Here is a 137,912-nt window from a genome sequence, read left to right as displayed (position 1 = left end):
CCTCTGTTTGTCCAGGTACCTCTTACATCTTTCCACTGTGTTATGGGTGTTTTCATGCATGTGTATAAGAATGGGATTCTTATACAGTCTTTGCCCTCCATCAGACATAGTCAGTCTGTAATAGACATCTGTTTTCTGCCGCTGCAGCTGTTGTATTCTCCACTGGATAACGTCAAGCGTGTGGCAGCTGGAGTTCTGTGTGAACTGGCTCTGGACAAACAGTCGGCTGAGATCATTGATTCGGAAGGAGCCAGTGCTCCTCTCATGGAGCTCCTTCACTCCAGCAACGAAGGGATCGGTGAGTCCGAGAGAAGCATCCAAATATGGCAAAAAGATTTGAAAACTCTAGTGTGCATGTGTTCTATCAAATGTATAAAAAAAACCTATGCATTCACATCAACACTGATGTATAATTTGGACTTAAGTGCAAGGGTGTTTTGTTTCTTTCAGCCACCTATGCTGCTGCGGTTCTCTTCCGAATTTCTGAGGACAAAAACCCAGACTATAAGAAACGAGTTTCAGTGGAGCTCACGCACTCGCTCTTCAAACACGACCCTGCTGCTTGGGAGATGGTGAGTTTGCCCCCTGGTGGTGTGGAGGTTATTTAGTGTGTTGTTTGAACACATTGCACATGAAATTGCATTGGCAAACCATTTTAATTCAGACATTGTATTATATCTGATCCAAAAAAAATGGCGTTCATGGTAAGATATTTTTATAAGGAAACTGCGGATAATTCTTTCGAAACCCGTATCCTCCACTGAATAAAAAAATTAAAAAGTATTTGTGACTTTTCATATTGCAATTCTAACTTTTTTTCTCACAATTGTGAGATACACACTTGTGAGAAATGAAGTCAGAATTGCAAGATATATATATATATATATATATATATATATATATATATATATATATATATATATATATATATATATTGCAATTCTGACTCTATTTCTCGCAATATCGAGTTTATATCCCACAATACTGACTTTTATATATCGCAATTCTGACTTTCTCCCAATTCTGAGAAAAAAGTCAGAATTACAAGATGTAAAATTAAAATTGCAAGAAAAAAAGGTAGACTTGTGAGATAAAAAGTCGCAATTACCTTTTTTATTTTTAGTTATGTGTTGGCCTGATACATTTCTTGGTTTAAGGCCCATTCACACCAAGCACTATAACTATAAAGATAATGATAAAGATATAGTTCTATAAATCGTTCTCAATATTAAAGAATAGCAGAGTCCACACTATAACTATAAAGATAATGATAAAGATATAGTTCTATAAATCGTTCTCAATATTAAAGAATAGCAGAGTCCACACTATAACTATAACGATAAAGTCATAGAGAAACGGTATCGTTGGAATCATTTTCAGAACGATTCTTTTTCAGCTGATGAACGATACAAACATTGACATCCAATCAGAATCCATCCTGCTATAACGAGCTCGAGGATTTAAAGCGGCAGAGGAATGTGCGCTTATAATAAACAGACAATATCGTTCACTTGTGTGGACGCTAATATCGCTATCGTTCTTGGTGTGAACAGGTGCTTTAGAGATCAAAAATTTTAATCTGTAATTGTGGCTATGAATGAAAAAATGGGTACAATATATTTTTGCTTGGTTTAGTTTTATAATTTTTGTTGGTTCGATATACTATTATTGTAAATATATATATATGTGTATGTGTGTGTGTGTGTGTGTGTGTGTGTGTGTGATAATGGATTTACTGTCCCTAATTAAGCTTCTTTTTTAGAATTTTAGGCTCATTTTATTTGGTTTAGACTTTAGTATGAGTAGAGTCTAGCATGTTGTCTATTATACATTCAGATGCCATGTTTGATTTCTATGTTTATTGTAAAGCTGACATTAAAGTTGGCAGTCTTAAGTACAGTACATTGACATAAATCCCAACAAATGAGAGCAAGTTTCTTGACAATATACTTGTTGCATCTTAGGCACACAACACCATGATGGAACCAGGTCTTCCAGAGGATGGTTAGTATAACATCTCTCTCTATCACCATGATTTGGCAGCTAATTATTTCCATGTCTGGCAGTTATGTCTCTAACATGGTCTGCAGAGACCATAACAGTATGCAGATAGCTAACTTTTTGCAATGTTGTCTCGTGCAGAGCTTGATGGATACGGCCCTGTGGGATATCAAGGATACCCTGACGGCATGCATATGGACGGTATGCAACTAGATCCAGAAATGCCAGAGGATTTTGTGCAAGGCATGACTTACAACTCCATGCCCAGAGGCTACCCAGAGTACTAACAGGTTAGTACTGCTCGATTACACAGTCTGTCCTTCAAATATTTAAAAAGTATTTGCCGTATGTGATAAAATCTGCATTAAACTGAGTGTTGTGTATTTATTTTACAGCCACTGACAGAGGGTTATGAAAAATACAAGCGACAGACACTCCTGGCGGTTTTGTTTTCGTCGCTGGATGCCTGTGGTCCATTATTGGCAAACACTCACTGACACTGCTGTAATATATGCAATTCTCACTGTGCTGCGAGAGGCAGAATCGAGCACGACTTTAACCTGCCTTTATAAAAGGATGACAGCATGATGCAATTTACACGTCTTTTTGTAGAAAATGTTATATTTTAGTGTTTCTTATGGGTGCATTAATACATTGTTGGTAAGAGGACTGGTTAACTATGCCAAAGAGATTTTATTATAATATTTTATAATGATAATCAAGTTGCTTTTTATAGTAAAACTGATCAATGATTTAGACTTGTGAACTCACAATAACTGAGCTTTACAGCTTCGTTCCTGGTGGGGATCAGCTTTTGTGAGAGTCCCATGCTAAGACTGTCGAATACTGGAGTTTTTACATGTTAACTTTTTCTCACTTGTTTTTTTTTTTCACTCCATATATTTGTTTCACTAAAATCGTCTTAATGTATAGACAAGGAAATACTGATTTTGTTTGTTTTGCATTGCAATGTGTATGGAGATTTTTTTTTATTTGCATGATAAATGCTGTGTTGATTGAAAGGGACTAATGTTTAACCAAACAAACCTTGAGCATTTTAAAAACTAGCTTCACATTTGTTCAACTACTAACTACTCTTAGAATGCAGGCAGAACAGACAAAGGGATTCTTTGCAGCGTTTTTACTTCTCACTTTGTCCAAAAAAAATACAAATAAAATCATGTTAACTAATGCTTTGTGACGAGCTTAATTTTGACTAGCGGGTTGAAATGGTTTTAAAGGTCTTCCTTGTTGTTTTTCTTCATTTGGTTTAATAAAAATAAATAAAGAAATAGTACACCTAAAAATGAAAATTTGTTTCCTTGTTGGAACTGATTTGGAAAATAAATTAACATTAAATCACTTGTTCACTAAGGGATCCACTGCAGTGAATGGGTGCCGTCAGAATGACAGCAGATAAAGCTAAGAACACAACAATTCACACAATAGAAGTTATGGATTTGTTCATTACAAACGCACAGCCTTTTACTTCACGAGTTGTATGGATTAATGTAAAAGTTTTATCAGCTCTCATTCTGACGGCACCCATTCACTACAGAGGATTCACTGCTGAGCAAGTGACACAAGGCTAAATTTATCCAAATCTTTTCGAAGAAACCAACTTATCTACATTTAGGATGGCCTTTATTTTTGGCTTGTTGTGGATTGTGTGAAGCCAAATTGTTGGTCAACACACAAGTGAAACTAACAAGCAGATTTAAAACACCTACTGATTGATTTTGAGAGATACAATTAAAAGAGTAACACATTCTGCTTTATTAAAAGTGTACATCCCACCCCAAACCATTACAAAGCTGATGTACAATATAAAATAGAAGGCAATGTCTTCTGTTTTGACACAAAGAAGAATTTATGCCCATTTAAGAATACTTAAAAAAAAAAAAAAAAAAAAAAAAAAAAGATAATCCATTTAAAAGGCAGGCCAAATGTTTGACACAAACAATGGAGAGAGCAACCCTTTTGGATCAAATCATAGCACATGTCATTTTAAACAAGACTTTCACATCAAAGCATTACAAAATACTGACATATGAGAAAAAGTAAAATTAGTAAAAAAACAAACTTGAAATCTGATGTCATTTATGGCAGACCAGCTGCTAATATGCTTCCAAGAAGAGTTCGATCCTTCAAAGCATTCTCTACGTCCCGCTCTTCAATCTTCAGGGAGATCTAGGAAAGAGAAAACAATAGACATTTTGACCCCTCATTAAGCTGTAATGAATTAAGGTACAGATTCAATAATGATCTCAAGGCTAAAGTATACTACACTATTGATAATTCATAACTGTTCGTACTTTAGTCAGTCGAGCCTCCTTTGCCTTTTTGAGAGTGAAGATTCCTCTGCTCTCCAGCAGACTGCAGAGAGACAAACACTCGGTCTGTCCGACGCCTCCCACCTGCCTCTGCTTACACTGCTTACTGTACGCTTCACACAGCTGCACAACACAGACAGGCCCAGAATGACTTCTCACTTCCTGAACACTTAAGAAACACAGGGTTTAGAAACAAGACGATCAAATATTGCCTTACCTTGCCCAACTGGACCTCTTTGCTTTTGCCGTTACGGATGATAAGAAGCAGACAGCAGACCAGAAGCTTCTGCTGCAATGGAAAGCTCTCGCCGTCCCCGCTGCCGGATGCCATACGGTCGCCATACACCTCTGATAAAACCCGCGCCACCTGAGGAACACCCACCCGCGACACTGCGACAAGAGAGCAGAGACATCCCTCGTTTCTTTTTCTCTCCAAATAATCTTTCATTGGTACTTTGAATAAAATATGGAATAGTAATGGCTACCTTTAGGGCTGGCTGCAGGTTCGGATGCCGTTTTAGACCGGTCAGTCGCTTCTACAATCTCCACGGCCCTCCTGATGGATAGACACACACACACACAAATGTGTGAGAACCTCACAAAGCTAAAAAATCAATCACACGTGTTTTAGCAGCTGAAACTGGTTCTCTAACCTGCATATGTCGAGCACTTTACGGGCATCTCCTGACACCGCTGAAACTTTTCGGGCACAGAACTGAACTGCCGCTGCGTCCAAGACACCTTCCCCTGACACCTGAACGCACATGAACACGCCGGTCTATTATTACCTCAGAACCTGAGAAGTACAAATCTCAGGAGATATGGAAGAATGCATACTTGTGTGAGCCGGTCTTGAACGATTGCATTAAGCTCCTCACGACTGTAGGGAGGAAAGTTGAGCAGCTTGGGTCTACAGTGTGGTTTGGCCTGCAGTCTAGGCAGAATACGGTCCGTCAGGTCCAATGCGTTAGCAATACCTAAGGGGTTAAAGCAGATGTCCAAAATGAGACTCTTTTAATAGAAGATAAATGTCCACAAATTTGGGGAGATAAATGCACGGCTATCTTACCGATGAGACAAACACGAGAGCTGGGCAGGTAAGGCCACTCAAAGATCGTGTAGAGAACCTCCTGAGACTTGCTGTCCAACTGGTCCATCTCATCAAGAACCAACAGACTGTTACACACAAAAACACCATAGTGAGAGCTAATCGAATAAACAAAACAGGTTTGACTCCGAATACAAAAATCTGATTTTGCTCATAGTGCATAACAAAATGGTTCATGCTAATTAGCGCGAGCTGACTTACACAGTGGGCCCAGAGCTGGTCAGAAGTTTCTCCAGCCGAGCCTCGCTGTTGCCCTTTGGGACCCCCAGTCTCTCTCCCAACAACGGAAAGATGGCATGTGAGCTACGCAGATTCATACAGTTGACGAGCACAGTCTGAACACCTTCCAACAGAGCCTGGAAACGAGAGAAGACGGATCACCATAAGCATGCTTGTCATTTTAAGGTCATGTTACAAAACATGCCAGGTTCATCCGTTCATAAAGACACTCACTTGTTTTATTCCTGAATGATTCAGCCATTTGAATGAATCAATTGAATGAATGATTCAGTGATAAAATCAGTGACTTGCCATCACCTGCTGGTGGATTTGGTTTCATTTTTAGCCTATAATGTCAGTCAGGAGCACTTGTCCTCCCAATTTAAAAATTTAGGAGCATCTTCTGATCAATCATATGAAATTAGTATTAATAAATTAATTTTTACAACAGAAGTGGCACAGAAGAACACAAAAGTGGCTTGTAGGTACATTTCCAGATGTTTAATGAGGCTCAGAGGAGGCATGAGTGCAATGAAACTCATACATTCATGTGGAGATTAAGGTTTTAATTATAACATTTTGAATACAGAAATATTAAATTATTTAAATTTAAATAACTGAAATTATATGATATGAAATTAAATACAACAGCAGGTCGAGGCAAGTCACTGATTTTATCACTGAATCAATCAAACATTCAATTGATTCGTTTGAACAGATGAATCATTCAGAAACGAAGCAAGTAAATGTCTTCATGAACTGATGGATATCGGATCGCTTCAATCCTTGCAGATTTTTTTTAAGTAAAGGCTGATACACACTACCATTCAGAAGTTTGTGGGCAGAAAAAAAAAATACAGTAAAATATTAATGTTGTGAAATTATTTTAATTAAAATAACCTTTTTATTTCTAGCGACGCGAAGCTGAATTTTCAGCATCATTACTCAAGTCTTCAGTGTCACATGATCCTTCAGAAATCATTCTGACATGCTGATTTAATGCTCAAGAAACTTGTATCATAATTGCTGACATCAGCCGTGATGCTGAATATTATTGTGATGCTGGAATGTTCACAAGAATAGAATTTTAAGAAAATAGATCTTTTGTTACACTATAGACAGCAGTTTAATGGATCTTACTTGACCTCAATTTTAAACAGTAGTGCATTTTAAAGTAGTGGTGTTTGATTTGGGATTTGATTTTCAGACCCCATATTTCCTCTCAGGCTCACCTTTTGTTCCTGGAGGACACAGTTCAGACAGGCGCTCTTGCCTGTGCCAGGAGCACCAGAAATATAGAGGCTGGAGGGTTTATCCGCCACCACGTGGTTCTCCAGGAAGGAGACGATGGCAGCTCTCTCTGCCTCACGAGAGAGAAGACGTTCAGGTACTGCAGTGTGAAGAGCCTGCTTTACACTCTGATAACCCGATTCTGCAGCAAAAAAAAAACACAACAGATACAGATTGCTTATTACATGTTTGTTTTTTTTATACATCTACATAATTTAGCTAACCGACAATCACCAAAACATACTTTTTACAGGAAAGAGTCGAGTAGAAGGGAGCTTTCCCTCTGTACAGGGGATCGGGTTTGAGCAGGGGGTCTCTTGCAGCCGCTTTGGCAATGGATGTGACATAGGAAAGAGGGGGATTTTGGGTGAGGAGAAGACCGGCGTGTTTTCATTGAAGGACAGTTTACGAGGGGAGCACAAAGGAGCACAGCGCTGCTTCGGAGGAGAGCCAAGCACAGAGGCCGGGAGGTTACAGCCGTTCTCATCACCTGAAGAACAAACACGGGAAAAACAAGAGCATCGTCAATAAAAGACAAACCATGCTACACTACTATAAGCCCAGCATGATGATTTACACTACACACCTGTGCGTTTGCGAGGACTCAAGGGCAGCCTCTCAGACGAAGAGCTGTTTTTCAACACAGAGTTCCTGGGAGACAGACAGACGCCGAGCAAATCTCCCACATTTGTCTTTCTAGGGGACAGAGGGGTGGTCTGGACGTCCGCTGCATTCTCAGAGGAGCTTTTAGGTCGAGAACCCAATCTGGAAGACTTTCTTCGGGGGAACTGAAGGGTGGGCTGATTCTGTGAGCGAGTGCTGGGCATTTTTAGTTTAAAACCAGGAAGCAGACCTGAAAAGATAAGCACAATACTGTGCCATATATTCTGTGTCAGATCTACATTGGGGCTCGAAAGTTTGGGCAACCCTTGCAGAATCTGTGAATAATAATAAAAAAAAAAAGAGAGATCATACTAAATGAATGTTTTTTTATTTTTTTATTTAGTACTGTCCTGAGTAAGATATTGTACATAAAAGATATTTAAAAGAGTTGGGGGAAAACTTTTGAACACAATGAAGATGGCCACATTTTTCTTATTTTGTTGAAATATTTTTCGAAGTTCTGCCCTTCGTAAGCAACAGAAGATACTTGTATGTTTCCCGGAACACAAATTTACCTTGATCTTCAAATTCCAAAAGTTTTCACCCCCCAGCTCTTAATGCATCTTGTTTTCTTCTGGAGCAAACAAGGGACTCATGCACAACCATCACAAAACAGAAAGACAGTCGAGGATCATCATGTAACACAACACAGTATTAAGAACCAAGGGTTCCCAAATTTTGGAATGGGGTTATTTTAATAATTTCAGTATTTTTTTTATCTTATGGTCTAAATGTAAACATCATTTTTGTACAATATCTTACTCAGGACAGTACTAAATAAAAAATAACATGCATTTAGTATGATCTCTCTTATTTTAGAAAATGTTTCACATTTTCACAGATTCTGCAAAGGGTGCACAAACTTTCGAGGCCCACTGTACTTATGTGATTTAATTACATCTGTAGCATCAAAACTGTTGCTTGAGGAGCAAACCTACCAAGAACTTAACAAGTAAGTGTAGTTTTTCCTGTAGACTCTAAGGTGCGAGTCATTAACAAAGCCATATTAGCCTAAAACCTGTTGGGGGTTGGTTGTTGTACAATATCGAGTCTTACAACGAAGACAACCATTTGTTGCCATTTTGTGCAGTATGACACAGATCAAAGATCACAGGTTATGTAACGTTAGTGCTCTTAATGTTGGCCGTCTGAACCTACAGGCACTTCGTGATTGCTTATTTATTAATGTTTTCTGTCAGTTTTATTTCACGAACGCGCTTCAAATACGATTCAATTAACAAAGAAATGATTTTATCTGTTGTATGTCTAACAAATACTGTAAATTTAAAACGAGCAGTTCCTGCTGTGGATCATTTGGCGCCATGTTCACACGCAATAACAACAACACTCAATAAAAGTAATCTCACGTTAAAAAAAAACTACACAATAACACATTTATTATATTTTATGTCTTACCTGATTGAAGCTGAATTTGTGTTGATAATCGTTGTAATTATCACAAGTTGTAGATCTCTCCGAGTCCTCTCCGCCGTCAGACTAGCGCCAAAACTGTGTTCTGTCGCGCAATCCTCCTCTGAACAGCTGACGCGCTGGTGTGTGACGTAAGCTCATGGCAACGCGTTTCATTGGCTGTCGGAGTTCCTGTAGGTTTCAGGAACCAATAGGGTTCATAGTCCCTTCCCCCATCGACTTGACTGTAAAGGCGGGTAATTCTTTGTTTGTGTTTTGGCGGAAAGTATTTCCCGGGAAATATTAAGAACGGGTTTCCTGCTTGACTGCAGATTTGTTGCATAAATTGAAGGAAGGTATTCTGCCATCAGTATCCACTCTTGAATTTTTTATTTTAATCCTCCTGGTGTAGACAAGGTTTTCACATTGTCAGGCTCATTTCTGCCTCGCGCACACTAAATTGACATGCTGAAATATTCTGAACTCGATTACACATTAGCGTCTAGGTTCCCTGACATACTATTAAGTATATGCTCTTATTTATTGAAAGAATCATGCTTTTTTACGTATTCACTCGTCTAAAACGAGCTGTTATAAATATGTTTTTATTAGAACCAACCAAGAATAAAACTATTTCAGTAACAATCAGTATAAATTTGATTGTTTAAAAATAATGCATAATATATTTACATTTCATTCAAGTATTAAAGTTTACATTTATTCATTGTCTGAATTTATGTTGGACAATAGCAGTTTCTGTATTTGTTAATGGGAGACTTGTGGACTTTACGGTGAAAAATGATATTCTGTTTCTTTTAAGAATATGGCCCTGTATAATTATGTAACCAGCTATACCTTTTTCACTGTGATTCACATTAATTCCCATTCCCACCTTTTATTTCAGAATTATGTTGACACATATTTGAACACATTCAGAAACAGATAAAATGACATTTACAAGTCAGAGTGATTGGTCACCAAATCCCAATTAATAGCTTCTATATTAATGGCCAGAAGTGCCTTAACATTATTAACATATTTGATCCCTTTATAATATATAATACAATGTCACAGAATTAAAATACGCCCATTAGAAAACTTTATTTTCTGAAATTTAGTTTAGGTTTAAAACTAATGATGAAAAGCAATGTGTAAATGACCCAGAAACATTGGTACCCAGCAGGAGAAAGTGTGCAGATCAGCCAGCAGATGGCACTATCCGTTTAAAAAAAACAGATCTCCAACAACACCAAATCTTCCATGGCACTTAGTGTATATTTGATCAGTAAAAATGTAGTTTAAATTCAGCATGGAGCTGATTTTTATTTTTCTTTTTAAATCAGCTCTGCGACCTTATTGGCTGTTACAGTTTTTGTCTCTGTAGTGTGATGAAGAAAACACAACTGTGAGATGAACAAAAAACAAGGCTGTTTCATGGCCTTTGTAGTGTAAGCAAACGCTTTCAGAACTGAACTCATTCCTGACTGATTTGGAAAGAAAGAATAAGAATAAAAATACAATTACATGATTGTCCAGAGAAATACAGACTTTGTGTCTGATATGCATAGTCATCGTTTATCCTCAAGTGCTACACATTTTCTCACCGAATAAAAAACTTTGGTTGCTGTAAGGAACAGGTGGAATGTACATATCTAGCTTCATGTGAACTGGAGAACCGTCTGCTCTCGCATCGCTGTGCTGCTGTCATCTGACACGATATTAAAAGGTGCATTTCTAAGCAGCACAGGAATATTGCACAGTATTTTCAGGTCTAGAGGTACAGCATTCTGGAGTGGTTTGGATTATGTAGGTGTTTATAGTGTTGCCCTAAGGAAGATGTCACATTATTCGATGTGTTTGTTGGTGCAATTAATGTTTGTGTGGCAAACACACATAAATATTTACTGCATATGCGTGCATGTTTATGTGTTTGTGTCATCTCTTCTTGGTCCTTCTCTTCTCTGAAGTGTTCACTTCCCTCCAACAGGAGGCAGTGGAGGAGCGCCTCTCACTAAAAATGGAGAGATAAAGAGGACATGAGGAAATGTGTTTACGTCTATGGAGAAATGATAGGTCAAAAGGTCTTTACCCTTGTTGCTTTGGCTGGGGTAGATCTTCGGGAAGGGTCTGTATTCTTCAGGTGGGGGAAAGTCCTCTATAGGGTGGAAGTCGTACTTGGACTCAAAATCATCTGAGAAGAGACATTCAACATTTTATAAATAGAAAACATTATATATTTTATACACTAGCTAGTGGACAAGTAGCTTTGCATATGCTAATGTTTAAAGGCCATGTCAAGATGAGCACATTCATTTAATTTAGTATGTGGCTGTCAGAAAAAATTATCAATTTGAAAATACAAGCCATGTATTCCAGTCTTTTGCAGATTAAAGCTTCATTAAAAAAGCAATACATGCAATATTCAAAGTGTACACTTGAAAAAAAAAAAGGAGTATTGAGCTTTATTTACAAAAAATAAAAATAAAAAACCTTTTGTAATTATAATTTAAAATAACTTTTATATAAATAAATGATCAAATGTAGTTATATATTATAAATGATAATTTTATTGATAATTTATTATTATTTATAATTAAAAATTATCGTTTAGTATTATTAAAACAGAAAACAGGTTGTGATTACTTAAGCGATACCTTAAGTAAAGAAAATACTTCTATTCAGTTCGTCAAAAGTGACAGTAAAGACATTTTATGTTACAAAAATGCTGTTATTTTGATATTAACAGTATAAAGCAGCAAAAACTGTTTTCTATATTAATAATAAGAAATGTTTCTCGATCAGCATATTAGAATGATTTCTGAAGGATCCTGTGACACTGAAGATTGGAGTAAGACTGAAAATTCAGCTTAGCATCAGAGGAATAAATTAGTTGTTAAAATTGTTTAGTTTAATAAATTTGATTTTGTTGTTTATATTTAAATACTTGATTATCTTAAGCGAGATTGTTTTGTATTTTACTACTTGAATTAAACATTTTATAACTAACTGGAGACAGTAGCTGTTATAGTAGCTGAAAAATACAATTCTTCTGATGGAAAAATAATCCTTATTGTAAAAAACCGAAGTATAGAATACAATCAAAAAGCTGATTTTTCTTTAGCTACATTCTCCGGCCCACAATTTCCCAGGATTTTTCCCAGCTGAACCCTTCTGAGGTTTTAAGTTAATATTTCAGTAATTTACCAACACATTTGGATGTTCAGGGGTTTCTGATGTTGCTTTATTGTCATATGGATGGCATGCAGATAAAGAAGTATAATACTTTTATTTTGATGGTTTTTATTATAGGGTTAGTCTTTTTTTTTTTCACAGTAGATGCCTTCTGAAACACGCAATGCACTAAAATACAGCCTTTTGTGACTTCATAATCATATTAAACTATATCATCATTTCAGTTTTGCTGCTCTATTTATTTTAATCTGATATTTTTTATCATTTTAGTAATGCATGAACCCTCTGCAGTTCCCTCACAAATTCCCAAGAGTTTAAGAAACCTGTATGAAATACATAAAGAAATGTTTTTTTTTCCAAATGAATGATCACTAACAGGTCATGACTGAAATGACGATCTTACTTTTCAGAACTACTTATATCTGCATTAGGGGAAGGCTTTGTTGACGGGTGTAAATGAGGAAATAAGTGAACTGCATTTGAATTACTGAGAGCTCATTTGACTCCAGGGTTATTTTCATGTGCTGATGCACAGCAGACTACAGATCCACTTCAGAAATCAAAGTTCTGATCTACAGGAACTTCCCACAAACAAACAAATTAGCAGCTAATAGAACGAACTGAACTGACTGCATCATCTGATGGAACTCACCGAGCAAGGATCTGGGGGCAGATGACGTATGTCCATTACGGAGAGGTGGAGGAGGTGGAGGTGCGTGTCCTGAATGCTGACGTCCAGCAGAGGACAGAGGAGGGGGCTTCCCTCGACTAGGGGGTTCAGAAGACGTCTGTTGCCCGATGCGATAAGGAGGTGGAGGGGGTGGTGTTTCTCGAACCCCGTTACGATTTCCAGGAGGAGGAACCTGAGGAGCTGAATGAACACTTCAGTTTTAATTACTTGAGAACCCTTGATTTCAAGGAACAGTTCATGATAACATTTTCATCATTTAGTTCTTTTTCCGTTAAAATCCAAGTTGTTAAGTAATTACATTTTGGAATTTTAGTTTTGATTAAGCCGTTTGCAATGCTTCAAATTAATTTGTCATTCTTTCCCTTCTTAAAGCGTTTAAGTACAAAGCCTTTTTGTCAAAATTTGTCAAATCTTCAAATACTTTTAATGTGATGCACCTTGTAGCTGGTTGGTTTGGTTCATGGTTGATAACTCTTTAACAAACCATTTAAAAACCTTATACTTCAGGAAACAAGGCTGTTGAAAAACTGGCCAGGCACTAATGCACTCTATAGACTTTAGTCAGGTTAGAATCCATGTTGAATTCAATGCAGATGAAACTGAGGTTAGTGACGGATAGAACTATAGGCTGTCCTAACAATCCTAGATCATTTCATTTTTACAACTCATAACTTTCAGAACTGTTTTATGAAGCGTTCGTCTACTAAAAGCTTTCTTCGTAAAGACATTTCGTCAACTAACCAGTCAGTACAATCCACTGAACGCACTTTACTTCTATCCTCACAGCCTTGTTTCATTCCTGTCAGACACTAAGGTCTACAGTGAGAGAGTTTTCAGTGTGTGTTTTACCTGTGCCGCGCACCACTGGATCTCGTGATGGTGGCGGAGGTCGTCTGTTCTGCTGGGCAGGGGGTGGAGGAGGAGGAGCCTGGCTACGGACGTTAGCATTGCCATGGCTTCTCTTGTTCAGCGAGTTTCGCCTTTGTGGCAAATCGGGGGGCGGGTCACCATTTGAAGTATTAGTGGGCTGACGATAAGGAGGAGGTGGAGGTGCGTTTGAGGAAGAGGAGGAGGATGAAGATGAGCGAGATGAAAGAGGGGGGTGTCTCGGATGCACATCTCGAGCAGAAGATGGCGGCGGTGGAGGCCCCTTGCTTGAAGGTGGAGGTGGAAGGGGTTTCTCACGACTGTGTGCCCCAGAACCCTGTTGGGCTGAGGAGGGCCCGCGGTTGCCCCCGCGATTGAATGGGGGTGGATGCGGAGCGGAGCTGCTGGGTTTTGAGGAGCTGCTGGGAGCAGACGGTTTGGAGATGTCTGGCACGGATGGACGTTGATTTCGTGAATGTTCTGAAGGTGACGAATGGCCTCCATTGCCACGGACAGGTCCGTCCGGTTCAGAATGACTCGTGCCACGAGAGACTCCAGGCCGAGAGCAAGGCGGCCGCAGCGCTGACCGTCCTACAGAGCTGTCTGTGTGGACACATCAATCAAACAGTTTGAGATAATAATACAGGTCTGCACAATATTGGGAGAAAAGTGACATTGCAATATTTTTTCCTGCAATATAGAAAGAATACATATTAGCCATTTGACTTCAAATATGGAAAGAGTGCACCATTCTAGAGTTAGTTTGGTGATTTTGTGTGGTAGTGCATCTTCATAGAAAACAAAAATTTTAGTTTACACCGGAACTAAAATTATGGCCAAAACTGAAAATGAAAATTCTGAATGCACTTGGCCAAAAACTGAAACAGAAAATGCTTTTTTTAATAATTATTTTTGTACAACTTTTTAATTTGACTTAATAATTTAAATGTTACTGAATTAAAAAACACAAGCCAATAAAATAATTAGGGATGCACCAATCCAAAACTTAGTATCTGTATTGGCTCAGGTATCGAGTCAGGTATCAGTCAGACGAGACCGATTCAAAATCGATAATTTGCATACACTATTCTTCGTTATTGTTAAAGGGTTAGTTCAATAGTAAAAATGGTATTGGTGCATCCCTACAAATAAAAAAACTTTTATTTAAAGTAAAACAATAAAATTGGACAGAAAATATATTAATATTAAATATCAATCTTTTATTTTTATTTAGTTCTTTGAAACTAATTTTTTTTCTTTTTTTTTACAGAAATTTGTAATTTTTAACTGTTTTTATTATTATTATTATTATACAACACATATATTTGACTCATATCTTCTGACTTTTTTTCTTTGTTAATTTTTGGCCGATAAATTTTTTTTGCTAAACTTTCAATGCATCCCTAATAAAAAATACTTTTAAAAAAATGTAAAAAAGTTATTTTTATGTTGCAACCTGAAATATCATCATTGCACTACTACTGTGAAAGGGACACATACCTCCGACTGGTCGTAGTTTAGGCACTCCTCCACTGAACAATCCTCCCATGGCCATTGGCCCAGAGCCACCTCCAAATCCTCCTCCTCCACCACCTCCTCCACCACCACCTCCTCCACCACCACCTCCTCCACCACTGCCACCTCGACCTCCAGCATCTGCCGAGAAAAACAGAAAAAAAACACTGCATTGTTAGCTGGGTCATGTCAAACAATTAATAAAAGTGAGTGAGTGAATGTGTAATAATTTATTGTATTTTCAGTAGTAGTGCACTACAGATGATGTACTTTCGATGATAGGTGCACTTCTGTCATTGACCACAGTGGTCTTCTTCAGTTTAGCGCCTTTGCAGATGTCTGACAGCAGAGCTCCTCTTCCTTTAGCATCATCTCGATTTAGTTTTGGAGGTGAGGTGTTTGCCTGGAAGTCAACACATTTGTATGTTAAAAAACCTGATCTATCCATTTATTTAAAAATACATTACAAAATGCATTTCACTGACTTGAATTTCACTTTAAGAAAAAAATAGTTCAGAATTTCTTAAATTAAAATTAATTTTGATATTTGTTGTGGGGCATTAAGACTGAAAAATATATTAAAAACTTTTTTCAAGAATATATATTTTTTTAAAGACTACATAACGTTTTATGATTATTTATTGGAAAAAAGTAACAAATAATTTAATGATCAATAATAATTAAAAAAAAAATTGCCGATTAAATAAAAGTTATATGGTGAAACCAACTTGCAGGAAAAAAAAAACATGAATTACATACAATTGCAGACCCTCTTGGCTCTGTGTCAAAGTCTTTTAAGTTATAAGATTATTTTTATTTTTGGTCTTTATGATGTTTTATGAAGTAGTGTCACTCTCAAAATTCCAAAATCGAATGATATTTTATCACCTTAACTTTTTGGTAAAATATATCAAATATCATATGAATTATATTTTAGGAAACAAACAACAACAAAATATAATTCTATATATTTTTTTTTTTAGATCTTGGCATGTGGGCTTTAATCTAGATTCTAGAATGTGAAAATGCTGTTGCACACATGCCTTCTGTTGTCTGATTGATAGTTTATACTTTTTTAGCAAGGAAAAGGCCTTTTAGTAAAGGCTCATTCTAAAAACATCCAATAAAGTAAACATAAGATCCAAAATCAGGTTAAAATAGAAGTATCAAATATGATACTACATCAGGGAGTTGGAAACATGAACTAAGGAAGTAACATGGAGGATAAATGACTGCAGTATGAGGGGAAACACATGCTAGCCGCTCTTTGCTTTCCACTGACCTGGCTAGAGCTGGGGGGCGGTGGAGGTCCAGGTGGAGGGGGAGGAGGAGGAATAGGCATCTTGGAAAATCCGGAAGACGTCGACAGTCCCCTCAATCTTCAGCGCTTGATCTGAGCTTCTCACAAAAACTCTGCAAGGTGGAAGAATTAAAGCCATCAGACTACCATGAGCAGCTTCAGGTAAAACAGTGACTCATCATTATGACATATTAGTGCTTAGCGTCATCAGTGTACCTCCCAAACTACCTGACTCTACCAGGAACTACACAACAGCAGACAGAAAGCTCCACATAGTAACTATAAAACGTTTAAAAAAAAACTCAAAGAAAAAAAAAACTCAAAAAAAAAAATCCTCTGTCTTTTTTCCACCGACAGGTTAAACTTCCTTGCTTCCAAACCGTTTCCCGACAGATAAAGTGTAGTGACACAGAACTTGAGCAGCATTAACTGGAATGTCACTGAGCAGGTTCTGCCACTGCACAACGACTGATAGAAATGAGAGAGCGTTAAAATGGGTGAAGCACGGCAAACGGGTCTAAAAACCTGTATGCTTGTGACCTGAATGGCTCATCTTCATTACATTCAGGCTATGATATGCTGTAATCAAACCACATGTCGCTGTTCTATTTAATCGTGGCTTTGTGTATGAACATATCGAACAGTACTGAAAGCTCTACAAAACATTTTCAATCCAGAAAATAAACCTGGGATTCCTCACATTGTCGCACAACAGGCCGAAACAGGCGAACAACTATCTCTGCTCTAATCAGCCTTGACAAATCTGACAAGGGCCTGGTTTATTACACCCAACTGTTGCAAGAATCTGTTTGTGATCCGCGTTAAAGCACATGTGAAAAATGTAAGGAAGTAGGAGTTTAGTCTTTAAAGATTCTGCACTTAAACTGACAGACTGACTGACAACTGATTCACATCAAAACCACAAAAAACATTTTATGAGAAAATGTACTTTTGCCACTGACAAGTCTAGATAAAAAAAAAAGCAGTTGATGTATTTTACACCATTAATAATCAGGAAAGTTCACACTTGACGTCGTATTTAAATTTTTGCTTGGCAGTTGTAAATGTACATGTAAATGTCTTATGACCAAAAGTGTTTAACCCTTTATAAAGCCTATAGGATCATATTTGAAACTTAATTTCTAAAGCAACTACATTATCCATCTGATCAAAACTTTTCTGTTGTCTGATTGATAGTTTATACTTTATTTAGCAAGAAAAAGGCCTTTTAGTATAGACTAAATTTAAAAACATCCAATAAAGTAAACATAAGATCCAAAATTAGGTTCAAATATAATACTACATCAGGCTTTTGGGAAAAGTGCTCTAAATACACGTTTGATTTATCAGATTTTATACTAAACATACTGTAAAACACATATGCATTTTTTAATATGGTGTATAAAACTTCAGTAAACTGTAACACTTAAAACAATCATTGTAAGACATCACGAGGAATACTTTGTCTATATGTTGTCTCTAAAAGCATAATATAGATACAAATACCACATTTTGAGCATATAATATTTATGCTCAGTATCATAAATCGCTGCCATGTCAGACCAGTGTGTTCATAGAATGAAATCTTGATTCGTTGATAGTAATTTCACAGCAAAACGAAGGAAATTAATAATGAAAGAAGAAGCCAAACCAGTTTGTGAAAATGACGTGTTGTCTATATGAGTCAACGCATACTTGAACAGTAAGTTACAAACAGACTAAGTGACCAAATAAACACGATCCTGAATAGTCGTGAAATGTAATACAGGTACAAACACGTACAGGTATGGATTATGTAAAACCAAAACTTTTGAAATAACGATGTTGTGAGCAACGCAAATGATTGTGATTCGGAACCGAGTTGTTCTGAGTCGGATCTTTGTAATGAATCGATTCACCAAACCGGTCTAAACAACTCGCTGATCAATAAAAACAACCCCTGTGTATGGGGTATATGTGCACAAACTTTGCGCAGAGTCACTTGGTTATTCATTAAAAACGCAATAAGAAAGGTAAACAACAAAATAGGTCAACTTGTTAACTCTTCCGGCTGTTGAGACGTTAGCAAAGCTTACCTGTCGGTCGATGTGAGATCCTGTCCCAAACAACATTAATGTTAAACAGTAACCTGCTGCTCTTTAGTAGATGATCCACCGTCGGACTGACCACCGAAAAACTGTTAAACTGTTAAAATCGAAAAACACGTAACTAGTCGTGTGAAAGCTTACATAGGTCCGCTGTCATACTGACGGTTGTTTATTGCCAACTCGGTAAACTTCTTCCCAAGAGTTCACAGCGTTAAACGAAAGCACGAAAGGCAAAGGTTCACACAACCGGATGTCTTGTTGCTATTAACATTGCTGCCCAGTGTTTGAGGGCGATCCTCTTCCAGCGGTGGACCTCTGGGCTTTAGCGAACCCAGTTCTACAAAATCCCGGAAATCACCGAGTCTGTGCAAAATGGAGGCACGAGGCCGAAAAAACCCGATTGGTTCCGGAAACCAAGACCTGCGACTACACAGCTAACCTTTTCCTCTTGCGTCACTCTAACCAGATTGTAGCATCTGACAAAACTCCTCAGTAGTTTATTGTTACGTACCTCGCTGTTTTATTTATGTATTTGATGACACTGAACAGAAGGAACTTAATAATAGCCTGTTTCTAATAACTTATAATTGTTTGTAATAATTTGTCAAATTAACCATGAAGTCAAACTATCCATCTGTTGTCTCACTCTAACTTACTCAATTTTTATTTAAACTCTTCTTTCCAGTCCAGTTCTCCTTAGAAAATTGAACAAAAATCTCCGTCCTTGAACATTATTTCCATTTGTTACTATATTTTTAACGCTATATTCTAATATACCTATTTCCCATGGCTGATTCTTGAACTCTTGCCTTTCTAGTATATATTTCTTACATGATATAAAGATGTGATTAATTGTTTCCTCCTCCTGAAATTCATCACATAATCCTGTTGGGTGTTTTCCTATAATGTGAAGAGTTCTGTTTAACTTGCAATGTCCAATCCTCTGTCTGTTTTTTTCCTATATATATATATATATATATATATATATATATATATATATATATATACACACACACACACACACACATTTATATCACTTATATAAGTTAGAATTATCCATATCTCAAGTAAAATGTATACTTTGAAGGCGAGAACAGGACAAGACTTGGGGCGGAGTCAATGGACGGGGGCGTGTACAACATGACTCACTGGAAGTGACGTCATCGGTCCGAGATGCAGTTCACTGATCCAGGTCCTGTCATGATGAGCAGAGACTTTCGAGTGGATCATTTAATTTTATTCAGTAGGAATTAAAACATTCATGTTTTCATTTTATTTCCTTTAATAACAAATGTACACTCTTAGAAAAAAAGGGTTCATTGAGGTTCTATATAGAACCATAGGGTTCTTTACTCAACTCCAAAGAACCTTTTATGCTAAAAAGGGTCTATAATGACAATAAAGAACCCTTTTGGCACAAAGGTTCTTTTTAATTATTGTTTGTAGTAACTTAATATTACAAACTAATCATGCTGATTTTTTAGTTTATTTAAAAGTACAGTCAAAACAAATATTGTCACATTTAAATTTCAAATAAGTTTTCTATTTTAATCATGTAAAAAAACTTCCACTTCCACAGGTGCATGGACACTGTCGCGAGTGCTGACCCTGACTCGTGCTGGTTTGGCCAGTGAAGGGTTAAGCAGCTCTATGATTTTATGTATAGCTAGTGCAGCATCAGCACCAAGGTTTGAGCCTTGCTGCAGAATAAAGATCAGTCTGAGTCGGAGATCTTTGCTAAAAAATACACGCAACATCCTTGAAAATATTAGGTATCATCACCTTGGAATTATAAGGTTCTTGTTCACATTTTTGTCCAAATTTATTTATTCACATATGTATTTTATTACAACTTTTTTACAGTATGTGATTTTTTCAGGTTATATCTAAGTTACAAAGGAGTATGGTATACATAATCTTCGAAACTCAATATATCTAAGCTGATCAGAAAATTATAATTCCAAAATTGCAAAAAGTTGGGTTATAAAGAGCAATCAGGTTAATGGACTGAATCAAACTTCATAACATAATACAAATACAAATACAAAACATAAGTGCACTGCAGATATGTTAATAACAAACCTATACATGACAAACACTTACCAATCTAAATAACAACCAACTTTTCAACACCCAACAACCAACAACCAGAATGGCGAACGTAAATCTGCGAACCGCAAACAAAAACTTGGAAAGCGAAAACGAAAACACTGGCAGCGCATTCAAAACTGCGTTCAGCAAACGTGAAGCTGAAAGTGAAATCAACAAAGAATGCAGTTTATTTGAAGACGCAGTTACTTCTTTGCTATTTAGTTTATTGTTTTTATTTTCAGAGTGTTTTTCTCATTTATCAATGTATATTTTTTGTTCGTTTTCACAAAAGTTTCTTTCGTTTTATTTGGCACAAATCTGATTCCATACGAACCCGCTTTGAACTCCCGAATTGACTCAAATGATTCGCGAACCTGCTATGAACTCCCAAACTGACTCAAATGATTCGCGAACCCGCTCCGACCTCCCGAACTGACTCAAATGATTCGCGATCCCGAACTGATTCAAATGATTCGCGATCCCCAAACTGACTCAAATGATTCGCGAACCCGCTTTGAACTCCCAAAATGACTCAAATTATTCGCGAACCTGCTACGAACTCGAGAACTGATTCAAATGATTCGCGATCCCCAAACTAACTCAAATGATTTGCGAACCCGCTCTGAACTCCCAAACTGACTCAAATGATTCGCGAACCCGCTCCGAACTCCCAAACTGGTTCAAATGATTCATGCTCTATACTCCGAACTCCCAAAATGGCTCAAATGATTTGCAAACCCGCTTTGAACTCCCAAACTGACTCAAATGATTTACAATCTGAAGTTCCCATCCAAATCAAATGACACCGCTAGCCAAGGGCGTAACTTTGGGTCTACCATTGGGTGGGTGGGTGGGGGTTAAACTCGCGGCATATTTATTAGTTTATTAATTATTAATAAATTATTAATATTATTTATTTATTGAATTATTTTCTTGTGTAAAAGGTAACATGCTAATTTGCATAATTTAATTATGCAATCCCGCCCAAAGCGGTTGACTGAATTGGAGCAAAAAGCAACTTAAGTTACAATTCAGTGACATTGCTTCTACAGTCCCTGGGACCCTCTGGCTTTACCTCATAGGACACTGGAAAACGAACATCTAGCCAGCCAACTCCAGTCAACAAAACAAATCATCAGATAACTCAGTGTTTCTCAAACTTTTTCTGCCTTTCCCCACTTCGGAGGTAGGAAAGGGTTCAGAGCCTGTCCCCAATCACCCCAACAAAAAGTTAATAAACTAAGTTTAACTGTTAAAATGTATTTTATTAACATCACATTTTAAAAACGTAACATTAAATAACAGCATTAAAAACTTTCAAACAGAGAAAATTAAAGTGCAATTATATTATCACTTTGCATGCAATAAGACTCAAAAGTAGATAAAGCCTCTGATTTAGCCTCTGATAACATCAAATTCAAAAACTGAGAAAATACAAGTATGGACTGACGTTAACGTAAGTTGTGCTTTGTTTCATTTTGTCACTTTGCAACTCCATGCAAATATATATATATATATATATATATATATATATATATATATATTATAATCATCTCAAAATGAACCGGAGGTGGTAAATTCCTAATAATAATTTAACGTTACATATTTTTTTAAGGTATTTTAATAAGATAGATACCTAAAATATGTTGCGAATACAGCCCAACTAAAGGTGTTTGAACAACAAAACACATCCACTTGCACATATTGGACAATCGGAATATCAGAGATATGCTGCTATAGCTAACAAATGTGTGAAATTAGAATAAAAAAGGAAATAAAAGCAGATCAGTCATTCAGCGCTGACAAACAATGAATGACGCGTCTCCATGGGAACCATAAAGCGATACTACGATCAATAACTTTCGCCTTGGAAAAACGTTTAAACTTACGAGTGAAACGGTTAAGTAAGGCTTAAATTTAAATGCGTCTTTGTTTTGTTTTGAGTGTATGGTCAATAAATAAAGGAATTAAAATGATCGGCACCAAACCTGTTTGTCATGTCTCTACTCCCCACACTTTGAGAAATGCTGATCTAACTTAACAGCTAACTTAGCAATAGGGGTACCTCCGTTTGGTCAGGATTTTTCTTTTTTTTTCTTTTTTTTTTTTTGGCTGGTTTCGACAAACAATAAAAAATAGTTGTCTGGCTGCCTTTCAGTGTCCTCTTCATCTTTCCGTCAGCTTTCTCTAACCATTCATCCCATAGACTGCGCAAAATCTAGGTAGAGAAAGCGGGTTGGGTGATAGCAAATTGGTGCGGTAAGCTGGGGGTACATTACAGATTATTTGAAATATGATACTATCTTTCTTGCTGGCAAATGAAATTAATAAGAAAATGATCAAAAGTATTAATTCTGAATATTTCATATTACTTTAATCTGAATCATGTGATGATATTGAGGGGGTTATATTAGTTGGATCTGATTTTTGGGGGGGTCATGACCCCCGTAACCCCCCTGCAAATTATGCGCATGCCGCCAGCACTTTTGGCTTAGTTCTCTAATTTCATAACATTTACTGATTTTAAAGTACGAAAAGTATGTTGTTAACAAATAAAATATCAATATATCCATTCCGAACTGCTTTCCACGTCGAAATATCCACGAACATAACCAGTTGAGCAGATCACTCTCTCACTATTTGATTGCTCTAGTCTTTATCCACTCATCATCATCATCCACCAATCAGAACACACGAGAACTCTTTGACCACAGCTGCTGTGCTTCTAAAGCTCTTGCAGCAGCTCAACATTGGTTTTCTCTGAGGTGGTTGGATCACATCAGATTGTGGTTAATTTGCAGATCATGACTTATATCTACTCTTCCTCTCCCTGCAGTTTGGTAATATAAAGATTCCTCCTGAATTTGGGATCCTGGGGTTGTTTTGGCACTTTAGGCTATTATTCATTCATATATTACATTATTCTGCAACATTTTGTAATTAAATTATTGTTTGTAGTACCGGTAACTTAATATCCCATTTTAATCATGCTGATTTGGCACACAAACTGACTCAAATGATTCGCGAACCCGCTTTGAACTCCCGACCTGACTCAAATGATTCGCGATCCCTCTCCGAACTCCCGAAATGATTCAAATGATTTGCGATTCCCAAACTGACTCAAATGATTCGCGAACCCGGTTTGAACTTCCGAATTGACTCAAATGATTCGCGAACCCGCTAAGAACTCCCAAACTGATTCAAATGATTCGCGATCCCCAAACTGACTGAAATGATTCGCGATCCCGCTCCGAACTCCCAAACTGACTCAAATGATTCGCGAACCCGCTCCGAACTCCCGAACTGACTCAAATGATTCGCGATCCCTCTCCGAACTCCCGAAATGATTCAAATGATTTGCGATTCCCAAACTGACTCAAATGATTCGCGAACCCGGTTTGAACTTCCGAATTGACTCAAATGATTCGCGAACCCGCTAAGAACTCCCAAACTGATTCAAATGATTCGCGATCCCCAAACTGACTCAAATGATTCGCGATCCCTCTCCGAACTCCCAAACTGACTCAAATGATTCGCGATCCCTCTCCGAACTCCCGAACTGATTCAAATGATTTGCGATCCCGCTAAGAACTCCCAAACTGACTCAAATGATTTGCGATCCCTCTCCGGATTCCCAAACTGACTCAAATGAAATACAGTTTTGTGTTTTCTGATCCTAAGCTTAGTTTTTAACTGCAGATAGTGCTCTAAGCTAGTTTTTGACCGCACAGTCAAATGGTTATGAATAACAGCCCTAGAACAGAACAGAACAGAACATCCATACAATCTGCAGTATGAGACATACCGCCAAATCAAGTTTTTTATTATTCGTGACATCCATGAATAAAAGTCATGTGGGTTTGGAACAACAAAGGTAAACAAGTAAATGGTGACAGATTTTTTGGGGGGGAGGTGAATGAATGCTTTAATTCTACTGATAATTGATTTTCAGCTATTTGTGCTATGTCACTCCTAATATTTTTTACTTAAATGAACTGTCTTTTGCTCATTTCAGCAAACAAAAACATGCAAGACTGCAAACTTTCCAGTACTTCTGTGTACTGATAATCCGGTTTCCACCCAGTCCCAGGAGGTTTGTCTGTTTTATCCTTCTTCACTAAAATGTCTTAACATTGCTTGGTTATTGACCAGTAATGCTAGAAGATTGTAGATATACAATAGGAATTTTGTTATTTACTACTTTTTTCAGATTATATTAAACCTGGAAAATATTGGAGAAGATCAATTAAGTTTTCAGGAGCACATTACTGTGATACATGCTGAACTTTGTAAAAGACAACCTGACTATACCAACATATCAAAAATCTAATGAGATGTGCTCTTTTTAAAAGAGTTGATTCAACATGAGAGGTCATGGACATGTTCCAATTTCTTCGGGTTCCACAACTTGTGAGTATTTGTTTTTAGTGTTGTTTCCTTTGAGTTTAGTATATTTTGCAATTTTCAAACAATTTTCAAACAAACTGCATGACGTTCATTGTGATGAGCAGATATTTGAGATGCCATAGTTTTAAAGAAATGACAGCCACGATCACTTGATTGCATGTAGCTCTGTGAATGTGATAAGAAAATTAAATAAAAATGTCTTGCTCTTGTAGAATAATGTTCTAATGTATATGTTTTACTCTTATTGACAGTTGTTTTGTTATATCAGGAGAATGAGATGTTAAAATTGAGAGAGGGCTGCTCAGTTTTTCACAAAAACATTTGCACTATTTAAATGAAAGACGTGGAGGCAAAAAAAAACACTGATTTTTTTTTTTTTTAGCAACCGGCCTTTAGATCTAGCATTCTGCATGCTTTAAATCAGATACAGAAATGATGTAGCTTGAACTAATAGCATTTTTATTTAAATTAACAACAGAGAGAAAGTGAGAAACTGCTTGTGTGAATAATGTTTGTGTAGTGTTTCTTCAATAATCAAGCTGCAAGTTTAGTTAAATCAAAAACAGATGCATTGTTGCTTTTTAGTTTTTCAGTATGCTATCCAAGCTATTTTATTAATGAATTTTGCATTGATCTTGAAATTTCTGTCATGATTGTTTGTGAGTTGTATGTGCAACCTAGCCAGTGAATTGGCCCTTACTTACCAATGTGGTAAAAAATGGTCAGTCACATCCCTAATTGTTTGGAAGAAAGTATGCAAGATCCTAAGTTATTTCAAAAATAATTTATTTTTTCCAAATTGCAGAAATCAGTAAAGCCAACTCAGACTAGTTTTTCATGAAGCTTCAAACCCCCTCCATGCAAAAAGAGCCAGCATCAACATGGAGGGTGCCAACATTGTGAGCGCAGAAATGGATTTGATGGAGGCAGTGGATTGCCTCTTTGCTACTTATTTCATATTCAGTGTGGAATACCCCAAGCACATCACTCACATGATCAATTTTGTTGAGCAATACCTGTTTAAACTCTCCAGAAGCCAAAAAAATAAATAAAAAACTGTCTGTCCCAGTGTTCAAAATGTATAATCAATTATCATAATACTTTTATATTTTGTGAATAGTGCTAATTTAAATTTGTAAATATGAGGCGATTGATGTTATTCTGAAATGCTGATCTGAATTTGAATCTGTAATTACAATTCTTTATGAGTGATATTAATGTAAATTTGTAGATTTGAAGTACTTCTTAAAGCCTTGAATATTTGAAATTACAGTCGCATTCTTTCAGTAATAGTAATTATTTTTGTTAATATAAATAAATGACTAGTTCTATGCACTTTGGGTGTATGAATGGGTGACTTTTTATGTGAATTACATTTTTACATTTTAGGGTCTTGATGTTTGTCAATTATATGAAATATTAAATTCGGAAAGGACAAACTAAATAATCATGAATATAGAACCTTTATTCCATATAGAACCTTTGTCCCGATAACAAAGAACCCTAAAGGGTTCTTCTGATTGAACCCTTAAAAAGGGTTCTATATAGAACCTTTTAGGGGTTCCAAATACGTAGCGCCTGACAGAACCTTTTAAGGTTCTATATAGAACCTTTTCTTATTAGAGTGTATCCAGGGTTGCCAGGTTTTTGCTACAAAACCTGCCCAATTGCTAATCAGATTTTTTTTTTTTTTTTTTTGCACAGAATTCCACAATCTATTACATTTAAAAGTGTACATGCTTGCAAAATTCAAATAGCTTTTTGTTTCCTCGAGGGTAATATAGATTCAATATATTATTAGTAGTATTTCACCTCATTTTAAAAATCTATAAAACATGTTTTTTTTACCTGCAAATTTACATTTATTTATACCAAATTTAGCCATTAAAATAAATAAATATATAAAATAAATACAGGTCTGTTTATCTTTGGAGTTTACATTAATGCTGCCCTAAAATAACATCTTTCCACTCTAAAATAAAATCTCCATCAACATATCAAACAATAAAATCAAGTACATTCTTCCAGAAATAAGACACAAAAGGGCGGTACCAAAATGAACAGTTGTCTCTGGTTACAGTTAACATCAATATCTTTTTAAAATTTAATCAAATAATGTTTAGAAGGGTATACTCTGTGGAGAAGTTTAAAGGATACTTCTTTCACCTTACTTGTTAAGAAATATCGTTTGGGAGTCAGACTTTTATTCCAGTCAACATCACTAACAAATGTATTCCAGTATGCAATTAAATTTGGTTTCGAAACAACATCCTTCTGGAAAAGGATGAAGGATGAAAAAGGATAATTATAATTATTACAGGAGAAACATATTTTACCTATAGGGAAGTGATTTGGTGAAAGGGATGGAAGTTGCTCATAATTAACTCTTTTTTTGCTGTTTAAACAAAAAAAACTAGACTGTATCAAAACCCACCCAATCACATTTCGAGGGGGATCACCCGGTAAAAATCGCATTCCGGTAGGGTCAAATACACGTTTTGGTTGGGTTCCCCTAGTAAAATTAACATTTTAGGGGTTAAATATCATGTTATTGTGTTCGCTTAAAGCAGCGGACATGAAAAACAACACGCGGCAATAGTGTTAAACTAGCCCAATTCTGCGGGAAAACCGAGAACTTGGCAACCCTGCACATGCTCACAAACACAACAACACCTGATGAAGCTCCACACTCCAGGCCACACCTCCAAAAACAGACAAGTCAGCAGCACACAAGAATCTACACAGTACAGTGCAAAATGTGTTCAGCAAAATTCAGTGTGAAAACAGATGACAGGCACAACATCTAGTATCACAATTTAATATGCAAATGAGCCCATGGGAAATTTTTAATCATATATTCATTTTCTCTAATTTGCTATCTTTAAAAGTTTGAATCTTTTGAGATTTTCATCTCACACAATAGGTCACAATTTTATGGTCAATTCTTAAACACATGGGTTTATAAAGAACACTTTCTATGCAAAACAGTTTTGCCAGATTGGCCTTTAAATTATGACTGACTACTCTTACACTCTTAACATCAGCAGAAACTTTCTTTCACAAAAGTTTCTTTGGGGCAAAATAACTTTCTTCAGATTATAAAAAGGTAAGAAAGAGTTCGTTCTTTAAATAACGTTGACTGAATAATTCTTTGTGGAAACAAAAATGGTTCTTCTATGGTACAGCTGTGAAATACTTTTTTTTAAAACACCTTTATTTTAAAGGTTCTTTATGGAACCATTTAGAAAAGGAAAAAAAAAAATATGGCATCGTTAAGCACCTTTATTTGTATACTCAGATTTTGTCATTATGTGCAAAAACTCTATATAGAAAAGTTTTTTAAAGTAGCAATTAAGCAAAAACTCCACTTTAGAAAATGATACACTTTTATGTTTATTTCAGTTGCATAACATTTGAAGTATTCTACAACAACAACTGCTTTTGTATCTTCAATCAACAACGTTAGTAGGAATATTTCACCAATAATTTATATACATACTTCAATACAAATTCCCCATATGTGTACCTTATTGTATCAATGAGCATAAAAAACTAAAAATCTGTGAAAATTAAAAGACAAAATAAAAAATAAAGTTATATTATCCAAACAAACCATTTTATATTTGTATATTTCATCCACACTGTATTTATACATTACTATAGCATTTTACATCTTTTACAAAATATATATGATTTACAATACTTAATCAGGCAAGTCCACTTAATATTGTCACATATTTTGTGACATATACATACTATAGTACACAAACTTTCAAAACTTATAACCAATGATCTATGATACAGTAAGTGCAAGTGTATGCTAACATTTCAAATATAACATCTCCTTTAGGGAAAGACTTGTTCATCAGTGTTAAGAAGCAGAAAAAGGTTTGCTCAAGAACATTTACAATATCTACTCTAAGTTTGTATAGATTTTAATATATACATTCTTATCGGCCCTGTAATCATGATAGCTATGGACAAGCTCATTCTTGTCACCCATATCCCTTTCTTTTAATGATCATACTATATAAGTTTTAGAATGTTAAATTTCGACCTTTTCAAAGTGCTTTCTGGAACCTCCAGATCCATTGCATGTATTTGCAGATGTCTCATTGTCTGTCTGCGACTATTGTCAATAAGCCCATTGCCCCATCCATTTCTTCTAGGCATCCCTTTATAAGTGTAGCATATATCATCAGTAGTGTAATAACGTCTAGGAACCATCTTCCTGTAATAACCTGCATTATCACCTGATCTTTGCATGGTATTCACTCCCATATTGGAATTTCCCACAGCTGGATTTTCTCTATTTCTTGAAACTTGAAGTTTAGGCACTGATATATTATTCCAGTCGCCATCAATATTAAAGTTACTTGCTGTTGTTTTATGATGTCCTGACCTGAATGCCCCTGCCATATCATTGTAGTAAACATCGGAAGGTGTTGGACCTACTCCAGAAATTCTGGTCTGGCCAGAGACATGTTTTGGCATTGTAGGCCACTGAGCTTGTCCTGAAACTTTCATGTCTCTTTTCAAGTCATAGTAGGGGTCCTGCATGTTAAATTCTGGGGCACTATATTTCTGATGAGTCGGTATTCTGACGTCTCTTGTGGGAGTATCAAGACCATACATCATGGATGCCTTTGTTTTACCTCGTGGGACTGCAAAGTTGTTAGCCTGCATTTGTGTAAAGGTACCAAAATCAACATCAGACCCCAGGCCATGAAAATCAGGGCTATCAAATCCTCCTTTCATTTGGGGTGTTTTAAGATTCATCTTTGGAGAGCTGAATTTAAAATCTGTTTCTTCTGGCATGTTTCCTGAGAGTTTCATTTTCCCAGAAGGAGAATCAATGTCAAAGTCTGGTGCGTTCACATCAAAATTCTTGAAATTTGGTCCTTTTATTTTTTTGCCTTTATGGAAATCAACATTCATATCTGGACTTGTGATATCTGGCTTATGACCTCTGATACTGAAGTCTGGGGAATCAAATTCTGTCTTAATCTTCGGAGTCGAGAGGTCCATTTTAGGTGTCTTTAGATCATAGTCAGGTGTCTTTATTTTGGGTGCTGAGAAACCAATATCAGGCATCTTTAAAGCTGGCATTTTAATCTGTCCAGATCGCATGTCCATGTCTGGAAGTGTGAGGTCTGTTCTTGGACCTTGGAGATCAACATTAGGACCATGAATGTCAATATCAGGACGATTAATCCCAGCACTTAGTTTGGGAGCTGATGCACTCAGATTAAGTTCGGGCTGATCAATGTCAGCATCCATATTCATATGTGGCCCTTTCAAACCTGACAGGCCAATACTGGGCATCTTCATCTTTGGCATATTAAATTTACCTGAAGGGCCATTAACATCAATATCAGGCGATTTGATATCTAGGTTTGGGCCTTTCAAATCAGACCGAGGCAGAGTCAGATCCATGTTTGGAGTATCGATTCCTCCCTTTATTTTGGGGCTTTTGAGATTCAGCTTTGGAGATTTGACTTTAAGATCAGGTCCTTCTGGCTTGCTGTCTGAGAAGCCCAGCTTTGGCAGTTTAAATTTACTTGAAGGTGTATCAGTCTCAAAGTCTGGAGTGTTCAAATCCAGATTGGGGGTCTTGAAATATGGTTCTTTAATTTTACCTTTAGGTAAATCAACATTCAAGTCTGGGGTTGTGATATCCGGCTTATGACCTCTGATGCTAAGGTCTGGTGAATCAAAGTCTGCCTTAAACTTTGGAGCTGACAGATCCATTTTAGGGGTATTCAGATCATAGCCCGATGTTTTGAGTTTTGGTGCTGAGAAACCAACATCAGGCATCTTGAGAGTGGGCATTTTCAGTTTTCCAGATGGCAGGTCCATGTCTGGAAATGCAAGGTTGGTTTTTGCACCCTTGAAGTCAGAATTAGGTCCATGAATGTCAAAATCAGGACCATTAATCCCTGCATTTAGTTTGGGATTTGATGCATTCAAATTAAAGTCAGGATGATCAATGTCAGCATCCATGTTCATATGTGGCCCTTTCACACCTGGCAAGCCAAAACTGGGCATCTTTAACTTTGGCATATTCAGTTTTCCTGAAGGGCCATTAACATCAATATCAGGTGTACTGATATCTAGATTTGGGCCTTTCAAATCAGTTTGAGGCAGAGTCAGATCCATGTCTGGGGTATTGATTCCTCCCTTAATTTGGGGGCTTTTAAGATTCAGGTCTGGAGATTTGACTTTAAGATCTGGAACTTTTGGCTTGCTACCCGAGAAGCCAACTTTTGGGAGCTTAAATTTACCTGAAGGGGCATTTATGTCAACGTCAGGTGCATTAATGTCAAGATTGGGTGCCTTTAAGTCTGGTGCTTTAAATGTACCTTTAGGGAAATCAAGATTCATGTCTGGACCTGTGATATTTTGCTTATGACCTTTAATGTTCAGGTCTGGGGAATCAAAGTCTGCCTTAAACTTTGGAGCTGATAGATCCATTTCAGGGGTCTTCAAATCATAGTCATGCATCTTTATTTTTGGCCCTGAGACACCAACATCAGGCATCTTGAGAGTGGGCATTTTCAGTTTTCCAGATGGCAGGTCCATGTCTGGAAATGCAAGGTTGGTTTTTGCAACCTTGAAATCAGCATTAGGTCCATGAATATCAAAATCAGGACCATTAATCCCTGCATTTAGTTTGGGATTTGATGCATTCAAATTAAAGTCAGGCTGATCAATGTCAGCATCCATGTTTATATGTGGCCCTTTTAAACCTGACAGGCCAAAACTGGGCATCTTTATCTTTGGCATATTAAATTTACCTGAAGGGCCATCTAAATCAATATCAGGTGATTTCATATCTAGGTTTGGGCCTTTCAAATCAGTTTGAGGCAGAGTCAGATCCACGTCTGGGGTATTGATTCCTCCCTTAATTTTGGGGCTTTTGAGATTCAGGTCTGGAGATTTAACTTTAAGATCTGGAACTTTTGGCTTGCTACCCGAGAAGCCAACTTTTGGGAGCTTAAATTTACCTGAAGGTTCATTTATGTCAAGTTCAGGTGCATTCATGTCAAGATTTGGTGCTTTAAATGTACCTTTAGGGAAATTAATATTCATGTCTGGACCTGTGATATCTGGTTTATGACCTTTAATGTTTAGGTCTGGGGAATCAAAGTCTGCCTTAAACTTTGGAGCTGACAGATCCATTTCAGGGGTCTTCAAATCATAGTCGGGCGTCTTTATTTTTGGTCCTGAGACACCAAACTTAGGCATCTTTAAATTTGGCATTTTCATTTTTCCAGAAGGCTTGTCGATATCTGGAAGAGTAAGGCCTGTTTTGGGGCCTTTGAAATCAGCATTGGGCCCATTTAAGTCAATATCAGGACCACTTAACACTGCATTTAGTTTAGGTGCTGATGCATTCAAATTAAGGTCAGGCTTATTAATGTCAGCATCCACATTCATATGTGGCCCTTTCATACCTGACAGGCCAAACCTGGGCATCTTTAACTTTGGCATATTCATTTTACCTGATGGGCCATTAATATCAACATCAGGTGACTTGATATCTAGGTTTGGGCCTTTTAAATCAGTTTGAGGCAGGCTCAAGTCCATGTCTGGGGGGTCTATTCCTCCCTTTATTTTGGGGTTTTTGAAAACCAGCTTTGGATATTTGATTTTAAAATCTGGGCGTTTTGGCTTACTACCTGATAACCCAAATTTTGGCTTCTTCAGTGTACCTGAAGGAGCATTGATGTCGAGGCCAGGTGCATTCATGTCAAGATTGGGTGTTTTTAAGTTTGGTGCTGTAAATTGACCTTTAGGGAGATCAAAATTCATATCTGGACCTGTGATATCTGGCTTATGACCTTTAATGTTGAGGTCTGGAGAATCAAAGTCTGCCTTAAACTTTGGAGCTGATAGATCCATTTCAGGGGTCTTTAGATCATAATCAGGCGTCTTTATTTTTGGTCCTGAGACACCAAACTTAGGCATTTTTAAAGTGGGCATTTTCATTTTTCCAGAAGGCTTGTCCATATCTGGAAGAGTAATGTCTGACCTTGGTCCTTTGAGATCAACATTAGGACCATGTACATCAATATCAGGACCATTTAACCCTGAGTTTAGTTTGGGAGTTGATGCGCTCAGATTAAGGTCTGGCTGATCAATGTCAGCATCCATGTTCATATGTGGTCCTTTCAAACCTGACAGGCCAAAACTGGGCATCTTCATCTTTGGCATATCAAATTTACCTGAAGGGCCATTGACATCAATATCAGGTGATTTGATATCTAGTTTGGGGCCTTTTAAATCAGTTTGAGGCAGAGTCAGATCCATGTCTGGTGCATCTATTCCTCCCTTAATTTTGGGGCTTTTGAGATTCATCTTTGGAGATTTGATTTTAAGATCTGGGCCTTTTGGCTTATTACTTGAAAACCCCAAATTTGGCAGCTTCAAATGCCCTGTAGGGGCATTGATGTCGAAGTCAGGTGCATTCATGTTAAGATTGGGTGTCTTTAAGTCTGGTGCTTTAAATGTACCTTTAGGGAGATCAAAATTCATGTCTGGACCTGTAATTTCTGGCTTATGACCTTTAATGTTGAGGTCTGGAGAATCAAAGTCTGCCTTAAACTTTGGAGCTGACAGATCCATTTCAGGGGTCTTCAAATCATAGTCAGGTGTCTTTACTTTTGGTCCTGAGACACCAAACTTAGGCATCTTCAGCTTTGGCATATTAAATTTACCTGAAGGACCATTAATATCAATATCAGGTGTTTTGGCATCTAGGTTCAGGCCTTTCAAATCAGTTTGAGGGAGACTAAGATCCATTTCTGGGGTATCGATTCCTCCCTTTATTTTGGGGCTTTTGATATTCAAGTCTGGAGATTTAACTTTAAGATCTGGGTCTATTTGCTTACTACCGGAAAAGCCAAATTTTGGCATTTTAAATTTACTTGAAGGGGCACTGATGTCAAGGTCAGGTGCATTCATATCAAGACTGGGTTTCTTGAAATTGGGCCCTTTAAGTTTACCTTTAGGGAAATCTACATTCATGTCAGGTGCTGTGATATCTGGTGAATCAAAGTCTGCCTTAAACTTTGGAGCTGAAAGATCCATTTCTGGGGTCTTCAAATCATAGTCAGGAGTCTTTATTTTGGGTCCTGAGAGACCAAAATCAGGCATCTTGAAAGCTGGCATTTTCATTTTTCCAGATGGCATGTCCATCTCTGGAAATTTAAGATCCGTTTTCGGGCCTTTGAGATCAACATTAGGTCCATGAATGTCAATATCAGGACTATTTATCCCTGCACTTAGTTTGGGAGTTGATGCACTTAAATTAAGGTCAGGCTGATCAATGTCAGCATCCATGTTCATATGTGGCCCTTTTAAACCTGACAGGCCAAAACTGGGCATCTTTATCTTTGGCATATTAAATTTACCTGAAGGGCCATTAACATCAATATCAGGTGATTTGATATCTAGGTTTGGGCCTTTCAAATCAGTTTGAGGCAGAGTCAGATCCATGTCTGGGGTATTGATACCTCCTTTAATTTTGGGGCTTTTGAGATTCAGGTCTGGAGATTTGATTTTAAGATCAGGTCCTTTTGGTTTGCTACTTGAGAAGCCAAATTTTGGCATCTTCAGTTTAGCTGAAGGGGAATTTATGTTCCCCTTCAGATCAGGTGCATTTATGTCAAGATCAGGTTTCCTGAAATTTAGTCCTTTCATTTTTCCTTTTGGGAAATTAACATTCATGTCAGGTGCTGTGATATCTGGCTTATGACCTCCAATGCTGAGATCTGGGGAATCAAAGTCTGCCTTAATCTTCGGACTTGACAGATCAATTTCAGGAGTCTTCAGATCATATTCAGGTGTCTTTATTTCTGGTGCCGACAGACCAAAATCAGGCATCTTGAAAGTCGGCATTTTCATTTTTCCATGTGGCATGTCTATGTCTGGAAGCGTAAGGCCTGATTTTGGACCACTGAAACCAGCATGAGGTCCATGAATATCAAAATCTGGACCATTTATTCCTGCATTAAGTTTGGGAGTTGTTGCACTCAGATCAAGGTCAGGCTTATCAATATCAGCATCAATCTTTGTATGTGGCCCTTTCAAGCCTGCCAGGCCAAAACTGGGCATTTTTAGCTTTGGCATATTAAATTTACTTGAAGGGCCATTAACATCAATATCAGGTGATTTCATATCTAGGTTTGGGCCTTTCAAATCAGTTTGAGGCAGAGTCAGATCCATGTCTGGGGTATTGATTCCTCCCTTTACTTTCGGGCTTTTGAGATTCAGGTCTGGAGATTTGATTTTAAGATCAGGCCCTTTTGGCTTACTACCAGAGATACCAAACTTTGGCAGCTTCAGTTTGCCCGAAGGGGCATTTATGTCAAGGTCAGGTGCATTCACATCAAGATGGGGCTTCTTGAAATTTGGTCCTTTCATTTTCCCTTTAGGGTTATCAATATTCAAGTCTGGGGTTGTGATTTCTGGCGATTCAAATTCTGCCTTAAACTTTGGGGCTGACAGATCAATTTCAGGGTTTTTTAGATCACATTCGGGAGTCTTTATTTTAGGTCCTGAGAGACCAAAATCAGGCATCTTGAAAGTGGGAACTTTCATTTTACCAGATGGCATGTTAATGTCAGGAAATGTAAGATCTGTTTTCGGACCTTTGAGATCAACATTAGGTCCATGTACATCAATATCAGGACTATTAAACCCTGCATTTAGTTTGGGAGTTGATGCATTCAAATTAAGGTCTGGCTGATCAATGTCAGCATCCATGTTCATATGTGGCCCTTTCATACCTGACAGGCCAAAACTGGGCATCTTCATCTTTGGCATATTAAATTTACCTGAAGGGCCATTGACATCAATATCAGGTGATTTGATATCTAGGTTTGGGCCTTTCAAATCAGTTTTAGGTAGAGTCAGATCCATGTCTGGGGTATCGACTCCTCCCTTAATTTTGGGGCTTTTGAGATTCAGCTTTGGAGATTTCATTTTAAGATTTGGTCCTTCTGCTTTTTTTCCAGAGATGTCAAATTTTGGCAGCTTAAATTTACCTGAAGGAGCATTTATGTCGAGGTCAGGTGCATTCATGTTAATATTTGGTGTCTGCAAATTTGGTCCTTGAATTTTACCTTTAGGGAAATCAACATTAACATTGGGTGCTGTTATATCTGGTGAATCAAAATCTGCCTTAAACTTTGGGGCTGAAATATTCATGTCTGGAGTCGTCAAATCATAGTCAGGCTTTTTCATTTTAGGTCCTGAGAGACCAAAATCAGGCATCTTGAAATTAGGCATTTTTATTTTTCCAGATGGCATGTCCATGTCTGGAAGCGTAAGATCTGTTTTTGGCTTCTTCAGTGTACCTGAAGGAGCATTGATGTCGAGGCCAGGTGCATTCATGTCAAGATTGGGTGTTTTTAAGTTTGGTGCTGTAAATTGACCTTTAGGGAGATCAAAATTCATATCTGGACCTGTGATATCTGGCTTATGACCTTTAATGTTGAGGTCTGGAGAATCAAAGTCTGCCTTAAACTTTGGAGCTGATAGATCCATTTCAGGGGTCTTTAGATCATAATCAGGCGTCTTTATTTTTGGTCCTGAGACACCAAACTTAGGCATTTTTATAGTGGGCATTTTCATTTTTCCAGAAGGCTTGTCCATCTCTGGAAGAGTAATGTCTGTCCTTGGTCCTTTGAGATCAACATTAGGACCATGTACATCAATATCAGGACTGTTTATCCCTGCATTAAGTTTGGGAGTTGATGAACTTAGACTGAGGTCTGGCCTATCAATGTCAGCATCCATGTTCATATGTGGTCCTTTCAAACCAGACAGGCCAAAATTGGGCATCTTTATCTTTGGCATATTAAATTTTCCTGAAGGGCCATTAACATCAATATCAGGTGATTTCATATCGAGGTTTGGGCCTTTCAAATCAGTTTGAGGGAGAGTCAGATCCATGTCTGGGGTATTGATTCCTCCCTTAATTTTGGGGCTTTTGAGATTCAGGTCTGGAGATTTGATTTTAAGATCAGGTCCTACTGGCTTGCTACCAGAGAAGTCAACTTTTGGCAGTTTAAGGTTACCAGAAGGCACATTTATGCCAAGATCAGGTGCATTTAAGTCAAGATTGGGTTTCTTGAAATTTGGTCCTTTAAATGTACCATCAGGAATATCAACATCCATGTCAGGTCCTGTGATGTCTGGCTTATGACCTCTGATGTTGAAGTCTGGTGAATCAAAGTCTGTTTTAAATTTGGGAGCGGACAGATCATAGTCAGGTGTTTTTATTTTGGGTCCTGACAGGTCAAAATTAGGCATGTTGAAAGTGGGGGTTTTCAGTTTTCCAGATGACATTTCCATGTCTGGAAGATCTGTTTTTAGACCTTTGAAATTAGCCTTTGGTCCATCAGTTTGTATATCAGAACCATTAAGACCTGCAGATACTTCAGGGTATGCCAGTGTTGACCCCTTCATATTTCCATCATAACTGATGTCTGTATTCTTGTTTCCAGATAGGCCAAACTTTGGCAGTTTAAATTTTGACTTCTTGACATTAACTGATGGTACATCCATATCTATATCAGAAGAATTAAGCACTGCTTTTGGGCCTTTAAAATGTCCTTTTGTGAGGTGCATCACAGGAGATCCTTGGGTATTTGACAGTTTAAGATTTGAATCTGGTGCATTAATTCCAACATCTGTTTTTGGATCTGTATATGTTCCACCACGTATGTTCATTTCCCTATCAACACTGGTCGAGTTCTTTGTGAAATGATGCGATGAAAAATCTCTCGAAATACTGGTTTTGATCTTTGCTGATTTCAGCAGATCAGATCCTTGTACTAACATTTCGGAGTCATATTCACCTGTAGAATCCTTGGCATCATACTGGACCATGTATGGCCCCACTTGATTGCCAAATTCTGTGTCATATGGATTGGGACGCATTCGATCTGCATTCTCAAGTAAAGCCGAAACGTTTACTTGACCGTTTTTGCGGTCAAGTGTTTGGGTTGTCACTGGCCCATTGTGTATTCCATATCTGTTTTCCTTAACAGTTTTATTTCCTTTCATGTATTTCTTGACTTTAGCATTGTAGAGTTTGTCATATGAATCTTTCCACACCTGTTGAAACATTTGAATCATAAGTTAATTTGTTTGGGGCTTTCAGGAGGAAAAAAAAAAGTGAATGTGATGTGCACAGACCTCATTTGGAGCTTTGATATCCAGGCTTTCCAAGCTCTTGCTGGATTTCAAACCATGCTTTGTTATCCCTTTGTCATTATCAATCAACTTTAAAATGTCCACAGCTTCACTCTTCTTTTGTTCATTCCTCTTTAGTTCAAACTGACCACTGGCACCCACAATTTCATCATCTTAAATGGAAATGTAAAGTACTGTGAAATGTAGTCTATTACAAACAATTATCCTTACATTTCCACCATATCAATGTTCATGGCAAGCCATTTTCTCCACAGTAAAAGTGAACAAGCAATCTAAAGCTCAATTGACAATAAAATCATATTCAAACAGTCACAAAACTGTACCTTCATGAAAGTGCAGGTCTGTGTATTCCAAACCCTCTACAGACACATTGTCATCTTCAAGTAGCAGGCTGTCAGAGAGGCTTCTTCGAAGAGCCTGCAAGTTACAAGACAATATCATGGTGTTTTTTTTTTTTTCCATATTTCATATTTCTTGAAAAATTTTCTTCAGATACAGATTGGATAAAATAAAAATATCATACCATTTCACTAATATATCTACAGTGAAGAAAAGCCTCCAAATCTCAAACCTGTTGATGCAAAAGAAGTAATAATTGAGTACTAATTATTATTGACATGTCATTGTGAACAACACTGAATGAAAATGAAGCAAGGCTGATCAAACAACACTAACTTCATTTAAAATGTACTTTACACTTTGCATGCATGAATCTTGGTATGCAAGTTAATTCTTAACTAAACATCTGCATTTATCCCACTGGCAGACGAAACTGATGTAACTGTGGTATTCAAGGAATTGTTCAGGGATAGTGTAACAAGGGCGTTAGGAACAGGTTAGGCCAGACAAAGGAAACGGTAAAGAGACCTCACCTTGTTAACCACACCCTCTGTATTAAACATGTGTAATCGTAGAGGTACCAGGTGCTTCCATGATCATCTGTAAGGGCACATATTTTGATAACCTGCTCAGCTATTTATAAAAATGATTCAATTGTCTCATTTCATTAAAGCAGCCTACAGCATATCCATCTGACATATTTCCAAGTGGAAAAATTATATATACATACACAAAGCCTATTTGGTAACCTGTATATTTACAGTAAACACAGATTAAAGGTAGAAGACCTAAAAGTTGGCTTCAGGACCATTATTTCTGATACAGAGTAATAGACAGTAACAGTATTTAGAAAAAGTTGTCCCCAAAGAAATGGTGTCAATGTAAACATTCACAATTTTAAATATCGTATAACTGTCCCTGTACAATACTTTAATACGTGACTTAAGTGCAGTTTGTAATATTAATACATTAAACCACTCTTAAATGACAGTAAAAGCACAATTAAATCAGCGTAACCTCTGCGAGTGCTGCATAGTCATACATGACAATAACAGCTGGACACCTATGCTTGCTAAACAACCAAACTTTACTTTAAGTGCCATACATAGTTTTACACAACAGAGTTCAGTCCAAAGTACTGTTGTAAATCTGAAAGCCTTACCTTGTATCCAGTGAGCTTTTAAATCCTTGTTCAGTGTCAGCGGTGATAATGTGCCATGCTGAAGACAAGTTTTGACTGGATGAGACCGTGTTCACCTCTGTTCTCTTCTCACTGTTTATGGTATTCTCACTGCTGGAAGTAATACACCTGAAGAGTGGACCGACTGGTTCAACCAGGCCAAACACATACCTAATAAAGCTTCAGCATCACTGCCTGTTCTGCATTGGAGGCAGGGTGACATAACAAAAACAAACCTCTCCCTAATTCTAGATTGATGGGAGAAAATCAAAAGGAATTGTTATAAAATGGGTTTAACGAAGCACACATGTACTCCCATATGACTCATACAAGTTGGAAAACGTTCACCTGTTCAAGGCGTAGTCCCGCTCACGCAGGTTGTTCTGGGTGGAGACGGCCTTATTACGAGCATTCACACCTCTAATGAAACCAATTAGGCATTGTGAATTCTCAGAAGAGAGAATGCATTCAAACCACAGAAATAAATATTAAAAAACAGTCGGACTCTCACACCTTAGTTTGCAAAAAAAAATTTTTTTTTTACCTGTTTGAAGAGGGAAAATACTTTGAGGAGATCCTCCTGAAGGCCAATAAATAAAAATAAACACAAATCTGAAAACAGACCAATAATAAAAAAAACACACACATTTACTTCTAAAACAATTACATACAAATGAGACCGTTTCTAAAACAACAACAAAACATTTCCTGAGTTTTACAATGTTTTACATTTTATAACATGATACACTACAGGTATTTGCACATATGCAGTCGCCATGCATAGGACAACTACTCGACTTTCTTAGCTGGAAATACAATACTCAGTCTTGCCCACCACATACAGTCATGCCCACAAATATTGGCACCCTTGGCAAATATGATCAAAAAAGGCTGTGAAAATTAATCTGCATTGTTAATCCTTTTGATGTTTATTTGAAAAAATCACAAAAATGTATCCTTTCATTGGATAATAAGAATTTAAAATGGGCGGAAATATCATTATGAAATAAATGTTTTTCTCTAATACACATTGGCCACAATTAAGGACACCCTTTTATTGAATTATTTTTTAAACCTCCACTTGCCAGTTTAACAGCTCAAAACTGTCTCATATAATGCCTGATGAGGTTAGAGAACACCTGACAAGAGATCAGAGACCATTCCTTCATCCAGAATCACTCCAGACCCTTCAGATTCCCAGCTTCTCCTCTTCAGTTCCCTCCTCTCATTTTCTGTAGGGTTCAGGTCAGAGGACTGGAATGGCTATAGCAGAAGCTTGGTTTTGAACTCCGTGACCCATTTCTATGTTGTTTTTGAGGTTTGTGTTTGGATTATTGTACGAGTGAATCATCCAAACTGGGCCCATTATAAGATTTCTAACAGAGTCAGTCACTTACTGATTTTTTATCTGTTGGTATTTAATAGAATCCATGATGCCATGTGTCTAAACAAGATGTCCAGGACCTCCAGTAGAAATATAGGCCCACAACATCAAAAATACAGCTGTATATTTCATTGTACACATGGGGTACTTTTTATCCCTGTTTTCACGAAACCCATCTTGAGTGTTTGCTGCTAAAAAGCTCATTTTTTAGTTTCATCTGATCATAGAAGCCAGTCCCATTTGAAGTTCCAGTCTTGGCTGATAACTGAATATGCTTCAGTTTGTTTTTGGATGAGCTAGGAGGATTTTTCTTGAAACGCTCCCAAACAACATGTGTTGATGTAGGTTCTGTTTGACAATTTTTTTAAAGGTTTTCTGAACCAGAAACTCAACTATTTTCTGCAATTCTCCAGCTGTGATCCTTCTTTAGCCACTCAAACTGACCTCCTCACCACGCATTAAGACGATATAGACACATGTCCTCTTTCAGGCAGTTTTCTAACATTTTCTGTTGATTGGAAATTCTTAATTATTGTCCTGATTGTGGAAATGGGAATTGTCACTGCTCTAGCTCTTTTCTTAAAGCCACTTCACCAATTTGTGAAGCTCAATCATCTTTTGCTGCACATCAGAAATATATTCTTTGGTTTTTCTGATTGTGATGGATGATTAAGGGCATTTGGGCTTTGTGTTCCCTCCACTTTATATTTCTGTGAAACAGGAAGCAATGGCTGGATAATTTCATGTTTATAATCATGCTGGAGTGCTCAAAATTGTGAATATGAATGGGAATATACTTCAGAGATATTTTACTCATAAGAATTTCTAGGGGTGCCAATAATTGTGTCCAACGAGTATTTGAGAAAAACATTAATTTCATAATGATATTTCCCCTCTGTTTTAAATTCTTATTATCCAATGAAAGGATACATCCTTGTGAATTTTTTTAATAAAAAATCAAAAGGATTAACAATGCAGATGAATTTTCACAGCCTTTTTTGATCATATTTGCCAAGGGTGCCAATATTTGTGGGCATGACTGTGAGAGTTTCTGGAAAACAGACTCTTCTTTTTGGCTCAGAGCAGCAGGGCTGTCAAACTCCACCACCTTCCCAGCATGCATCACCAGCACTCTGAGTCCATAATTGTATTCAGTCTGTGGGATAAGAAAGACTGGTTGAGTTGTATGGCAGCAGAACTGTTCTTGAAAAGTGTTTTAAATTAACTTGTTACGTTAATTTAAAAAAAAGTCACTACCAGGTTTAGTTTTTTTTAGTTCCAAACAACAAGACCATCATTTTCTTTGGCAGCTTGTCTTAAACCTAATCATGCACTTACTAAAATGCTTGCTAGTGTGCTTGACTGTTCAGCACAAAGGTTAACAGAGATAATCATAGTAATTTAAAAGGATTAACAATCATAAAATAGTTGCAAATATACTTTTACAATTTAAACGCTTTGTTTGATTTAAGAAATGCCTCGCAGAACTGTGCACTCTTGCTGTGTTAACAATTCTTTTTTTATTTTTTTAAAGAAAATCAGTTTTGCATCGCTACAATTTAATACCTGTGGAGCACTGGTTGGAACAGATCTATCTTTTAATTTTTCTCTGATAGTTTTCTGCAGAAGCAAGTCAGTCTTATGGTCGACGCTTCAATGTATGAAATCTATTGAAACATAAATAACATTAAAGTACAAAGGTAAGATTGTTTGTTTGACATGGTCCATGTTGTTCTTTAATTATACATTAGTTTTATACATTAGACTCTGTAAGAAGGGCACGGGCAAGACACAGCAGCTGCCTCTGGCCCACAGACAGAGACTTTCCCCTCTCTTCAACCTCCGAATCCAGGCCACCTGTAATGGGAGACACAGACAAAGCAAAAAAAAAAGAAGAAGAATATTAAAGACAGCATTTTCTCATGCCCTAGATAAATCCTATCAAGTAAGACAACAATCAAAAGTGTTTGACTCTAACTGATCCACTGCACTAAATCTCCCAGGTGGCATTGCTCAAGGGCAGCAACTGTAAGTCTGGATGGAGGCCACGGGGATCAAGGTTCTCTCGCACTGTGCTGAAGAACAGGAAGGGATCCTGGATGATTAAAATATATTGCCTGCGCAAAGCTGAAAATCAAGCCTGACATTAGATTGGTGATGGACAGTGCATAGGACAGAGACTGGATGATGATCTTCTGAAACTGGCCAATAGTGCTGCAGTAGAGTCGGGTTTCATAAACATTCCATTATAGACCAATAAAGTACATGTGAAACTTATTTTAATTCATAATTTGCCCAATAGTTAACATTCTCAAAGCTCTGTTGACTGTGGCTGTCTGACATTAAGCTAAAGATTCTGGTAAAGAGCACCTGCTAAATGCCTTTCATGTGAATTTACACTCTAATCTTATAAAGAAGTTAACCTGGGATTTGAGCTGATGCTGGATCACAGTGATCACACGGATGACGGTTACTTCAGAGACACACCGGTCATCTGCAGCCGAACGTCCAGCCACTGCATGGCAGCATTACTGTTAAAGAGACAGCGCCTCTCATTCTCCTCCTCAAATCTGCTCTCAAACACACAAAAATACCGTTTAAATCAGCATTGCAAGCACTTTCTGGCAATTCTCAACATTTATTTAAGTGTCATCAAGTAGGTGTTAAAAAATATTGAGGGAACTCATTACACAATGAATAACAACACTTGAGATTCCTTGTGTTTTATCATTGAGTTACTTAACATTGAGTTGAATGATCAAAATAATCATTACTATATCAATAATTATTTAATAGATTTAATGTATTAAATAATGTAAATGTAATGTGAGTAATAAGTAATAGTCAGAAAAATAATGTCACAATGCAACAAAAACAGCTTAATTTTCTTTATGCAAAATAATTTTTACTTAACTATTTCACTGTGAAATATGACCCAGAAATTTCTTCAAACCAAACACACCTGGTGTCCACTGTAGACAGACCGCTGAGTGTTTCGGAGAAGTGTGAATAAACTGGAAAAGCGTGAGGCTACACACGTTTCAGAGGTGATAAAAACAGTGAGTTTAGTAGTAGAGCACCCCCAGAGGAGGCAAGGGAAGCAGCACCCAATGGAGCCCAAACACATTGGCCAGGAGAATGTTTAAGACTATGGTGTAAAGATCCATACACGGTCATGTAAAACTTCAACTCAGAGCTTGCATTCCCCGTAGTACCTGAACCTCTGTCATCATTGAATCATTATTTGTATTGATCAGTACAAGAATTCCCCTGACATTTTAATTCAGTCATTCTATTTTTATTTTTATTGAGTTATTTATATCATTCATTTAAAAACACTTTTACATGCTATTTAGATTTTTTTATTTTTAGAATTTGATTAATTATCAATTTTCATCAGTATTCCAAAGAGCCAATGATAAATAACAGTACAGCCAATGAGAGAAAGCACCAGACTTCTGTGTTGTGCTTAAAGTAATATTTCAACCAAAAATGAATACTTACTGAAAATATACTCACCCTCTGGTCATCCAAAATGTAGATGAGTTTGTTTCTTCATGGGAACAGATTCTTGGAAATTGTATTCCCCGTAGTATCTGAACCTCTGTCAGTTGCGTGAAACCTAATAAGAGTGATGGAGTATATGGAGATACTCGAATCAAAACAATTTAAATAAGATGCAACGTGCACAAGACAGAAACATGATTTCTACATAATATCTACCTAAAAGAGAATGTTATAAGGCATTAAATACGATTTCTGGCATAGATATAATATATATAACTCTAATGTTATGTTCATGTCAACCCCCATTATATATTATGCATATATAATGTTCTGCCAATGTGAAATAATTAGTTTTGCTTTATTTTTCTAATTCTTTATAGTCACACTAGTTCATACTTTATATAATGAGATTGTTTTGAAAGAAATCGACACTTTAATTCCGCATAGATGCATTAACTTGCTGAAAAGCGATGGTAAAGATATTACAATGACGTCTACTTTTAAACTTTCTATTAATAAAAGAATCCAGAGTTTGCTTTTTTTTTTTTGGCTTATATAAAAATATTAAACTGTATTTAAAACTGATAATAATCAGAAAGGTTTCTTGTGCAGCTAATCAGCATATTAGAATGGTTTCTGAAAATCATGTGACAACTGGACTGGAGTAATGATGCTAAATATTCAGCTTTGATCACAGGAATAAATCACAATTTGAAATAAATTAACAGTTCTTTTGAAATATCTCACAGTATCATTATTTGTATTGTATTATTGATCAACTAAATGCAGCCTTATGCTCTTTAAAACAATCTTACAGACCCCAAACTCTTGAAAGGTAGTGTAATAGATTGAATGAAACATCTAACTCACACAAGTCTCTCAGGAGAGAAGAAGGTCAGCGTTGACAGTGACACCAGCTCAGTCGTATTGTTCTTCAAATGGGAAATCCAGTGAGAAAGTCACCAGTCGGACACATTTCTGGAGGCTTTGAAGGAAAAACCCAAGTAGTTACTGTAGTGATATTTTATAATACATACAGCTTACATTGATACAGTTGTTAATACCTTGCATTAGAAGAAGGGAGAGCGGAGCAGCCACAGCCATGCATCTATCCACTGTCCTCCAATATGAGCGGTACACAGCCCAGGACAGCTTGCCCATTTGCTTCTGCTCCTCCCCAAACACTAGCTCCGGCTTCGTCTTCCTCTCGGCCTATAGCATCTGAGGAAGAAGGTTTATCTGCATAAGTTCATGGACATGGTTCACACATTCATTTGAAAAGCACCAGTACCTTTCTCCTTAGCACTGCTGATGTCCTTGCAGTCTGTCGGGGCTTTTACCAAAGAGAGATCTTCCTTTGTGGTAAAGATGCAGTCTTTAGAGCAATTTTAGTTTAGTTTAGTTCTATTTTAGGATGATTTTTCTCTACTAGATTTTCTTTTTTTTGATCCTATGCATCCATGCATCAGTGTCAGGTGTGCATGACCCTTGCACTAGTTTTTGTTTTTAATCTAACAGACCATACATTTTCAAGAATGTTAATGTTTATACTTTGCCTTTAAAGAGTAACTTTATACATATATTATAAATCAGTTCCTGGTTAGCTCTCCTGTTATGGAGGTCAACAGCAAACTTTTCCCACCACAGCCACCAGAGAGCCTTAGAGCAAGAAAGCAAAAACATTTACAAACTTATACACTTTTGCATTATTTAAACTTTTGACAGATTATTTGAAAACTAATTTTAAAGGAGACAAATATATTTATATGAATGAAAGTGAAACAACTGATCTTCTGACGGTCCACTTAACGGCTAATTGCTCCTGCAGAAGCACATTCCCTTTTAATGCTGAGATTGAGTGCATGCAGATAAAAGCAGCGTTTTAGCCACCCATCCTCTGTCTTGTCATCAGGTGCACTGATAGAATCATGTTCCTCTGATTGCTTCCAGGAAAAACTCGCCTGGTCCATCTCAACAGCAGACAGAGGGTCCTCAGGACACACTGCAGAAAAATCGTGACCCATATAAAATGCACTAATTCAATGCATGAATCAATGTTTTAAGCACATTATTCATTTAATGAATCTGCCATGCATAACAATGCAGCAGTCATATACGAATTTCATTTACTATTAGATTAATTTCATAACTGTGTTTAAATGGCAAGTAATAAGAAAACAAACAAAAACACGCAAATCTTATAAAAGATTAATGTTGCCACAAAAAGGCATGCCTGGATCGATCAGTACAAGAATTCCCGACATTTTAATTCAGTCAGTCTATTTTTATTTTTATCGAGTTATTTATATCATTCATTTAAAAACACTTTTACATGCTTCGGTTTTTATAGTTGCATGACGTGTTTTACTTAGATTTTTAGGATTTGATTAATTATCAGTTTTCATCAAAGTTTGAAAATGAGAGCCAATGAGAGAAAGCACCAGACTTCTGTGTTGTGCTTAAAATAACAGTTCAACCAAAAATGAATACTTACTGAAAATATACTCACCCTCTGGTCATCCAAAATGTAGATGAGGTTGTTTCTTCATGGGAACAGATTCTGGGAAATTTAGCATTACATCATTGGATCCTCTGCTGTCAGTGGGGAGTTTTTTTTATTTTTTTATTAATGTTAAAACACCACAATGATGGATTTGTTTATTACAAACACACAGCTTTTTGCTTCACAAGATGCATATTAACTGATGAACTGGAGTGGTATGGATTATTGTGATGATTATTATTTTAGCAACTGTTTTGAATTTCATTCTGACGGCACCCATTCACAACAGAGGACCCATTGGTGAGCAATGTTGTAATGCTCAATTCCTCCAAATCTGTTCCCATAAAAAGACTCATCTACATCTCAAATAAATTTCCGGCAAATGCAAATTTTTGGGTAAACTATTCCTTTAAGTATGGACTAGATCTAACCTTATGTATTGTGCAAAAGGGTTAATTAAGACTCAAGTCAAACGTACCAGTCTATAGCTGAAAAATTTAGCAAGGTTTTAAACATTACATCCAAAGTTTTAGTGGGGCACTGTGTGGAATAGGTTGATGTACAACAGAACTTGTATACTGTAAAATTCCTGTGGGCTCAGTTCCTGATGTGTGCATGAAGTCATGACAGAAAGTCATGTGTGGGTTTGAAGATGAGAGTAAGGGAAAGCACTGATTTCATTGAAAAACAGAGAAACACTTGTGTTTTGTGTTATGCTTTATTGGGTGAGTGGGAGCGGTGGTCTGACTGTAGAAAAAGATAGCAAGTTCTCTGGTCTAAGCTCCTCAATACAAGTTATACAAACACAGGGTTACCTACCGATTTTCAAAACCAGGGCTCTTTAAATGTGGGGTTTATCAAGGATAGATAAAGAACTTTTTATTCTGTCAAATCAGATGTAGGTACATGAACCAAAAAATTGTATTACCCACTCAGTGAAAACCCTGAATTTGGTCAGTGCACATAAATTGGCATTTCTTCACACTTTATAAGTTAGACAAAAATGAATAAAAGGAAACAAAAAAAAATAATATTAATAATTAAAGCAGGTCTACAAATGCAGTTCCCTGGAAAAAGACAAATCTCTTTAAATATGGGGTGCTGCAGACTAAGGCAACTTTTAGTCAATAAAAAGGGTAATCTATTAGGAATGAAACTATACAACATTGTGTTTTCCTTCTCATTTACACTGTACACAGTCCATATCTCTCATGTTTGGCAGCAATAGCCAATACACGTTTGTGTAACAATTATCCTACATTTTACACCCAAATACAACTCAGACACTATACAAACATACATGAGCACAGATTTCTTTTTCTTCTTAAGGCCTCTTTTAGAGAGCTTGGACAAAAACTTGGATGAACTTGAAAGGAATGACTGAATTTAGCGAACCATTAAATCCATCGGTATGGACTTACAAGTACCTTCAATGAAATAAAGCATTCAATCACATTTTCATTACATTGCGTCCTGTTTTGTGAGACACTTCATCCTGCTTTACACGAGAACATTTACACACAAGGTTTTCTTTACCGATTTTTTTTTTACGGACACATTTGCAGTGTTTTAATAAAGACACAACCTGCATACATCCAATGCCATTTCAGCTTTTTTTTTTTTTTTTTTTTATAAGTTATTCCTTATGATGATGATCAACCTTTCAACGTGTAGCAAGTCCCAAGATATTTACCGTCCTGTTTATCTCCTCTATATAAAACATGATAGTCTAACATGGCCAAGTATGTAAAAGCCAAATATTTCATTTCCAAACCACTAATATTAAAAACAACCAACTAAAGTTATACAAAGTTTCAAGCTTCTGTTTAAAATTCCAAAGCAGACTTAAAAAAAAAAAAAAAAACATTTATCAACTGATTATAATTGAACTGGGTCAAAGAGTTTGTCCGAAGCGTCACTTTTGTATTCAAATTTGCCATAGTATGTACAAATGTATGTTTGTACGCATGAAAACAAACATTTACACAATAAAAGCCAGGAAACACTGTCCATTAGCTGCTACACTTCATGTGAGGGGCTTGGTTTAGTTAAACAACCAAAAACGTGTGAAAAAGTTTAAGTGCAGGGGGAAAAGTAGCGGTTTCGAGTGTCTGTTGGTGCCAAGACAGAGGTCTTTTCTGCTCTGTATTACAGAGGAATCAGCCAAAACACAACTGGCATCCATGTTCTTCATGAATCCCAGTTGAGGGCCACACTTTACGGCCAGCCAGCGTTCCTCTGTTGATGAGGGACAGTAAAAAGAAGTGTAGTTTACCCTGAAACGGCTGGTGAAAACAGGTGATCTTCCAGGGAATGCTCCCATCTCACAAGCCCTGGGAACAGCGTTTTTCTTTCTGATCCCCATCAAGTTCTCGAAAGCCTGTGAAAGGCGACGTTCACAGGCTCTTTGTGTTGATGTGTGTTTTGTAATGCTTTGTGAGGTGGTCACTCCGCATGAAACGTTTCTGACACTTGTTGCACTCAAAGCGTTTGTCTCCTGAAAACAGACGAAAAAGAGGAGGAGAATTGAAACGGTGATGCATCACACTTGTATTTAAGGCGTGTGTGTGTTTGTAGCTTGCGTACCCGTGTGTGTCCTGGCGTGTCGTTGCAGCTCGTCACTGCGTGTGAATCGTTTTCCGCAGAAGACCCAGCTGCACACAAAGGGTCTCTCTCCCGTGTGCAGTCGGACATGCGCCCGCAGCAGCGAAGTCTTTCGAAAGGTCTTTTCACAGCCTGCTATGTGGCAGATGTGTTTTCTTTTCCCCACCTCTCCTGGCCTGCAGCATGCAGAAAGGGATTTCTGACACGTTGAGTATTTCATATAATGACCATTGAGAAATAATTGTAAAATCTGTGTGGATCTGCATCACAGTTACATCCAAACAGTAGTTATTCTACACAGAACAAAACCCAGGCCAGTTTGCTGCTTGACCATTTGAATTGAATTGATATTTATCAGAAAGAAAATATCATTATTATAATTATCAGAGAAAACTTTTGAGTAGCCTGCTTCTACACTATTGGCAGAGTATTGCTAAAAAGTGTGCATGCACATTCAGTTCAATACATTTTATTGTTTTTAAATCTTTATGTGCGGCATTTCTCTGTGTGAATAAGTAATGCGGTTTCACTCAAGCAAAAAAAAAAAAACATTTAATAATATAATAATTTTTTATTATTTTTAGAAATATGAAAGCAGTCCTAAACATATGTCATTGGATTTTGATGTGAGAAAAACATTTTCACTGAGGGAAGCATTATTATGATCATAAGCAACCCATTTAAAAATCAATAATCTGATGTATTTATAATAGTGCTGCCTTAATGGTGAAATTATTAAAAACATAAAGCTTTTCAAGACGTTAACTGATGTTTTTATCGATTGTTTGGACTCTCATTCCGACGGCACCCATTCACTGCAGAGGATCCATTAATGAGCAAGTGATGGAATAAAACAAACTTAGCATTAATTTGAACTGCTCATTTACCGGTATCAATTATTATAATAAATATCAATATCAAACAACATGGGAAAGACAATTTGTGATATTTTAGCCATATTGCCCAGACCCATCTTACCCCAATTACAAACAGACCCATTATATGTGAAGCTTTCCCACCTCTTTTCTGCGTCTTTGCAGTTTGGACAGGTGCAGGCCATGCGCCGCTTTTTCTCTCCTGGCTGACTCTGCAGTTCCAGTGCGAGTGTCTGCGTCTGTTCCACCTGCATGGTCTGCGTCTGTGTCTGCACACCGCCCAGCTGCAGACCCGCACCTGGAACCGTCTGCACCGTGAGATGCTGCTGGCCTAAAACACACCAGGCAAAGTGCAGCAGAGTTAACATCACATAACAAGCTGGATGTGCATCGAAATGAAGCACTCACTCACTCACCCCCAGCGTTGGTGATTGTCACAGGAACACCCTGCACCTGGACACCATTAATATTGATGGTCTGAACTGCCTGAGCAGCAGATGTCAGCTGGGCTGCGTTCAGTGTTATCAGCCCCCCTCCAGCCGGGGCGATCTTAGGGAGAGTCCTTTCTTTCCTTGTCCCTGTTTGAGCCTTTTTAGTGACCATGGCAGGGGTGGGCGTGCTGGTGGGTGTTGTTGGTGTGCTAACTGTTGTCTCCTGTATCTGTACAGCCTGCCATTCACCTGAGGCCGTTTTAAACAGCAACTGGGAGAGCAGAGCACATGCATGACATCTTTAGATAATTGTAAACTTTTTTAAATGGAATCTTAACTGCCCTTGAACTTGATTAAATCATAAAGAGGAAATAAACAAAAAGGGGGTTTCTGATGTACCTGTGTGTGTTCTGGGGAGGGCACCTGCACACTGGGCGTGACTGTCTGTCTCTGTGGTACAGGGGGAAGTGTGGCAGAGGCGGCCTGTACAACTTTTAGAGCCTGCGGGGGGATCTGAACGACCTGCTGATCTGATTTCTGCTGAAGCAACTGCACCTGCTGCACCACAGCAGGCTGACCCCCCCCTGGACTCTGCACGATCAGGAAGTTATTCCCTGCCTGCGACAGAAAGAGATTATTAGGGACATATGCAATCAACAAAAACAGCTGCTTGCATACGTATGGGGTGAATTTTAGAAAATATATTCTCAATTGTGATCCTCATATTACATTCTCATAATTATAATTAAGATCATTTTTGTTGACTACAAATAATACCATTGCAACACTGGTATTATTTCAAATTAATCCTGAAATAAAATATAAATATTACATTAAAACCTAAACTAAAATTTTATCTTAGACAGAATTTTAAATGTTACAAAAAAAATACTAAAAGGAAATAAATAAAAACTACAATTAAAATAAGAAACCTGAACATACAATAAAAAAAACTAATAATATGATCACAGCACATTACAAAAAAAAATATATATATATACATATTTATATATATATATATATATATATTTTATACCAAATTCTCTTAATTTTTTGTAAAAATATTTTTAATTAAAACAAAAATAAATAAATAATACTAAATGAACAATGACTGTGACGCAGTACTTTTACTGTCAAATACTAATGATTATTGGAAAATTTGAAAGATTTAATTAAACCCAGCATAAAAACTAATATGATGTATATCTACTTTATAATTTATTGGTACTTTATGACATTGATACTGAGAAGGAATTATTTTGCATTGTGCATGAAATATACTTAACAGTCATGTATAATAATGTCATGATCCTAAAAATATATTTTTATTTGGAATAATATCACATCGATGTGTTTTCATTTTGGGGTTCATTTTTGTGCAAACTTTGCGCAACAAACACAAAAGATCTGAAAATCCTTTGATTTTCCCTTAAGACACATGCCAACACAGAACAGTGTAAACCACAAAGGACATTTAGATGTAGAAATCGGTCAGATGAGACAACATCCATGAAACCAGCAACTGAAAAAAGCTCAAGCAGGAAGCCATAGCAGAACTACACAAACACACTTACCTGAATGATGTTGTCGGATGTGGTCTCTATTAGCAAGGTTTCGACTTGTTCAGCTACAGGTGGCGGTGAGTTCGGTTGAGGGTTTGGAGTGGGCGGAGCTATAGCCACCTGTCTCTTCCTCCCCCTCTTTCCCTTCACTGGAGCAGCAGCAGTCTCTGTAATGATCTCACTCGTACTAACATTGAGTGGGAGTGTGAGTCCACTAGGGAGCCGTACAAAGTTAGCATTTATGCTGGCATTATTCTGCCGCCGCTTCTGAGAAGACGGCTTGATCGCCAGCGTCTTCTGCTGGGGGGCCGGGGCCAGAGGTGGCGGGGCTGGTGTGGCGGTCTGAACTGTGACCGGTGAGGTGATGATGGCCTGGTTGGTTCCGGGGATGATCTGGATCTGTCCTCCCTGAGGCATCATTTGAATGGTCTGAGACCCCTGGAACTGAGGAATCACTTGGTACTGGATGTTGGCAGTGGATGTGCCTGCTGGACGTGTAGGGCTCTGAATAGTGAAGACAAAAGGGCTGGCCCCTGACGAACCAAGTCCAGCGGGAAGCTGGATAACATTTCCCTTTGCTGAGAGGAATCCAAGGTTTTTGGGTGGAGCCGGGGCAATAGGAGCGGGCTTGATGGGGTGCAGACGGCGCGTGGTTGGTTGAGATGGTGGCGTGCTGACTGGGGCCTGGGCGGCCGGAGGCCCGATCTTACTGCAGGTAGCCGCCAGAAGTGCCAGCGGGGAGGGCTGGGAATCCTACATGAGAGAGTATAACTGTAAGACTTATAACTGTAAGAATGCAAGCAAGAACTCATGAACAGAGCAGAGCAGTGAATAAAGAGACCTCAGAATACAAGAAAAGACATTAAACTTTCACAGCAGTTGTCAAATATGCAGCTTAAGGCCAGAATACATTAGATAACTTTTAAAACACTTGCTGAGCCTAGAAATGGTTAGAGAGGAAAAACCGTGCATCATGTGCCTTGTTGCTAGGATACGTGTGACAAATGAAAACAAAGTGTTCTAAAACCGGCTCAACATGTTCGATCTCTGATGACTGGATGGATTCATAGTTTGAAGCTAAAAAAAACTGTGTCTGAGCTCATCATTCACTACACGTTTTTTTTTCTGTTTTTTCTGTGAAACCTGTCAACTCAAATGTGCAAACTGTCTTTGCCTTCCCGCCAACTAGTGTCAACTTGTCCAGACTGTAGAGGGGCAAAAAAGTCACGTAGTGTAGTTTGGTGTAGGATTTACTTTTATAAAAAACTTATCTCAGAAACAACTATTAAAGTTCACAAATAATTACAAAGAAACAGCAAGATACACAGAATTAAATGTGAAATTTTGAGTAGTAGCAGTTATTTGTTTTTATTGCCTGGCTTAATAAACAGTCATAATTTAATAAATATCAACTAACCCCATTGTTACTGACTATTTATTTCTTTTTTTTACAAACATTTCAATTTCAAGTTTTGACTCACAATAAAAGAAATCAATAAAAAATAATTTAGAACTTCACTATTTAGATTGTGTGAAAGTTTTGACATACATCCTTTTCAATAATAAAAAAATTGAATTTGAACTTCACTAACTATAGACATTTTATTTGAATGTCATAATATGAAATTTATAAAAAGAAAATTGAGAATAACCAGTAATGGTAGTTTCATTTTAAATGACTTCTGTAGATGTCATTGCATTAAAATAATTATTGGCTTATCGGGTTAGATTTTTTTTTTTTAACCAAAGCATCCCTAAAAATACAGACAGATGGGAGCTTACTTGAGAGGTGTTGGTGGAGGGCTGGAGATATTCACTGGGGCTGACTGCGACAGTGGTGGCCATACTGTCCTTTTGATCTGGGAGAAAAAGAAAACATCTGAATTGTGCAATCAATCAATTTACATTTGAAAGTGAAATAATGCACCAGGAGAGTCAAATGAATTCTGTACATAGACTGTGCATGCATGCTCATGTACTGTGTCATTATTTTCCAAAGCACCACAGCATTGTGATCAGTGTTTGCATAGAAACTGGAAATACTGAACAAATCAAATAACACGATTGTTTTGTTCAAAGCAAAATAAACAAAACAGAAAGGCATGCACTTTCGGTAGCTATGAAGGCGTTACCTGTTATAATCTAAACCCTGGAGAGGAGTGATTCAGCGGGACAGGCTTTAATACTCAATCCACTAATAGCACACCATAAGATGTTCTCAATCCTGGTCCTGAAGTGCTGGGCTTCGTCAGAACAAGGACTGAGAGAGATACATCTATGGTAAACACCCAGCATTGACCCCATTGACCCCGATCCTAACCCAAACAAACACTTGCTCGCTAATTGGCAGTCAAATCTAGCTAAATGAACCGTTTATTCACATTTATATGACCTGGATCAAAATCACAGCAAGTCTAGGAATATTAAACCACAGTAACGTTACGTTTTTGCCATCATATTTTAACGGTTTTGCCTCTTGTTGTCATAACAAGCTAATCAGGCTGAAAATCTGAGCACAGCCGCTGGTAACCAACGCTTGTGTATTTACAGCAAAATTCGTGGTTGGAGGGAAGAGAGTGATATTTTTAAAAGCAACATACAGTTTAGTTAAAGCTTTAGACTGAAGCCAGCGGCTAACGCTAACGGGCTACACGTCAGATGCCTGCAAGTGGTTGAGCTATGCTACATGAATTCTCTAAAATAACTATTTAACCTCATATTATATCATGTCTTAGCCAGCCGTTTACACATTTACGTCTTTCTACGAGCACGCAGTGCGCTATTCAAAGGTTATTCTGTCTGCGGGCAGACAAACTCAATAGTGCACTGATGGAGAAGGAAACTGCTGTCTTAGCATGCTAAAGTGCTAACTATAGCCAGATAAACTCTTCGCTGCGGAAAAGAGCCGTGATTCCGGAAGTGTGCATTTGGTACAATCGCCGTGATACGCATGTTTTTTTTTTTACTTGTGCGTTCTAGTTACGACATAAAATACACATCGGTTCCATTCGCTCGAGAAAATGTTTAAGAAAGTAACATAGTAGTATAAACACCAACGTTTATAATTCCTACCCACCGCTCATGACGACATTCGCTCTCCGTGAAGCCTTGAAGAGCCCACAAGAGATTCCGCCCCACCTGCGACCTCTGGCCAATCAGGTTACTTGTCAATCAACGCGAGCTTTCGGACCTAACTAATCATAGTAGGGCATTTGGATGATTGACAGTTGTTCCGGCCAATGAGATAAGGTTGTGTTTCTATGACAGATGAAGGATATATTCTTGGCCAATAGATTGTCGAGCTTTCAGGAGAAAGGCGGGCGTTGTGATGCAGTCAAAATAATAAGCCGGGCCAATAATACACAGGCTTGAATTTCACTGACGTTTAACTTGCCCAGTTAGAAATGGATAAAGCATATCAATCAAAAGCAATTGACAAGAATTTAGATAGAGCAGCCTGCGTGCACTGTTTTATTTTTGTATTGCAATATGAAAGCAGGTGCTCCATAGGAATATATGGTTATTGTTATATATGGTGCATCTTTGACTTTTCAACATGACATTTTACATTTTGTACATGCCATTTGTTTAGTGACCCCAATATTAGTTAGAATTAATGTTTAGGCATTGTTAGCTGAATATATAAAACAAGTGGTCTGTGTAAATAATCATATTTTGGAGACAAATTTGTACTCAGAAGTGAGTTAAATCTGGCAAAACCTCCTTTTCTGACTTGCAGTTATTAATTATAAATAGAAAGTTTTTGTTTAAAATTGTAGAAATCCAGACAGTTTTCTGATTAGGATATAAAACAATAAAAGTCTATGCAATGTCCCCATTTAGATTGTTAATTGTGTATGATGTCCCACATAAAAAAGTACTGTAGTGTTACCATGACTTAAAGACCGTAGAAGATAGTAATACAATCATACTAAATGTTTATCACAGTCATATCCCATTGTATTAAGACAAGGCATTCTTGATAAAAAAATTGTAAAAATGTAACTAATAGATATGAAGTAAATTCATACATTTCCACAACAGTATTTTGAACATTAGATGAAGCTAGATTCAAAATTTCTTTCTTTTGTCGACATATTAGTGTGGTTTTTACAGATAGGATTTTGAATATATCTTTTCTCACCCTCCATAAATCAGAAAATAGCCAGAACAAAAACGTTTCGCTATTTTTTTTTTTATTTTTTTTTTAATAAAATGTTCAGGGAAATGATACATGAACAGACTGCTCCCTAAAAAAAACTTCAGAATATAAACAGAAAACCCCGGAAAGTTTGTTTTATGTAAGCGTTTCTGAAGTGGAGATTTCTAGCTCAGTGCATGAGAGAAAGCCGCCTTTAAAGACATAATTGAAATCTACAGATTCAAACAGTGTAATAAAATAAACTTGTGTGTTTTGGATGTTTTCTTTCCACTGGTCTGAAAAATATCATTATGAAATGCCAATTCTTAACATTTCAAAATTGACCCGTGCATGTAGTAGTGCCTTGCCTTAATACAGATTACTTCAAACTAAACCTTGGAATCCACGATGGTTAAATTGGTAACTCAGTAAAGTGTTTTGCAAGGAAGAACGGATACGTCCAGTGGTGAGACCAATTTAAATTCAAGCAATTATAATCTTAAATCATAAATAATGAAAAAAAAAAAAAAAAAAGTAATTAAATATACCACAACTTTTTTTTCAAGTTTACATTGTATTTTACTCAAAATACAGTTCATGTGGCCTGATCAGACTGAAGGAGTTACAATCAGGGAAAGGACAAATAAAGGGGTCACACACTCCACCCAGGGGTCAGGGGTCTGGGGCCCGATGAGGAAAGAAAGAAGAACCAAACAGAGACGGATTCACAAACTGGCCAGTTTAAAAACTCCAGTGTAATATAACCTACAGATGAAGGCTTTTGCTAGTACCCCAATTTTTTTGTTTAACTTAATTTTTTTTTTAAGTCCACTGTTTGCTGTCCAGTGACCTTTCAAGTCTTTTGTCTATCACGTCAGTCTCTGGATTTATTTGCCTGCTCAACATAGACAGTATTCCAGCACTCCTCTGTACTCTCTCTGTCCGTGTGTTGGTCAAAGAGGAGGGGCCAGTCGCTGATGTTCATTGGCTGCTGCTGGAAGACTGGCAGGGAGTTGGAGCAGAGCTATGCACCAGGAAGTGTCCATGCGCTGTTCCATCTATTATCCACACACAGAAATCCTAAAAAACAATCCATTTGTGTTCTGTTATTTAAAGATACTGGCATCGAGCAGAAGATAATGGGTCACAGGTGCAGATACGTACAGTGAAAAGAAGCGATCTGGCTATGTTTCAGACTCGGCTTCCTGTTCCACACCTGCTGCCTGGCGCATGCCTTTGATTGACAGGTACATCTCTTCCTCTGGATCATAGTAATAGAACTTCCTCAAGTAGACAATGAGCGGTCTATGATGAAAAAATAAAAGTTAGTCTTTTTAGGCACTTTGTATGCAAAGTTTTTTTTATGTTATACTGTATACACATATATATGTTTTTTTCAATAAACGTTTTCTCAGTATTGACAATAATAACTGTAAAAGATTTCTCTTGATATTCTAATAATCATTTTATACATTTCGATTAATAGTATTTACTTTAAAATACTTTTGATAGGGGCCCTGAATGCCATATTCTTTCTGTATGACTTAATTGACTTAATTTAGATTTGTAAATTAATATAAATCAGTAAATTATTACCTACAATGTGTCCAAATGTCTAAAACTTCAGAAGGTCAGTAGCTAGAACTAATATTTCATGCAATTCCTATATACACCACCATTCAAAAGGTGTTTTTTATTTATTTATATAAAATAAATTAATACTTTTATTTAGCAGGGATGCAATAGATTGATCAAAAGTGACAGTGAAGACATTATTAATATTACAAAAATATTTCTCTTCCAAATAAATGCTGTTCTTTTGAGCTTTTTATTTATCAAAGTATTCTAAAAAATGATTTACGTCGATATTTTTATATTAAATTTAATATTTGTATATTACACGATTAATATTTAGACATGTTTCTTGAGAGGTAATTTGAAAGTAACGTCTGCTTGAAAATTCAGCTTTTCCATTGCATGAATAAATTACATTTTAAAACATTAAAGGCATTTAAAAATATTTCACAATATTAGTGTTTTACTTATTTTTTGATCAAATAAATGCAGCTTTGGTGAGCACAAGACACTTTTTCAAACCGTTAACTTACAGACCTCAAACCTCTGAATGGTAGCGTGACGGAGATGGAAATAATCAAAATAATGTCCAGTGTGAGGGAGTCATACTTGGGGAGGGGCAGCTCCTGGATGTGATCTATGCGGACCAGTTGTCGGATGCAGAAACGGCACAGATGCTGGAGGGATTTCACATTGCTGAAGCGTGAGACCGGATAGAGCAGCTGTACAGGGGTCGGGGGCAACCCTGAAACAGACACCACACGTTTCATCTCGCACACCCTCAAACCTGCTTTTGTTTTTTTTCAAACAAAAATAATGCCTTTTATTTCTGAGCATATTGGCAACTACCTGAAATCAAATAAGCACTAAAATGAAATTAAAGCTAAAGTGAAGTATTTTACGGAGCCCCGCACATGACATGCAAGAAAAAATAAATAAATTGTGCGCACGATTTACTAATTCGTTCCCTCAATGTACTGAAACGTGCACACGATTACTATTGCGTTACCTCGATTTGCTAAATCGTGTTTAAACACAAACAAAACTAATAAAAATGACAAAAGCACATAAAATAAAATCTAATTTAAAATAATAATAAATACTATAATAGTATATAAGTAATAATATACATAATGGGAGCCAGATTACTTTTTTTAATTAAATTTTTGTTGTGAGAACTACTGAATATATGTAAAATGAATGTAACATAAATTTAACATGAAAAGTAGCTAGTTTTACACACAAATTGTCTGTATAGCTTTTTTAAAAATGGTGAAAAATTGACATGTTGATATTCAGATATAATATTTAGCCAATGTATTATGTCCCATCTTTTGTGCATCAACCTGTTCCTAATCACACAGAAAAATGAAATGCTTTTTATGCAGCAGCAGAGTCCTGTCTGCAAGGGATATTTGTAGTCTTACCAGGTACACGTGAACGTAGGAAGTAGAGGAATTTCCCATTTTTGGAGTGCATGATGGCGCGCTCGATGAATTCCACCACAGAATGACAGCGGTCTTCAAATTTAGGGTGGCACCATAAACTGAAGGTTCCTGAAGAGTTAAAAACAAACTTTAAGGAAAAAATGACACTGATAAGAAATTACTCCAATTTGCTACAACTAAATGTATTCGTTTTTTTTTCTCAAATTATATTTATGGTTTGGTTCAAACCTAACATTTTGATTTAGAATGACAAAACATTGATACGTAGTAAAACATTTTTTAATTTATTTAAGACCATGTTAATGTATTTTCTCCAGATAATTTTACTTAGTCTATATGTGTGTGTCTGTGTGTGTCTATATATAGGTCTATATGTATATGACTCTGGACCACAAAACCAGTCAATGTTATTTGTTAAAGTGTAAATTTTTTTCAAAATTGATATTTATGCATAATCTGAAAGTTAAATAAATAAACTTTCCATTGTTGAATGGTTTATTAGGTTAGAAAAATATTTGCCTGAAATACAATATTTGAAAATCTGAGGGTGCATCTAAATATTAAGAAAATCACCTTTAAAGTTGTCCTTATGAAGTTTTTACCAATGCATATTACTAAATAAAAATTCAGTTTTGATATATTCACATTTGGAAATTATCTTCAAAAATATGTTCATGGAACATAATCTTTACCTAATATCCTAATGTATTTTTGGCTATTGCTACAAATATACATCTGCTACTTATGACTGGTTTTGTGCTCCCTCCAGAGTCACATATGTATGTTTTTCTGCTTACATTAAAAACATTATATTCAATTTAGCTGTAATATGAAAGTAGCACTGTCACTTAAGATGAAAGATAAAATATGTTTAATTTACTTACTTTGAATTAAGACAACTTCAATGTACCTTAATGTTTATTGTAATGACATTTTAAAATATGGATCACAGTTTCTTTTATATATATATATATATATATATATATATATATATATATATATATATATATATAGATATAGATATAGATATATCTATATATATATATATATATATCTATCTATATATATATATAAAACATTATATATATATATATATATATATATATATATATATATATATAAAATGAATAAAACCCACAATAATTTCTGCAGTCAGTAAAACTAGTATGTTTTCTGCACGCCTGTCTAACATATTTACATATAACATATATGATGAAATCAGGCCTTGTAGTCAACACTGACCTTTTAATCTACCTTCAAACCACTTGAGGATATGGTTAAGATCAGGATTTCGTGTGTTTTTTAGCTACACATTTTGAGTCCAAAAAGAGTTTGAGCGTGTTAAGAGATATGTATATACATATGTGTGTGTGTGTTTACCTCTGTAGTGCTCCATGCGTGTGTGATGTGTGACTCCCTGTGAGCGAAAGCTGAGGCTGAGGATATATCGTGGGTCTGAACTGTCCCGAACCAAAAACGACCCATCTGGCTTTCCTCTCAGCTTCATTTCAGCATCCTCCCAGTTCATCGGGCCCCAATACCAGCCACACTGCAGGCGCAAACACACAATGACCACAACAGTGAGAAAAACACATAAAACCCACAACCCACAAAAGGCCCTTAGCTGTTATAAATTGATTGTAAATCACGGCTTCTTTGGGCTTACTGCTTCAATGTTTTAGTCTCTCACCCGCTCCAGCTCTCTCAGGCTGGCAGTGAAGCTGCTGGAATCGGCTCCTCTCAGTGGACACAGGATTGGGGGCGGGGCCACTCTAGCCGGGGCCGGCGTCTCCATTTGTGATTGGACAGAATGTGGAAGTGCCCGGAAGAAAGCATCTGAGACACATCAAATATTGAGTTATATATATATTCTTAAACTAGCTAAATGAAAAGTGTAATCAAAAATACAGTTAATTTTGCTATATTGTGAAATATTATTACATTTTTTTCTATTTTAATATATTTTAAAAAGTAAATTATTACTGTGATGGCAAAGCTGAATTTCCAGCATCAGTAATCCTTCAGAAATCATTTGAATTGTCAGATTTTCCACTCAAGAAACATTTATTATTATCAATATTAAAACAGTTGAGCTCCTTAATGGTTTTCTGGAAAGCACAATAGTTTTGGTCCAGATTCTTTAATAAATAGAAAGTTAAAAAGAACAGGATTTATTTGAAATAGAAATCTCATATAAGATTAAAATGTATTGATATATGGGAAATTGTATATTTTGTGGTCCTGTAACTGATCACCATTTTTCACTATAGTGTGACAGGACTATAAGTGTCTGTAATGTCTAATATGAAGATATTAGAAACTGTATATGAACTACGTATAGCAATTCGACAAGAATCCAGGGCTAGTTGTCACATTTTTTACACCAGTGAATATTTATCAGCCTAAGTTTGCTTTGAATGTTCCTTTAATTTCTGTATTGGCACAAACCTTACATTCTTTGCTACAAAAGAAAAAAAAGATGTTCAACATTATTGTCTAGGAAAAAGATACAGTACACTGAACACAAGTTGCTCTTTTGTGACAACATGCCCCGGTTGTGTTTTATATTGTGTTCACTTGTTTGCCCAACAGCTGATTGGAAATTGTAATTTCATAGGATTCTCTGTGACAACTTGCCCCGGTGTCCCCTATAGCACATCACACTGCAGGACACCGATGAAATGTCATATCAACTACCAATAACCATGTATACATGATATATTCTAGTTACTGTATCTTTAATCTCCTTTATATTTCATACACAAGTTATATTTCTATTTGACAAAGAGTTTGAACTCTACAGTATGACACTATCGCTCACACTTCCTCTTTTCACACCGCCTTTTTCCTCTAACAGCAGGAAGTGAAAAACGAAACCACACGATCAACCAAAGCCTTTGTTGAGCAAAACGATACATGTGGTGGGTGACATGTATTGTCTTTGCCTTTGCCGTTCACAAAAACACCAGTTACATTCACACTTCATTCAATAGAATAAAGGTGCTTCTTAGGGCAGAAATTGAGCTCTCAGAACCATGAAGACACCCTGAAACACACAAACCGCCCCCTCCACTGCACCCAAGTCTTACCATTGAGGCTGAGACTATGCTGGATGGTGGCGTGGAGAGGGGGAGGAGGAGGAAGAGGCAGAGGGAGAGACTGCAGGGAGGCTCCCATTACACTCACTAGGAAAGGCCCAGGCTGCGGCCCACCTATATCGTCTGGAAGAGAGCAGGAGGGAGGGTTCAGAGCCAGGAGAATAAGGAGATGTCACAGAAAAAGAAAGCAACAGAAGCGATGAGAAGTGTCTATTAGAATGAGACAGGTGCCACGGGCGATGAAGAGGAATCAGAACATGACTGAATTCAACCCTAACACCACTCAGCTTCAGAGAAAAGGGACGTATATTACCAAAAATAGACCAAAATGCAGCCAGATTAAACCGCAGTATTTGAACAAACATGAATATCGCTTTCAATGACCTGCGCCATAATGGAGCAGGACAGATCCTCCAATTATGTGACGATATCTGATGATCCTCTTATAGCACTTGAAGACTAAGACACCGTGACGGGACGCATATGACACAGTGAGCTGCAACGTGGGGAAACAAAAATAAATCTATACGCTGGCATGTGCATTCGATCACACACTCACTATGCTGATGCTAAAAAAATTTACTTTAAAAGAATATTCCGGGTTCAGTACAGTGTTATTTGAGATACTACTGTAGCTTTTATTAACACTTTGATTTAGTTTTTATTTTGATACATTCAGTTTTCATTTTAGTCTTCATTACAATTTTAGTAACTTTGTTGTATGTTTTTATCATTTAAAAAAATGTCTATAGATTTTTTATATACAGTATATATATATTTTTTATTTTTATTTTTTTATTTAAAAGACAAGTTAGATTTAAAATGAGAAATGTTGCCTTGGCAGTTATTTTATTTTATTTCAGGTAGTGTTTATTTTATTTTTGAAATTAGTTTACTACAATAATAATGCATATTTTTTATCCAACACTTTTAAGTGTCAGTTGCCACAGAAATTTCAATAGTGCAGCCATAAGATGTGAGCAATATTGATAACATGACTGTTGGGTGGAAAAATCACTTACAAACCTTTTCAGTGTACAGTCATCTGTAACAATTAATTAAACAGCTTTATAGCTAAAAAAAAATTAAAAAAAATTGTAAAATACATTTTTATAAAAATTAGATTTTCTGCTTTTAAATCCTCCAGAAATTGGTCCTTTTCACTTCCATTTACAGTGACTTAAGTGTCATTTTACTTTTACTTTTTACAAAACAAGTCAAAATTATTTTCATGCTACTAACATTATTCCACAAAAGCATTTAATTGAGCTTAACTTGTATTGAAACCTGGATTATTCCTTATAACCTCCAACCTAAACATGATAAACAATCAACTTCAAACACACATTGACTGAATAATCCACATACCTATAATCATCTCCATTCACACATGACAAGATTGCTTCTTCATAGATCCAATACCTACATCTCCAGTACTGTGATCATTTCAATCTTCAGTATAAAGAGCACAAACTGCAACACTGAGCAGATGAACTGGAAAAGTGTCTAGAGAGGCCTCACTTTTTTAGAAATGGAACTGCTCACCGGTGAAGTCAAACTACAACTATAGACTTGCACAGTATCTCACTTTAAGTGGCGCTTCTGTGAATTTTATGCTTGCAGAATGCAATCAGAGACTCTGGTAACCATGAAATGAAAAGAATGAATAAGAAAGGGAAATGAAGTGAAAGAATGAGCGTGTGGGCTGACGTCCTACACTGCATCTTTAACATCCGCCTTGGGTTTGACCACAGAGGTGAGGTGAAAAACCTGCGTTTACAAAAGTGCAGCATGCATCTCAGCAGTTTGAACAATTGTGATGGGATTTTGAGGAGAGGGACAAGGTGCAAAATTTTTTTTTTAATTACATAAAAATAAAAATGTAAATAAATAATATTTTTTCCTTGAGATCCTATATTATTGCATCATTGTTTTCTTCTAAAGCCACACACCTGGCAAAGTTTAAAATGGATGATTTTGGTCGAATATTTGATTGACAGGACACCAGGTGAAACAAATAAGCATTTACATTACAAATGTGATCTGGTTAAATGCATTTGGTCTGAATGATCACAAAATATATCGACCATGTTTATGCATTTATTTAGTCATCTATCAACACATTTCCAACTTGAATATGCTATTTTGAAAGGTCCCCAAACTCCATAATATATTGTAGATTTAACTCTTAATATATGAGTTATCTTTTCCTTTGACATATTTGTTACCATTTCTTTCAGCCAATGTCTTAGATTTGGTGCACAAATACTTCAAGTCATTTTACTTGAAGTTTTACTTTACTTTAAATCTTTTATAACTTGATCTCTTTAGGATAACAATGAAATAAAAATATGTATGTCTATATTTAGTGCCCGACACTTGTAAGTGAATCTCCCAAAATGAATCTTAATTCCAAGTTCAAATGTTTGGAGTCAGTACATTTATTTTTATTTTTTTAAGAAATGAACTTTTATTTGGCTGTGGATGTGTTGAATTGATGAAAAGGGCCATCAATGATGTTACAAATAAAAGCTACTCTTTTGAACTTTATATTTAAAAAAGGTTCAAACTAAACTCTTCATGGTTTCCAGAATATAGATAATGATAAGCAAAGTTTCTTGAGCAGAAAACTGTAATAATATATGAAAGCTCATGCTACACTGAAGACTGTAATGGCATTTACATTTTATATAACATTAAAACAGAACACAGATTTTAAATCGCAATAATAGTTCACAATCCCTCTGTGTTTTTATTCAAACATGCATTTAAAAAATCTTACAAACCCCAAACTTTTAAACGGTAGTGTATCAAACCATGCACACAAACTGACACAGAAGCTAGAGGTGTCAGTGCGAAGGATAAAGTAATATACGGCGAAGAATGGGGGAGAAATATTTCGAGAGTGTGAAACAGATGGAGATGTGAAAGGTATGAATGAAGGAGAGCAGAAACAAAGGAGATGGAGGAGGTGTGTAACATCTGTAGTGGGGCTCACCTAACAGACTGAGGCTCCGTCGAGGGGGAGGTGGAGGAGTGGGAGGATGAGGGGAGTTCCTGCCTCTCTGAGAGATGTCCACATCAACCAAGGACACGGTCTCTCCTGTGACCAGAGCCACAATGACAACAGCCATAAGAACGACATTAACAGCATCCAATCTTATAGCTTCATTCCAAAGACAGGCTGAAAATTAGACTAATCTCATCCAAATCATGTGTCTGTGTCATTTTATTTCCCATGCACTGTGTAAGCTCATTAGTGGTTTGCAAATGTGCCTTATTTAAAATATTCCAAGGATTCCTTTAACTTCCACCCCATTATGTTTCTTTAAATCTTGGTTTACCTGTAAAAACGGAAGTAAAAGAGGCCGCAGAAAAAGCACTTTGTGCTCTTGTTAGTCCAGGCTGGCTGCAGAAAGAAAATAAGACATTTAAATTATAAGCGTTTAAGAAAGACAACATATCAGTTTTCATTATCTCAAGTCATAGTACAATTTTTAGTCTTAAATGTACAATGCTTTAGAAGATGATATTTTTTTAAGTACAAGTTGATGATGAAATGAAATGTATTTTTATCATCTAAAGTTTATGACAGAAATTATATTTTTAGTTGAATATTTATTATGAAGTAACACAGATTATGTTAAAAAGAAAAGGGCAAAAAGTGTCCAATTTTCTGATTCATTTTAATCACCAGTATGTGTGAGGGGCTAAATCTTTGACTGAATTGCTTCAGGGACAAATTTAAAGGTTAACAACATGCTAAAAAGACATAGTTTCTAAGTAAGAGGACAATGAATGCTAATATGCCATGTGATGCGTACACAATTTCCAATGTGTCTTTGGAAAGAGGTTTATGATTTGATAGTAAATTAAGGTCTGTGTTGTCCTACAACTCAAAATTGCACACAAATATTAAGCCACTGTACAAACAATAGGTTACTGACCAGACTACAATGGTTGTCAGAGTTGGGAAAGTTACTTTGGAAATGTAATAAGTTACAGATTACAAAGTTAAAATGTAATACATAGGGTAAACATTTAAAGCAGGCATGGTTAATCAAATCCTTGCATATGACAGGAAACACTGGCATCTAACAATGCATTGGAAAAAAAAAATAATCTAAAAAAATAAAGCATAGGCTATACACAAACCCAAATAGGAAATTAATCAGTTAAGCATATTCTGTCCTGTCTCTTAATTTAAAGCAGTCAATGCGATTCGAAAAAGAAATCAATAATTTCTGCATGTGTGGGAAAATATTGCAACCCCCTTTATTAATTAACATTTTTACGATTTATGGTTTATGTTGTATGAAAACGAACACGAAATTGTACACTCAAATAATACAGTATATAGACATATAGTCACAGGAAAATATGTACACATGAAAATAAAATGAGGCCTATACAAAAGTTTAGAGTTACAGTATTTCATTAAGGTTGTTTTGGGCGGATGGACTCACCTGGCCGTGTCTTGTTCTCCACCGCTCGCTCCGGACATGTCCACTAAACTGCCCGCAGAGGATATGGAGAACGTGACTGAAGGTCTCTTGTCCAAAAGGTTGTTAGAGCCACTACAGCTTTTAGTTCTGAAAAGTTTACTCAGACGGATTTTAAGCGAGCCCTTCCTGGATTTCCCTGGTACTTTCAGAGTCTTCTCTCCTCCGCTCGCAGGGTTAAGATGCGCCCGGGTCGCGCTCCGGTCCGGCCGGGACGTCGGCGTCGACGCCTGGCTGGAGCACGGGGTGCCCTGGCTGGGTTTGGTTTGGGACGGGACCTCTGGAGTCAGTCTGTCGCTGGCAGGAGCCTGAGGCCTGGTGTTTACAGAGTCTCGTAACAAGCAACACGCCGGCGAGCAAAGTCCCCCGGACACCACCGAAGGGAAACACTTGAGCGCAAAAGCACCCGGCTCCGCGTTCTGAGACTCGGTCTTCTGGCACGCATTGATACCCAGGCCGTTCACCTCCTCTGACCCGAGGCCCTCCAGCACCAGCAGCGCATCGCTGGTCTCGGTCGGGTCCTCTCCTTGTCTGATTCCAGCCGAGCCGAGCACGCTTTGACACGAGCAGCGCTGCAGCTCGCCATCCTTGAGGAGAAACTCGGGAACCGGAGCGACACCCAGCTCGCCGAATTTCCTCGCCAGCTCCAGAACAGGACCGTCGGGCAGCTGATGGAGCTGCCGCTGCGCCGTCACCGAGCTCGTTTTGTGATCCACCACCGGCGGCCAGTCTTGGTTGTCGGTGATCAAGCGATGCCGGTGGCACAGCTCGGCTCCATCCGTGTCCGTAGCAACCACTGGCAGCTTGAGCTGCGGATGCAGCGTCCATGTAGGCGGATGCTGAGCATCCACAGCGCCAGACTCGGAAGCAAGCGCCGCTTGGTCCTCAAAAGCTCTCCGCTGTTCCTCCGATCTGCTCTCGACGAATCCCTCGGAGTCTCTCGATATGTTTCTGAACACCAACAGCTGAGGCCCCATTCCACCTCGGTGCGTGAGATCGTACCCGTGGGCCTCGGCTGAATGAAGAGGAGGCGGCGGCGCAGACAGCGCAGGTCTGTTCGCCATCACTCCCGAGTCAGGTGCCTCCGTTCCGCTGGCCTGCGGAGCTTTGTTCACCGCCGAGATGTGGCCGTGATTCTGTGTGCATTCAAAGTTCCCCTTGATAGCCACCGACGACAGATTCCCATTCTCCTCGTCCAAGCGGTCGTCCTCGGCCGCGGAGACCAGGCGCATCAAGACAAAATCGGGAGACATATCTTGCGCGTTGTTCATTATTATTCCTCAATATACTGAAGGAATGAGCGATATCAGCGTTTCACATTGCTTCCAGTCATGAGATCTCGCTCGTGTGAAGATGGTGATGATGATGATGGTAATCCTCTTGGTGTTAGTTAGTTAGACCCCTCACTCAGCGCCAGCAATTAGTGCATATCAACACTATTTCAGTCGCTCCTTCAACATTGCGCACGTCCTCGTCTCATTTCGGGTCCGGTCTTAAAATCCTCCTCGGGTCTTCGTAGGGTCATACATAACGCTTCGTTTCACGCAATCCTAACGGCGTCTGTGGTCACATTACCGTCGAGGCCCCACCCGCTCGCTCACTTCCGCAAATTCGATGCGTTTCGCGTTTGGTCTTATCGGTGCCATTGCTGTCCACTTGGCTGTAGGCTATGTGCTGTCCCCCTTAGTGACGTGCACCGTGCTGTAACGTTGCTTTCATTTCATTTACCGCGCTGTTGTCTGGAAGATGGCCTTACCCACTGATGTTTAGCTGCATCAATTGTAGTGGCATCGCCTTTCCGCACGATTCCAGCGCCAGCGAAACTCTCCCTGCAAATCCCCACATTATGAGTCAAAGACAAATGACTTGCATGATATCATCATTTGAATAATGACTATAATCCTCATATAGCTACTAAAAACGTAAATCATTGTGTCAAACACAAGGCCTACAATCAAGAAAATATCAAATATTATTCTGGACATCATATTATGTAGCATAACTTATTTAAACAAAAAATGCATTGGTTTTATTTGATTTTTTTCGCAGGCTATTATTAACGCATAATATGGGGTATTTAACCAACAAGATTAATATATATTTAAATGCCAAATTTTAATTTAATGCCTTTCAATTAATGCTATACCCCAATAATTTAGCTAAATTAATTTTAGTTTTAAATACAAAGCATATTAAACTGCAGGACACTTCAACTTTCCAAAAGTATTTAATCTTATATACGCTTATAGATCATTGCACGTACGTATATTGCTATTAAATTGCATATAGAGGTACAATACAGTTATTGTTTACATTCACCCCATTGTTCTGTGGTCAAGACTTTTCATTTGCGCTGTATTTGTGAAATGCGATTTCATTGATGGACCGAATGGTGTCGCTGTACACAAACATTTACACATGCCCACAAGAGCCCTTTAAATCCCGCCATCTCATAACACGAAGAGTGGATTTTATTACAGTTATGGGTATACACAAATATCCAGAAGAGAATGTGTTTCAACAGGACGTTGTCAGAGAAATATTACATGCATTGTCTACATATTTTCCAATTAAATGCATACAACTGCACACAAAGCTGAACACACATATGCATCCATAAAGGAAAAAAAAAAACACATTTACACAATTATTTTTTTTTTTGATGATTGTGTTCATGTATATAGATGCACACAGCCTCTGCAGTCCTGAGTGGGGGTGGGGCCCCACAGGAATGAGTGCTGAATCTCAGAACCCTGTTGCCATGGCACCAAAACAAGGATTCGCCTGCAATACCCAGTATGACTGGATTTATCTGAATCATTTCTCTCTCTCTCTCACACACACACACACACACACAGATCTGACAGACGTTCATTCATGTAGAACACATGTGGAACATGTTTTCTTCTTCTTTGATTTTTTACAATTTTCCTGATTGTTGCACCAGACGTTTGGCAGTTCAGAACGCAGTTGGTCTATCCGAGATTAACATTTCAGTGCACTTTATCTGCCAGGCAGATGCAGACTTGTAAACCACTGCATCTACATATTCACAGATGCACAAAGTCGCACGCACATACACAGTCCTTAAAAGACCACTCATGACTGACCCAGCCGGGGAGTGTTGGGTTAATCCACAAAGCGGTGAGATTCTGATGCATACCCCAACAGAGAGGATTACCCTCCCATCCTCTCCTCCATCAGCCCATCCTCATGCACATACACTCATCATAACAATCCAACATTAACAGATGTGCCACTCTCAGCTCTCACTACTACCGGGAGACTGGGAGAGATGGAGAGAGGAAGAGATTTACAGGAGGGCTGCAGAGTGAGTGAACAGGTAAGCAGAGAGAGAAATGGGGGTATGTTGACGGTCTCTTGTTGATCTCTGTTTCTCACTCCAGTTTCTTGCAGGCCAATTAACTCCACGCTGTGCTGGTCCCAGCATCGTCGCATCCAGGGTGGACTCGAACAGCTGACTGCAGGATGCATGGAGTTAAAGCATTGCCTCCTCTTTGAGCTTCTCCTTCACCTTTGAAAATGAAGAGTGCATGTCGGTCCATGTATGAATGCACATTTATTTGTGTGTGAAACCAAGACGCTGTTGGCAGCAAAGTGCACTTGAACTAACAAGAAGAGGAGAGAAGATACAAAACCAGGGATAGAGAAGAAAAGAAGTCCAAGCATCTTTCAGGATGTGAGTAAGCACAAAGCTCATCTTTACCTTCACAAAAAGCATCGGAGGAGCAGTTGCTTTAAGGATGGGCCCGTGTGTCGGTCTGCTACCTCTACTGCTGCTACTTCCCATCCTGCTCTCTGCTCAGCTCACCACTGTGTCTGAACTTGAGGACACATCCAGCTTGGAGTTCAGCCCAACTCCTCTTCTTACCAACCCAAATACTGTAGCAGGGAAAAGCTCGACTTCCAGTGCTCGACCCACCAGTCCGGCTCCAGTAAAAGCGAGCACGGAGAAGGAGCAGTCTGCCGCGGAGAGCTATCTCTACACCGGAAATTCATCTTCTTTGGCTGCCTCTTCCTGCACACAGAGTTTCCAGCTGCCTGTTCGACTGGGATCTCTGCCTAGAGACCTTCTCCCTCTCTTGCACCAACCCATAGCATCTCTGACTAATGCTGCCAACTTTCTCAACCTGATATTCCAAGCTAGTGAGCTGAGAGAAACGAGTGTACAAGAGGATATCGAGTGGTACCATGCACTGGTGCGGGCCATGCTTGAAGGGGACAGGCCAGGCTTGGTCAGACGAGCTTTTTTAACATTCGATGCCGACCCCACAATCAAACAGCCCCAACTGGTGCTCCGTGCCTCCAAAGGCACAACCCAAGACATTCTTCTGCAGGACCTGACGTCTGCCTGGAGCAGCTTCCGTCCTCCCGCACCTGACCAACGCTGGTTTGATATGTTTAAGTCTAGCTCTCCACCCCTCCATGCCTTGTCGAAACGGGTTCTTCTAAATGACCTAAGCACCCTAGACACTCCCAAGTGGGCACGTGGGGATAGTTATGTGATCAATAGCAGTGGGGTTCGGTGGGGCGAAGCCCCTTTCCTTGAGTGCATTGATGGCCGTTTTTTGCCAGGGTGGTTATTCAGTCTCTCAATGCCATTTTATGGGTTGAAGCCAGACCTCAACCCAGAGTTCAGGTGAGTGCACTTTCTTGCTGAGTTTAAGTTTGTGTACTCATAATGTCTTTTAAAATATTTCTTAGTCTCAATTCACTTGAAGGGATAATTCGTTTAAAAATGGACATTCATTATTCACCTGTGAAATACAAAAGAAGATATTTTGACAAATGTTTCAGTTGTTTGTTGTCCATAAAGGAACAATTCCATAATTTATAGACAAAAATGTTCTTCTTTTTTATTTTATTGAAGAAAGTAATTCATCAGATTTGGAACGACGCAGCAGAATGTCCATTTTTGAGTGAACAATCCGATGAATTTAATTTCAAGTCTTCCATCATTGGTGTGTCTTTGCTTTGGTGGTGTAGGGGTGTTATCCGTGTCGATGTCAACATCCAGGGATTCAATGTGGATCAGTGTGCCAGTGGAGACTTCTGGTTTGCAAACACACACCAATGTAATCAGACCAGCATGGAGGTGAGTGTACTGTACACTGAACACAAATTCAGTCATCTCATAATAGGACTTCCTGCAGGCACCAAGGACTTCAAGTTTAATCAACACTTAACTGTAAGGTTCAGCTTATTAACATTACTTAAAGGGATAGCTCAACCGCAAATGAAAACTCATTTATTTCCCTCACGTCGATCCAAACTTTTAAGACTTTGATTTGTCGTGTGAAAAAAAAAAATATATATACTTTGTAGAATGTTTCAGTGTTTAGTATTAAAATATATATACGTATATTTAGATTAATACAATGCTGTAAGATGGTTAGTTCATCATGTTTTCATTGTCAAAAAGAAAAAAAAGAAAACACTTTAACCCACAATGAATGCAGCAATATACAATATAATAGCACGGGTGGATCTTACTAAGCAGAAACAAACAGGGCATAAGAGACACTCAAAACGTGGTGAAGTCATTCATTTTTCTATGTGTCTCTCTGAGCATGTTTCATTCTCCACTGCATTCTATAATGTTAGCAACTGAATTTTGTTACCAGCTATGCTTTCCTCTAATATTCTTCCTGTAAATTACATAACAAGATCTGTTTTTTTTTTTTTTGATTGATTGATTGATTGATGCTCTTTAAAAATTTATAATATTATATACCTTGGCCAAAAATAATCCTTCTTTAATTTACTCCCCCTTACGTTGTTCCAAACCTGTATGACTTTCAACATAAAAGACGAAAAATTAAGAAATGTGTTTTTTTATTCATACAGTGGAAGTCAATGGTAACCAAAACTGTTTTGTTACCAACATTCTTCAAAATATCTTCTTTTGTGCTCCACTGAAGAAACTCATACAGGTTTGGAATTCATTTCTGCATGAATTTTGCTTTTAACTTTAAAACCCACAGTTTCATTAAGCCTGTTGCCATCAGATCTGGCATCTCTCTATGTATATTATCTAGATATTAAGTTTGAAATCCATTAGTACATCACCTGCTTTGCTCGTTATTTTGCTGGATTGTTATATACGTTTAACATTTCCTGTTTTCCATCATCATCCTCCCACTTTCATCCAGACCTTCTATTTAAAGATGTGAGCATGGTGCAGGATGATCTGAAGGATTAGGTTGATAATCCTGTGATGCTCACACACACAACCCCCCATCCACCCAACTCCGACCCCCTCCCAGAGGACACGAGCTCATACACCCCCCTTTCACAAGACCCAGACCCCCCCCCCATCGTCTCATCCAACCAGAGCACAAGCTCACAGGTGTTGGCAGGTTGAGCAACGGCAGGATTTGGCACAATGAATGAATTTAATGAGAATTGAGTTGATCCGCTATAAATGAAAGGAGCAGCATATTAATAGAACAGTGTGATGATGATGCATTCATAACATGAAACATTAGTATGACATGATGCACGATATAGTCCCAAGAATAAGGTTACATATGATGTTGGACACAAACTCTTTAAATTTGTGTCCAACATCATATGTAATTTTTATTTAATTTTTTTTATTTAAATGGATAAAATGACATAGACCAGAATCAGTTCTGGTTTTACTTAATACATATTTTATCGTTTCTCAGACTTTTACATGGAAAATACAGATTCAAAAATCAGTATTTTCCTTTTTATTTTACTGTCCCTTTAACAAAATTAAGATAAATTAGATAAAAGACTCACCGGTTTCAATAAATTCACAGATAGTCGATCACTGTAAAATATACAGATATATAATATATATAATATATATCCCCTTTCCAAGAATCAACTGATTTTAATAATAAATAGAAACTGAAAAGAGATTGAGAAAATACTTTATTTATTCCTAATTGCTCCTCTCCACAAGGATGACATCCTCTTATAAATAACAATCATGTTCTTAAGTCAGTTGCCTGATTAAATAAAGGTAAAATAGAAAATAGCATAAATGTATGTGAACAGTGCTGGATTTCCCTGAATAAAAAGATGAAGCTCTGTCAATGGAGGTATTACCCCTCCATTTAGGATTTAGCTTAGATTAACTCCGAGTGAGTCTGACGTGTGGGTCAGCCAACTCTCACAGATAAACCGCTGATGGGGGACGGACTGCACATGCAACTAATGGCAGGAAGCAGAGAGAGCACAGTCATACTCAGTCACTGGCAGGAACATCAGTGTTGATTTGACATGAGCAGACTTCATATCTCTTTCTTTGTCTTCCCCTCAGTGTGAATCCATCCCGCAGCAGGGCTTCCGGATGGGTCAGTACTGCTGCCGATGTAAAAAGGGCTACTACAGTCCAAATCCAGACACAGAAAACAAAAGTAAGATTCTTGAAACAATCAAAAATCAGAGTCTACAGTGAGTCTACAGTGCCTTCAGTCTTATTTTATTGGATAATATATAAGCTAACATGGTCACAGATTTGAACTATACTAAGCATGAATAAATTAAATTAAAATATATTAAACTGTATGATTATTATAGCTGAAAGTATTTATAATTAGATGCTAAAAATTGTAATCAACAACTGCTCAGAAATAATTGATTGTCAAGTTAAGCTGCAGTTTAGGTTTTATTCATTTATTTATTTATTAATGATTGGACAAGGGTCAAAGTAAATCATTAATGCTTAAAAATATATGTGTGTTTTTTTATAATGAAGCTGTATGATTTTTCTAAGCTAAAGTATTAATTTAAAATTAATTGTTAAAAATTAAAATAAAAAACTGCATGGGATTGACTGTCAGGATGAACTGCTTTTATCTATCTATTATTCATATAATGATGTGTGTGTGTGTGTGTGTGTACACACATATATATATATATATATATATATATATATATATATATATATATATAATACATAATAATATGTATTATTATTTAATTAGCTTTTTAAATTAATTTAATTGAATTTTCATTAAAAAATATATTTTCTTAATTTAATATATTATTATTATTATTATTTAATAGGTTTTTTTTTTTAGTTCAATTAAAATTGGGTCATTGAAAGAATAAGAAATGATGGTATATGGTGTTATAGGGGGCAACCGTGTGAATAGTACTCGAGCTTGTTACCCAGAAGTCCCTGTGTGTCTGCCCTGTTGGCCCGGCTGTGATGAGTGCGAGGATGGAGCCCCGTGTTGGGTGCAGGAAGACTGGCTTCTGAGGACGGGTGTCCTGGCTGTGCAGGGCCTTTTCATGATCCTTGTGGTGGTCAGCATGTTGCTGGCATACCAGTCCAGGAGAACCAAGGTACATTTTATATATATATATATATATATATATATATATATATATATATATATATATATTACATGCTATGATACTATGTGTTTCGATGCATCATTTCAGACACGTGCACAAACTTCATGCATGCTTGACAGCTTTAGTAATTTCCCTTCAGCTTCCCCTCTTCACTTCTCACCCTGTTCTTCTCTCCATCTTTCTATCTCTCAGCGGATCCGATCGTCAGGGCTTTTGCTGCTGGAGCTGATCCTGTGTGGCTCTCTGTTGCTTTACTTCCCAGTGAGTGTGTAATTCAAATCTTCTTTTCAGATTACTGGACTTCAGTTGAAATCATGATGCCTGGGTTGCACTGAGAAGGCAGAAAATGATCAAAAATTAAACTATTTATGGTTGCTACTAGATTAACCAAATGCAATAACAAATGAACATCTAAAAAATAATTATATTAGTAATTATGCTACAAAACTATGAATTGGCATATAAGTGTGGTTATTATGCAAACAAAATCACATTTAAGACAATAGTGCCTTCTTTAACATTTGCTGACTAGTACGCCACCATTCAAAATTTTGGGTAAGTTAGATTTTTCTTTAAAGTAATTAACACTTTTATTTAGCAAAAAGATACATTAAATATACTGAATGTTAAAAACTGTTTTCAGGTCTTCATTTTATACTTCAAGCCCAGCACTTTCCGGTGTATTCTGCTCCGCTGGGTCCGTCTGCTTGGCTTCGCCATTGTCTATGGAACTGTGATGCTCAAGCTGTACCGGTCTGTAGCACTTCAGTCCTGTCATATGAGATTTATCAAAGTCAGATCCTTCCATCTCCATCTCACCTGCACATCCATCAGATGAAATGTTGCAAAATAAGATGCTATTCTCAAGGCATTTAAAAAATCACTTGGCAATTTCATTTGTGTTTTTGAAGTCCTGCTGCCATTCTAGAAATAACAGGCTGCCTACCAGGATGAGTTGAGCCGCTCCATGCTAAATAACAAAAAAAATAAATAAAAAAAAAATAGGCATAACGGTTTTCAAAATTGATAAGAAGCAAATCAGCATATTAGAATGATTTCAAGATCATGTGACATAATGGCTTCTGAAAATTCAGCTATGCATCACAGGATATAAAGATAAACATAAAAAGTGTATAAAATCAGTTGATCAGTTTAGGATGTCAGTATGTCAGTACAAAAAGTTGGTCATGCCCATTTTGTTTTTTTTTAAACAATCCCATTATAGCTAACCAAACTGTAAAGATCCCAAAAATATAAAAACATATTTTTTATAACTATTGACCTTGAGAGACAGAGAAGCAGCGTTTTTTAGAGCAAAAAACCTAGGACTAGTTCGCAAAGGTATGTTTTTCACAATCTCAAATAGTTAACAAAAGATTTGATTGACAGCAGTTGTTCTTGGGACAAAGTTGTTCACAGTGAAGAGGTCTAGCGTATGGTATATTGTGTCTGTATGTGAAATGCTGCGTAATTACAGAGGTATAAAACTCGTTAACACCACCCGTTTTACAATTTCTTTCAAAATTGTCACAGGCCTTTAGTGGCAAGAGACAAACAGACGCACTGAGTTTTGTTCCAATCAGCTTCCGTTATCCTCATCCAATAGGTGCTCAAATTTCATTGGTCGGTGACGGCCATGTTTTTTTAAATACGGATATTTCCTCACTTGTGACACTTTGGACAAAGACACAACATACCAGTTTTTTAAGTTGATCGGACTAGTTATAGCCATTTATAGCGCCACCGTCAGGCCGACTGGGGACAGCCTTGGTGACATTGTAGATGGTGTGAGTACTACCATCCCTCCAAGTTTCAAGTCTCTGTGACTTACAGTTTGGTCTGCCTGATCACTTTTAGGTGAAAAATGCTGTTAAGGCAAAAAAAAAAAAAAAAAAAAACTGATAAAACTGATAAAGCAGCCAACGTGGTCACATGTTTCCAGGGTGCTGAAGGTGTTTCTGTCGCGTACAGCCCAGAGAGTACCATACATCACTACCACAGGTGTGCTGAGGATGCTGGGAGTTATAGTGCTTACTGTCAGCTGGTTCCTGTGTGCGTGGACCGTGGGTGTCCTTCAGAATCGAGACAGGAATGTTCCACTGCTGATCATTTCCACCACCTCAGGAGGACAAGGCTTCAACGTGTGTGACCTGGACCGGTGGGACTACATGATGGCTGTGGGTAAGTGATGTCTTTTTTGACTGATGGTAGTCCATCGGTTTTCTTGAGTGTCTGACAGAGGGATTAACTGAAACTGGGGCACATTAATAGATCAGACAAATGAAAGGATGAATGGTCCTGGATAATTTAATGTTCTTTGAAGCATTTAGCTGATGATTTGAACACTGTTAACCGCTGTCATTGGATATGATTCAGCATTAACCACTACCTACCATACTAATAACATAACACAACAAATAATAATAATAATGTTACTGCTATAATGTCAAACATTTGACTAAGTAAATGAGGGACTGACCTGAAATGACACCACGAGATAAAATAGATTTATACAATAATTCTGGCACACTCAGAATGCCTTTGGACATTCAAAGACACCTTACACAACAAACTTTGGATTATTTATGATGTGACACCATAACCTGTAATACTTAGCACTGTATATTTTCTATTATAAAACGAATAGTTCCGGTCCTTGATTCTGATTGGTTGAGCTGTGTTTGAAGCCGTTGTAAATTACACTACAAACACACACCTTTGTTTACTTCTGTGTTGCTCGATAACCACTTCATTGAAACCACAATTGTTTCTGAGGAACTGAATTGTTTGGTGGATGAATACTGCTTTTATTTATATCATTACACATTATTTGCACTATTTTATTCTGTATTTTATTCACTATTTTATTCTTTAAACCTTACTATTTTTATGGAATAACCATTTTATAAAAGCAATAAGCCTCAAGAAGCTGACATAAACCACAGTTTCTTGAGGCTTATTACTTTATTAAATTGATAATCATTCTTGTCTTGATGTGTAAGTCTTATGTTGTACAGAAATAGCTTTTTGTCTCTCATTTTGTCAGTGGTAAATGATGTGATACTTGTTTTTTTATATATATCATATAAATACATAATTATTATACAATATAATTATTTTCATATTTTAGTATAACTCAGTCACATTTAAAGAGTAATATTTTTGGGGAAAAATACTTTTGTTTGATGGCATGTAACAAGCCAAAGAAGATGCACAGAGAGGACCTATATGAATCCTCAGAATGTACTAATGTGAGATTTTTAATATAAGATGTTTTTACATTAAAAAGCAACACTGGGCCCAGAGTTAGAACTGATGCAACTGTCTGTAGATTACATTTCTTTATTTATTTATTAAGTCTCAAGTAAAGAGTAATGTTTTTGAATAAAGAATACGTTTAGTCGGCATGAAGTCAAACTATTTAATTTGACAAGCAAACCATAAAACAGGAAATTATATCACAGAGATGACATCTATAAACCCTCATTACCATGCAATTATTTTAAAAATTATATTTCGATCTTGGAAAAGCTAATTTCATTTGGACCAAATGGAGTAAACCTTAGAAAATGTGATATTAAACTTGATAATATAAATATTTAAAAAGTCAAATTATCCTTATACCTTTTTTCCCTTCATAGAAAGGACAAAGACAGGATATTTTAGTGTCTTATTGTTGTTGTGCATATTTGTGTATGTGACAGATAAAAGCTCTAAAGTTAACAAAAAGTGTTTTTTTTTTTTCTCTCAGCGGAGCTGTTATTTCTGTGCTGGGGCAGTTTCCTGTGCAGTGCAGTGAAGACGGTACCTTCAGCATTTCACGAACCGCGTTACATGAGCATCGCAATCCACAATGAGCTACTGCTCTCCTCTGTGTTTCATCTTTTCAGGTGGTGGAATAAAGTTTGATTTAACACTAATCATAAGAGGTTGTTCTGTTGACTTCTTTGTCTTTGTATATTTCAGATTTGCAAGACCATCAGTTCATCCTGACTGGATGCTCTTGCTGTTCTTCACTCACACGCATGTCACAATTACTGTAACGCTCGGCCTGCTTTTTGTACCCAAGGTACTGTCGAGAATATCAGCATGCTTTGCTTTCAGCAAATAGCATAAGTATTCAAAATAGATGCAGCCTCTATCTATTTATTAAGTGCTTTCTGATAAACCTGCGCACATATTACACAATTCTCATATTAATGTTAAGTAGCCTGTCCCAAGCAAAAATCAGCATTGGTGTTTGTTGCAGTTTCTCCACATGTCTCAGACCGGCCGAGAGGAAATAGCTGCAGAAGTATATGAGGATGAGGTGGACTTGCGACGCTCATGTTCTTACCTCAACAGTAGTTTCAACTCTAACTGCTGGAGTGACCACAGCCTGGACCCTGATGACATTCGGGTAAAACACCTTGCCCTGCAGCAGCCCTACTAACTCACAAATGCACACACTTCCTATTAAGAAAATCAAACACACTAAAACTTTATGGCATTGTATTATAGCATAAATTTGACCTTTTCTTTTAAAGTAAATTAACTCATATAAACCAAGTCCATAATTTGATACTAACTTTTCATAAACATTTACTAAACATAATAATTAATTAAAACAAGATTAAAGAGGCTAGTTTAGCGTTTTGCATTTATTTTATGGGAAAGATTGCTGCAAGGGGTGAGGGAGAGGGGAATGGTATTGAGACATGACCCAGGTTGGACTCAAACCTTTGTCCCCATGAGCCAACATGTCCCGAGCAATTTTATTATTAAATATCACCTTCAAAAAATTACAGAATTATTACCGATGTTGGTTTTCTCCTCCTCCTGTACCTTTACTTGCCCTCTTCTGAAATACTACCCTGTCACTTGGTGCTTGTTGACCGTCCTGTTGTGGACATACCATCACAAAAACCATCCTACTGTACTGATCCCTCCAGCTTTCCTCAACTGAAACCCTTTTTCTCCTCTGCACCAGGATGAGCTGAAGAAACTGTATTCTCAGCTGGAAGTCCATAAGACCAAGAGGATGGCAAACAGCAATCCCCACCTTCCGAAGAAGCGCAGTTCTCGCCTCAGCATTGGACGGTCCCTTATAAGACGGATCAGTGAGATCCCAGAAAGTTTAAGCAGACAATGCAGTCGTGAAGATAAGGATGTCAATGCTGCAATAGGAAGTATAACCAGATCAGGATCTTATTACAAAAGTCATCAGACCACAAGCATTAACAAGATGAATGAAACTTTAATGCAGCCCTCTCCAAAGCTGCGGAAGTCCCATAGTGCCTATGATTGTACCCCAGAAAGGGAGGTCTCCCTATTAAACTCCTCCATAAGGGGCACAGAGAAAAGGGTTTCACTGCATTCTGACTCAGGATCCATCAACGCAACATTGCTGGTCTGCAAGTCTGCCAGTGCCCACAATCTATCGGTAGACACTAACCTTCTACTTCCAGAGCCCAGCAGGTTTCAAAAGTCACTTAGTGTCATAGAACGCAATGACCATCGCTCTGTGACTTCTTGTAGAAGCACTGAACATTTGTCGCTTGTTGGCAAAGCTGCTCCAGAAGTTAAGCGCCAGCTAACTGTGGATGTTGATATAAAGAGGCAGACTTCAAGTGCCTTGCTCTCAGAGTCATTTGACAAGGCGGAGGTCTGCCCGTGGGAGGTTCCAGAGGAGCTCCCTGCAAACAAGAACCAAAAACATGTCACATATTCCATTTCGAAACAAGAAGAGCCCAAATCACCTGGTGCTACCATGTCACCAACGATGTTATATGTTTGTCCATGGGAATTCTTGCCACCTCCTGCAACAGAAACTGGGAATGGTATTCAGTCTGATGGTGATTCCACAAAACCCAAGCCTCTGATCTCCTCTAGCGCTCCAGGGTCACCACACACAATCTCCGGCAAGAACAAGGGCTTTCAGGTTTTGTCTTTCCACTCCACTACCAAAAGTCTACTTGCAGCGAAAGGCATTGGGGAAGTTGGAAGAAGTATGAGCAGAGAGAAAAGCCTACAAGAGAGTAATGTTAGGGAGGGAACACTACAGAAATCTTTGTCTACTTCCATGAGATTGTGCCCAGGCAGTGCAGCTTCAGACAAGCGTACCCCTCAGACACACAGACGGGCTATGACTACTGTAGGCACAAAGCCTTGCCTTGTCAAACAAACAGCAGTACGGCTGCCATCTACTGATTCTCCTGAAAGGAGTCCCAAACATTCTGCTCCAGTTCACATCTGTCCATGGGAGTCAGAGGAGGTGGTCTTGGAGGTCAGGAAGCAGAATTTGAATGACAACGTATTACAAAGACAGTATAGTGACAAGCAAGTAATATCTGTGACACTAAGTAATGATGTCTTCAAACCCCCTGAGTTCCAAGTGAAATCATTATTGGGTGTTCCTAATACAGAAGTATGTCCATGGGATGTCCCAAAACCTTTTCAGCAAACCAGCATTTCTGAAGTCTGTCCTTGGGAGGTTGTGGAAGTAGAGCAATTGCAAACCAAAAACATACATACCGATGTCTGTCCTTGGGAAACAGTTGGTGAGCCATCAAGAGTCACTGAAGACAATATACATAATACCAGTGTTGAAGTTCCAATGTCTGAAGACACCCAGAAGCAGGTAAATGTGAAGCCTGAAGCATGCTCTTCTTGTGTACTAGACACAAATATCTCTCAGGTTAGACAGGGATCCATCAAAACCTCTAGTGACTCAATAAAACATGGTGAAAAGGTCATTTATGTTAATGCAAAACAGAGTCCAGTAGACCAAGAGATGCAGAGACACACAGGTTCAGAGGAACCAAGTTGTATACTGAAACAAGAAATGAGTGATTTTCCTGAACCACCACCTCCTGTGACTGATGTAAGTTCTTTGGAGTCTGAACCAAAAGACACTACAAGACAGTCATTAAAAGAGACCATGCCTAAGAAAGCAACTGTTTGCCCGTGGGAAGCGGAGGATTCTGGGATGTCAGAAGAGAAGGTGGGTGCTACAAACAAGGGGCCAGTTCATGTAAATGTGTGTCCATGGGAAGCAAGTGAGTCTGTGAAGACCACACAGAAACAAGAAAGTGTCTGTGGAGATGTCTGTCCATGGGAGACAGCAGAGCCATCAAAGACAATGCAGAAACAAGAAAGTGTCCATGCAGATGTATGTCCATGGGAGGCAAGTGAGCCAGTTAAGACCCTGCAAAAGCAAGAAAGTGTCCGTGCAGATGTTTGTCCTTGGGAGACAGTTGAGCCAGTGAAGACCTTGCAGAAACAAGAAAGTGTCCATGCAGATGTTTGTCCTTGGGAGACAAGTGAGCCAGTCAAGACCCTGCAAAAGCAAGAAAGTGTCCATGCAGATGTTTGTCCTTGGGAGACAGGTGAGCCAGTGAAGACCCTCCAGAAACAAGAAAGTGTCCATGCAGATGTTTGTCCTTGGGAGACAGGTCAGCCAGTGAAGACCCTCCAGAAACAAGAAAGTGTCCATGCAGATGTTTGTCCTTGGGAGACAGGTCAGCCAGTGAAGACCCTCCAGAAACAAGAAAGTGTCCATGCAGATGTTTGTCCTTGGGAGACAAGTGAGCCAGTCAAGACCCTCCAGAAACAAGAAAGTGTCCATGCAGATGTTTGTCCTTGGGAGACAGGTGAGCCAGTGAAGACCCTCCAGAAACAAGAAAGTGTCCATGGAGATGTTTGTCCTTGGGAGACAAGTGAGCCAGTCAAGACCCTCCAGAAACAAGAAAGTGTCCATGCAGATGTTTGTCCTTGGGAGACAAGTGAGCCAGTCAAGACCCTCCAGAAACAAGAAAGAGTCTACTCAGATGCCTGTCCGTGGGAGGCAAAACAATTACCCAAACAATCTGTGCCACAAGACTGCACTCATGCCATCTCATCTAAAAGGCAAGACAGTGCTCAAGAATCTGTCCGTCCCAAGGAAAATGATATGGGAACACCACCAGCAACAGAAAGCAGCACAAGTCAAACTGCCCCAGATATTAGTGAGATACACCCTTCAGACACAGGCATACATACAGCAGAAGAGATGAGAGTTAACCCTCCTCTGGCTCGACGTGATGCACTGTGCCCTTGGGAAATGGGAGGGGGCAGACAAGAATCTATAACAGTGCATGATAATTTAGATGTCTTCACTTGGGAGGAGACAATACCAGAGGAAGATGATGGTGATGCAGAAACTGCTGCAGAGGCCTTCATCTTCCCTCCAGACTTGTGAACTGCCAGGGCAGTATCATTGTGCTTTATACTGATTTAAAGACTTGTTGTGACAAAATGGACCACTGGTCACACTTTTCAGCTTTATGCAGAATGTCCCTCCAGTGTCATCAGGGCAATTCACTGACTGTTATTTAAGAAAGGACTCCACCTATGCCAACTTTCTCCCTCTTCAGCTTAACAAACCATGTCTGAAGACTGACTGCTCTCCTGTGCACATTCCCTTTTGGCCTTACATTAACAAAAACACCCCATTTAATTTGGTATTGTTTTGTGTGTATTTGTGTTCATATGGCTATGTAGATTATATTTTCAGTAAATCCTTCATCACCAACATACCCTGGGTGGAATGTTTAGAAAGTCTCATTTAACAAATTTTCAGTCAAAAAACATTGGACTAATATTACTAAGTAACTAAGTTAAGAGACGAGCTGTCCTGATATACACATTAATGTTGTTAGTCTCAAAAGTTGTATGTTTAACAGCTCTTTGGTCTACTCATGGTTTAGACAAACATAAATTTAACAGCATTTGTAGCATGTTTCATGTCTCAAACTGGTTAATTTACAAATCTACAGAGTAGCACCATTTTATTTTTCTGACAAGGAGCCCAACTACAAAGTTTTCATTTAAAAAAAAAAAACATAACACTTAACAATGTGAAATTACATAACACAGACAGTATGTGTGATAAAAAAAAATCTAATCTTGTTTTAGGGCAAAGTACCCTTGAGCTATAAAAATATGATGACTAAATTTGATTTGTTTTAACATTAATTACAGGATGTTTCATAGAACACCTTTCTCCTGTATCCCCTTATATGAGGATGTGAAATTGAATGTTCAGGGTTTACAACACAAATTTTGTCTACGTTTAATTCAACATAATTACAAATGTTGCTTCTGAAAAATAATAACAGATATTAGCACAGGTAATGACCATTAGATTGCACTTGTAATTCCTACCAGAGTTAGACAATTGAGTTTATTTTTTAGTTATTCTATCATTTCGACAGAACTTGCAATGTCAGCTTTTCAAACTAGGAACATAAAGATTGTGCTTTTGTATGAGGTATGATTTTTGTAAGAACCAAGTCAATTTTCAACAGTAGCCAAACGTAGTTTACATTAACTTCTGTCAATGTAAAAAATGCAACAAATATTTTTATATTTATTAAAAATGTGTCAATTGATTATTCTGATATAAACTTTTAAACTGCAAAATGCAAGGTGTCGATCTTCATAAAGTTCCATGTTTAATGAAAGTAACACCATGTTGATTACCACGTATAACAAGTCTATATATGAATACAGCTATTTGAGAGTGCCAAATGTGATTAGAAAAAGGCAACAACCAAATTTTTTTTTTATAAATACATCATTATTTATTGTAATCATTGGTAATCAGTCTGTACAGAGTGGATCTGTGTTGGATGGAGTAAGGCGCCACATTCAGAATTACTTGTACCACTGTACTGCCTTTGGCTTTGGCACCTGGTAATGCAGATCCTCAAACGCCTCCTCAGGCTTCAGCGTAGGTCCAGGAATTATGACAGTCTGTAGAAATCAGATGTCAGATGTTAAGGATTAGTTAAAACATTCCAAATTTTCTCTTTGATCCAATTTGTTTATACCTTAATAATGGGATCTTTTGGTGGAGCCCATGCTGGAACAATCTTGCCATGAAGCCTCCACCGCCCATAGGGGTTGACCAGATGTCTCTCCAGCACTAGGTATTCCAGGACATCCCTGGGTTCATCTTCATCCCCAAGCATCAACCGGCCAAAGCGGTCATAGATTGCCAGTGTCTAAGAGACAGATTGGTATCATGATCTTAAAATCTGAGTACTCCCATACAGTCACTAGTGGTAAACCGAAATTGTTTTTTTGACAGCCGACATCTTGGAAAGCAGGGTGGCCGATGGCCGATTAAAAGCCTATATAATTTTATTAGAATTCATATTTAAGATATTTGAAATAATTTGAAAATGGATTAAAAAATAAATTTGTAAAATAAACATACTTTAGATGACAAAAGTATTTTTTACAAATAAATATTTTACATAAATATAATTAAAAAGGAAGAAAACTGTTACCAACAGAGCACTCAGTATTCTGGGAAGTTTGTGTGCATTAGGAATCACATTTCTTCAGATAAAGTCAAGGTAGCACTCATTTTACATACAGCACACAGTGAAAATGACATTATTATGACTGTGGGCAAATGCGTAAAGTGCATCTTAATTTGAAATCACAAATTTAATGTTTAAAGCATTCAATTTGCATTTTGCACGGACCGAAAGTCATGCAGAGAACACGCAATCATTCAGGAAACAAACACTTCACAAGATCTCACAGATGGATTCGACTAAGTTTACAAGGTTTGTGAAATAAAATTTCCATTAGCCATTTAAAAATGTTGTTTAAATGATGAAAATGTGTATTTGACCGCAAACGAGAAAGTATTATAATGTTTGCCTTTCTATTACTAATAACAGAAGCAATCGTTATAATACTTATAACATTTTAATTCCTTTTTTTAACAGTTCTATTGGATTATTAGACAGACTTCTATCCGTATCAGACAGAACTGTTAATGCTGACGACGAACAAGAGGGAGAATGTGAGCACTGTGTGCGCATCAGCTCTCAGTGCCATCAAAATTAAAGTCCCGCCTCAAACACATCTGCCAAACAGAAAAACTTATTGGCTGATGCCGATATTTGAAAAACCACTAGCAGTCACACTCTTACACAGAACTGTTAGTATAAAACACTGACCTGTCTAGAATGCACACGGAGAGTCACCTGACCGTACAGGTTGCCCTTGCTGATCATGTCAGGACACCTAGCATGGACGACCCGCGGCGGCTCCAGTGACTCGATGAAGCGCCAGCGCAGAGTCTTGTAACGGTTCCCCCGAACCATCTCCTGCAAAACATGCACACACACACACACACTGGACAATCTGAAATGCTGAATAAGGACACATTGGAGTCAGTGTTATTTTAGAAACACTGATATACTATTAAATATTTCTTTAATATTTACATTTTTTTTGTTAAAGGAATTTTATCCATTTTGATTATACACATTTTAAATAGTATGTCTTAGTTTTTATTCATTTTTATTTCAGTTTTAGTTATTTTGGTCAATGAAGTTGAACTAAATGGAAATTAGTAATTTTGCTTTGCCAACTAGCTGAAATAAAATTCGTTTAAGGGTTTTTAAGGGTTTAACTTAAGTTAACCTTTATTTCATTTCAAGTATATTTTCATAGTTTTCCTTGGAGTCTGAAACGAGGCTAAAATAATAAGCTGAATAACTCAATTGTGAATTCTGACAGTTCATTTACATGCAGATTTACTTACAGGGTAACACCTCTCGGTCACCAAAGAATGAAGCTTTTCTTTGTTAAATCTGAGTAGAAGGAAAAGAGGACATGTGATATTTATTAATGCAGATATTGTAAGTGGGGAAAAATGGAAAAGACAGTAAAACTTTGAAGCAGTAACTATTATTGATAAAACAGGATTTCTTTCTTACTGTGTGAGTGCTGCATGAGCATCGATGAAGATTTGCTGAGCAAGTGCTGGGAACTCTTTAGTGGAGAACTCGGGGTCATGGTCCTTTATTTTACGAAACCTTGTCAAACAGAAAATAGTACCAAAAGTACATCAGCATCTGAAGTATGAGGTTTATAGAGAGTGACTGAGGCTGCGGTGGTGCTTACGCCAGCTGTGATGCTGCGCTCTGACGCAGCTGTTCTGTGCGCTGCTTCAGACCTTCTTTGGACAGCGTGGAGAGCCGTGCATCTCCTTCAGGAGGAATGTACGGATCAAAGATGCCCGCTGAAAAAAAAAAAAAAAAAAAAGAATGTTGAAAAACTGTTAAACAAGTGATGTTGGTTTATCACCTTAACATCTTAAGAACAATGCTCAAGACTTAAGAGATTTCCAGAGATGTTTCTAAATAAAATACTAAGCATATTACAAAATTTAAAGTCTTGAACTTTTTATGATTTTTATGTTTTTGAATGTTCTTATACCAAAGCTATATTTATTTGATCAAAACTACAGAAAAAAATTGTACTATTGTGGAATATTATTGCAATTTAAAATAACTGTTTTCTATTTTAAAATGACATTGATTCCTGCGATGCAAGTGTCACATGATCCTTCAGAAATCATTCTAATATGCTTCTCTGGTGCTTAAAACATTTCTGATCTCCAACAATCCTGAAAATAGTTTTTGCTGCTTTGTGTTTTTGAAACTATGTAAATACAAATAAATAAATAAAAGTCATACAAGAATCAAACTTTTAGTGTATGTTTTACATGGAAGGTTTATGGTTAAAGGTTTGACACTGGAGTAAATTGAGCCAATGTACACACATCATATAAAAAGCATATTATTATCATTAGTTGCAGTAGTAGTAAATGTATTATTCCAGACTTTGTACTGGAGAAGTTTACATATACAAAAAAAGTAAATTTTGTTTGTAACATTTAAAAAAATGTAAACTTTATTTACATATATTCTAAATTCATTACATGTAAAGCATTTTTTTTTTTACATTTGTTTTAATTTTTATGACTAGAGTTCACAGCTCATGAAAGTCAAAAATCCAGTATCTAAAAATATCTGAATATTTTCAATCGAGTTTCATTAAAAGACCATCCCTACAGTATAAATCTTGGGTATCTCTTGTTGTTTGAAACCACAATAATGGGGAAGACTGCTGACTTGGCAATGGTCCAGACAAATCACTGACACCCTTAACAAAGAGGGTAAGTCACAGAAGGTCATAACTGAAAGGGTGGTTGTTCACAGAGTGCTGTATCAAAACATATTAAAAGCAAAGTTGACCGGAAGGAAGAAATTGGGTAGGAAAAGGTGCATAAGCAACAGGGATGACTGCAAGCTTGAGAATATGGTCAAGCAAAGCTGATTCAAACACTTGGGAGAGCTTCACAGGGAGTGGACTGAAGCTGGAGTCAGTGCATCAAGAGTCACCACACTCAGACGTCTTCAGGAAAAGGGCTACCAAGCCACTTCTGAAACAAACAACAACAGAAGCATCTTATCTGATCTAAGGAGAAAAAGAACTGGACTGTTGCTCAGTGCTCCAAAGTCCTCTTTTCCGATAAAAGTAAATTTTACATTTCATTTGGAAATCAAGTTCTGGAGTCTGGAGGATGACTGGAGAAGTCCAGTGTCAAGTTTCCCAAGTCAGTGATGATTTGGGGTGCAGGACTTATCAAGTCCAAAGTCAATGCAGCCGTCTTCCAGGAGATTTTGGAGCACTTTATGCTTCCATCTGCTGACAAGCTTTATAAAGATGCTGATTTCCTTTTCCAGCAGGACTTAGCACCTACCCACAGTGTCAAAACTACTTCCAAGTGGTTTGCTGATCATGATATTATGGTGCTTGACTGGCCTGAAGCCCATGTGGAATCTATGGGATATTTTCAAGGGAAAGATGAGAAACAGTGGATCCAACAATACAGACGAGCTGAAGACTCAATAATGCCTCGACAGAGCCATGCCACTCCTCACTGATGCTGGAGCCCCGACCAAGTATTGAGTGCATAAATGAACAAACTTTAAAAGAACTTGAGCTTTTCTGTTCTGCAAATCCTTTTTTTGACTGATCTGGGGAAATATTCTAATATTTTGAGATACTGGATTTTTGACTTCCATGAGCTGTAAGCTCTAATCATCCACAAAAAAACATCAGTTTGACATAAGTACCTGTGCATGAGATGTTGATGGCTCTCTCTATGTACTGCTGTCGGACCACCACACCAGCAGCCCGGGCTTTAGTCTCCTGCTCGCTCTGGCTCTTCTGTTTCACATTCACCGCTGGAGGAATGAAGTAGCGCTTCTTTGTGCGGATCGGAACAAACACCGGCTGCGGCAGCTGAATTACACCAGAGAGAGATTTGGACAATAAAGGAATATAGTTTACATGTATTTTTGACCTTTTACAAAAAGAAAAGTGTTGGAAAAACAGGTAAATAAATCCCTGAAGCGTTTATAATATGGACCCCAGCCTCCAGTTGACACTCAATGAACATTTTCAGCATGCATGTGCACATTCACTGAAAATTATACGAGCACTACACACTCACATTGCAAAAGGCGCCCCGCTGGAGTAAAAATTTAATTTCATACCTTTATATTCAGACATATTGTCGGTTGAAGGTATTTCAACGTCCTACATATGGAGGTCGCCATGTTCTTGTCACACACGGACTCCTTCGTTTACCTAAAAAAATATCTAACAAGTGTGAATCTGTATTTAGCGTCACCCCCTGGTGGAGAGGAGAGGTACTACAGTATCTAAAGCGAGAGCGAATAAAACATACAAATATACAATATGTCAAAATAGATGTAGAGCACCCTCAGTGACTTGATTCTGAAACCAGACCTGGGTGGAATTCAATTTTAAGAATAATTTTATATAAATGCATTCTTAAAATATTTCATTCGTGCATCTTCAAAACTTGAAGAAATTTTTTTTCTCATGACTGCGTTTCATTGACAAGCTACCAGCTATTATGTTAAAACTGTAGTACGGATGTATTTTCCAGCACGTTGATAAATGCAAGCAATCGATTGCACAAGGTTTCTCTCTTCCATCAGATGTGATTTCCTTTATTGTCACGTTCTATGTCATCTCCCGCAATACTGAAATGAAAATCTGGTGAAATCAGACTGTCACGATCATTGATGTTTGACGTCTGCGGTCATAGTAAGTCAGGCTGCATGATGCACACAGTGAACAAAAGCTCCCAACATCAACCTATTCACACACAAGTTAACATTCATCATCAATGCTTCAGTGTCCCAAAACTGAGCAAAGTCCTGGTCTTTCCTCCCACTGTACCTGCTGCACATGATTTCAATCAGTATTTACAAGTGATATGCTTTTTGAACTGCATGTGGCATAGCCTACATTTAAGGGATACATGTTCATCTGTATATAGTTTACAAAATGCACACAAATATAGGAGCATGAAGGTCATAACTCACGTGTAAAAATCCAACACGGCATTCCCACAATACAGTTGTGCCCATAGTTTATCTTTTTTTCTCATCTTCTTTAATGAACATCAATTGTATTTTAAACAAAAGCAGATGTCAGGGAAAGATGTAGACAGAATTTGATGATCATGAACTCGATGTCTGTTGGTTTGCTGATCAACAATGTTAATATGAGCCCATTGCATCTCAGAAAATAATCATTTACACAAATCAGGTTCACCAATTTAAGGCCTCAGAGTTTGAAAATCATGATTTATTGGGGGGTCCCAATCTAGTCCCGAATGCTACTGTTGATTTCAGCAAGTTCTTTGTATCATCATGGCCCATGATAATGAGACTGTAATAATTTATCATCCACTGTGTTCATTTCATTTAATTTCTGGAGGGAAAACCCTGCGGAAATGCTGCAGAAAAGGCGATAGTGACATACAGGAGACAAGGGCAGATATCAGAGATTATACATATGTATATATAATCACATTTGAGAATAATTGAAGGTCTCAGAACTAATGCTCGCAGTTTACAATATACACACAGTACCATGCTTATGCGTCTTCAGTCCTAATCGTTACTAACGATGGGATTCAGAGCCGTTACCAGAGTCTGTTCAGTCACCAATGTGTCCCAACCTTTAACCCCCATTCTGCCCAGTCACGCCGCCGAGGTTTATGGGTAAAACGCGTATATAGCTATTACTGATAAAACTGGAGGAAATCGTCGTTTGTACAGAACCAAAGAAAACACACATTTAAAACGGAGCATATCAATGTCATGCTTGCTTTTTTTTTCTATCTGTGACTGTAAGGAAGGAGAGGTGATTGTGTAATAATACCACTGTATGAGAGGAGCGCCATACTGAGGGAACCATGTGTGAACATGCATTACCAGCTCATAATAAAATAACGGAGAATCTCTGTTCAGTCACAGCTCTGCTCGAGTGCACTTGCGCCTCCTGCTGGCAGAATGGGGAACTACGGCACACTCAAGAGTGAATAACCTTCTCGCTTCCTAGTCTCACTTCTCTTTATCGACTCTTGGGTAATTCTTAAGATGGAGTTGCAGTTTTGTAATCGTTTCTGTTTTTGCTGAAGATAGCCAGATGATGCTCATTTGGGAGTGAGTGAGCAGGTCAGGGAGGGATCGGAGTTCAGAGGTCAGACGGGGGGCGCTTTCCGCTGCAGCAGGTACTGGTGGATGGCGTCTGCGTCTCTCTTGAGCCAGGAGGCGTTCAGGAGAATGTTCTCGCAGCACTGCTGTACCGTGCGCTCGGCTGCTGGTGCGTGATGACTCTCAAAGAAACTCTGAAAACAGAGAAACCACAGACACTTCTGTTCAGAACAGCAACCTGCAGTGCTTCTCATTTCAGACTGTGTCACTGTGCACTTTATCTTGATTTTGAACAGGACATCTGTTGCTCCATCACTTGAAACCAAAAAAACTTCCTGCTTGATATGTTTGCTTGCATTATATTTCTTGAAAATAAACCTAACATAAAAAAAATGTAATATTTCAAAATATATATATAAAGAATATATATATATATATATATATATATATATATATATATATATATATATATATATATAAAGAATATATATATATATATATATATATATATATATATATATATATATATATATATATATATATATATATATATATATATAAAGAATATATATATATATATATATATATATATATATATATATATATATACAGTATCAGAGATGTATAGTAACGAAGTAGAACTACTTCACTACTGTACTTAAGTACTAAAAGGCGGTATCTGTACTTTACTAGAGTATTATTTTTTTCTCCTACTTCCACTTTTACTTCGGTACATATTTTCGCTGAGTTTAATACTTTTACTCCGATATTTTTTTTATGTGCTGCATCGTTACTCGTTACAATTATAATAATGTTACGAATCATTCCATTACAAACCACTGCCAGAACTGTAGATGGCAGGTTTGATGAAACTGGCACATCATTGAGCGAATCAAGCGAGACTGCGCGTGCTGACTGAACTGCTGTGAAGAGAGAGATGAACACCGAGCCGAGCCAGATAATGACTCGTTCACGAGTCAAGAACCGGTTGCATAGGTTTTCGGATGACCAGTAACGTTAGTTCTTTCTGACAGTTCGATTCAATAAACCAGTTGAAGAAAACAGTTCACCGATTCTTTTGCGCTCGATGCAATGGCGTCATTGGCGTTGACTGCACATGGGCTCATAACATTAACACAGAATCAGTTCAGAATCAATCACCAAAAGAATCAGTTCGGTTCCAGACGCTCTGTGTGTCGGTGTGCTTCACGCTAAATCACACATGCGCAGTATCATCAGCTCCTCGGTTCACGAATCGGACGCGTCTGACAGAAACGGTTCTTGACTCGTGAACGAGTCATTATCTGGCTCGGCTCGGTGTTCATCTTCAGTTCTCTTTTCACAGCAGTTCAGTCAGTGTACTGTTTGAGTCAATGAATTACTCCGGGATATTGGTTTGTTTTAACTCAGAGGGAGTGTCAGACACATTAAACAAGTTAACAGCTTAATTCATCTCTGGATTAATGCGTATTGGAGACGCGAACTGTTTAAAACGATTCAGTTCGATTTGGTGGACTGTTTCAAAAAGATCCGGTTAAATCGAATGATTCGTTCGCGAACCAGATATCACAAACTGATTTGTTTTTAACTGTCTTACAACAGACACGGAAAAGAAGACAACGCTGAATAAAGTCGTAGTTTTTGCTATTTTTGGAGCAAAATGTATTTTCGATGCTTCAAAAAATTCTAAATGACCCTCTGATGTCTTAAGGGTTTGAAACAACATGAGGGTAAGTTGACATCATTAATGCATTATGACATCATTTTGCAAATTGGGCTAACTAACCCTAGTAACCGTTTTTTTGTTTACAAGAAGTTACAGTCAAAGGAATTGTGATTGTCCTTTAGGTTAATCATTTGAAATAGTAAAAACAATATGTTCAAACTTTTGACTACTTTCTTTAATAGCTACATAACACAATACTTCTACTTTTACTTTCAGTACTTGAGTAGTAAATTTTAAAATAGACTACTTGCAATACTTAAGTACAAAAAATGTTGAATACTTTAGTACTTCTACTTAAGTGTGGTGCTTAAAGAGTACTTCAACTTCTACTCAAGTCACTTTTTTGATAGAGCACTTGTACTTTTACTCAAGTATGGGTCTCTAGTACTTTATACATCTCTGTATATACATACACACACACACACACTATATATATATATATATATATATATATATATATATATATATATATATATATATATATATATATATATATATATATATATATTAATATATTTAAAAATGTCAATTATGTCTGACATTTTTCAGGTTCTTTGAAGGGACGAAAGTTAAAAAGAACAGCAATTATTTTAAATAGAAAAGAAATAGAATTTTGTAACTTCATTAATGCGTTTATGGTCACTTTTGATCAAGGCAATCAATTTAAAGCATCCTTGCCAAAACTTTTGAATGTTAGTAATGTATATACATTTTTTAAATAAAATCAACTAAATTTAGACTGATTGAATCATTAACATGTCCCACTTATTAACCAAAACAAATAAACAAATTTTACTCTTAAAAAAGGTTTCTAGAAGTAGAATTACTCTAACCAAGTGCAATATTTAGTCAATTAAATATTTTAAAACAAAAAATAAATCAATAAAAAAAAATTAAAAATAAAAACTAATCTAACAATATTGAAAAAAATATATATATTAATATTTAAAATATAAAATTTATGTTAAACAATATGATTATAATTTCTATTGTTGATTTTTTGGCAACCGGTTTTTACTAATGTTTCCTGCTGTAACACCATTTTGTTTAATATTTTGTCAGGCAACAGTCATACATCAAGTAAAACTCAAGCATACTTTTTTTCTTATGAGAATGTATATTAATTCTCACTCTTATTTACATACATTATATTAACAAATTTGTTCCTGTACAAGGTTAACATTATCTTTCCACTATTTATGATAACTGTACAAGGACTTTTGAAACTCATTCATATTAAGCGATTAGTGAACTGGTTACACTGCCTTAATGAAAAATGTGCTTCCATTGTTCTGGCTTGCAAGCAACGTTTACTCAACCCAAGTGCAATACATAGTCTTTGGAATATTTTAAGGCAGAACAAAACTTGAAAATGCATTTCCATTCACTTTACACAACTAGAATTAAACTGCTGGTTTCGTCTGGCCACACTTTTTTAATACTGTAAAGCTGCTTTGACAATTTAAATAACGGTGACTTGACTTTAGACAACACTGCTTATAAGTGACATGATGCTCACCTTAACTTCAGCAGCCATTTTATCTATTGCAAACCCATCCAATGTGAGCTGCAGTGAAGAAACAAAACATATATTCATGATACATAATCAATAAATCTTATATTTAATTTACAGCCTGTTGCATTCTATTTGTGTACTGCACTCGTTTCACCTTGATGAGTCTTGATATGAGGAAGCCGCCCTGGTAACGGTTATGAAGTTCTTCCCAGTTGTCCTTAACAAATTTCCATGCAGCTTTGCGCCCCTGTTTGCTGCTTCCAGCTACGCCCCCGATTACAGACACCGTGTCCTGGGGACGAACCTCCTCCTAAAAATACCACAGCCACATTCAGTGCCACGGTTCACACTTCTGGAGATTTTTAATTCCCACAGATTAGAGCGTGTCAGATCAGACTGGATTTCTTGTGAGAATGTTAGTCTAATTCAAAGATGAAATGGTGCTTTATTGATCTCCTGAGGAAAACTGATGCATTGCAGCTTTAAACATGAGTCACAGGGACTAAATAATACCGGTCCTTCAATACAGAAAATATCACAAATTCAACAATAATTCGGGGATACTTAATTGACAGACTTGGCACGATCCACCCCAAAAGACTGTTTTGTGCCATTCCCTTTATCCGTTCAAACATTTCACACTCTTGCAAAGTGTGGTTCTGGTGCTTTAAATTTTTCCAGTCTGACCTATTTTCTACAGTAAGTGTGTGTGTGTGTATTTGCATACCGACAGGGCAAAGTTAAGCACTCTCTGGATGATGTCAGGGGCGGGAATGGCTCCCAGCACTCTCTCGATGCGGTTCTTCTCCTCCTGCATGTCTGCCTGCTTGTGAAGCTGAACACAGAACAGGAGAGATGCTTTTTATTTGTCTGCACCTTTAAGGCTATCGCTGTGTAATGTTCAGACATGTGTTAACGGTCACCTTGAGCATGGTGTCAAGCGTTGTGCTGTCTCCGTGCTTCAGAACTGTTAGGTATACCTAGAGGGATGCAAAAAAACACCTTCGTTTACAGGGACATGTTGAGCCAGTACTACTAAAAATAATACAGGAACACCATTTAGCAAAATCAGCTGATAGATTAAACTACTACGGTGGAGGTAATAGTACTAGTGATGTCAAAAGCAAAACCAAAAATTCGTGATGCACTTGGCTGAGAACTGTAATTATTAATAATGTTTCACAGTGTTGATGTAAACAAAAACAATATACCGTATTTTTCTGACTATAAGTTGCACCTGAGTATAAGTCGCATCAGTCCAAATATACGTCATGATGAGGAAAAAAACATATATAAGTCGCACTGGACTATAAGTTGCATTTATTTCGAACCAAGAGAAAACATTACCGTCTCCAACCACGAGAGGGCGCTCTATGTTTTCAGTGTAGACTACAGGAGCACTGAGCAGTATAGAGCGCGCTCTGAGGGCTGGAGACGGTAATGTTTTTCTCTTGGTTCATTTCTCTTGGTTCATGTCAAATTAATTTTGATAAGACGCACCTGGTTATAAGTCGCAGGACCAGCCAAACTATGAAAAAAAAAAACTTATAGTCTGGAAAATACGGTACCTAATACTGAAAATAAATTGATCTAACAATCAATTAATCATGTTTCTACTCCAATTTAAACATTCAAACGGTGACTCCTTAACTTTTCATGACAGATTTACTCAAACATTAAATAACGAAGACAGCAAGTTAAGTAAAAATACGTTAAATGTAAAATACAGGGCATATATTTAGCAAAATGCTTCTCTCTAGAGTTGTCTTTTTCTAGTTGATTATCGATTTGGACATCATGGACATTCGATGGCTTTCCTGCTTACAAGATGGTTGATGTGGTCTTGTGTTTAAAACACTTGAACAAACGATTGAACAACTGCACAAAACGTGATGCATTTCAGTAAGTATTACGCTTTCTTTTAACATACCTTATGATGTTCATTCATGTTTATTTTGTGCTATAACTAGTAATAAAGATGAGACTACCAGTATATATGTAATAAAACGGCATCAATTAAACGGCATCAAAACAATGTTATTGTTTGTATTTTGTGGTGATATTGACAGAATTTTAAAATCTGAGACTGTTTCATATTCAATCTTGATCTTTGGATTTAAGAATCCAGATTAGTATCAACTAAAATGCTCAGTCTATATTGTTATTCAATCACTAGCATCGCCACAGCTGTTTCTGTTGTATTTTACACTAAACAGAAACGCACCATCTATTTTTTTTGGATTTTGTTGATGCAAATATGTCTGTACTATGAACAGAAATGCAAGCCGACTCACTGGACTCCTGAGGTCTGCAGGCAGGATCTGTTTACCCTCCACGTGATCTTTGAATCTCCGCCGAGCCTCCTCTAGTGTGGCCTTATGCCCCGCTTTACCCAGCTTCCCCAGCACCAGACCCCGCAGCAGGGCGTCCAAGTGCCCTGAACAAGACACAAGGGAGAAGGGCAACCAACACTTCATTTGAATGTCTCCTGACAAACGAATGATAACTATTCAAAAAGAAACCATGAAGCTATATATGTACAACGCAAACATAAGTCTGTGTGAGAAACAGTGCAGATTTTATTAGGTTATTTGGGTGAACTATTCCTTTATAGTTCGTTTTTAGAAGAAGAATATATATCTTCTTTCATGTCATGTGAGGGGCTGTATATACAGTGCCATGCAAAGGTTTGGAAACCCCTTGCAGAATCTGTGAAAATGTGAATAATAATAAAAAAAGAGAAATAATTTTTGTTTTTTTTGGTACTGTCCCGAGTAAGATATTTTACTTAAATTATGTTAACATTTAGTCCACAAGACAAAAAAAAAGCTGAAATTATTCAAATTACCCCATTCCAAAGTTTGGGAACCCTTGGTTCTTAATACCGTGTGCTGTTACCTGGATGATCCATGACTGTTATTTCTGTTTTGTGATGGTTGTTCATGAGTCTCTGTATTGTTTTGAACAGTTAAATTGAGCACTGTGCTTCAGAAAAATACTAAAGGTCCTGCAGATAATTCAGTTTTCCAGCATCTTCGAGCAACATTCACTGATGCTCCAGAAGGAAACACAATGCATTAAGAGCTGGGGGATGAAAACTTTTGGAATTTGAAGATCAAGGTTAATTGTACTTCATTTGTGCTCCGGAAAACATCTTCTGATGCTGCTGATGGGCAGTACTAAATGGAAAAAAAATATTTCAACAAAATAAGAAAAATTTCAATGACATCATCCTGTTCAAAAGTTTTCACCCCCTGGTTCGTAAGGCATCGTGTTTCCTTCTGGAGCATCAGTGAATGTTTGAATCTTTTTTAATATTTGTGTTTGAATCACTCAATTGTCCTCAGTGTGAAGAGATGGATCTCAAAATCATACAGTCACTGCTGGAAAGGGTTCAAATATGCAAAAGATGCTGGAAAGCTGAAGAATCTGCAGGACCCTAGAGGATTTTTCTCAAGAACAGTTCTCAGTTTAACTGTTCAGAATAAACAGTTCATCCAGGTAACCAAAAACAGAATTAAGAACCAAGTTCGAATGAGGTTATTTGAATAATTTCAGCTATTTTTTTATCTTATGGACTAAATGTAAACATATTTTATGTCAAATATCTTACTCAGGACAATACTAAATAAAAAATAACATGCACTGATGATATATCTTATTTTGTTCAAATTATTCACATTTTCACAGATTCTGCAAGGGGTTCCCAAACTTTGGCATGCCACTGTATCCGTGTTGGAACACAAATAAAAGAAAAGAAATCCAGCTAGTTTGTGGTGCTTTATTAATTTGAATGAAAAACACACAATAACAATAAAGCAAAGACAAACTTAATTTATATGAAAAATGGAATATGGCCAAATATGCACTTTTGCTTTTTCGCTTTGACATCAAATCCTCTGTCATCTTCTTCAGTCTTCTCTCCTTACCCTATTCACATAAGTGAAATCTGACTCCTGCTGCTAATGCTTTATGGAGTAGATGATTTCCATTTATATTGCAGAACCCATTATCAAACTAAATGTTTTTTTATTTTTTGAATAATTTAATAAGTAAAATGATGGTGGAGTCGGTGAGCAGTTAATGGCCAATGAACACTGTAACACAGCAAAGGCAGGCTTACTTCAAAGTAATTATTTTATATTTATATATTTTTCATTTAAATAAGGAATGCTTGAAAGCTACATATTTTTTATTTATTTATATATACATTCATGATATCTATATTTAATTAATATTTACATAAATGTAACTTATTAAAATAACTAAATCAATCTTATCTAAATCAATAACATTTGTTTTTTACATCGTAGTCAAATTGGTTTTGAAAATGCAAAGCGCAATATCACTCTTCCTGCTATCTCCTACAGAAACTTTTGTATTGTGTTAACCCTTACCTTGTATTAAAAATAAATAAAAAATGGCTTGTGAAATTGCCATGATATAACATTTATATATCAACTCCCTTTCAGTTTTTAACAACTTAACAGGAGCGCTGTCACTCATTGCAGTTAGCTTATCATAACCACGGTCATTTACATAGAGAACATACTCAAATGTTTAAATTGAAGGTGGCTAGAAATTGGTGATGTGAAAATAAATTCTGACTGTCTGAGTGCAAGAAACCTAGACTGTTGCAAAGAAAAGTGCAGAATGTGTCACCTTTAAAGGAATAGCTCACCCAAAAATTTAAACTGTCGTCATTTTCTCACCCAAAATTACGACTTACTTTCTTCAGTGGAACATAAAAGTCTCCATGTGTTTGCTTATACAATGAAAGTCAATGGCCTCTTCATCTTTTACGTTCCACAGGTGAAAGAAAGTTCAGGTTCAGAATGACATGAGAGTGAATATTTATGACACACAATGTCCATACACATTCAGTTCTTTCTCTTACCCTCTCCGGTTTTACTGTCCCAGCCCAGCTTCATGCCGATAGGGGTGAAGAGATCTCGAATGAACTCCTGGATGTCCTCGTGGAAGTCAGTGTGTGAGAGCAGAGAGGACAGAACACCCAGATTACAGCTCAGGTCACTCCACACCGTGTAGTTTGGCTCATTCACAAATGCTTCCATCACCTTCAACACCTCCACAGTACTGATCATACCTGCTCGAGCCTGAGGGCATGACAGAGAGAGAGAGAGACACTATTAAAAACAGAAAGTGGTAATAGACAGAGAAGAAATGGAAACGAATAATGATATTGCTGAAATGGCTTTTCTTTTCAGCAACACTGAACACAAAGATAACAACTTTGGGGAAAAAAAAGATTTGTAGCCTGCAAAAAAAACTAAATGACACACCAATACTAAATCACTAAAAACCCACAAGCACACAATATACTTTTGTATTCTTAATTTTTTTTTTTAAATACATTTAAAAGGATAGTTCACCCAAAAATCATTCAGTTTTGGCCTCAATTTGTCCCAAACTTGTTTCTTTCTTCTGCTGAACATACAAGATATGTGGGTGGCCAAACAGTTGCTGGTGCCCAGTGATTTCCATAGTATGGAAGAAAATACTATGAAAGTCAATGGGGACCAGCAGAAGAAAGAAATATACATACAGGTTTGGAACTTGAGGGAGTAAATGATGACAGAGTTTTGAAGTAAACGATCTCTTTAATTAAAATTTTTTATGCCATTTTAATACAACTAATATTTCATTATTATATAAAAAAAAAAAATATCCAAAGGATATTAAAAACAACAACTTCCTCTATGCTTCTATTATTTCAGCGAACTGCCAACTTGACATTTCTCAGTATCTACAGAGTTGTTTTATTTACTTTTTTTTTTTTTTGCCGAAGTTACAAAACCCACATGACTTGTTCCTTAATTTATAATGTATTAGTCAGGCCTGGAGGCATGAAAGAACCTGACTTCCATACGACTTTGTAACTTGACACTTCACTCAAGTCTTAATACTGGAGACTTGACTCAAGATGGAGAGCTGAGCCTCTACTCTGATTGCAAACACTGATTCAGACTGATGTGTGGCGTCTCACCAGGGAGAAGAGGTCGTTTTGCAGACCCAGGCGGTCCACAGGCAGAAGCGTGAGGTCTCGGATAGCAGGAAGCAAACTTTCCAACATTGCAGAGCTGTACTGGATCCTGTAGAATCCCACGGTACCTGGATTAATCTGCACATGGTAGAAAACAATGTGATTTTATAAATGCACAATCTTTGAAGCCTTTCCGTATAGTATAAATAACAGTATAAATAAACTTTTTCATAAAAATATACAAAATGCAGCAATCTGACCTTAAGCCAGTGGTCAGGTGCAACGTTGGTGATGTTAATTGTGGTTTCAGGCTGGTCCAACAGAACCTCCATCTTGGAGCAGCTCGGGTCCTCACTAGTGCAGATACTGATGGGAACCATCCAATTGGGGCAGTTCTCATCTAGAACATAAAAACAGATATTACGGAATAGAAAAATACAAAAAAAATGTAATGTTAAACAAAGTCAGAGGCTTCAATAGTTTAACTGCTTTGTTTGCATGTACCATTACGTGGTCCGCTAGCACAGAACTTCTTCTGAGAGATTTTCAGCACGCGGTCACTGCCATGCTGGAGGGAAAAAAACAAACCCAAACCAATTATTTCAGCTCTGATTAAATCTGGTATTACCCAAGACAACAGTTGTTATTACCAGATGCTCCCTGAGAAGCTCATAGTCAATCCCAGCAAGACTTCTCAATGCCCGAGGCGTATTTAAATCATATTTGAAACCTCAGAAAATTTGAAACTTTGTCTGTGTGTGTGTATATATATAAAAAAAAAACATTTCTCTGGATGTATATATAGAAATCATTCTAACTAGTTATGAGTGTTGGAAACAATTCTGCTGTCTAATATATTTGATGAATAAAAGGTTAAAAAGAACTGCATTTATTCAAAATAAAAAGGAAATTCTAATAATATATATTCTAATAATATATTTTCTTTACTATCACTTTTTATCAATTTAACACACCTTGCTGAATAAAAGTATTGATTTTATTTAAAAAAAAAGAAAGAAAAAAAATTTCTGACCCCAAATTACTGACCAGTAGTGTATATTGTTATTACAAAATATTTATATTTTAAAAACATAGCTGCTTTTTTTTTTTTTTTTACTTTTCATTCATCAAAGTATCCTAAAAAAGTATCACATGTTCTGAACAAATATTAAGCAGCAGAACTGTTTCCAACTTTGATAATAAATCATCATATTAGAATAATTTCTAAAGGATCATGTGATAATGATCCTAAAAATTCAGCTTTGCATCACATAAACAAATGATAATTTAAAGTATAATAAATTTAAAAACAATTATTTTAAAATTGTAATAATATATCACAATATTACATTTTTTTTCTGTATTTTTGATCAAATAAATGCAGGCTTGATGAGCGGAAGAAACTTCTTTCAAAAACATTACAAATATTAATGTTTCCAAACTTTTGGTCTGTAGTGTGTATGTGTATGTGTGTATATATATATATACACACACATAAACACAATCCCACAGTGCTGAATCATATCAAAACCAAACCCTGATGTCTATGAGAATGAGTTTGTAACTGTTACCTGCTCTTGATCCACTACTATAATGGGGAATCCCATTTGTTTGGTCCAGGAATTCATCACTGCAGCAATAGGTTTCCCACTTGCTTGCTCCAAACACTCCCATAGGTCCTCTGGGATATATAAAGAGAGAACGTCACACCCTTTATTTCTGACAACACAACAATTAACAAAGCATAATAACAACACTGCTGCATGATCACACACACGCCCACAACACTCGCGCCAAATACGATGTCACGTCAGAATTACAATGTAACACTGTGTAATTACTACAGCTGTAATCACTGTTGTTTGGATCAGATCGTGGGCCACAAGCAATGCTAAATCATTTCCTTTTAGAGACGCTTTCCTACATACAAGTGAAAATATGTTTTTTTCTTTTACAATTCACTGTGCGCTCTTCAAACTCCAGATGTTTCAATTCATACAAATTCGTAACTTTTCAACAAAATAGTCCGGACTTCATTTTTCTTTTTTATGTGGTGTGTTGAAAACAAGTGCACCATTTTGTTCTATAAAGACTAGAAGTTTTTAAAATGATAATGTATGCTTTTTAATACTGTATTATAATGTTTAAAGTTTGAAAACAACATAAAATGCCGATTTTAGAAACATCGTCCCACATTTAATCAGAGAAACTGATACACAGTTCCCTCTGTCCATGACACACAGAAAGCTTTCCACAGTTAATGATAACTGCTGTTTATACTGATCAGTAATTGTCATGAAAATAATTACGATTTATGACTTCATTGAGTTTTGTTCAAATATAGTCTAAGCCTATAACACAGACTTTAAGAACTCATTTACTCATATTTCATGTCATGATGAAACAGCTATATTCTTGTTTTGTTTGGTGGTGGTTGTTTTTTAACACCTTATTTGGCTATTTTCATGCCAAAAATCCCTATTTGAGTTAGAAACGATAAGACACCTAAAAAATCTACAACTAAATTTGGCCGTTAGATAATTTTGAACAGGTGGTTATGTAACAATCACTATAAGTCTATCTTGGGTTTACAAGCTCATAAGGCCGTTTAGTCATCAAGATAGAAATTATTAGAGGGTCAAATCTTAATCTACGCAAAGATTGTGGCGTGTTAACTTACCAGTAGATGCATTTTTGTGCTGGAACTTCAAAAGGTAAGCATTCATTCCCTTTCTAAAATCCTAGAAAAAAAGATAATTTAATCAGACATAACTCAAAACCAAAGATCTAAAGGTAACTGTAAAGAATTGCAAATTAATCTGAAAGGCAGTATTAACAAGGGCTGCTCGCAACTATTAACAAAAGAAGGTAATTGACTCCAGCAAAATAGACACCTGGAAAACCCACATCGACCGCCTGCCTGACAGATCAACACTGGGAATGTCTTTCTGCAGCTGGCTGAGCATGACCTCTCACCTCATCACCGATGTAGTTATGCAGCATGCGGATGACAGAGGCCCCTTTACTGTACGATATGGCATCGAATATTTCATCCACTTCTGAAGGGTGTCCGACGTCAACCTATGATTCACAACACACACACTCTGAAACATGACTCGGAGATCAATATTTCATCAGGCTAAATCTGGGTGTGGAATTTAAATGCTGTAAGCGATACGGCCGAGCAGACTGCAAATCAAAACTTCCTGCTATCCACACGAACCCTTAAAAGCAACAAACAAAACAGGCACACACTGGGAGATCTGGGTGCAATGAGAAAGATCCACTCATCTGTTGCAGACCTCAATAGGGTGGCTGTTATCTAACGCATCCAGGTCCAGAGCCCTGGTGTAATCGGCAGACACAAACTGGGTCCAGATGTCGTACTCAGGGAAGCAGTGGTCCACACAAAGGTACTCGATCCAAGACGCAAAGCCTTCATTTAGCCACAAATGAGTCCACCATTCCTGCAGCAACAGACATGTTCTCAGCACCCAGAATAACACAGTTATATTAAAATACTACTGTGACCTACAAAAACTATCTGTGGCTGAACACTCACCATAGTAACCAGGTTCCCGAACCACTGATGTGCCAGCTCGTGGCCAACTACAAGGGCGACCCACTGCCGGGACGATGCACACGAGTTCTTTGGGTCAATCAGCAGAGCCGTCTCCCTGCGAGGGATGAGCACGAGATTTAAAAAAAGGAAATAAGACATGAATAAGAACAAAACATAACGTGGCTCATATTGTTCAGATATGGCTGGGGATTAACATGCTACCAAGACAGATTAAATATTAATGAAGTTCTCCTGAACAGACGCTTTCAAAAAGCACAAGATTCTGGGTTTCCGTGATGATTTATCAAGTCTAAGGATTAGGATTTAATCATGTCATTTAAAAGTCACCTGTAAGTAACAAGGCCCCAGTTTTCCATGGCACCTACAGGACACAAGAGCACCAGAGGTTAAAACTAAATATAACAATGTCTATGAGAGGTTTCATATTTCATGAAAAAGATACAAACCAGCAGCAAAATCAGCAATAGCAATTAGATCAATTTTAGGCAACGGATAAGGAACGCTGAAATAGTCTTTGTAGAACGGAAGGGTCTTTGTAGCAACCTGGAAAAAAGAAAAATGTTTCATATAGGATGATACTTTGACAAGAGTCGATATAAATCACAGCTAGCATTAAGCTAAACCAATTTTATAGTACATTATAATTTTGTGATGTTATTTATTGTAGCACTTTATTTTTAATATCACATTTATCAGTAAAAGTCCAAAATGACAATAATTGTTAGCTTATGATATAAATTTCATAATAATATTTATAAAAATAATAATGTTTTTAATACATAAATTTTAATAAGTTTGGGGTCAGTAATGTTTGTTATGCTCACAGAGTCTGATTTACTAGATCAAAAATACAGTAAAACTCTAAAAATATTTACATTTAAAATAAAAATGTTCTATTTTCAAGGTCAAAATTTTTTCCAAAACCATAATACATTTTGTCTGGATTCTTTGAAGAATAGAAAATACAAAACAACAGCATTTATTTAAAAAATAAATACTTTTTTAACAGTTTGAAGCTCTTTGATCAATTTATTGTGTCCTTAAACAGAATAACTTACTTAGTCATGTACTAATTCCAAACCTTTGAATGGTGGTATATATTTTTTTATTTAATCAGACGTTTGGAAATAAAATGTAAAAAATATAAATTGTATAATATTATTTATGTAGACAGTACATTATTATACCAACCTGTATAAATAGTTTTATATGTGGCTTTGTTGTTTAGACTACAAAAACCTAAAGCACTTTAAGTCTGATATGCCAAAAAAATGAAACCAGTCACAAACTGAGAGAGTGCTTGCTTTACCTCCAGTGCAAATCTCCCTTGCTCTGCCTTTCCAACAGGAGTGTACACACGCACCGTCACACCATCTGATGACTGACTCTCCACAAAGTCATACTCGCCAATGACAAACGCCACCAGGTAGGTGGACATGATGGGTGTAGTGGCAAACTTCACCTCCACCAGACTGTGATCCTCTGGATATGGCTTTCGATCAACAACATTCTGCACAGATAAAGAAAAGTCAGATTCAATTTGCATCACATTTTGGTGAAAAAAAAAGACCATTTGTGGTTGGCAGATTTACATTTCAATTGATAAAACCACAACAACAAATAACTTCCTAAGAAAAAACAGTAGCAGAGGTTATTAGAACAATATAGTGGTCTAAAATTCTTTTTCAAAACAGAAGGAATGCGATTGGCACACATCACATGTCAAAACCTGTATGCTGCATGTGCGCCACAAGTGTAATGACTCAGAAAAGGTACATCGGCTAGGGGAGGCACAACGCCTCCGGGCCAGTGTTAGATAATGCATGTGTCTGACAGTAATATGAATCTAGTCATTTAGGGTGATTTGTTTCCAGAGGGAAAGATCAGAAGAAAAAAATAAAATAAATGACACGTACCATATTTGACAAGGCTACTCTGTCCTTTGGGACGATAAGGGTGATGTCAAAAGTGGCTTTGATAGCTGGTTCGTCCCAGCAAGGGAAAGCTCGACGAGCGTCCGTGGCCTGGAGGGGGTGAGAGATGTCGAGAGAATGAGACAGCGAGACAGGAAGAGAGGACTCAGGGTAAGCTTGTGTTGCAGTGATTCAAACAAATGATATTTGCATGGCATCTAAAAACCACAGATGCACAAAAGCACTTTCTTTCTTTTTTTCTTAAGGCCAAGTCAGGTCAGCAATTTGGATTTGTAGATGCCCTGTCAACATTTTCTTATTTAAGTTGGTTTGAAAAACCCAACATTACTGATATTTTACTTAAGCTATTTCTTCTAATTATTCTGAGACTCAGTTTTCCAAACATATCTTTTATACTATTGTTTGCAATTTGTTTATCGTGCAATTTAACTGCTATCTACACTTTTATTATCATAATAAACTTGTTTGATAGAATATATTGTTTGATAGAATATTGCCCTGCCAACATTTTCACTGGGCCATATTTGTTTATATATTTTTTGTTGATTCCACAGATCATTTTGATTACTTTTTTCTTAAATAAAAACACCTTTGCTGGAGAAACATGGCAAAAGCAATATTAATGGTTTGGTTATCATTTTCTTTGTTCTTTTTTAGAAAATTTTAATCAAGGTGAAAATTAATAATAGACACTTTTGCTGGAAAATTATGCCATGTGATGCAAAATATTACTGATGACTTACACACACAAAACCAGACTGACTATAACAAGTCTTTTTTCCATGTTAGTCAGCTGCTAGACAACATTACCTTGCAGACAGATCAGCAAAGTGTACAACAACAGCATAGATTACATCACCGAAAAAACAAACGTTTGAGCTTAGCAAGTCATAAAAGTAGATGTAAAAATCAATGCATGTATATTCTTCAGAGGCAACGCAGCACTAATCCGAAAGGGCAAATTACTTTTACATCAACTCTCTTACACTGGCCTCGAGTCCTTATCATTGAGGTAGATTAAGTTCACTTAAGAGACTAAACTTAATTGTCCCCTTCCACATTAAAACCTACCAAATGAAAACATAATAAGCAGGAGTATCATCATAGTGAAACATGCAAATATATAAAAATGGTACAATATGCATACTATTAAAGGCCAAGCAACACATTTTGTAACAGGTTTGATTTTACTACAATTTTACTTCTGCACTACTCCATTATAAACTCCTGTATAATTAATTGCTTGTTTTTCCTCTATTTGCAAGAATAAAAGTGAATGTGATTTCTTCTCCGTAGAGACAGACGGTCAAGATCTCAGAGGAAAGTGAATGATTGAGCAGGAAGAGCGAGAAGAGGACGTGACAAATGACTGGGCTAAAGCAAACAGTGGCAGAGAAAGCGAGCGAGCAAACAAATGAATGAACCAATACCTTGATATGAATTTACCTCAAACTGTGTGACGGCAGCGTACCGGATTTCTCCCGAAGGAGTTGTGTATTTACTCCTATAGAAGCCTTTCATTTTGTCATTCAGCTCTCCAACGAAGTCTATTTTCAATGATCCCGACCCTGAAAAACAAGAAGCCCATGATTAAAAAAAAACAAAAGGCACATAAAACAGTAGGACAGAGCAAGGAAGGCCCATTCATCTTTTTACAGGAAGCTGTTAGAGCCGCTTTCATCTGACAATAAACAGACTACAGCAACTAATTACACAGAGATTGTTGACATGACTCCAGCAGGCTCCTTCCAGGACACATTAGATGTGCTTTACCTTTTTGCAGAGTGCTGGGGAAACATAGAGTCACCTTCTCATCCTCATTCTGATAGTTAATTCCTGTAGCGTTAATTTCTAAATGGACGGGGAGAAAATGAGCACAGTTAATCCTAAAACTAAAACCGACTATGAAGCATTTAATGCAGGTTGAACCAGTAATCAGTCAAAAGTCAAGCAAATACATCAACTAAATGTGGATTTGCAGTTTCACACTCACCTTCCCCCCCTTCAGGCACAAAAGAAGCAGTAATTATGTCTATATCAGCACAGTTCATCACAATCTGGTTTGTCCCTTGAGTAACCTGTCAAGAACAATGACATATAGTTCAGTTTCAGCGTTTATGGGGCTCCGGTTGTTTCATGACTTCGGGGTTTTCAGTGTTTGGTGTTTGATTTCTTTTCTAGCAACACTTCATTGCCTTTTGCAAGCTTCGGAAACCTTCCTTTGTTTCATACAGTATCAGATAACAGCCATAAAAATGGAACAGACTCAAGTCACCAACATACAACAGAGCCAATCACAGCGGGAAATTCTTCCTGGTTTAGTAAAAACCAAATGAGCCTCTTTCTCTGACACAAAAAGAGAAATTATTAGCAAAGTTTAAAATTATATATACTACTTTTAAAATAAATGAATACTTTTATTAAGCAACAATGCACTGGGTTCCAACACTTTGATTAACTTAAAAAAAAAAAAAAGTCCAATACCCTCAAATTCAAAGACTTAATGTGGGGACACATTTCAAGTGAGAGCGAGGTTACATCGTGTTATCTTGTAAGATACAGTAAGTTACAGTTTTCATGTGTCAAACACAACAATCAATTGCATTCATTTTTGGCCATATGACAGATCTGATATTCTATTTGTTGTATTTCTGTTTTGCATAAAACTGAAGAATATTCTGTATTTCCTATACTATATTCTAAAATGACCTGATATAAACTTTTGCATGGATTTAATTGAAAAGAGCTTACCGTATTTTTCGGACTATAAGTCGCACCTGAGTAGAAGTCGCATTAGTCCAAAAATACGTCATGATGAGGAAAAAAAACATATATAAGTCGCACTGGACTATAAGTCGCATTTATTTAGAACCAAGAACCAAGAGAAAACATTACCGTCTACAGTCATGAGAGGGCGCTCTATGTCTTCAGTGTAGACTACAGGAGCACAGAACAGCATAGAGCGCCCTCTCGCGGCTGTAGACGGTAATGTTTTCTCTTGGATCATTTCTCTTGGTTCATGTCAAATTAATTTTGATAAATAAGTCACACCTGACTATAAGTCGCAGGACCAGCCAAACTATGAAAAAAAGTGCGACTTGTAGTCTGGAAAATACGGTAGGCTCATATAACCAGAAGTTTTAAGATATATGAATATGAAGTTTTTTTTGCCTCATGGGTTTACATTATCTTAATATGCAAAGCAATTCAACATTAATTTCTGGGTGTGTCTGTGAAACATAGAGTTACCAATCTTGTAGTTTTGTGCATGAATTAACGCCGTGTAGAGTGACCATATTTTAGTTTTACAAAAAGAGGACGGTGACTGTGGGCGGGGTGGAGGGCTGGGGTGTGGTGGGTTGGTGGTTAAAGTAGTGCTCAAAATAGTGCAATGACCATATCTCAAATATCAAAACTGAAAATGTTATTTCCTTACCTAAATATATATTTTACAGTCACTGTTATGCATATTGATCATAAACAGAGCTAGAAAGCTTGCTACCAGCAGCCCTCCTTCACAAAACTTAACATCTAGCACAGTTTCATCATAGGCAGAATGCAAAATGTTTCAATACTAGCATTTTAGTCAAATGTAATTAAGCAACAATTAAAACCTTTAACCCATGGGAAAAATCAACCCATTAACAGTTTAAAAGTAGTCATAGAAAAAATACATAGGCAACCCTGCATTCAACACGAGCTGCAGGAGTGAGATTCGGATGTTCATGGGTTGAAGAGAGAAAGATGGCCGTTTCAAAAGAGATTTAAATACTCTCTGTATTGATAGCAGCTCCCTGATGCACGAAAATTATGCAATATGAGAATGTTTGCAGGGAGCGGACGGGATTGGACACACAAATCTCAGGAAGAAATTCATTAAGACATCAGTTCCTCACAGCGCTCTAATACAAAAACACACTGGGGACTCTAGAAAGCAAAAGCAGAATTCCCGAAATTTTGGGGCGATTCAGAAATCCCAGACAGTTGCATTTTTTTTTAAGGTCTAAAAAGAAGAAATGTTTGGAAAAAGAGAAGAAATATGGTCACTCTAACGTCATGGCAATGTATGTACAGCATAAAGTGAACCTAGTAATAATTAGGGATGCACGATATTGGATTTTGGCCGATATTCGATATGCCGATATTTTCTAAATAATTTTGGCCGATGCCGATACCGATATCGATATATATACAAATATATACTGATATATTTACAAATATATACTGATATATTTAAACTTTAATTTTACTGAAGAGAAATCCATGTATCTCTTCTGTACTGATTCTACCATAAATTTATTATTTTACAAATGTAGACAGACATTCACATCTGAAAAACAGGTCAATTATTTCACTTGGAGAATATCGGTTTGGCTCATCGGCAGAAATATTCATATCGGCCGATACCGATAATGGTCATTTTAAGCTTTTATCGGCCGATACCGATGTTGTGCCGATATTATCGTGCATCCCTAGTAATAATGCACGTAACTAATGTAAATCAAGCAAACTTCTAGACATAGGCCACGAATTGTTGGCGAAATAACACATTAGCAGACTTTTTTTTTTTTTCAAAAACTTTCCAGGGCCTTGAAAAAGAAAATTGTGATTCACAAACTTTCAAGGACCAGTGTGAACCCCTGCGATTTGATCAAAAGTGACATTTATAAGCATTCACAATGTTACAGAAGATTTCTAATTCAAATAAATGCTGTTCTTTTGAACTTTCTATTCATCAAAGAGTCTTAAAAAGAAAAACAGCAGAACTCTTTTCTCCAAGAATTTATATAAAAATAATAATAATAATAAATCTTTCTTAAACACCCAATCAGCATATCAGAATGATTTCTGAAGGATCATGCGACACTGAAAGGCTGGAGAAATGATGCTGAAAATTCAGCTTTGTGTCACAGAAATTTTATTACATTTAACAACATACTTAAATAGAAACTAGCTCATTTCGATTTCAATAATATTTCACAATATTAGTTTTTTAATATTGTGTTTTTGATCAAATAAATGCAGCATTGATGAGCATGAGATACTTCTTTCAATGACCCTGAGTGTATTGGCATCATGTACTTCAGCCGTTTTTATCTTTGCTCACATCATTGTTCGTACAATTTACCTCCTTCTTTTTTATTGTAGGAAATCTCCGGGAGTACGAACAAATATGATGCACATGGAAAAACCACCGCCTGAATCCTGACGGCTTTGCTGAGGCTCAAGGGCCAACTCCTGCTGTTGCCGCTATGAAATTCTGACGTGTGCATATATAATCAGATTATGAATAAAAAAGAACAACAGTTTGCATGGCCTCTTATGTTCCAATAGGCTGTTTAATACTGCATTTATTGCATAATGCTGATGTGAAACTTTCCCAGGACGATCAATAGCTTTCATGCTCTCCTCACACCCATAAGCTAGTTTTCATAGACAAATACATCCCAGAGTCAGTAAACACACTGTTTTAATTATTCCTCAACTGAACTATTACCACACTTTATTGATGGTGACATAGATCCTGCACAATGATACGCATTGTGTTTAGAGGCATGAATCTGCCAAGGTGAAGCTTTAGAGAGCACATGTGGCTTGTTGAAGTTGGATGTGACTTGGATACAATGAGTGTACTGGCCATGTGACAACTATGAGTGCACTACTTCAATGGCATTCATAAATGGAAGCCAATCACAGTCATAATGCATATGGCATTGTGGGGGATGTAGTTAATCTCATGCTCCAATAAGTCTTGGCATCAAGACAACATCAACGGCAAGACGACTTTCACAACAGGGCTGCATCAAAGTGGGGTACAACATGACTTGACATGTAAAGCAGTTGGTCTATAAAAGGCATTATAAACAATCTTACGCAGAAGGATATGCTAGACCTCAATTTCATCCCATCTGGCCTGCACTGACCTCTGCCATCTTTTCTCCATATTTACAGAAACATTCAGTCATTTTCCCAGTAGTACATGCTGTGATTGTCCTGATATATATATGCACACACACATACACACACACACACACACACATATATATATATATATATATATATACACACACACAAACATATATATATATAAAACACAAATATATAGAATGATAAAAATTTAGATACAGATATTCGTTGAATTTAACGAGCATAAAAGTTATGCCTAACTAACAATGAACTTTTAATGAACCTCATATTTTGAAGATTATATATAACAGTATAAAAGTGCATTATTTTGTCCCAAGTCACAAAGTCCACATTGCACCCAGTGTTTCGTGAGGCACTACACTGTGATTATAGTAAGCTATAAAGTATCATGTAAACTGTCAGACAGGTTTAGAGTGACTCAGGAGCTTGTAGACGGAACTGATTCACTCGTCTTGGGCAAATACGTGAAAACTATGACCAGCAAGGCGGTTAAATTACGAAATATATTTGTGTACATGACAGCAGCCCAGCAGGCTAACGTGGTTAGCAGTGTGGCGCCAGTTACGTTAGCGCTTTAGCTTGCGGGGAAACAAACTTAACGTTACCTGCTTAACGTTAATTATCTTTATTGCGAGAGGTTGGTCTCAGAGGTCACCGGGTTTAAGTATTTAACCACAAATGATCACATTCCAACATGCTGGACTCGTAAATGTTAAAGATTTGGAGGTTAAAGCCGCTGTCTCGCTAGCACTTTAGATTAGCAGCAACGACAGTATCAGCAGTTATTAAAATGCAAAGTTAAAAACCACGCTTAACATGAACAAGGCATGACATTATGGCCCGGGGCAGAGGGGCTGCATGCAACATTAATGTTACCTCCACGGCTGCCTCCAGTTTGCCCTCGAAGGTGAAGTCGATGAGGTCGGGCTTGAGGCGCAGCCCGTAGTTGACGGGGTAGACTTCAGTGGGCAACCGCACGAAGGGCCTCCGCTCGGGCATGCTGAATAATGTCGATACGCTAGAGAGCGAATTAAAACGGACTAGGAGTCTGCTTGCTCGAAGAGTCTGAAACACAAGCTTCGCTATTGGATTCGGAGAGCGGGGTAGGGCTAGCCGTATGACTGACAGAGACACATGAAAAAAACAATACAAACCGTTGGAGAGATGGTCCTCGTTGTGCCCCGCCCCCTTTTCGGCTAGCGACGTTCGAATCGTTCGCTTTTCAGTGAATCGGTTGAACTGGCTCGAACCGAAAGAGTTGTTCACGAATCGGATTGAATCGGTTTACTGATTTTCCGACGAGGGATCTAAAATGAAGGTGAAATGTCGTAGCCAAAAAAACTCCATTGTACATTTTCTTTATGATTTTTTTTTTTTTTTTTGCATTTTTCCTTTATTTTGATAGGACAGTTGCAGGAAGAGAAGCGATCGGAAAAGGTCCGCAAGCTGGGGTTCGAACTCTGGACGCCGGAAGTGCAATGACACCGACCATTGTCTGTTTTTAGTAGCCTAAATGTTTTAAACAGTTCACAGATAAGTTACTTTCAAACCAAGCTTTCTGTGGTCAATGTGGCAAATAAGGGAAAACTTTCGCTAGAATTTAGCATGTGAAAATTTGCCGAGCTGCTGTAAATTTAGGATTTGAATGTAGCAGCAAAAATAAATAAATTAAAAAAAGCAAAGTTACATAAAAAAAATTCAATAACATTTAGCCAATTGCAAACTTTATTATTATAGTAAATGAAAATGATATTAATGTTTTAACTGACTTTGTTTTTATGTGATGAATCATTGCTGCAAGAAATAAAAAATAAAGAAAGAAAAGAGACACTACAAATGTGTGCCAACATATGGCTTTATATAACTGTTTAGTTTTAAAGTTTAGACAAAGAATGCAATATGCTAATAATCCGCTTTTGAACTGATTATTTTAAATGAACTGTTCAAAAGAACCGATTCGTCTAAACGAGTTGGGCTTCTTTCACGGACGGACTGATCAAAGCGAAAGAACAGAAATAAACACATCTGGACGAGAAAAGGCTTCAGCTACGTTTGCAATATATAAGTTAAATCTATAGAGGGTGTGTCATTGCCCATGTTTTATTAAGCTTGATTAGAATCTCATTGAATTTTACACTATATGTCACGCTTTTGATATTTTTATTGAAAAAAGTGAAAAGGAGACTTCTGCAACAAAGCAGTTTTCACTATTACAATAGCTCGAAAGGTCAAGGTCCACAACAAGTATAGTCTATCATTTAAACATGAAATCTTCATGCATAATTTGCATTTATCTATTATAAATGTGCAGATGCCTCTTTATACTAATATACAATCTATAGGTTATCTTTAGGAACATACAACTGAAATAGATCCGATAATTACTTAGAGTAACCAATTATTTAGTGAGCCTCTGTTTTCTGACACAACACATAATAATCAGTGATGGATCGGTGTGCAGACATTGGGCCTGCCTGGTTAAAATACATTAAAACAATTATTTATTATCCATCTCTGTATAAAAATATATACTTTAAGAAACAAGTCAGATTGGTCTCATTTTGGGGGAAGGTGAAAATGCTTTAAAATCAACTGTATAAAAGGAGGAACAGCGCCTCCATCTGGTCATGGAACGTAGACACTGAAAGCGAACTGAAATGTCATATATCTTCAAGAAAGATTATTTGACATGACATACAGTAATATCCCTAACAAACATGTGCAACAATGCAAATGCCACCATTGCTGAAAGGTTACACATTTGAAAGCGATACATTGCTATTATCTGGAGTTATCACTGAATTCTTAATCATGTAATATTTATATCACTGTTAGTCCACATTAAAAGACAGAGTCTCGCTGTATTACTGTATTAATGGTTAATCAGGTAATTGTTAACTGGTTGGATTACCTTTGTATTGCATGCATGCAAGGAAAACCAAGCAATGAATTCTCCTTGCAATGTCTATATGGTTAATCATATACTAAATATTGGAAAACTTGGTGTACTGTCAAAAAGGCTTTGTTTTACATCCAGCTTCACTGTTTATTATAAAAGCTCATAGAATGATTGTGCACACAATAAGTCTGGGTCTCGCTTCAGTGTCTATTCACAGTCGCGATCCCATTACTAATCGACGTGTGTCTCTGGAGAATAATTCATGTTCATAACCTTCATATGTGATATATCTGCAACAAACACTTAATAGTTTTTATTTAGACATAATTAAACATAAAGACAACGTATTTAAATTATACCATGGGACAGAGTGAGTATAAATGAAAATAAAGAACATAATATTGAACACTTCTGCACATTACTCACTGTACTGTTTTTGATAAGATGTGTGAAGTTTTGTGCTCTTACCACATTGTTTAGGCCTTCGAGGAGTTTCCAAAAGTCAGTCCAATATACAGGCTTACAAATACAGGCGTCTTGTACTGTCAGTGAGAGGATTATTTACAGGTTTGAAATTGAGTTCTTCATAGACTTTCAATGAGTTTTGATAATTATATATTTTTAACATAGGTATTAGAAATGTAGTGTTCTTAAATGAAGAGTAAACTCAATTCATTTCCTCCAAGACTGTGACAGATTGAACAGAAATGTATTTGCCTTCGTCTTATGCCTTTTTATGGTATGTAGAGACATGCATCACCATTAACAGGTTTAGCTCCTAATCACGTTTTAGGTTACTCTCACACAGTCTTTTAAAAAGAATGTCATTACTGCACATAAAATTACACATATGGTTCTAATTATGTCAAGTTATTACTTAAAGACACTCAACTGCTTTTCATGCCTTTCTCTAAAACAGCTAAATGACTGAACTGTCATTAAGCCAATTAGTGCTTTGTCAGGCTGGCCACACACTGAATCTCATGTTCTAGGTATTTTTCTTTCCAGAAATTCTGAATCCACCTGACTTGAGAAAATAGTGCTGAAAGTAAATAAACCCATATTAAATAATGCAATAGGGTCCCAATAATTTGATCGTGCAAACAGCATTCTAGCAGGTTCAGCAGACTGTTTCTTGTTTAACAGTTATTTGTACTTAAAAAAAATGTGTAACACCCAATGAGTTCTTTTAATGTTAAAACTGAGAAATTTGGACAACTGATGGTCATTATACATTTAAAAAAAAGAGTTTTGTAACTCTCAGACTGCAAGGTTTTATTATGTCTTGTAACTTAAATAGGGCATGCTGTTATAGCAAACTTGTTCAATCAAATGTGGTGTCGTTCTTGAGCGTTTAGAAAAATAGAAAGAATTTAAAAGAAAGAAATATCTGTCTGTCTGTCTGTCTGTCTATTATTGCTTTTATCTTAAAAAGTCCTGCTTGCTTGATGATTGTGATATATGATGACTGAAGTCTTGAAGTTTCCCATAAGACTTTATACTATAAGTTTAAATTCGAAGGATAAATCTGTGGGGGAAAAGGATCCCTCAAGAAGTCTGAAAATACTTTTGAATGGCGCAAGATTAAATTAGGATAAATCATAAACTTAAGCCTCCTTTTCTGACTTATGTGTCGACTGTTTTATGTTTTCGGCCCAAGAGACCCCAATGATGTATTTAAAAAAAAATTGCAGTAATTTCAAAATGACCATATTTTATCTAACAATTATTTTAATAGGCCTTTCTGATCCTGTGCTCAAGTCTGTCTTTGTTGTGAAGGCATTAGTCTATTTAGTGACCTTTGAGTCATGTGTATAATTGAAACGCCACCCGCACTTTGCTATTTGTGCTGTCTTTAAAAGTCTAAATTGTCTAAAACTTACTCATAATTGTCTGCATTGTCCAGTTAGGCACCAACTTTTATTAAGAAAAATATATACGCACACATAAATTCTTTTGCAGCTTCCTCATTAGGGTGGAATACTCTGGTTCTTCAGTTCTAGCACTACAGGTGGTGACACACACACACACACACACACACTCCCTTTGTCAGATTGTAGAACCCGCCCTAAAGCTCCAACTATAAAAGATGACAGAGCTGGCCTTAAAGCACCATACGCTTCAGGACAATTTGAGCATTTTATTTTGTATCTTCCCCTTTTGCGTTCATCCATCTCTGCATCCATCCACCATGTCATCCTTCAAAACCTGCCCAGAATCCTGCTCCTTCACCTTCCCCTCAACCTGCTTTGAGACCTGCTCCATATGCTGCCCACAGACCTGCTCTGAGACCTGCTCCGAGACTTCTTCCTTCACCTTCACCAAGGCCTGCTCCAATACCTGTGTGAAGACATGCTCCTGCTCTGAGACCTGCTCCGAGACTTCTTCCTTCACCTTCACCAAGGCCTGCTCCGATACCTGTGTGAAGACATGCTCCTGCTCTGAGACCTGCTCCGAGACTTCTTCCTTCACCTTCCCCAAGATCTGCTCCGATACCTGTGAGAAGACTTGCGCTGAGACCTGCTCCGAGACTGTCTCCTTCACCTTCCCCAAGACCTGCTCCGATACCTGTGTGAAGACATGCTCCTGCTCTGAGACCTGCTCCGAGACTTCCTCCTTCACCTTCCCCAAGACCTGCTCTGATACCTGTGTGAAGACTTGCACTGAGACCTGCTCCGAGACTTCCTCTTTCACCTTCCCCAAGACCTGCTCAGATACCTGTGTGAAGACTTGCTCCTGCTCTGAGACCTGCTCCGAGACTTCCTCCTTCAACCTCCCCAAGACCTGCTCCAATACCTGTGTGAAGACTTGCTCTGAGACCAGCCCAGAGCCCTGCTCTGTCTCCAACCCCAAGTCCTCCTTCAGCTCTTTCTCCATGACTCCAAAGTCCATAATTGATCCTCGGCGTTGTGGTACAGTAGCTCCTAAAGCTTACAGTGTCTATGGCTGTGGTTTTGGAGAAAAGACACGTATCTCTACCTGCTCTTATCAGTTGAATGCTTGCTTCCCTTACGGATACGGATGTCATAGTGGAAAAGGTGGAAGATTTGGAGCAAGAATCATGACTGGAGGGTGTTATGACTACCTCCAGAAGGGCGAGAAGGCCACCATGCAAGACTTGAATGACCGTCTGGCATCATACCTAGACAAGGTGCACTCTCTGGAGGCTGCCAATGCTACTTTGGAGAAGCAGATCCGGGAGTACTATGAAAAGAAGGGGCTGATCTGCCAGAGGGACAACAGCTGCTACTTCAAGACCATTGATTGCCTTCAGGAAAAGGTACAAAATGGAAGATTAGTAAAAAAAATAAATAAAAAATAAAAATACTTTACTCTGAACAAATATAATACAAAAAAAATACTTATTATACAAGATCTACATTTATAGTTTTCTTTGTCAATGATCTTCATTATAGATTAAAGATGCTACTGTCAACAATGGCGAAATCCTTCTGCAGATCGACAATGCTAAACTGGCTGCTGAGGACTTCAAGATAAAGTGAGTTCTATTAAGGCAATTTAACATCTAGTACTTTTGGAGCATTTTGACATTTACAAACGTTTTCATAACTTTGGATTTACAAATCAAAATCACTAGTAAGGTCTCATTTGTGTCCCTTTTTAAAAGAAATTAATGAAAAATCCCACTTTTTTTACATACAAAATGTATAAATAAACACAAATGTATGGAAGCAAAACAATGTACTTACAATCATATACAGATGTTCTGATATACATACACTGATTGGCTAACTGATGAAACGTCTTAGTTTTAAAAGATCTTAGACCTTTATACAGTGTATAGCCTACATTGTAAAAATTTTGAAGTCTATCCTTCTCAGCTTTTTTATCATAAAAGTCAATATGACATCTAATTTGATTAGGGTCTGTATAGCTTTATGCTTGTACTTGTCATGTTTAAACATGATGATTTTTTTCTTTTCTGATCTTTCCACAAATCAGATATGAGAATGAGGTGACGATACGGCAGAGTGCAAAAGCTGATGTTGATAACCTGCGTTGCATACTTGAGAAGACATGCAAAGTAAAAGCCAACCTGGAGACGCAGATCTGTGCTTTGCAGGAGGAGCTGGTGTATATGAAGAAAACTCACCAGGAGGTTTGTAGCATAGTAATTTTTTACATTTTGAATGTTTTGAATGAAGATTAAGAACAGCAATAGCTTCCTAAGCCATAATGCTTGAGTCATGTGTGTTTATAGGATGTGGCAGCACTACTGTGTCAGCTGACGGACAAAAAAGTGTGTGTGGAAGTGGATGCTGCTCCTCAGCAAGACCTGAAGAAGGTTTTGGAAGACATCCGTTGTCATTACGAGAACATCATAGACAAACATTGCAGAGAACAGGAGCGTTGGTTCAAACAGAAGGTGAGATTTCTTTCTGTCTGGTATTAAAGCATGTAACATAATATAGTTTAGTGACTCATGAGTTGAATACCTCACATGATGTGTTTGTTTGTGAATCTTTTTAAGATGGCAGATCTGTGTAAAGATGCAGCCACCAACACAGAGTGCCTAGAAACCTCTATATCCCAAATCTCAGAATTGCGACGCACTTTGCAGCGTCTGGAAATCGAGCAACAGTCTCAAATCAGAATGGTGAGATGCAGTAAACATGATGTGATAGACAAAAAATTAAAAACAGAAAAGGATTGTGAGAGGCAATGGAAAGAGAGTTTTGGTAATACATTGTCTGAAAGTTAACAAAGGGTTAAATGATGTTAAATGATTGCTTCATGCTTTAATCGGTGACTTCCAAAACTAAGTTAAGCACATGTTTTCAGCACTGATCTTTATATATAAGCAATTTTTATCTAGCTGTTATCGGAGGTAAACCTGCTTTTACATTGTTTGATTCAGTAACTGTTCTCTTTACCCACACAGAAAAGAGCACTGGAGTGCTCACTGTTGGAAACAGAGGCTAGGTACAGCACTATGCTAGCAGGTTTCCAGAAACACATCGACGCATACGAGGCAGAGCTTTGTCAGGTGCGCAGTGGCATTGAGCAGCAGGGCAGAGACTATGCTGCACTCCTGGACATCAAGAGCCGTCTGGAGCAGGAGATCGCTACCTACAGGTGTCTCCTGGAAAAGCAGGACATTAAGTAAGGCTATATTTTCTTTTATAACAGTGTTACAGATAGTAGGTCTATAATATTGTATAAAGTTATGTAATTTGTATATTTTCTTTTTTCCCCCCTCATTTCTAGGTCCTAAAAAGGTCATCTCTATTTACTCTCTCTCTCTTTCTATGAATACATGGAGGATATATAAATGTAAATGTTTTTCTACCCTGCAGGTGGGCAGTGTTAACAATGAATGCGATGAAGTGTCATATTTAGAGTGCAGATTAAAAAAAATATCTATATATTTACTTACCATTCACTTTAAGACAATTATTGAGTGGCTGACTTGGAGATGTATTGTGTGCATTCCATATTAAAGTTCAGTCCCAATATTTTGGTCTGTTTTGTTATTTTTGCATGTTCATGTGTTGTTGTTGTTGTTTTTTTTGTTGTTGTTTTTTTTTGCTTCTTTCACAATGCAAAAGGAAACGTATGCCTTTACACAGTCCTTTTTTTCCATGCATTCACTGCATTTCCATTTTGCGATCATGTGTAAACAGTTTCATGTGTTGAAAGCTGGTAAATTTACTGTAATATGTATGTATACTGAAGCGAATAGAGCTCACGCATAGTGTGTGGTAACAACTACAATTTTACTACACATTGTGTCATACAAACTTTGAAAAACTTTGAATAGTTCTGAACACACTTTTCTTATATTGAAACAAACCTTTAATAAGTATACAATAGTCAGCATTTGAATATAAAAAAAATTTCAGTTGTACTAAGACAAGAACGCATTTTGGTTTTAGGACAACTTAAATGTAATGTTTTGATCCACTTCAAATGTTGACTACTATATACTGCTTATTAAGCTACACTGCTTTTATACTCATGTATACCTTAAACTTGGTTTTCAAAACATTTCAGGGTTGACACCATTATCTTTGACAGTTTGTAAAGAACACTCTTCTTCTCACATTATCTATTGTAACATTCTTTCAGCATAAGCACAACTATACTGCTGATTACTAAAGTTTGATATTCTTGTAAGGCAGTTTCATCAGTTTACCAGCAACGACAGACAGTTTTTGGAATTAATAAACAAATAAAATGCAAACGAAATATTTTCTGTTTTGTATTCTATTGTGAAGAGACACTGCAGCGCTGCCTGAACAAGACAGTGAGACCCAGACTTTTTTGCATTTATATCTGCATGATGAATAATATGATTAAAAATTAAATAATAATAAAATCGTTCTCTCTTTTCAACTCCAGATAATCGTATCTCACTTTCAAATTTGTAAGCTTACATTTTACTTTTTTTTTTCACCAGTGGCATTTTCTGCGTTGTTAGTTAGCATCAGGGACACTAATGTATTACTGGACCCTACATAATGGAAGATATGTATAGAAGCAGATTAGTCTCAAATATAATTCACGCAAAAAACACGATTCACACATGCATGCATAGAAAATTTCACATGCATGAAACCTAATTCACACAACAACAAAAAAATTCACGTGCGTGAAAAAAAAACATTCACAAAAAGCAATTCACAAGCGCAAAATAAAATTATATATTTATAAAATACATTTCACAAATGCAAAAAACAATTTGTAGATATACAACTGTGCACAAAGACCTTTGAATGTTTAAAATGTACGAGTGTCTGAATGTACGAATCGTCATTTACTACGAATCCACTCGGATTTGTGTGTGTGTGTGTGTGTTTTTTTTGTTTTGTTTTTTTATTAAATTGACAAAGCAAATACAAACAAATCAGCTACCATGTGAAAATCTTACAATTCTACAGTGCACATCTTAGAAAATAAATACATAAAAGAACAGAAGAACATGGGGCATGGGCCATATGATAAAGATGGCAATCACATAATCAAAAGAAAATGAATCAAAAGGGCAATTATTCAATAAGTTTGTTTACAAAAAAAGCGCGTGTGTGTGTTTTTGAGACTTTCCTGGCAGAGCTCTCTTCCCACGTGGGTCTGTCTGTCTGTCAGGAGGAGAGGGGCCAAGAGAGAGTGAGGATTTGGAGGCAACAGAGACGAAGAGAATAGAGAAAGAAAATGAGCACATAAAAAATCTTAAGGAAATCTCTCTCTCGCTGCAGGCTGAGTGACTTTTGCGCTGCACTCGAAAAGTTCCAGATGCATCCTCTTTCATTTTATTTTATGTTTGAGCCTATACTCTTTGCAACTTAATTATGTTGTGGATCGTGTGTAGGCTATTTATTTTCGCACTTGAAAAGTTTCAGATTGATCCTCGTTTTTATTTATTTTATATATTTCGGAGCTTATTCTCTTTAATGATGTGGATCGTTTGTAACTTCATTCCAACTTAATTAAATGTACCGTCGTTCTAATTTCCATAACCGTTATGTTATAGTGGTTCTCAACCTTTTTTTCCACTGGGCCGCACTATGGTCCAAGTGCAAGCGGATTGAACAGGTTCGAGTAGCAATGGGCTTCTTCACACTGCCTCCACATGTGCAATTGTGCCTTTGAAGCCTACCTGACCACACGCACCTGTCCGCGCAGTCATAAAAAATGGGAGGTACGCGTTCGTCCTCTCAGAGCCTCCGCACACACTCACCCATGACGATGATTACAGTCTCCCCATGGACGTGGAAAGTTTAACATATGGACAAAGATGCAGTCTGTAAGAGGCGCACGGGAGCATGACTTGATGCGACATTGCAGAAAATGTGCATTCACAAATGTAGCCTATGTTGATCCAAATATGGAAAGCACATTCGAATTTAATAATATAAGGTTCTCTCCAGAGATGTTTTGCCACATTTCTTCAATTAAGGATGATTGCCATGTAATATATGGTGTTCCCATTTGCCTGAACTTCAAGTAAAATACGGGGCAAACCGAAAATCCAGCACTCTCCTTCACTACTGAAACTGCGACTATTATTTTTTCTACGTGTTCATTCGCTGGCATTTTTCTATTTTTTTTTTTTATTCTTTCATTATTTTATTTTAAAAGGCTGTAAAGAATTCATTCTACAGTGCCTAATAACTAATAATTTTGTGGACTTCAATACATTAATAAAAAATCTTGCCTAAATAATTGATCATTGATTCACCTCAGAAATAATGACATAGACCTACTGCACTCCCCTACTCAAAATATATATATATATATATATATATTTTTTTTTTTTTGTAAAAAGTATGGCATTGGTATAGGTGTTGGCAATACTGACCCTATATGTATTTGGTATCGGATCGATACCAAATTTTGCAGTATCGCCCACCACTAACATCAGAGCGGGCTCGCAAATCATTTGAGTTCGATCAAGACTTCATTTTTATTTTATTATGTTGCTGAAATTTTCTCTGTCTCTATTTTTCTTATATTTTGTTATTTGAAAATTATTGTTGTGTTCTAACTGTTTAAAATAAAGAAAACAGAAAGTTAGATCAGGACTTCAGAGCGGGTTCTCGAATCAGATCGAGACATCAGAGCGGGTCTGCCAATCATTTGAGTCATATGAGTCAGATTGGGATGTTAGAGCGGATTCGCGAATCATTTGAGTCAGATTGCGAGTTCAGAGCGGGTACGTGAATCATTTGAGTCATATGAGTCAGATCGGGACTTCAGAGCGGGTCCGGGAATCATTTGAGTCAGATCGCGACTTCAGAGCGGGTTCGCGAATCATTTGAGTCATATGAGTCAGATCGGGACTTCAGAGCGGGTTCGCGAATCATTTGTGTCAGATCGCGACTTCAGAGCGGGTCCGGGAATCATTTGAGTCAGATCGCGACTTCAGAGCGGGTTCGCGAATCATTTGAGTCATATGAGTCAGATCGGGACTTCAGAGCGGGTTCGCGAATCATTTGAGTCAGATCGCGACTTCAGAGCGGGTCCGGGAATCATTTGAGTCAGATCGCGACTTCAGAGCGGGTCCGGGAATCATTTGAGTCAGATCGCGACTTCAGAGCGGATTCGCGAATCATTTGAGTCATGAGTCAAATCGGGACTTCAGAGCGGATTCGCGAATCGTTTGAGTAATATGAATCTTTCTTTTACTGTTTATAATTCAAAGTTTATATTTCTGAGAATGCGTTCACGTGTGTTCGACTGGAATGTTAAAAGAGGGTTTCCTTTTATCATGTCTTTATTAATCTTGTCATAGGAAGAATGTTTGTAACCAAGCAGATCTCACAATCTCACAAATCATTAACTGCCACTGTAGGAAAAATTATCATGATTGTTAAGATTACTAGATCTGCTTAGTTACAAACATTCTTCCAAATATCTTTGTGTCAAGCAGAACATAGAAAGTTATACAGGTTTGTAGTAACATGAGGGTGAAAAAATTATGACTATTTTCATTTTTGGGTGAACTATCCCACATATAACACATTACAGCCAGTGGCGTAGCCAGGGGATGGGCCATGGGGGCACTGGCCCTCCTGAAAACTGATTGGCCCCCCAGTGTGCCCCCACCCTTCTACTTGTCTGTCACTCACAAATTCAAATTATAATCTTTCAGCCTAGTAAATAACTCATGATTGCGTCGCGATGTTTCTCAACGAGGACCAAGAATAGTGAGCTGCTGTTTTCCAACGAAAAAAGCACCTATTTTAAATAGCTTATGTTTTTGATTAGCGAGTTGTTGCAGTGCAAGAAGTGTTTGGTACTAACGTTAACGTCTTTCGGTGTTAGACAGACCAGGTTCGATGACGATGTTATCTCCTAGAGCAGACCAAGATGCTAATCATTATATTTACTATGCTCCTCTGATGCTGAATGTAAGAGGGGTTTACTGCGTTACGATTTACTTTTTTCTTTTTTTCGGCCGAACGCGCCGATATAGGCAACAACGCAATTTAAAGCAATGGTTTAAAAAAAACTATAATAGCAATTCTAATAAAGTCATTATTGAATCATGCAGTCAATTAGCGACTTTTTTCACTTAAGTGAGGTGACGAAACAAATCGTGTAATGTTTATCTAACGCTCTACACTTGAGACTTTTTTTTAAAGTCTATATGGGTGAGACACATGCAAAAACATAGTTTTTTTTACTGGTCAATTTTGAGATTTGGGGCTGTTTGTCTTCAGTAACATGTCTTCTTTCAGACTTGTATGGGAGGCCCTTTCAGCATAAAAACGTCCCAGCGTTACTCGTCGTAATTATATTTTTACTAGTAACAATTCAATTAAAGAGCTCTATAATTTAATTTTTACTAGTAACAATTACAATTATAGAGCTCTATAATTCAATTTTTACTAGTAACAATTATGATTGTAGAGCTCTCTAATTGAATTATAGAGCTCTGCAATTGTATTCTTACTAGTAACAACTGAATTAAAGAGCTCTATAATTCAATTTTTACTAGTAACAATTCCAATTAGAGAGCTCTACAATTCATTTATTACTAGTAAGAATACAATTGCAGAGCTCTGTAATTCAGTTGTTACTAGTAATAATCCAGTTGCAGAGCTCTGCAATTCCACTAGAGAGCTCTCTAATTCAATTGTTACTAGTAAAAACTGAATTATAGAGCTCTCTAATTGTAATTGTTACTAGTAAAAACTGAATTAGAGAGCTCTTTAATTCAATTCTTACTAGTAACAATTCCAATTACAGAGCTCTATAATTGTATTATTACTAGTAGAAACTCCTATTCATGAGATGCAAAACAGATTGCAGATATCCCGCCTACAACAGTGCGTTTCAAAATAAAAGCCCTGTAGCGTGGTTCTAAAGTATCCTGAAATATTTTACAGACTTAGGTAACATTAATCATGTTCACATTAAAGCAAAATTAAGATGATGCCTGAGATGAATATTTACAGTGTTTAGAATTGATATGCAATAATAGAATGATTGTGTTTGTTGTTTAGTAAAATAGAAAACATTAGGCCAAATAGTCTTAAACTTTTTTATAAATTGTGACTCGGGGTTAAATCTAGCCTAAAGTTTTTTTCAAGTTTTTTTTTCTCCAGGTTGCAATATTGTTTTATATTTTGCCTTCAAATAAGCTTATGCCTGTTGTGGTTGCATGTGTTTGTTGTTAAGTAAAATGAACAAGAGAACACTGAGGAATTCTGACTGTGCATTTAACTCTTTTGTATATATAAAAATATATATTATCGTTAGTCTCATATCATAATTGATAAAAGTTATATTTCAATGTTTTTGGTAGACAAGAAAAAACAATTTTTTTAGAAATCACATTGTTATTTTTTTATTGATATTATAACAGTACATTCAACCAGATGTGTGAACAAGTATGGAAAAAGAAAAAGATCCATCATCAATTGCCTAACCAATAAAAGTGACTTAGGTAGAATATGCCATGACTTTCACTTACATATAAAATGCAAACATAACAAAACTTGTTTTACTCTCCTAAATGTAACCAAGATGTGTAACTTGTGAACCCTAACCAAGTTGTTTCTTATTAATGTCTAACCTTAACCACTGTTTTCCTTTTCTACCCTTAATCAAAGTTCCACTTAGGTGTGTCACACACCTGGACTCATTTAATGTGTTTTTGCCCGTGACCTAGTTTCTGTCTTTCCGTGTTTGATTAGTTCCCAGGTGTGTCCATTATCTTCCTCATGTGTTCCATGTCCCTGTTAATTTAATGATTCCATCCACCTGTGTTTCCCCAATTATCTGTTGTTCATAAGCCGTGTCCCTTCAGTTCTGTTTTGTCGGGTCTTCTCACTTGTGCTCACTTGCTACTTACGTGTGTCTACCTCTGTGCTCCATGTTGGATATCCCCTGTGTTGGATATATTAAAAGCCTTATTCTGTTTATCCTCGACTCCGTATTCCTTCAGGCAGCGGAAAACCGTGACAGAAGACCCGACCACAAAAGAGAAAATAGAAAACTGCGTGTTTTTTCCCTCCGTTTTGTTTTTGTGTTTTCAAAGTCTTTTTGTTTCTTAGTGTCTATGGATCCCCTCTATCGTCCCGAATTCCTCATCCTCCTGCTGAAGCAGGAAGGACGTTCTCTCGAGGACCATACCAGACAGTTTTTCCTATTAGCTAATGCCACCAGCTACCCGGACGGCGCGCTCTGCACCTTCTACAACACCAGCCTGAACTCCAAATGCAGAGCGTTGTCGTCCGAAGATGGTCCTCGAGAGGATTTCGCCGCATTCGTGGAGTGGACTCTGGCGAGAAATGGCTCATCTCTCACCATCTGCCCCATAGAGGACCTCGCCAGCCCCACTCCCGACCCAGAGACCAGCCAGCCACCATCACGCCGCACGGAGCCAGAGCCCACCGCAGCCGCAGAGCCCGAGCCATCCACTGACAGGGAGCCGGATCTCGAGAGCGCGACTGACCAGGTGTGTGAGCCGGCAACACTGTGCATCGTGGGAGTCCTCGTGGAGATCGAGGGCGTGGAGGAAAGCCCTGCCCACACTCCTGCGACTGAGGGTGAGCTATATGCAGTCTCTGAAAGTCATATGGAGCAAGCTCTGGATCTGATGGACTGGTCTATGGAGGTAATCCCTAATTTTCCTGTTTCCCCGCTGGTTCCGTCCAGCCCTGATTCCCCTGTATACCCTCTCAGTCTCCCACTCCTACCTCCTCCAGTCATTTCCTCTGCTCCATTTCTGCTGGTTCCGCCCAGCTCTGAATCTTCTGTTTCTCCGCTGGTTCCGCCCAGCCCTGAGTTTTCTGTTTCTCCGCTGGTTCCGCCCAGCCCTGAATTTTCTGTTTCTCCGCTGGTTCCGCCCAGCCCTGAGTTTCCTGTGTCTCCGCTGGTTCCGCCCAGCCCTGAGTTTCCTGTGTCTCCGCTGGTTCCGCCCAGCTCTGAATCTCCTGTGTCTCCGCTGGTTCCGCCCAGCTCTGAATCTCCTGTGTCTCCGCTGGTTCCGCCCAGCTCTGAATCTTCTGTGTCTCCGCTGGTTCCGCCCAGCTCTGAATCTTCTGTGTCTCCGCTGGTTCCGCCCAGCCCTGAGTTTCCTGTGTCTCCGCTGGTTCCGCCCAGCTCTGAATCTTCTGTGTCTCCGCTGGTTCCGCCCAGCCCTGAGTTTCCTGTGTCTCCGCTGGTTCCGCCCAGCTCTGAATCTTCTGTGTCTCCGCTGGTTCCGCCCAGCTCTGAATCTTCTGTGTCTCCGCTGGTTCCGCCCAGCTCTGAATTTTCTGTGTCTCCGCTGGTTCCGCCCAGCTCTGAATTTTCTGTGTCTCCGCTGGTTCCGCCCAGCCATGATTTTTCTGTTTCACCGCTGGTTCCGCCCAGCCCTGAATCTTCTGTGTCTCCTGTATTCCCTCCCAGCCTCCCTCTCCCGCCTCCTCCCAAACCTGCTGGTCCCTCTACTCCTCTTTCGCTGGTTCCGTCCAGTCCTGATCCTCCTGTCCTTCCTCCCATCCTTCTCCTCTCTCCTCCTCCTAGACCAGCCAGTTCCTCGTCATCCCTGCTGGTGCCAGTCAGTCCCGCAGCTCACCCTCAGTCCGCGCCATCAGGGCGCGGTGGTTCGCCGCTGGACTGCCAGTCTCCAGCTCCGCCTCGGCGTGTTAAGGCCCTGTCTCCGCCTCCAGCCTCCGAGCCCTGGACTCCTCCTCGGTCCTTCGACCCAGCGGCTCCGCCTTGGCTCTTAGCTCCCTCGTCTCCACCGTGGCCTGTCATCCCACCTGCTCCACCGGGCTCCCTCGTCCCTCCGGCTCCACCTTGGTCAGTCGTCGACCATCCGCCGCCTCGGGACTCCACTCCTCTGGTTCCACCTCGTCACTCCATCCCTCCGGCTCTGTCAGGCTCCTCCTTCCCTCCGGTTCCACCTCCATCCTCGGTCACTCCGGCTCCACAGCGGTCTGCCAGGACCCCGCCTCTGCCTTGGTCGCCTGAGCCTTCAGCTCCACCTAGGCCCTCCGGATCCTCGACGTCACCCTGGCTCTGCGGCTGTGCTGCTCCATCTTGGGCTCCTCACCCACCGGTGCAGTCTCCGCCTGTCGGCCCCCTGGTGTCGTCGACCCTTCCTTCACCATGGCTCCTCCCGCCGTCGACCCCACCTTGGATCTCCGTCCTGGCTGCTCTCTGGTGGACCATCTGGCTCCTCCTGCTCCTGTCTCCTCCCTGGCTCCTCCTTCTGTGGTCCCTGTCTGCTGGCCCCCTCCTGGAAGTCCGTCCTCCACCGGAACCTCCTCCCAAGTTCCCACCTACGCCCCCCCCTGTTGTTTCTACGGTGCGAGGACGCACCTACCGGGAGGGGGGAGTACTGTCACACACCTGGACTCATTTAATGTGTTTTTGCCCGTGACCTAGTTTCTGTCTTTCCGTGTTTGATTAGTTCCCAGGTGTGTCCATTATCTTCCTCATGTGTTCCATGTCCCTGTTAATTTAATGATTCCATCCACCTGTGTTTCCCCAATTATCTGTTGTTCATAAGCCGTGTCCCTTCAGTTCTGTTTTGTCGGGTCTTCTCACTTGTGCTCACTTGCTACTTACGTGTGTCTACCTCTGTGCTCCATGTTGGATATCCCCTGTGTTGGATATATTAAAAGCCTTATTCTGTTTATCCTCGACTCCGTATTCCTTCAGGCAGCGGAAAACCGTGACAAGGTGCTGTGCAAACATAACCAAAGTTTTTTTTATTCTCCTAAATATAACCAAGATGTGTAATTTGTCCTGACGGCAGTAATGGAATGGGACTGTAGGCAGTCCAGAGAGCCATTCTTTCAGGAAGGTCTGGTCAACATCTGATATGGGCACACATGGAAATGTCTTGTTGATCTCGGGTTTACACGGATCAGTTTTGGATTTTAACCATGATCCGATGGTTCTGGGGGCGATGCAAAGTGTTGAACAGAAAAGATTCTTACACACAGGTAGTTTACGTCTATCTGCCAGTTGCAGGTGGTATAATAGGGACGTTGTTATCCAAGATGCAACACATCTTTGCATATCTGAATCTTTGCATATCTGAACCCTTTCCAGCAGTGACTGTATGATTTTGAGATACATCCTTTCACATTGAGGACATTTGAGGGACTCAAACACAACTATTTAAAACGATTCAAACATTCACTGATGCTCCAGAAGGAAACAAGATGCATTAAGGGCTGGGGGGTGAAAACTTTTGGAATTTGAAGATCAATGTAAATTGTACTTAATTTGTGTACCGGGAAACATACAAGTATCTTCTGTTGCTTACGAAGGGCAGAACTAAATGGAAAACAATTATATTTCAACAAAATAAGAAAAATTTGGCCATCTTCATTGTGTTCAAAAGTTTTCACTCCCCAGCTCTTAATGCATCTTGTTTCCTTCTGGAGCATCAGTGAATGTTTGAATCTTTTTTAATAGTTTTGTTTGAGTCCCTCAAATGTCCTCAGTCTGAAAAGATGCATCTCAAAATCATCAGATCATCAGGTAACAGAACACAGTATATATAACTTTTGAGTGGGGTTATTTTAATAATTTCAGCAATTCTTTTGTCTTGTGGACTAAATGTTAATATCTTTTATGTACAATATCTTACTCAGGACAGTACTAAATAAAAAATAACACGCATTTAGTATGATCTCTCTTATTTTTTGAAAATTACTCATATTTTCACAGATTCTGCAAGGGGTGCCCAAACTTTCGATCCCCACTGATGCATAAAAACTATCATATTGTATTATTTGTCTGATGATGTTCAATTATCAATCAATCCATCCATAACCAAGATAATTACTAGACGATTTTCATTATCATTATTATTACTATCATCATTATCATAGATTTTGGCCTTTATCATAGACTTTGGCCTTTTCAGAACTTTTACTATTATGATCATTATTATTATCAATATCATTATTATTATTATCATTACTATTACTATCATCATTATCATAGATTTTGGACTTTTATCATAGACCTTTCAGTGTCCCACATTATCACTAAAGAAAAATGAAATGTTGGGTTTAATTAAAAATATTATGTCAACAGGTTCCACACAATTTGTTTAACTAATCTCAACAAACAATAATTTAGTTCATTTTACAAAAGATGTTAAAGTAAACTTAAATTGACAAACCTTAGTAGAATCAACAAACAACAATTCAGTTCATTGTACATGAAAATTATAATTAACGACGAGTCTCCTTCAAAAACTTCTAAAACACTGCGCCATACAATAAGGATTTAATAAGGACACAACACCAAATCAGTAAATAAGAGAGCAGACATCCAATACCGCTTCTTAATTAAGGTTCATCAAATAGACCACAAACATACGTTTCCAACAAGTTATTTGTGTGATTTGTTCTAAATTATATTAGAACAAGTTCATTAACTTAACTGTGATCTGTTATTACTCAGGTACCTATCTAATGGTGCTACACTTCTGCAAGAGGGTGACAGAACAACAATTACCCATAATACACTGCAAAATCCTCAGCCAATGAGATTTAAGTCTGTATTGGTTTTATTAATCTGTTACTTTTATGCAACAGTTATGTTGGCTGAACAAATCATTTTTAAGTAAAGCTGACAATACACACTTTTTTGTCGAATGAACTAGACTAAATTAAGTTCACATTGTTAATGTAAATTGGCAAAAGTGAAAGTACATTTTTTTGAGTGTAGGAAGCACCAGATTGTTTTTAGACAACTTGCAGTAAGAGCACTAATATGTCTATAATTTCTTTTGTGAATGTGTTATCTGCATTTTCTCTTTTTATTTTGTTAGGAGACGTCCTGGGGTTTTAAAATGGTATTGTGTTTGAATTTAATGTTTTGGCTACAAATCGCAGATATTGCAGACTGCTCAGCCCTGCCTCTCCACCGTGTACTTCGTCCATGTCAGCTGGGGGCGCCAAAATTTCCCGCCTGCCTGTTTATATACCCCAGTTGAATATGCATAAGGCACGATTAGCATAATGATATGTCACCGATTACAGAGCTCTGTAATGCAATTGTTACTAGTAAGAATTGCTATTGTAGAGCTCTGTAATTCAATTTGAACTAGTAATATTGCAATTACAGAGCTCTCTAATTCTAATTGTTACTAGTAAGAACTGAATTATGGAGCTCTGTAACTTAATTCTTACTAGTAACAATTCAATTAGAGAGCTCTGTAATTTAATTATAGAGCTCTATAATCCAATTGTTACTAGTAACAATTGAATTAGAGAGCTCTATAATTAAATTATTACTAGTAAGAATTGCAATTAGAGAGCTCTGCAATTGAATTCTTACTAGTAATAATTTGATTATAGAGCTCTATAAATGAATTACAGAGCTCTCTAATTGAATTGTTACTAGTAACAATTATGATTAGAGAGCTCTGTAATTCAATTGTTACTAGTAACAATTACGATTAGAGAGCTCTCTAATTCAATTGTTACTAGTAACAATTCAATTAGAGAGCTCTGTAATTCAATTATAGAGCTCTGCAATTACACATATCTTTAATGTGTATTTTTACTAGTAATAAATCAATTGAAGAGCTCTGTAATTCAATTGTTACTAGTAAGAATTCAATTAGAGAGCTCTATAATGGTAATTGTTACTAGTAATAATTCAATTAGAGAGCTCTATAATTGTAATTGTTACTAGTAAGAATTCAATTAGAGAGCTCTATAATTGTAATTGTTACTAGTAAGAATTCAATTAGAGAGCTCTATAATCATAATTGTTACTAGTAACAATTGAATTACAGAGCTCTATAATTGTAATTGTTACTAGTAACAATTCAATTAGAGAGCTCTATAATCATAATTGTTACTAGTAACAATTGAATTACAGAGCTCTATAATTGTAATTGTTACTAGTAACAATTCAATTAGAGAGCTCTATAATCATAATTGTTACTAGTAACAATTGAATTACAGAGCTCTATAATTGTAATTGTTACTAGTAACAATTCAATTAGAGAGCTCTATAATCTGAATTGTTACTAGTAACAATTGAATTGCAGAGCTCTATAATTAAAAATGAATGGAAGTCAATGGAGACATATGACTAGTAATAAATGAATTGTAGAGCTCTCTAATTGGAATTGTTACTAGTAACAACTGAATTAGAGAGCTCTATAATCATAATTGTTACTAGTAAAAATTCAATTAGAGAGCTCTATAATTGTAATTGTTACTAGTAAGAATTCAATTAGAGAGCTCTATAATTGTAATTGTTACTAGTAAGAATTCAATTAGAGAGCTCTATAATCATAATTGTTACTAGTAACAATTGAATTATAGAGCTCTATAATTGTAATTGTTACTAGTAGAAATTAAATTATAGAGCTCTTTAATTGAATTGTTACTAGTAAAAATATAATTACGACGAGTAACGCTGGAACGTTTTTTTGCTGAAACGGCCTCCCATAAGACTTGTGTTGAAAAAAAGTCCAAAATACACATATAGGTCTTTATTTTTCTACACCTTTAGTCTATTTGCGTCTGTAGATTCCTAATAAATTCAGTTGGCGTTCTAAATCACCATGGTGCTCCGCGATTGCTGTCTGCACCCTGGAAAGCTCTCTCTAGCTCTCTCTCCCTCCCTTCACAGAAGTTATTGACAAAACGTCATTTGATGACACCCAGAAACATTACATACATAATTATTTAATGCATGATTAAATAGCAAAATAAATAACTAATACTAAAATAACACTGGACTAATTAAGCTATTCTAAACTGTTTTATAGGATCCACATATTTTACATGTTAAATTAAAGATACCTTTTTGAACAAGTAGCTTTCTAACAAATTATGGATATATGATATTTTTAAATCAATATGCTCAAGATTAATTAGCCTTGACATAAGTTGATTTTGTTTATTCATCAATGCAAATTTACTGCAACTGCTGCTATGCAAATTGAATGGGATGTGGATAATAAACAAAGACATATAATGAAATTATATTAAATTTATATTAGTTATATTAATAAATTATATGTTTATTTATTTCTATGAATTATTCATGTTATTCTGCATTTATATAAATAAGGCTATTATATATATATTATATAAGGCTATTATAAATAAATTATATTATTATTATTTGTGAGTTGTACACTATTCATACATTGGATTATTTTATTTATTACAGTTTTTCTTTCACTTTTGTAAACTGAAAAGTTAATACAAATTGTATTTGATTTTTTTAATTTAGAGCAGTGAATAACTGCTATTAAAATATAATAGGGTATCACTGTTTATTACTGATTTTAAAGGTTATTGAACTCTTGAAATGATTTGGATATACTGTTCAAACAACACAAGATTGGCCCCTCTGTATTAATCGTGGCCCCTCTTGTGCCCCCCAGTTGAAAAAATCCTAGAATCGCCCCTGATTACAGCTGTTTGTCTCATTTCTTGTGTAACCTCCACCCTCAGCTCTTCTTGGAGCGTGCTTCAGGTGTTCTGCCATCGTTGCATTCACTTCACCTGAAGGGAAGAGAATATATTTGTTTTTAATAAAAAGATAAATGACATGCACTTATTTTCAAAATATCTTTACAGCCAAAAAAAAAACTTGGAACAAGATGAATGAATAATGAATGAAACATTAGAAAAAGGTTATCAACATGCATTAGATTTAATTTTTATTGTATAAAAGATTGTGTGCTTTAATATGATGATGCCCTTGATAAAGACCCTTAACTAGGTGTGTAACTGTGAGAAAGTGAACAGGACATTTCTGATAAGACAGGTGGGCTGTGATGTCCCCTGAATAATTAATTAAAGCGTACCAATAAAAATTACATCAATATAAGTAACTTTTAGCCTTCTAATGTTAGCTCATTTTAGCCTTACTAAGTTACTTCAGTTGACAATGTGGGCATCATTCCTCTCGGTTCCTTCTTGTCAAACAAGTAAAACTCAAGCACGTTAATCAAATAATACAAAATGTACTTACCCAACAGTAGATTTTATATAATATACTTACAGGTTGTTCACGTGACATCTATGTCATCAAGCTCAGTTTGAGTCTGCACAGTATGCAGAAGTGCGTGCTTCTAATTGACTTTATTTTTATCCGTTGAATCCAAAGGGGTCGCTGTGTCCATTTCTTTTACTGTCTATGCTTCAGAGCGGTCTGCAAATCATTTGAGTCAGATCGGGACTTCATTTTTTTTTTTTTTTTTTTTTTGCTGAAATTTTCTTTGTCTTTATTTTTCTTATATTTTGTTATTTGCAAATTATTGTTGTGTTCTAACTGTTTAAAATAAAGAAAAGAAAAGTTAGATCAAGAGCGGGTTCGCGAATCAGATCGCGACATCAGAGCGGGTCTGCGAATCATTTGAGTCATATGAGTCAGATCAGGACGTCAGAGCGGATTCGCGAATCATTTGAGTCAGATCGCGAATTCAGAGCAGGTCCGCGAATCATTTGAGTCATATGAGTCAGATCGGGACTTCAGAGCGGGTTCGCGAATAATTTGTGTCAGATCGCGACTTCAGAGCGGGTCCGCGAATCATTTGAGTCATATGAGTCAGATCGGGACTTCAGAGCGGGTTCACGAATCATTTGAGTCAGATCGCGAATTCAGAGCAGGTCCGCGAATCATTTGAGTCATATGAGTCAGATCGGGACTTCAGAGCGGGTTCGCGAATAATTTGTGTCAGATCGCGACTTCAGAGCGGGTCCGCGAATCATTTGAGTCATATGAGTCAGATCGGGACTTCAGAGCGGGTCCGCGAATCATTTGAGTCATATGAGTCAGATCGGGACTTCAGAGCGGGTTCGCGAATAATTTGTGTCAGATCGCGACTTCAGAGCGGGTCCGCGAATCATTTGAGTCAGATCGTAACTTCAGAGCGGGTCCGCGAATCATTTGAGTCATATGAGTCAGATCGGGACTTCAGAGCGGGTTGGCGAATCATCTGAGTCAGATCGCGACTTCAGAGCGGGTCCGCGAATCATTTGAGTCATATGAGTCAGATCGGGACTTCAGAGCGGGTTCGCGAATCATCTGAGTCAGATCGCGACTTCAGAGCGGGTTCGTGAATCATTTGAGTCATATGAATCTTTCTTTTACTGTTTATAATTCAAAGTTTACATTTCTGAGAATGCGTTCACGTGTGTTCGACTGGAATGTTAAAAGTGGGTTTCTTTTTATCATGTCTTTATTAATTGTCATTGACTTACCCAGTTGTCTTATAAACCCAAAGATATTTGGAAGAATGTTTGTAACAATTGAGTTCCAATGGGGTTGCTGTGTCCATTTCTTTTACTGTCTATGGGAAAGTCCCAAAAACACACACACACACAAATCCGAGTGGATTCGTAGTAAATGACGATTCGTACATTCAGACACTCGTACATTTTAAACATTCAAAGGTCTTTGTGCACAGTTGTATATCTACAAATTGTTTTTTGCATTTGTGAAATGTATTTTATAAATATATAATTTTATTTTGCGCTTGTGAATTGCTTTTTGTGAATATATATTTTTTTCACGCACGTGAATTTTTTTTTGGTGTGTAAGTGAATTAGGTTTCATGCATGTGAAATTGTCTACGCATGTGTGAATCGTGTTTTTTGTGTGAATTATATTTGAGACTAATCTGCTTCTATAGATATGTGATATTTCTGTTCGTATGAAGCGACTGCATTTCTTGACCAGACGGAGGCGCTGTTTCACACTTTAAATCATATCTCAACACTGATTAAACATCTACTTCTTGTCGGTTCACAAAAAATGTTTCTCCTTTCTGTGTTGACAACGTCCCTTTTTAAATATTAGTGATGCTGAGACACTGGTTCATGCCTTATTACTTCTCGACTCGACTACAGTAATTCTCCTTTCCACCAAACACAACTTTAATAAGCTCCATTATATCCAGAACTGCAGCTGGAGTTCTCAAGTTTTCGTATTCAGTGCTTCAAGATTCTCCTCATCACCTTCAAAGCACTTCGTGGTCTGACTTTCTTTCTTAATTTGAACATTAACTGAGATCATGTGAGAAATTTTTTTGTTCATACAATGGAAGTCTATGGTAACCAAAACAGTTTAAACGTTTGG

The 137,912-nt window shown here is 37.4% G+C and overlaps 10 protein-coding genes and 1 long non-coding RNA gene across 24 annotated transcripts in view; 3 read left to right on the top strand and 8 right to left on the bottom strand.

The window, feature by feature from the left end:
• The window catches only part of LOC127968037 (junction plakoglobin-like), a 25,555-nt gene extending 22,363 nt beyond the window's left edge, over positions 1 to 3,192 (top strand). The window contains exons 11-16 of the mRNA XM_052568898.1: positions 1 to 15; positions 148 to 298; positions 451 to 572; positions 1,965 to 2,004; positions 2,143 to 2,291; positions 2,397 to 3,192. The exon at positions 1 to 15 is cut by the window's left edge and continues 105 nt beyond it. Of these exons, the coding sequence (XP_052424858.1) occupies positions 1 to 15; positions 148 to 298; positions 451 to 572; positions 1,965 to 2,004; positions 2,143 to 2,288 (474 nt within the window). The 3' untranslated portion in view covers positions 2,289 to 2,291; positions 2,397 to 3,192. The remainder of the gene's footprint in view (positions 16 to 147; positions 299 to 450; positions 573 to 1,964; positions 2,005 to 2,142; positions 2,292 to 2,396) is intronic.
• Positions 3,193 to 3,753: 561 nt separating this feature from the next.
• Positions 3,754 to 9,197, bottom strand: LOC127968039 (cell division control protein 6 homolog). Of its 2 annotated transcripts, none has more exons than XM_052568901.1 (12): positions 9,031 to 9,197; positions 7,538 to 7,804; positions 7,196 to 7,441; positions 6,894 to 7,093; positions 5,644 to 5,798; positions 5,404 to 5,510; positions 5,172 to 5,311; positions 4,988 to 5,088; positions 4,820 to 4,890; positions 4,552 to 4,724; positions 4,317 to 4,457; positions 3,754 to 4,191 (listed from the first exon to the last, which is right to left on the bottom strand). In XM_052568901.1, exons 2-12 carry the CDS (start codon positions 7,776 to 7,778, stop codon positions 4,102 to 4,104), a joined length of 1,665 nt encoding a protein of 554 aa, XP_052424861.1. In that variant the 5' UTR covers positions 7,779 to 7,804; positions 9,031 to 9,197; the 3' UTR covers positions 3,754 to 4,101. The 2 variants fall into 2 exon arrangements, with proteins under 2 accessions (XP_052424861.1, XP_052424862.1); XM_052568902.1 differs by having other exon boundaries at positions 7,538 to 7,824; positions 9,031 to 9,193.
• Positions 9,198 to 9,903: 706 nt separating this feature from the next.
• wipf2a (WAS/WASL interacting protein family, member 2a) lies at positions 9,904 to 19,085 on the bottom strand. 2 transcript variants are annotated; one of them, XM_052568904.1, is made up of 8 exons: positions 18,665 to 19,085; positions 16,572 to 16,702; positions 15,560 to 15,692; positions 15,275 to 15,430; positions 13,757 to 14,377; positions 12,869 to 13,087; positions 11,114 to 11,215; positions 9,904 to 11,035 (listed from the first exon to the last, which is right to left on the bottom strand). In XM_052568904.1, the coding sequence occupies exons 2-8, from the start codon at positions 16,629 to 16,631 to the stop codon at positions 10,995 to 10,997; spliced, it is 1,332 nt and encodes a 443-aa protein (XP_052424864.1). In that variant the 5' UTR covers positions 16,632 to 16,702; positions 18,665 to 19,085; the 3' UTR covers positions 9,904 to 10,994. The 2 variants fall into 2 exon arrangements, with proteins under 2 accessions (XP_052424864.1, XP_052424865.1); XM_052568905.1 differs by having other exon boundaries at positions 18,818 to 19,085.
• Positions 19,086 to 28,542: 9,457 nt separating this feature from the next.
• On the bottom strand, positions 28,543 to 44,466 carry si:ch211-69b7.6 (neuroblast differentiation-associated protein AHNAK). 8 transcript variants are annotated; one of them, XM_052568888.1, is made up of 12 exons: positions 44,219 to 44,466; positions 43,728 to 43,874; positions 42,871 to 43,161; positions 40,465 to 40,532; positions 40,269 to 40,340; positions 39,903 to 40,168; positions 39,274 to 39,340; positions 38,925 to 38,972; positions 38,725 to 38,818; positions 38,384 to 38,553; positions 33,403 to 38,302; positions 28,543 to 31,971 (listed from the first exon to the last, which is right to left on the bottom strand). In XM_052568888.1, exons 8-12 carry the CDS (start codon positions 38,925 to 38,927, stop codon positions 29,201 to 29,203), a joined length of 7,938 nt encoding a protein of 2,645 aa, XP_052424848.1. In that variant the 5' UTR covers positions 38,928 to 38,972; positions 39,274 to 39,340; positions 39,903 to 40,168; positions 40,269 to 40,340; positions 40,465 to 40,532; positions 42,871 to 43,161; positions 43,728 to 43,874; positions 44,219 to 44,466; the 3' UTR covers positions 28,543 to 29,200. The 8 variants fall into 8 exon arrangements, with proteins under 8 accessions (XP_052424848.1, XP_052424844.1, XP_052424840.1 ...); XM_052568884.1 differs by having other exon boundaries at positions 28,543 to 38,302; positions 42,871 to 42,971; positions 43,064 to 43,161; XM_052568880.1 differs by having other exon boundaries at positions 28,543 to 38,302.
• LOC127968048 (uncharacterized) lies at positions 44,467 to 45,994 on the bottom strand. Its single transcript, XR_008155883.1, has 3 exons — positions 45,876 to 45,994; positions 45,682 to 45,796; positions 44,467 to 44,926 (listed from the first exon to the last, which is right to left on the bottom strand). It is a non-coding gene; the product is annotated as an uncharacterized LOC127968048 (long non-coding RNA).
• Positions 45,995 to 48,013: 2,019 nt separating this feature from the next.
• Positions 48,014 to 55,938, bottom strand: sp2 (sp2 transcription factor). Of its 2 annotated transcripts, none has more exons than XM_052568899.1 (8): positions 55,863 to 55,938; positions 54,569 to 54,645; positions 52,799 to 53,539; positions 51,624 to 51,842; positions 51,210 to 51,495; positions 50,938 to 51,124; positions 49,901 to 50,094; positions 48,014 to 49,811 (listed from the first exon to the last, which is right to left on the bottom strand). In XM_052568899.1, the coding sequence occupies exons 1-8, from the start codon at positions 55,867 to 55,869 to the stop codon at positions 49,711 to 49,713; spliced, it is 1,812 nt and encodes a 603-aa protein (XP_052424859.1). In that variant the 5' UTR covers positions 55,870 to 55,938; the 3' UTR covers positions 48,014 to 49,710. The 2 variants fall into 2 exon arrangements, with proteins under 2 accessions (XP_052424859.1, XP_052424860.1); XM_052568900.1 differs by lacking the exon at positions 55,863 to 55,938 and adding an exon at positions 54,919 to 55,856.
• A 1,543-nt stretch (positions 55,939 to 57,481) lies between these two features.
• On the bottom strand, positions 57,482 to 69,374 carry socs7 (suppressor of cytokine signaling 7). Of its 2 annotated transcripts, XM_052568892.1 has the most exons (10): positions 67,515 to 69,374; positions 66,393 to 66,457; positions 66,047 to 66,151; positions 63,040 to 63,171; positions 61,641 to 61,786; positions 61,331 to 61,499; positions 59,930 to 60,058; positions 59,112 to 59,247; positions 58,092 to 58,232; positions 57,482 to 58,007 (listed from the first exon to the last, which is right to left on the bottom strand). In XM_052568892.1, exons 1-9 carry the CDS (start codon positions 68,819 to 68,821, stop codon positions 58,112 to 58,114), a joined length of 2,310 nt encoding a protein of 769 aa, XP_052424852.1. In that variant the 5' UTR covers positions 68,822 to 69,374; the 3' UTR covers positions 57,482 to 58,007; positions 58,092 to 58,111. The 2 variants fall into 2 exon arrangements, with proteins under 2 accessions (XP_052424852.1, XP_052424853.1); XM_052568893.1 differs by lacking the exon at positions 63,040 to 63,171 and having other exon boundaries at positions 67,515 to 69,372.
• Positions 69,375 to 70,822: 1,448 nt separating this feature from the next.
• Positions 70,823 to 85,382, top strand: gpr179 (G protein-coupled receptor 179). 2 transcript variants are annotated; one of them, XM_052568890.1, is made up of 12 exons: positions 70,823 to 72,210; positions 72,558 to 72,666; positions 74,866 to 74,962; positions 75,685 to 75,896; positions 76,101 to 76,169; positions 76,552 to 76,661; positions 77,851 to 78,089; positions 79,660 to 79,798; positions 79,875 to 79,977; positions 80,158 to 80,307; positions 80,878 to 83,473; positions 83,540 to 85,382. In XM_052568890.1, the coding sequence occupies exons 1-12, from the start codon at positions 71,315 to 71,317 to the stop codon at positions 84,124 to 84,126; spliced, it is 5,307 nt and encodes a 1,768-aa protein (XP_052424850.1). In that variant the 5' UTR covers positions 70,823 to 71,314; the 3' UTR covers positions 84,127 to 85,382. The 2 variants fall into 2 exon arrangements, with proteins under 2 accessions (XP_052424850.1, XP_052424849.1); XM_052568889.1 differs by having other exon boundaries at positions 70,824 to 72,210; positions 80,878 to 85,382.
• A 102-nt stretch (positions 85,383 to 85,484) lies between these two features.
• On the bottom strand, positions 85,485 to 90,455 carry mrpl45 (mitochondrial ribosomal protein L45). Of its 2 annotated transcripts, none has more exons than XM_052568907.1 (8): positions 90,302 to 90,455; positions 89,879 to 90,047; positions 87,858 to 87,975; positions 87,671 to 87,769; positions 87,496 to 87,544; positions 86,906 to 87,055; positions 85,760 to 85,933; positions 85,485 to 85,682 (listed from the first exon to the last, which is right to left on the bottom strand). In XM_052568907.1, the coding sequence occupies exons 1-8, from the start codon at positions 90,362 to 90,364 to the stop codon at positions 85,584 to 85,586; spliced, it is 921 nt and encodes a 306-aa protein (XP_052424867.1). In that variant the 5' UTR covers positions 90,365 to 90,455; the 3' UTR covers positions 85,485 to 85,583. The 2 variants fall into 2 exon arrangements, with proteins under 2 accessions (XP_052424867.1, XP_052424868.1); XM_052568908.1 differs by having other exon boundaries at positions 89,879 to 90,038; positions 90,302 to 90,451.
• Positions 90,456 to 90,755: 300 nt separating this feature from the next.
• On the bottom strand, positions 90,756 to 113,990 carry npepps (aminopeptidase puromycin sensitive). Its single transcript, XM_052568891.1, has 23 exons — positions 113,849 to 113,990; positions 109,038 to 109,122; positions 108,818 to 108,895; positions 108,491 to 108,612; positions 107,027 to 107,134; positions 106,420 to 106,620; positions 105,557 to 105,653; positions 105,438 to 105,471; positions 105,090 to 105,204; positions 104,830 to 104,994; positions 104,504 to 104,608; positions 104,208 to 104,268; positions 103,099 to 103,208; positions 102,032 to 102,095; positions 101,788 to 101,927; positions 101,531 to 101,665; positions 100,421 to 100,640; positions 97,818 to 97,960; positions 96,447 to 96,503; positions 96,251 to 96,358; positions 95,678 to 95,833; positions 95,527 to 95,574; positions 90,756 to 92,475 (listed from the first exon to the last, which is right to left on the bottom strand). Exons 1-23 carry the CDS (start codon positions 113,969 to 113,971, stop codon positions 92,329 to 92,331), a joined length of 2,622 nt encoding a protein of 873 aa, XP_052424851.1. The 5' UTR covers positions 113,972 to 113,990; the 3' UTR covers positions 90,756 to 92,328.
• A 4,927-nt stretch (positions 113,991 to 118,917) lies between these two features.
• Positions 118,918 to 120,999, top strand: LOC127968045 (keratin, type I cytoskeletal 42). Its single transcript, XM_052568910.1, has 6 exons — positions 118,918 to 119,151; positions 119,288 to 119,370; positions 119,835 to 119,991; positions 120,094 to 120,258; positions 120,364 to 120,489; positions 120,775 to 120,999. Exons 1-6 carry the CDS (start codon positions 118,933 to 118,935, stop codon positions 120,997 to 120,999), a joined length of 975 nt encoding a protein of 324 aa, XP_052424870.1. The 5' UTR covers positions 118,918 to 118,932.
• Positions 121,000 to 137,912: the final 16,913 nt, after the last annotated feature.

The sequence above is a fragment of the Carassius gibelio genome, chromosome B11, assembly GCF_023724105.1.
Source record: "Carassius gibelio isolate Cgi1373 ecotype wild population from Czech Republic chromosome B11, carGib1.2-hapl.c, whole genome shotgun sequence".
NCBI classification, from domain to species: Eukaryota; Metazoa; Chordata; class Actinopteri; order Cypriniformes; family Cyprinidae; genus Carassius; species Carassius gibelio.
This window is presented reverse-complemented; position numbering and strand designations above follow the sequence as displayed.

Excerpts from the sequence above, each read along its gene's own strand:
- LOC127968039 (XM_052568901.1), bottom strand. The coding sequence starts at position 7,778 with ATGCCCAGCACTCGCTCACAGAATCAGCCCACCCTTCAGTTCCCCCGA. Across the intron at positions 7,442-7,537 it reads GAGTCCTCGCAAACGCACAG|GTGATGAGAACGGCTGTAAC; the intron begins GTGTGTAGTGTA and ends TTTGTTCTTCAG. Across the intron at positions 7,094-7,195 it reads TCGACTCTTTCCTGTAAAAA|AATCGGGTTATCAGAGTGTA; the intron begins GTATGTTTTGGT and ends TTTTTGCTGCAG.
- wipf2a (XM_052568904.1), bottom strand. The coding sequence starts at position 16,631 with ATGCCTATTCCTCCTCCTCCCCCTCCACCTGGACCTCCACCGCCCCCC. Across the intron at positions 15,431-15,559 it reads AAGTGCACCTATCATCGAAA|ATGCTGGAGGTCGAGGTGGC; the intron begins GTACATCATCTG and ends TTTTCTCGGCAG. Across the intron at positions 14,378-15,274 it reads TAAACTACGACCAGTCGGAG|ACAGCTCTGTAGGACGGTCA; the intron begins GTATGTGTCCCT and ends GTGTCCACACAG.
- si:ch211-69b7.6 (XM_052568882.1), bottom strand. Across the intron at positions 38,554-38,724 it reads AGACCTGCACTTTCATGAAG|ATGATGAAATTGTGGGTGCC; the intron begins GTACAGTTTTGT and ends TTTCCATTTAAG. Across the intron at positions 38,303-38,383 it reads ATATCAAAGCTCCAAATGAG|GTGTGGAAAGATTCATATGA; the intron begins GTCTGTGCACAT and ends ATGTTTCAACAG.
- sp2 (XM_052568899.1), bottom strand. Across the intron at positions 50,095-50,937 it reads TGCAAAGACGCAGAAAAGAG|GCCAGGAGAGGTGGGGAAAA; the intron begins GTGGGAAAGCTT and ends TGCATGCTGCAG. Across the intron at positions 49,812-49,900 it reads ACACGCCAGGACACACACGG|GAGACAAACGCTTTGAGTGC; the intron begins GTACGCAAGCTA and ends GTCTGTTTTCAG.
- socs7 (XM_052568892.1), bottom strand. The coding sequence starts at position 68,821 with ATGAACAACGCGCAAGATATGTCTCCCGATTTTGTCTTGATGCGCCTG. Across the intron at positions 61,787-63,039 it reads GCATAGTCTCAGCCTCAATG|ATGCTTTCTTCCGGGCACTT; the intron begins GTAAGACTTGGG and ends GATGTGTCTCAG. Across the intron at positions 58,233-59,111 it reads CAGGAGCTGCCCCTCCCCAA|ACCGCTCATTGTCTACTTGA; the intron begins GTATGACTCCCT and ends TTTTCATCATAG.
- gpr179 (XM_052568889.1), top strand. The coding sequence starts at position 71,315 with ATGGGCCCGTGTGTCGGTCTGCTACCTCTACTGCTGCTACTTCCCATC. Across the intron at positions 75,897-76,100 it reads ACCAGTCCAGGAGAACCAAG|CGGATCCGATCGTCAGGGCT; the intron begins GTACATTTTATA and ends TCTATCTCTCAG. Across the intron at positions 79,978-80,157 it reads GCCTGCTTTTTGTACCCAAG|TTTCTCCACATGTCTCAGAC; the intron begins GTACTGTCGAGA and ends TGTTTGTTGCAG.
- mrpl45 (XM_052568907.1), bottom strand. The coding sequence starts at position 90,364 with ATGGCGACCTCCATATGTAGGACGTTGAAATACCTTCAACCGACAATA. Across the intron at positions 85,934-86,905 it reads TCCGTGTGCATTCTAGACAG|ACACTGGCAATCTATGACCG; the intron begins GTCAGTGTTTTA and ends TCTGTCTCTTAG. Across the intron at positions 85,683-85,759 it reads CAAAAGATCCCATTATTAAG|ACTGTCATAATTCCTGGACC; the intron begins GTATAAACAAAT and ends TGATTTCTACAG.
- npepps (XM_052568891.1), bottom strand. The coding sequence starts at position 113,971 with ATGCCCGAGCGGAGGCCCTTCGTGCGGTTGCCCACTGAAGTCTACCCC. Across the intron at positions 101,666-101,787 it reads CACCTGACCACTGGCTTAAG|ATTAATCCAGGTACCGTGGG; the intron begins GTCAGATTGCTG and ends TACCATGTGCAG. Across the intron at positions 96,359-96,446 it reads CGCTTGACACCATGCTCAAG|CTTCACAAGCAGGCAGACAT; the intron begins GTGACCGTTAAC and ends TTCTGTGTTCAG.
- LOC127968045 (XM_052568910.1), top strand. The coding sequence starts at position 118,933 with ATGACTGGAGGGTGTTATGACTACCTCCAGAAGGGCGAGAAGGCCACC. Across the intron at positions 119,992-120,093 it reads TGAAGAAAACTCACCAGGAG|GATGTGGCAGCACTACTGTG; the intron begins GTTTGTAGCATA and ends GTGTGTTTATAG. Across the intron at positions 120,259-120,363 it reads AGCGTTGGTTCAAACAGAAG|ATGGCAGATCTGTGTAAAGA; the intron begins GTGAGATTTCTT and ends AATCTTTTTAAG.